At 33.7% G+C, this 144179-nt stretch overlaps 6 protein-coding genes, 5 long non-coding RNA genes and 3 pseudogenes across 14 annotated transcripts in view; 9 read left to right on the forward strand and 5 right to left on the reverse strand.

The window, feature by feature from the left end:
* Nucleotides 1-2492: 2492 nt before the first annotated feature.
* LOC124435973 lies at nt 2493-3726 on the forward strand (annotated as a pseudogene).
* A 7489-nt stretch (nt 3727-11215) lies between these two features.
* LOC124436371 lies at nt 11216-13418 on the forward strand. 2 transcript variants are annotated; one of them, XR_006945338.1, is made up of 4 exons: nt 11216-11344; nt 11792-11967; nt 12048-12184; nt 12948-13418. It is a non-coding gene; the product is annotated as an uncharacterized LOC124436371 (long non-coding RNA). The 2 variants fall into 2 exon arrangements; XR_006945337.1 differs by having other exon boundaries at nt 11792-11935.
* A 6387-nt stretch (nt 13419-19805) lies between these two features.
* On the forward strand, nt 19806-25888 carry LOC124436372. The gene is made up of 2 exons (XR_006945339.1): nt 19806-20001; nt 25433-25888. It is a non-coding gene; the product is annotated as an uncharacterized LOC124436372 (long non-coding RNA).
* Nucleotides 25889-25940: 52 nt separating this feature from the next.
* On the reverse strand, nt 25941-26661 carry LOC124436370. 3 transcript variants are annotated; one of them, XR_006945335.1, is made up of 3 exons: nt 26466-26661; nt 26274-26385; nt 25941-26030 (listed from the first exon to the last, which is right to left on the reverse strand). It is a non-coding gene; the product is annotated as an uncharacterized LOC124436370 (long non-coding RNA). The 3 variants fall into 3 exon arrangements; XR_006945336.1 differs by having other exon boundaries at nt 26633-26655; XR_006945334.1 differs by lacking the exon at nt 26466-26661 and having other exon boundaries at nt 26274-26452.
* A 1464-nt stretch (nt 26662-28125) lies between these two features.
* LOC124435974 (putative nuclease HARBI1) lies at nt 28126-28599 on the forward strand. The gene has a single exon (XM_046985905.1). The coding sequence runs from the start codon at nt 28126-28128 to the stop codon at nt 28597-28599; it is 474 nt and encodes a 157-aa protein (XP_046841861.1).
* Nucleotides 28600-35091: 6492 nt separating this feature from the next.
* On the forward strand, nt 35092-48122 carry LOC124436369 (NLR family CARD domain-containing protein 3-like). Its single transcript, XM_046986286.1, has 3 exons — nt 35092-35100; nt 45711-45716; nt 46070-48122. The coding sequence occupies exon 3, from the start codon at nt 46129-46131 to the stop codon at nt 47515-47517; it is 1389 nt and encodes a 462-aa protein (XP_046842242.1). The 5' UTR covers nt 35092-35100; nt 45711-45716; nt 46070-46128; the 3' UTR covers nt 47518-48122.
* Nucleotides 48123-58899: 10777 nt separating this feature from the next.
* Nucleotides 58900-62367, reverse strand: LOC124435975 (annotated as a pseudogene).
* A 42-nt stretch (nt 62368-62409) lies between these two features.
* On the reverse strand, nt 62410-63102 carry LOC124436877. Its single transcript, XR_006945521.1, has 4 exons — nt 63039-63102; nt 62780-62860; nt 62659-62703; nt 62410-62421 (listed from the first exon to the last, which is right to left on the reverse strand). It is a non-coding gene; the product is annotated as an uncharacterized LOC124436877 (long non-coding RNA).
* Nucleotides 63103-83188: 20086 nt separating this feature from the next.
* On the reverse strand, nt 83189-85407 carry LOC124435976 (DNA topoisomerase 1-like). The gene is made up of 6 exons (XM_046985906.1): nt 85369-85407; nt 85224-85261; nt 84753-84868; nt 84600-84634; nt 83895-84062; nt 83189-83431 (listed from the first exon to the last, which is right to left on the reverse strand). The coding sequence occupies exons 1-6, from the start codon at nt 85405-85407 to the stop codon at nt 83189-83191; spliced, it is 639 nt and encodes a 212-aa protein (XP_046841862.1).
* Nucleotides 85408-100179: 14772 nt separating this feature from the next.
* On the forward strand, nt 100180-100362 carry LOC124436275. The gene is made up of 2 exons (XR_006945280.1): nt 100180-100229; nt 100317-100362. It is a non-coding gene; the product is annotated as an uncharacterized LOC124436275 (long non-coding RNA).
* A 20097-nt stretch (nt 100363-120459) lies between these two features.
* LOC124435977 lies at nt 120460-122025 on the forward strand. The gene has a single exon (XM_046985908.1). The coding sequence runs from the start codon at nt 120460-120462 to the stop codon at nt 122023-122025; it is 1566 nt and encodes a 521-aa protein (XP_046841864.1).
* A 374-nt stretch (nt 122026-122399) lies between these two features.
* Nucleotides 122400-123965, forward strand: LOC124435978 (uncharacterized protein K02A2.6-like). Its single transcript, XM_046985909.1, has 3 exons — nt 122400-122660; nt 122862-123428; nt 123477-123965. Exons 1-3 carry the CDS (start codon nt 122400-122402, stop codon nt 123963-123965), a joined length of 1317 nt encoding a protein of 438 aa, XP_046841865.1.
* Nucleotides 123966-125915: 1950 nt separating this feature from the next.
* LOC124435979 lies at nt 125916-129593 on the reverse strand (annotated as a pseudogene).
* Nucleotides 129594-136760: 7167 nt separating this feature from the next.
* LOC124435980 (NACHT, LRR and PYD domains-containing protein 12-like) overlaps nt 136761-144179 on the forward strand; it is a 19040-nt gene continuing 11621 nt past the window's right edge. Inside the window, exons 1-3 of the mRNA XM_046985910.1 lie at nt 136761-136838; nt 139439-139538; nt 142472-144179. The exon at nt 142472-144179 is cut by the window's right edge and continues 671 nt beyond it. Of these exons, the coding sequence (XP_046841866.1) occupies nt 142479-144179 (1701 nt within the window). The 5' untranslated portion in view covers nt 136761-136838; nt 139439-139538; nt 142472-142478. The remainder of the gene's footprint in view (nt 136839-139438; nt 139539-142471) is intronic.

Raw genomic sequence — 144179 nt, forward strand, 5'->3', positions numbered from 1 at the left:
TTATAAAGAAGTGGTGATAACGAGCGTTGTTACGTTCCAAATATGTACTGATTTTTTCACATCAACTATATCAGAAATGGTCAGTCATTTAGTTTTGGTTTACCAAAATGATCTTGGTTTACACATAACATGTGATATACCTGGATGTCGATCAACTTTTACACGAGTTTTTTCTTACAAAGTCACCTACGTCCTACTCACAGAGACATTAATATTTAGAAGCCAGTAGCGCAATTAACACACGGCATCGAAGAACTGAATCGAGATGTAAGAGTTGTACACAAAGATGAAGAAATAGTTGACACTCAGAATAGAGATGAAATGAATAAGATGAAACGTGCAAAAGCTCTCTACCTACTGAAGCTAAAGGAAAAGAACTTTCTCATTCAAACATCACTTGATAATGTGGTTCATGATACGTACAACTGGCGTTGTTAAAAAAAGGAAGTGGCAAAGACACTGGCAAAAGATGGCATAGAACTAACGAACATCGAAGAATTAAGTGACTTATTCGACCATGATCAAACCCTTTATCAAATCCTTTCGCCAATATTGAAACAAAGCATCAACAAACAGTATTTCAGAAAAATATTTTTTCCTTAGTTGTAAGAATAATGGTTAATACTTAACACCTTCACAACTGAGCAAGCTCACTAGATTATACTAGACAATATATACATTTATTCAAGCTGTATAGGTATACAAAACACGTGTTCTAATATTCATGAAATGCATGCAATCATCTTAGTTTATATTAAAGTAACTACATTCAAAATTAAGGAACCGAGACGTATACTACTTGGTCATGTATCAAAAAGGAGACGTGTTGGAACATGTCATAAAGAAATTTTGGTTAACGAGGAATTCGTTTATGTCCCATTGCTAAAATCCTTGGAACAAATGCTCAATCAGTCAACAGTTCTTTCTCAGGTAAGTCAATGAGTAAGTTAAAACTATTAACCGTTCAGTGGCTGTTATTACTTTTTAAAATATTAATGGGGTTGCCGTTTGTATGGTAATCATTAAATTAAGACCGAAGACTGGGGCTAGACACTTTAATTTTTAGTTGCCGAAATACATCGTCAACTTGATAGTCAACGAAATTGTTAGTGGAAATTTTCCTTTCTTCAGGTCGAACAAACAATCCCATAATCCCATTTGAACAATAAAGTGTTCATTACAGGTATTAAACCCCCATAAAAGAACCAATGTTTACATTAGAAATTTCTGCGATGAACAACAAAAAAAAAAGCAAAGGGAAGTTGTTTTAGAGAAAACCTCGGGCAATTCAAATAATTCTTTATTACGATGAACTGGAGATAGCGAATTCATTGGGAAGTAAGGCTGGAAAACAAAAATTAAGTAATTAATCGCTGTTTGATGTCATGAAATTCTAATTATGTACTATACTTAATGATATGACTATGATTAAATTATAAGTTGCAACTTTCCCACCCACTATTTCTCAAACACCAGAACTATTGGCATAAAGGAACTAACTTTTAATGTAGTAATGCCATTCCAGGAGCTGTTTATCACACTATGGGCAATATTAATCAAGAGAACAGATCGCAACCTCATGCCATTTAGCTAGTTGCACTTGTTACCGTTCCTCTTGTTAAAAAATATGGTATAGATGCCATTTTGGAACCGTTTATGAATGATGTAATAAAACTTTAGAAGGTAATATTGATACATTGTTACAAAAACAACGGAATTATCTATGTGCCTGTGGCGTGAAACGGCGTAATTTTATATGTGTGGTAGGCACATGTAAATGCTTACTACTAACTTCATGGGACAGGTGCTCTAATTCGTGTAATATGACATCTATAGCAAAACACCTCACTGGTTTCTCGAGCTTACCATGTATCACTGGAGGCATCTACGTCAAATATAGGCTCTTACGTCACAATTTTTTTCTCAGGCAAATGACTACATGACAATAATAATTTATAGTGCAAATGTTTGTACTTATTTGCATTTTCCAATATTTGTCCTAGGATGAGGGATATGGTTTTAAAATTAGTGGCAAATACACAAATTACAAGGTACCATAATTTACTGTAGCGGGGATAATCTTGGTTCACAGCTTTTGGGTGGATTTAAAGAAGGTCCGTCTTCTTACTTAAAGCGCAGAGAGTGTATGGGCACTCATGAACTTATCACTTCACTGGTATGGAATAAAGAAATAAACAAAATTGCATATGTATCGTGATATACTTAATTTTCAATATGATATTAAATATATAATGGGCATGTCAAATTGAGTTTATTTTTAGTTCTTAGAGAAAAACTTTGAATTACGAACTAAGGAAGGTCACAATCATCATTGTCGTCAAATAGGGATCGATCCAGAGCTTTCCAAGACTTATGGGGTGAAGCGAAAATCAATCTTGTGCAACTCTCGATATTTTCATGTTATTCATGGCCTTCCTGGAGAGGCCATGCATGATGCACTAGAAGGGGTATTACAGTATGAGTGCGAGTAGATGCTAAAGCTTTTCATTAATCATGAAAACTTTTTTACGGTGTAGGAACTCAATAACCGCGTACAGTTATTCAACTATGGCTACATGAATGACAGAGACAAGCCTTCACCTATTCAGCAACGCACACTAGCTAGTGCAGGCCTTGCGTTCAGGGGCGCGTGCCCACACGCACCCAAGTTGACTGAAGCGAGCGATCCATAGCGAGCGCCATTTTACGATTTCTTCCACAAAGAGCGAAACTGTCGTCACAAATATCAAATTACTGAAATACATTTGCAGATAGTTGTGAAATTTCTTGATTGCATGACAAAATAATGTGTTAATGAAAACTATTAGTAAGAAATAGCTTTAGGTGCACTTATGCAAGGAGTTCTCATTTTAATAATACAAAAATCACGCGCGTCTTTACGTGAAAATACGATCTTTGGCCGACTTTTGCCAGAACTTGACCTTGAGCTAAAAAGGGCGCGAATTTTTCTATAGTATTTTTTCACAACAAAGAAACGATCGTCAGTATATCTGTCAACACAATATAGGCGCGTGCAACGCTTTTAAAAATTAAATTTTTTAACAAATGGCAAGGTTTCTAGCAAATATAAGCTATATGATTAAATAGTTAAACACAAACTGTAGTTCAAAGTGAATTAACTATAGAGTAAAAACTGCGTCATTTATACGTATACTTTGAAGATATTTAAAAAACTTTAAGCGTCGCGCGCGCCACAAATACTGCGCACGTGATCAATCACTTGCGCTCAATTTTCTTACAGCAAGGCCTGTAGTGACAATAACAGCTTAAAGCAAAAAGGTAACACACCTAGCTTTGCTACATAATATCATGAATAGAACTAATGGAAGCTTCAACAAATTTAGAATTGAATAACCCAGGCACTGCCTAAATTTTTCAAGTAAAGACAGTAAGCTACCAGCACTTGATAAAATGCCAGCATATTATTTGATCTTATTAGCAGTCCAAATGTATTGCTTTGCAAAGCTCTTACCCCTGATAATTGGTACACTTGTTCCAGAGGACAATCAGCACTGGAAGCTTTTCTGCCAGCTCCTAGAGTAGGTTGATATTATGTTTGCACAAATAACATCAGTCAATGCCATTGCTGTATTGGAGGGACTGAATGAAGAACATCATTCCACATTTGTTCAACTTTATCCAGACTGTTCAATCATTCCTAAAATGCACTATATGGTTCATTATACATCCCACATGATGTGGTAAGCCCTCAGACATTAAACACATGAGATAGTAATGGTATATGGCAATAATTAAGTACAAATAATCCCAGGAGTGCGATACACATAATATTTTTATAGATTGGACCAATGAAGCAGACATGGTTTATGCCTTTTTAAGCTAAGCATCGATATATTAAAAGGTTGGCTTCATTTATTGGAAATTTTAAGAATATAGCATATACCAAGGCCACACATCATCAGGGGCAGCAGTGCTACTATTCAAATGTGAATGATGAAGAAACTTGCTCATTTCTCAAATGACCAATTTCAACAAGTAATATATAGCATAATGTATCACTAGTTTACAGCTACAGGCATGTGCATTAATATAAAATTTAAAGCATGCATTAATTAAACAAATCACATCAAATAATTTGGTTTATGAGCTCTATAGGCAGCGTTCACATTGTTGTGGCTCAGGAATCCACTTACTATACTGAATTAAAAGGTAAGGAGAGAGACATAGCAAACACAGATTTGTTCTTTGAGTAAGTTTATTATGTACTCTTATTATATTTTGTTAGTGATTTAAATACCATTGCAAAGTCTTTACTGCAAGCAAGTTGTACATTAAAATATTACATCATGCCAGTATTTTATCTAAAACATGGGACAAACTAGAAAACATTGCTGTGTTCCGTTTTCTGGCTGGCATGCCAAAATGTGTCCAATCAATTTCAGAAAACTGCACCAAATTTTGCATAGATTTTGAAAATTGTTATTAATACTATGGTGTATTTTTCTGTAAGACAACAGGCCTAAAAACGTTACCATTAATGGGAATGATTACATGGTTGGAGCAATTGTAGTCACAGGTTATTCATATGAGGAAGAAGTGCCAGAATTTGGTCTAATAACAAAAATTGTAATGCTACCATCCATATCCTATTTTCACATAAAGAAATATATTGTTGTCAAATTCAACAACCATTTTCATGTTAATGAAGTAATTACTGGAGAAGAACCGCCAACTTTCATCACTAGCAATGAATTTTTTATTCATACTCCAATACACCTTGTACGTGCTATCAGTGCAGATGGAAAAAATGCACCTTCATTTGTTGTGATACCATATAGCACAACAATCCATGCATAAAATCATGAATTCTTTGATTGAAATTATGACAAGTGGTAACATAAGTAATGACATGGTAACAAATAAAAATTGGAAAATCTATATCTTAATATATGTGTACATTGAGCAGGTTATTCAATTTTGATACAACTTATTTCAGTTGGATAATCTAATTATAACGAATAATGCTAATTTTTAGGTGTAACAACATGTATGTAAATATATGCAGTATGAAAGATTAAAAAAATGAAGAAGTACCATATATACTACACTAAGAAACTACTAGATATAAAAACATACTGTATAATAATTTTACTTACCAAATATCAAGTGTTTGGATGTAAACTGCACTAACTTGGCACTAGGGTCATCATGAATGTTTCGCAAATTCAACAAAATTGTCAATCTGACTGTAAGAAAGAAAGAAATAATTTTCCTGAGCCTTTAACATCTCCACGTATCAATATACATTTTAAAATGATGGAAATACAAAGGAGACAAAAATTCACACATCATGTAATATCAAAAATACAAAGAAAGACCATGTAGTCCGTTGCCTGTGTAATCAAAATGTCCTTAGAAATAAAGTTTCGTAGCCACCATTGCGGTGCTAAATTTTATGAACGGTATTCTGTAGTTTTCGACATGCTGAATTCGAATTTCTTTGTTCCCACTCACCCAAACTCGCAGTTTTTCAGAATTTTGACGATGAGACCTTCCCTTTTTGTTGTTATGAGACGTTCTTACTTGAAGTACTTCAAATTTACCGCTATTATTTTCAGCCGAGTTGTGGGCTTACAATTATTTTGAGAGGTAAACAAAGCAAAATACAATTTTCTTGTAAGAAAGATTATACAAGTTGACAGAATATTGAAGCTTGCTACAAGGTCAAATCAAATTACGAATTATGTAATAAAGAGGTGTTATAATACGAAGAGCGGGCAGCAAGTGGATCCAGAGAGCCCAAGACCGTGAAGAGTGGAGAAAGATGTGGAGGCCATCCGCCAGCAGTGGCGTGACAGGCTGATGATGATGATGATGATGATGATAATACGAAGAACAATTGGTCTCGGACTCTCATCAAATCGTACCCATTGGCAACGAATGTTTAGTCATGATGGGCCAATATGCCACACATATAAACGATATCTAGGTAGTCATTCAAGTGATCTTTTCTTCAAACAAATTCTATGTCTACATTAGGCACACGACCTCCCATATACCCTTAGAGCCAATTATGTAAATCACTAGACTAAGAATAAAGTTTTGATTTACTTTCACAAATGTCCAATGTTACGCTAAACTACAGAATAATAATTATATACAGAAAGGTTACTCAAGTGTGCACCGCGTCTTCACGGCCGCCAATTTTCCAGCAAGAAACTTTCGGTTTTTCACTTGTTTCCAAACGCTACAATAACATGACATCATATCTTCGTAATGAAATCAAAAATAGTTTAATATAAGAAATGACAAAGTAAATGGTTTGAACCCGGGAGTATCGTTATATGTTTGTAAATGATGATCGTCCAGGTTAATAAAGTCCTGAGAATGACTGTTTTTGTTGTTGTTGACTGACGTTTTGACAACCTTAGCGGTAGTCATCTTCAGAGTCAAATGAGGACTAAACGTCATGTTAGCCGTATTTGTTATCTGGTTCTTACGTCATTGTATTGTATGTACAGGAAATGTGTATTGTCATTGTGAGTTAGTGTGAAGTGAAATATTTTATTTTTAGTTGTGATGTGTGATTTAGGTGTGCAATGATCTAAATATTGATGTAATTCTGTTTGTTCTTGTTTTGAAGTATGGTTTGTCACTTGTGTGCTCTATTGCCAATGATGCGTCTTCTTTGCTTGTACTCCCCGTGAATGTACGTCAAGAGCGTTGGCTTTGGTATGTCCTAATTTAGAAGAAGATGGAAATGTTCTTTTACAGTCCGCTTCCAAATTAAAAGTTCCTAGTACAACCGATAGGAAGTTGCATGGATTTACACCTCCATGCTCCAAATGTATTAAGTGCAAAGGTTCAGGTACACGATCTTTCTAGAACTACCGATGGAATAAAAGTTTCGCTTAGATGCAATCGCTGTAATTTGCTTTATGGATATTCCAAGTACGGTAATGGGAAAGATGGCTGGATGTTATATCTCGAACAAAGAAAAATAATCGAGGGTACGGATGTCTGTTTCGTTGATTCAACTTTGCTCCTGTGGCAGCTGTCACTCGCGTAAGTTACAATATAGTCACTTGATTAATTAATGTTAAAATAGCAAGTAGATTTTACAAATGAAACATGTTTTACATAGTTGTCATTCGTGAGTATCATTTAATGGTTTTTCTGAAGCGCTTAATGAAGTATACAATGGCAGTAAGAGAATGATATGTTTTAGATCTGTATTACTGATATCACGTTGTTACGGTTTTCATTATTGAACAATTGTCAATAAATGCATGGAGAAGATAACGGAAGATGCATTATTATGCATCTTTAAAAACTGTTGAATTTTACTACTGTGGCTGGAAAAACATCATTTTAAGGAGAAAAAACACTTAAGTATAAAAGTTTAAACTTTAAGATGAGTGAAAATTATATAAAAACTTGAAGTAGCTACAAAGAGATTGGTTGTCACACTGCATCACAATACTTATGTTTTTTATTAGCTGGTGCATGTTTTTCGTCAAAATGTGACACTTTTGTTTTATGCCCAATATAAAGGAAATTCCAATGGATGTACTTCACTTAATGGACGTTTCATTTTCAAAGAAAGTGAGAACTTATTGCTGCCATAAGGAATGTAAAAAGCGAAATATTTTTCAAAGAGCACTCATGTTTTAGAGAAACAGCAAAGACATTCATGATCCATCTTAAAACAATGCATGGAAAACAAGAAAGAAATATTGCCATGCATTTGAAATATTAAACTTGTGAAAATTCACACATCCTTGTATAGTATAAAGAAAGACCAGTGTTTTATTTGTGCACTAGATTTGTAAAAAACTCCTTCTTACACACATCTATTTGTTCAACAACTAAACTATCCCCCGTCATTTTGATACACAAGCGTGATAACTCTTTCATGTTGAGATGAAATAAGCCTAACCATTTTTTGCGGTGAAGTAACTTCTAGCTAATTCATGAATAAAATTGACATCAATGAACAATTTAAACCCTGAACTTTTAACAAAATAACGCTTCCAGGAAATGCGCAATCAATGAAGTGAGAGACACCTACGAAGCTGTTTGCTGCATTGGTAGACAACCAAATTCAGACGTTTGGGTTTTGGGCGAAAACCTGCAATTGAACGGTGATGGTGTCGTCGTTACTGCAGAAGAGACTAGCATTATATGGGTCAAGCCAGTCTTGGAATCGGAAAGAACTGCAACTCATTGGGCTAAAGTAAACCTGCCTTTATGTTCCTTAACATTAGGTGAAATGGTGAACTCTCTGAAATCCATGTTGCATCATAATGGTATCGCTGCTATATTCACAATTGGTAAGCTCATTACAATATGTTCAATATTGTGGCAAGTGACGCCCGTTTATTACATAATTGTTGACGTTTTTCATGTAAAATACATTTGTCACATTTATGTTGAACCCATTTTAGCATGAAAAGAATAATAGTAATTTGTAGACCTGTTGCTTATTTAAGTTTTGATGTAGTTAAATAGTGAGTTTTATATGTAGCTACAATATTCACTTGAATGAAACAATATGAAGAGCAGGCGAAACTTGATCATTGATTTAATTAGTTTTTTTTCAAAATAGCTGCAATGTTATTAGGCTTTCATTATGAAATGATTGTGGATATTCTGAGATTTTGTCCCCTGCCCTTTGTATGTGGAACAAACAGACTTGGAAAGACAAAATCTTTAAAAGCCGCACTAAGTCTTGTAGGAAATGGATCAAACTTCTTTTCGGCAGTAAGGGAAAGATTCATCCCTAGGCTATGCAGCAGATCAACTTTGCCTCCCGTGCTCGACGACGTTAAGAGCCCCACAGTTATTGAAATTGTTGCGGTCTCTTTCTACAACAGTGGCAAAGACGGGAAATGTGTTTTCGAGCCAGTTCCTCGAACGATTCCGATGTTCACAGTCAATTGGGACACTTTAAAGGGATTGAACAATGACCCCAGGTACAATTTTTCCGTATTTATGGAAGAGGTTTGCTTTTTATTGCACTAATGTAATTTTACACGTGCTTTCGAGTACATGGAAGGCTTGTCCTAATTCCCTTTCAAGAAGGAGCAAGAAGTCCTCTCAGAATCGAGAATCAACACAACGCAGAATTCCATAACAATACAATAATGGAAAGAGGGTCTAGTGATTTTGGGACCATGGTGGCAATTAGCAGATCTGTCTAATACCTCTGCATAAGGAGAACTAATGAGCTCTGTCAACAATTTAACATTGAAGCACCGAACATCGACGACCGCTGTTTAAGAAATCGTGCACTTTTGGTAGCAAATGCTGAGAAGGTAACTGCCTTATTAACAACATAACACTAAAAATTGACTAATAGCCAATGACCACTTGCACAATTTTAACATAGGTAATACGGCTGGCAAGTATTGATGATCTCTATCCAAGCAATGCCATCGCTTTTTTCAAACAAACAATCCTGCCAGTGTGGATTAAGCGATTCCAGACCAACCAAGTGTCTCATGCAATGCTTCAAACAGAACAGCTAATTATTGTGGACTTTATAATATAAGTCAATAGAGCACAAAATATCTTGCAAAAACGTATGTAATAAATTCATAGCCCATAGACCAAATTCATAAAGTAATTGTGACATTTCTCATTTCTAGTTACTCACTGGGTAAATCCAAAAGTGACATTTAAATCAAGCTCAAGTGGAGTAAGACTTAATGGAGTAGCAGTGGCACTGAAATGGTTTTTTGCCTTGCTAAAAGATCACGGAGTTCTGTTTCCGAATGAAGAAAGAGTGAGACAAAAAATTAAGTCTCTCGACATTGGGGTGGTCAATGGGCGAGGCCAGTATTTCATACCAAATGCAAATGGTGAAAAGTTCAGCAGAGGCTCAAATGGAGTAGAAGCTGCTTCCAAAACTGCGTAATTATACAACAATCTGCATTTGGAAGTCAGAATTAAATTGTTTTTTCGGAAGGTTAGCATTTATAACAACTAGTTTTATACAGATGGAAGCAAGTGCGAGAGGATTACAAATGGAATAGACTGGCTACTCTTTAGTCATGATATGTTAGTTTCAAAGTATTATCATTATCAGCTTAAAATTTATTTGAGAACAGATGCTATTTAAAAAGAAATCTAAAGTGTATATTGACTAAACGTGTGATTGTCATTGAAAAGCCAAATAATAATAGTCATTATTTTTTTAGTCTTCAACATCTTAGATACAAATATCGCAAGAGACAGCTTGGGGTCCACCACCGAAACCAGCATAAATGATTCAAACACAGCGTTTACGTCTGAAATGGAAATTGGTAAACGCAGCAGACCGTAAACATCTGGAACCAGAAGATACAACTCAAACACACCGTCCACATCCGACAATGAAAATGCAAGAACAAACACATCACGTATAGTAAATGCAAACACCACGCAAAACTTACCCTTTAAGTGTGGTGGCACAATACCTGACGGACCTGACACACAATCAACATATGGTGCTGAATCAACAAATTCAGATGACAGTGGCATTAATCTGGAAGGTAAAAATACTGATAGAAACTATTATGCTAAAGGTTCTTCTATTTGTCTCATATCTAAAAATTTTTATCATACTAACATTTTGTTTTTATACTGTCGTATTAGTGGAGCTTGGAGAAGTGGACAGAATGGATGTTTTAAACACAATTAGTGCATCAAACAAAAAGAGATGCAAGCAAATAGGGAGCTAAGGAGACATGTTTAAAACAAAAAAGTTTAAGAACAAAGGTATATAATTAAAAAAGTATTGTGTTTTGTGTAACGTGTTGAGAATGATATGGTTATGAAAAATATAACTTCTCATCGTATAAATGAGCTATCTTGCCATGAGATTACCTAATTGGCTAGCAAAACAAACTATGTGACAGTTTGCCTTCATCATTAGACCAAATAAACACAGCGCCAAAGAGGGAGCTTGATTGACCACTTCCCACCTTCCCCCCCCCTTCCCACTATTTTTTCCCTGAGGTAAAGTTCATTCTAACATTTATATATTTTAGCCTAACGTGATGCAAGGTAAGACACAGTAAGTTTGTCTACAGTAAGTTTAGCCCTACAGGCTCACTTTTGTTGCGCCGTTTTTACCAAACTAGTGAAAGTTATTCGCCCCTTTACTAAATGAATCAAAAAGATTTATTTTCGTGGTTCTGATAAGTTCAATCCATGCTAAAAAAAACTGTATCAATTTGTCTTAGGACTCTTATTCCATGGTCATCGTATATGGGTTTTTGCCCCTATTTGCTCTGCTGATGCCCCCGCAAGATCTAAAAAGTGAAAAATACGAAGGAGTTTAATGGCGTTTGTGGGTGCGATTGGTGTCTCCATGCCGGTATGCTGTGTTTTATTTTTATCATATGCGATTTAAACTGTGACATTTGATTCTAACCAAATCTGAGAGTTTACTCTCAACGACATTTCTCGCATAATCTTCTCTGTCGAGACCCAGAAATGTTTGTCATTTGAGACGGCAAGGAATTTTTCGAGGAAAATTATTTAAGTAACATTTATTCTATGAAATTTTCCAAATACAGATACGGCTTAACTTGTTTCCTTTAGAACTTTCATACAAATCTTGCCCTTTTCAACTCGTTTTGCATTGCGAGAATGAATAAAATTGTGCAAGGTGCACAGGCTCTAATGACTGACACTTCTGCGTCAGTCGTCGATTGAAAACTAGAGTTAAAGCCATATGAGTTATGTGTTTTAATAAACAACTTGCAAGCAGGATTATGCTATGCTTTGTATTCATATTATTTGGATGCGTTTTGCGTTTTAGGAATACAAGTAATGCGTGGTAGAGGGAGCACGAGAGTTTATCCATTTGACGAGGCTCAAAAACAACGCAGCCATCATGAAATGGAATTGTGGGCATTAGAAGCTTTGGAAAAGGAAACTGCAATAATGGGTGTGAAAGGGCCAAGTATGCTTTCAAAGATTAGTCACTTTGACATGGTTAATGTTTTTGTTCTTGACTTTTTACATTGTGCTCTACTTGGAGTGGCACGTCAACTTGTATCTCTTTGGTTTGACAGCAGTAACCACGAAAGCCCATGGTACATTGGACAGCCTTTCAAACAAACAATTTATGACAGTTTAATCAAGAACATCGTTGTTCCAAAAGAAGTACGACGGCTTCCAAGATCTTTAACTACACGCGAACACTGGAAAGGTAATGAATACAAAATGTTTGTTTTGTTTTACTCACTTATAAACATGCAAGGAGTTCTTCCAGCATCGTACCTCAACCATTTTTTCCTGTTTGTGTGGGTCTTCACAAGCTGCTTGGTACAGTGCTGCCACTCATAAGGGAAATCCCCTACAGTAGGGGAATTTAGTGGTTTGTAGGTGGTAGGGGAAACCTATGAGGAAAACTGTCAATTGTAGGGGGATTGTAGGGAGAAAAGAAAATTGTTTAAAAATGAGCCTCATTTTTGCCAAAAATACTCTATTCTTCTTGTGTTGTCACCATTTAGCAAGTGATTGTAACAGAATCTTTCTTTTGGCACAATTTCTGACCATATATGGCAATAGAAGATCAGCAACTTAGCATAAACTCAGTGTGTCATTTGCGCCACTTGCATGTCATTACTTCCTACGCCAAATTACTAACTTTTTCGTCTAGATGTTCTTAGTTTTCAATAAATCTTTTTTTGTATGCATTTTTTCAAAACAGACTAAAAAATTCAATGGTCTGACCCAATGTAGTTATATAATATGGGAATATGCTGCTGTGTAGGGGAAACAAGGAAAATCATCGTAAGGGGTGGTACGGGGAAAATAAAGTTTTGGTAGGTGAAATGTGCATACACATAGTGGTAGCACTGGCTTGGCACTTCTATTTCAAAAAATGACTTGGCAAAAGTTAAAGCTGGACTTGATCTGTTTATTTTGAAGATGGAACAGCTGTATGGTGTTTCCCATTGTACATTTAGTGTTCACCAACTGTCTCACCTGGCTAAGAGTACTGAGATGTGTGGACCACTATGGGCTGTATCAACATTTTTGTTTGAGAGCAACAATGCTACTCTGAAGAATATGATCCAAGGAACACAGTATGTTTCTGGTCAGGATCTATGAAGCGGAAAAACTGCTACGTTAAAGTAACACGTCAAGGTAAATCATTTTTTAATATAATAGCTGGATTGTTTTCTTTGAAAAGATGCAACTGTCACATACAGCATCACGAAGAATGTGTTTGTCCTAAATTGAACGTAATTGCATACACCCTTTTCAACGTTGTAAGAAATCAAATGTACATTGAACATTAATTAAAACATTACGTCTGATTTTATATCAGAGATTATAGAGTCACCAGAGGTAGTTATATTGAACTTAAATGAAATCGTCTCCAAATGTATCAAAGTTGTCCATAAAAAATAAATTTATCTGATTAGTTTGCCTAATTCTGTTGAAATGGAGTAGTCATATTCCTGTCTGTCGGTTATATTTATTAATAGTGCACAAGGTCTATTGTCCCGTAAACAGCACGTAAGCTTTGTAAGTATAAGATAAGCCATGTTAATAGCATATTTCTTGCAATTTTCCTATCCAAATATAATGCATTCCCATAATACAACGCCTTATATTATATAATAAAGATACATATAAAAGAATCTTTATACTATAGTGTTGTTGCAACATGTTGTTTTGCGTGAACAAACCTTGGCAATGGTGTTTAAAACACATTTTTAACAAAATGAGAACATTTGATTACAGTTTAATGCCAACCATGTAACCGTAATTTTTTTATATTAGCTATGTGTCTTTGTAAACAAACTGTATTAATTTCGTTGAAATCTCTCTCTTTTTTCTAAATACGATAGCTTTATCACAATAATTATAACTTTCTTGCAAATGCAAAAAATGTCCACTGTATTTTTCAAAAACTTTAATTTTGTGAACAAACTGTATTAATACTGTTTGAAAACTAGAGTTTTCCTTTAAACACGACAGTGTAGTTTTTTCATATAAACACAAAGTTTTCTCACTGTTTGTTTCAAATGAACTATATTTTTCTCCTTTACACATATAAACAATAGTTGTCTCTTAAACACCATAGTTTGTTATAAAAACTATAATTGTTTCCTAAACGCTTTAGTTTCCCACATAAACTATAGTTTTCTAGTATACACAGTAGTTGTTCCTTCTATAAACTGTAGTTGTCTCAAAAACGCCACAGTTTTCTTATAATAACTATAGTTGTCTTCTAAACACTATAGTTTTCCCAGATAAACTTTACTTTTCCTTGATAAACTACAGTTTTCTCCTAAACACAATAGTTTATTCCTCTTATAAACTATGGTTTTCTCCTAAACGCTATAGTTTTCTTATAAAAAATGTAGTTTTCTCCAAAAAAACTATAGTTTTTAGCTAAAAACTATAGTTTTTTTTGTAAGGGCTTAGAGTCTGTCAGTCATTTTTTTACGCTGTAATTGATGAGTTTGTGCCTTCACCAGCATTTTCATCTATTGTTAAGCATGTGTTAATAGTACAAGTATAATAGTAAAGTTACAAAAAATCGTACAGAATAGTTAAAACTTGTGAAAAAATTTTCTCAGGGTAACATGAATGATTTTAATTTGTTTGTTAGTACTTGCGCCTCATCCCTTGGTAAAGGCGTCCGTATAAAATACGTGGTCAATCTTGCCATGATTCAGATATTTTTCTGACTCATATGCATTATTAATCCACCAAGATAGGTCCTCCAGCGCCGAAGGGGAGAGTTTCAATTTCACATCAAAGTAACCCCTGTTAGACTTAAGAGCTGTTGTTTTGTCCCTATCAAGATCACGATAAAACAGTGGGCAATATTCAACGCCAGGAAAACAAGCTACCATCATACCAGTAACTTGGCCACTGCCCGTATGCTAGGAGAGTCAGATTTTAGCACCCCCCTGGCAACCTCGCATAATTTGTTGTGTTTCTCTATGGATATAGAGATAGTCATATCTATTGAATTTAACACAAACCCTAAATGTTGTAAAATCTGTGTGGGTTCCGTATCAGATTAAACATTACGGGGTAGGAATCCTAACTTTTGAAACAATTGTAGAGTCTAACGTACGTTTTGCTTGCATTCTGAATAGGAGTAGCCCATTAAAAAAGAATCATCAATGTTGCAGCTAGAAATGTTCCCAAGCTCCCTCAGCTTAGAATATACAGGCTAGAGTATCTTTGTAAATAAACATGGAGCGGAAGATAATCCTTGAGCAAAGCATGTGAATTGGTACAGACTACCTTTCCACATAAATTTTAAGTATTTTTGATGCTCCATGTGTGTTGGTATTGAGTAAGAGGCATCTCTAAGGTGAACGGATGCCATGTAGTACCCAGGTCGCATGAGCTGAGTACAAGTATGGATAGATTCCATTTTTTAGTGGTGATATGTTTTAAATGTGTTGAGCTCTTTTAGGTTTAATATCATTTTAAAAGATCCATCTTTCTTTGCTCTAAGAAAGATATTGGAGATAAACTCGCCCTGTCCATGCATGCTTGTAACAATGATACCTTTCTCTAGAAATTTTGTAAATTGACGATCGGCAAAATGCATGTAGGATAGTAGAAATTTTCCAGTGGACAAAGTGCAGGTAGGATATTAGAAATTTTAGTTGGCAATGGTTGGTCTGTTAGATCATTCTCAATCATTTCGTGAATCAGCTCATCTACCAAAACATCGCTTTGGTTTGCTAAAGCTGTATCTCTAGCTGCAACTACAGCAGCAGCCCTGTTGGTTGAGTGTTCGTCATCAGTTACACCTTCAGGCATATCATCACCATCGTTCATTTGCCGGTCAGCAACATAAGCCTGCTTGAGCTCTTTTACTACAGGAGCAAAAGTACTCATCAAGACAGTAAGTTGATCGACTTTCCTGTTAAGGTCATGCATCCAGAGCAGTTCTCCTGTCATTTCCTTCTTGGCTTCAGCAGGAGATTGCTCTTCTTGGCTTTAGCAGGGTGTTTGTACCCTGCCCCACCAGACTTGCTCATTTTCCCTTGTAGACAAAACCGTTTCTGCTCCGGTTCATCGTCTACATTCACGTCTCCTAATAAGCCTGACAGCGTCGGATTGGGATGGTTATGCAAGAGCGTCAAGTCGTCTGCTTGCTCAATAGCTTCACTAACTTGTGCCATTTGTTGTTGAATAAGTTATCTAACCACAGAAAAAGAGTTTGCCGCGCAAACTCAGTGGTTATGTAGGTGTTTTGTCCTGTATTGTTTGCTAAAACTTTTTTGTCGTTCTATCAGCAGGATAGCAAATTATTTTATGGACTATTCGTATATAACCAAAAACGCCATATGTAATGGCGGTGAGCAAGGTAGAGAATGATTAATGTGCGCATGCGTAGTATTTCGTGGGATCTCTGCTGTAGACGCTAATAGAATCGAGGTTTATAAAGTGCCCAAATTTCAATGCTTTAGAATTTTACGTTTTTTAAGTCCGTGATGCTTTAAAAAATATTAAGTTTGATGAAGCACGTCGTGGATGAACGAAGTCAAACGACACGGACAGAGTAAGAAATTCATGCGATAAATAAGGAAGAAAACTTATCAATACTTTTCTCACAAAACATGCTAGTGCTCAATGGTCACCACAAGGAGGTTCTCAATCCTCACCACGAAAAATGTCTGAAGAAAACCAGTTAAAAAATGTACCTAGGCAATACTACAGCGGCCATGTTAGCTCTTAACTCCACCACAATGGCGGACAGAAAAGCTGTGACGTCACGTGCAAACACTATACATTCTGAAATAGACCAATGGCATACCAAAAGCATAATCAAAAAAACGTCAAAATAACCAAACGAGATTCTTTTAAATATACTAGACTAAAAAATGACGGCACATTCAGAATTATACTAAATCTTACAAAATTTAATCAGTGTTTATCATATCTTCATTTTAGAATAGATTCCTCGAGTGCATAATCAAGCTAGTTGACAAAAATTGTTTTGTGGTGAGCGACGATCTCATAAATGCATCTTATTCCATACCTTAAATACTTGAAGTTTTATTGTAAAGACAGACTCTATCAATTTACTTCCCTACGCCCCCACCCTCATGCAACGTCAGTGGCCGAATTTAGTCTACTCTGATCTCAACATATGTTCTATGCTTTTCCACTCTTCAGTATTATAGGAAACGTACCGAAGAAAATAAAAGAAAAAAAAGCGAGAGGTGTGTACGCGTGTTCTTCCAAATTGGTTAACGCAAGCGTGGTACCCAAAAGCTCTAGCAATGATGGAAATGCCACCAATACACCTAAAGACATCGATGACACTATTAAAACTCCCCAGTCATCCGGAGGAGATTCGTCGACTTTACAAGAAAATCACTTATGATCCCCATTTTATCCGGGAAAATCTAACAAACCAAAATCTGTCAAATGCAGCGAAAGAAATTCCCTTGACATCATGGCGTAAATTTACAACAAAACAACATAAGTCATATTTGTTTCGTTGCGAAGAATTTTTTCATCAGCAAAAACTTCCACCTTATGAGTCATGTACGGCAAAAGCCATTAAATTTCTTAACGAACTTATTCATTTATGGCTGGGGTACAGTGCTGTTAACATTATCTTTGGTGATCATTCCAAACGCTGGAATCTCATTCGGTAAAGATCCTTTGGTGTGCAGATTTCTAAAGGGAGTATTTGAACTTAAATTTTGTTCACCAAAATACTCTAAAAAATGGGATGTGAAGAAAGTTCTAAATTACTTAACATTGATCTTAACATTGAATTTCATTCCGTCGACCAAATTAAACTTAAAAACCTCACAATGAACTTAGCCACATTACTTATTTATTGACGGGAAAGTGATGTCAAACCATCCACCGAATTTATGCGAATTTTAATCAGTCAACTTATGATGGATGTGTTATTACCATCAATCATGTACTTAAGCAAACTAAGGCAGGGAAACACCAAGCCCCTCTGCACCTACGACCTTACCCGGATGACAAGAGACTTTGCGTCATAAGTTATCTTCAAGAATAAGTTAAATGCACAACTATTTTGTGGAAAGAAAAAACCCAACTGCTTATAAGTTTTAACAAACCATATAGGGTAGTAACCAAAGATACTGTTGCTCGTGGGGTAAAAGCTACTCTCTAACTATCCAGAATTGACACAGAAGAATTTTCTTGCCACAGCAATTGTTCTGTTTCAACTTATTGTGCAGCAGACTTAAATTTATCTAACATCATGCAATCAGCAGGATTGTCCAAGTCTGGTACATTCGCGAAGTTTTATGAGAAACACAAGTTGGTGGTGATTTCAGTTCAGTTATCCTGAATAGCACTGGTAAATGATATAGACTGTTAAATTTTGCAAAAAAAGATTTATATTTTTATTGTTCAATTTGATTTATACGCACATAGTAAACAGCAACAGAACTTTGAAATGTCTTTTGACTCCGTAGTGACTTGACTGATGATCTAGTAGAATTCTAAAATTAAACACGACTTACCTGCAAGTTGCAGTTTTTGATTGGAATTCTACTAGTCATCAGTCGGGAACGAAGAAGTCACATGCCCATATATATTATTCACACCCTTCTTCACACTCTCCGTTCTTCTTTACTTGAAACTGTTCACGTGAAAAACTGATCAGTTAAGTACGTGCGCGCTTCTCATGTGATTCCGTCGTTCTCAACCATTGAACTAATAAAATACAGGGAACGCTACCTGTAATAGAAATGTTTAATAAATTCTTTAAACAAGTTTTTATACCCAGACACGCTAGATTACACTCAGATATGCCTGTGTAGTCAATCAATTTTCAGAATCTTGAAACACTACACACGCGTGTCTGGGTGTAAGATTTGGCTTCAATTATTTGCTTTAGGTAGCGTTCCATGTATTTTAGTTCAATGTTCCCGACTGATGACTTGTAGGATCCCAATCAAAATTCAACTTACAGAAAAGTCTCGTTTAATTTTAGAACTTTGAGAACAAGATCTTAAGGATGTTCCGCAAAGAGATATATACGTGCTACATTGTGGGTCGGGAATCGTCATTTGTGTGTAGTAATACCGTAGGTTATACCTTCGTATTTAATTCATAATCGTTGGGCACTTATAAATGGGTATTTTTATTTGTTCATTCAAGCTGCCAAAAAAATTCAAAGCAAAATTAGCTATGAGAGTATGAAGTTTACAATTTGACTCACGCATTCTCAATGGGAGCAATTATTCTTTTTTGGTTGGCTTCCAAACATTACTGATTTATGATGTTATGATTGATGACTATAATAATATGCAGATCACATTATAAAGTTGAAACCACACAATAGGTAAACTTATTTTGTGCTGAAACCATACAACTTCCGTACGAATATAGGTTGATAAAAGCTTGTACTGAATACTGCACGGTTTTCATGAAATTATGAACGTCTTCATCAATTTCTTGTTTTTCATATTGCTGTAATATAGTTTCTTAAAGCCACTTACAATAAAGGAGCATTTATCCATTCTTTGCATTTAAACCTGAAATTCTGACCTATGATGTCATAAGTGATGAATAATATACAGATCACAACAAGTCGTTCATTATTAAACCATACAACTTCCGCTCAAAAATAAATTTAATTATTTTATATACTGAGTACTGCTTTTCACGAAATGATAAACGTCTTGATCAAATTAATGTTTCTAAAATGCTCGAATGGAATCTTCTACTGTGAATTAACCAAAAAAAGCTATTTATTATGAATATATGGTGAGAAAATGCACCAGTTTCGACAATATTAGTTTTGATGGCCAAAATTACAAAGCCACTATCATGTTTCAGAGATCATGTTTCACGTATTTTGTTTCACAGACAAAAGAAAGAGCGAGACCAATTTTTTGGCTTTGACGCCTCACGTTTTTTTCATCGTAGTGATTTTCCTTTCTGTTACAAAGTAAAGAAGAAAAGAAGCCAGTGATTGGTAAATGTTTTGATGCCGCGGATATCCATCGCTTAAAAAAAGAAAAGAAATAAGCAAAGGTTCGTTAAATTGTTCTTTATTGTCTGGATATAATATGTGCGTCATTATAAACATAGAATCTTACAGCCATACTAAAGATCATGCAACACGAAAAGATTCAGACAAACGTAATGTTTAAAGAAACTAGCAAAAGATAATTTTAGCCATAATTGTGATATAAAGTTGTCTTTGATGAGACAATGCCAAAATTCCAAAGCCATCATCAGAGAATTTATTCATAATAATATCAGTGCCTAAATACTTCCACAGATTTCATCACCGCAAATACTCGTTTTTCATTGATGCATTTGTACACATTCAATTTCCTTTTTTAATAATATAAAAATTGCATCATATTTATCGTTAAATCGAAGTTTTATTGTTATTCGATGGGTTATTAGATAGGGAAATCACGGCGTTATGTGAGAGTAATGCGGACGCAGGTAGAGATCAGTTTTCAACGCTGTTTGTGATTTCAACAGCATTCAGTCATCAAAAAAATGGGCGAGCGCAATGTACACTTAAAGTGACTCTTCCACCAAACATTTTTTAGCAATATAACATCTGTCTATGATTTTAAGCCTCTTTGAGAAAAAAATTTGAATTTGGTCAAATCGTTTCTTTTTGTAAAGCGTTAAATTCCCTAAAATTGTATATTTTTGTGAACCATGTGAACCGTAATAATGAGGAGGCTGAAACTAGCTAAATTTCCGACGTCATCCAAGGTACTCCGTGTTACACGGGTTGTGTATTGACTATATTCAATAGCTATCAAGTCACTACTGCTGAAGCATAGCTAAAGTCTATAAGCGTCTAAAAGCCTTGCCTTTGCAGAAAATGGTAAATAGTTGCATTGCAGCCATTTGTACGAATAAATCAAGCTTTAGCTTTCGTATGAGTCTTTACAGTATGCCCTGTAATTTTAAAAAGCCCGAGGCTAAGCGAAGACGAAATATATGGGTTTTAAACCAAAGCGCATATTTGAGCCTTTTCAGTGCTTCAACCCTTTGTTCAGCTCACTTAAAACCAAAGGATTTGGGGCGTCAGCTCAGTAGTTTTAAGAATCAAAAGAACGCTAATTTTCCAGGGATTAAAAAAGATGAGATTGGAATTAGTGTCTTTCCGACCATCCATATGTTGGAGTCAAAATCCGAATCATTATTGCTCAAGATTCATTGCCTTCCGAGTTTTCTATACAGTATCCTGGTATAAGGTTTTTGTCAGAATTATCTGACACAACATTATATTCTGTTTCTGATTCCGATTCATTGCTTTCTTCGCAAGGGGCAATACTTCGGAATGAGCACTTTGATTTAATGTATGCTCCCGAGTGAAATAGTGAGTTTTGTTTTCCGAGAGAAACATTGATGAGACTCGTGGGAAAATTTGCATGAGACTCCTCAAAATTCATTTACTAATATTTAATTTCACACAATCTGTACGAAGGCCTGGTTCACTGTTCTGAAACTTCACTCGAATGAGGGGACTGTATTTTGACAATTGTTTTTAACATTTCGATAAGATATTTACAGTGGCTGTGCACGATTTTTACAAGACGGAGTTCCAAACGTTGGTATTTCACGATACGGAATATTTGAACTGATAGAGTTAAGATTACGGACAACGGATTACGTTTTCGTACTTTATTGGGTTCTGCAATACGTTTGCTAAAGTACCAAATTTGTACGACCAATTCATTCACGAATTAGATCAACTTTTTTCCATCGATAAATTTTTTAAAAGTTCGTGTGGATGTTTATTATAACAAAAAAGATAGCATACGCATAATAGAACAAGTCTTTGAGTTCTAAGTAAACAAACTATCTGATTAAACTCCGTATCATCTCCGTATCTCTTACTAAACGTTCTCCATTATCTTGTATAGTTTGCGGTCTCATTCTTTCAGGCCTTAAGACTTGTACTTCTCTCAATTATACTCAATTTTGATTTCTTGTAACTTGAGTCAAATTAAGCATTATATTCAAATGATACTTGTATTTTTCTTATTGTTGTTTGCAAAGCGCAAATAGAGAGTTTTAGTTTAGCGTTTACGGCAAACGGCAATTCTAAATTATCCGTTTGCCATTGAGGTTTGTTTCTTTGAAAAAGTAGAATTTAATACGTAGTTTTGCATTTGTTATTTAAGATTTGCATTGTCAGGAGCTGTATTTCCTATTTTATTAACACTCTGTTGATAGCTTAATAGGCATATTCATGATTTATACTCACTTAAAATAATTACTATGCTTCACAAAAGTCACTTTGTTGTAATAGAAATACACTAAAATGCATGCAGTACTTTATCTACAACAAAAAGGGCCTCCTGCCTTAAAACCTGAACTGCTAACCGCAACGTAAACGGCAAAGCCGTCATCACGCCTCGACGAAAATTTGAGTTCTTATAATTTTTAATTTTTCGCATCCAAAATAATTCGCTAGCCAATCAGATTTTTTAGCGGTTTTTGATTTTTGCATGCACGTTTGTCTGCCGTACTCAGTTTTTAAAATGGTGGACGTAAAGGAGTTTTTTGCTTGGGAAATGATGGAATTTCCATATCATCTTACAAATATACTTTACAGAAACTCAAGTTTTAGAAAGCAAGTTCTTGGACAAAATACGAAAAAAACGATACTCATGGAAGTATATTATATGTCGTGAATACTAAGCTCTCGCACTAACAGATGAAATTCTCCTTTTCATCACCGTTACAACATACAAACGACATACAAAAAACCATTCCCAGCTAGCAAAATCACGTTGTCTCAACGTTGTACCAACGTTCGTTGAACGTTAACTCAACGTCGGGGACCAACGTTGAGTGAACGTTTTTTGGTGAACTCGTAGGAACGTGGGGGCGACGTTAGGATGAACGTTGGGATGTAACGTATTTTCAACCAAAACCCGACGTTTATACAACGTTCCTACACCGTTATCCGAGGTTCATACAACGTTTACCTGACGTTTATCCGACGTTCATTTAACATACAATTAATGATGCATTATTTGTGAAATCATAAAACAGCCTTTCCAATGATATGAACTAAAGTTTTATTTCCATATAATCAACTTTTAACTCATCGATTTGAACTAAAGTTTTATTTCCATATAATCAACTTTTAACTCATCGATTTTGCTGTTTTAATATACATATTTACAAAAATGCTAATTAAGCCGATTCCAATAAGTTGCATTTTCGGACCTGCAAGAAAATAACATATATGATTATTAGAAAATGGTAGTCTATATATCATTTTTATATGTCTTACCAACTACAACAACATTGCCATATTTGTCTCTAAAAGATGCCATTTAAATGGAAAACTGAATCGTCTGCTGTATGTATATCTTCTTCATTTAATTTATATAAACATATAGATCAAAGCATTTTTTAGGTTTATTCACTTAAAAGCAATCGAATAAATCCACTTATATAAATGCCACTACGTACGTATGTCGGATATAATAAATTATCTCGCGTTACAACGTCATCTCATACGCAAGAAAAACAAAACAAGTGAACAAAACTTTAATCGTTGCGGCACCTTTTTCACATTTAACCAGCACTTGCTTGTTTATAGAAAGAATAAAACAATTATTGAATTGGGTTTTCACGTAATATAAAAAATTATCAAGGCATCAATGTGTTCTTTCTGCCTCAGCGTTGGTTGATTGAACAAGCCTTGGCCTTCATAAATCTTAATTCATATACTATTTCATTCAATAATTGTTTAATATCACGCAAAGCAAATTGTATATAATAAATCTAATCATGAAGTTTGAGTTAAAATTTTAAAACTTGCACATATCTAATACCTGCACTAAAATGAACGTTTTTAAAGGTACGCATTATGTATATGTGTCCATTCCATTTTGCTTTACTTATAATTGAAAGGCAATGAAAGACACATGCTCACTTACTTTAAGTGCACATGCCAATAATGTTATTGTGTATTTTTTTCAACTTACACAGACAAGAAAAAACATATATGCTAACTATGAGATTACGGAGTAAAATAAATTGGTTCTCCCTGTCTAAGTTGAGAAAATGAAACAAAGAAAAATTGGCATCTATATACTTTACCCAGCAATCTATGATGATAATGACATGTTACCTTAAATCTGGAACCACCTTGCTTGCGTTGAGTATATTTTAAAAATTCGGCAATTTGCTCTTCAAAGTTGGCCTCGCTGCATCGTTGATGATCTCTGAGGCAGGCTTCTAACAAGTGAAACGAAAAAGAAAAGACATAGTCTAAATAAATTGCATAGATAAAACACTAAATCATTTTCGTAAGCTGAATGATAAATAACATTCATTATAGTGACATATGCAAAACAGTTTGATGTATTAGCTTTTAAAACTTGCAACAATATTCCTTATGACAAGGAGCAACATAAATGGCTGTTTTTCCGATTCATGAACGAGAAAAAAGAGACAAAACATAGTACTGTTGCAGCTATCATTATCGTCTAATTGTTCTTACTTGTTATAACTTTGCAGAGGGCAAGGTGCTGAAATGGTCGCTTTGACTTTCTGCCTTTTAAACTGAATTGGAACCATAGATTATTTCTTCCTAGCTTTGTCATAATTCTTCTAACACTGTTTGATCAGGTGTTTGCGCACAGTGCTACCAAAAACTGCAGCTAGTAAAGAGAGTAAAAGATAAATTATATAGAAAAGTTAAATTTAGACATATATATAAAAAAAACCATTTTGATCTCAAGTTGCAAAACAAAACCATCCAAAAAGATCAGTTTCTTCGTTAAAATTTTTCAGCCCAAATAAAACGACACACTCCTAAGAGCCGTTAGAAGTATTGTAAAGTATTTGAATTAATCAGAACACGACAATGCTCTCACGAAAAACACGATGCTATATTCATATAGTTTAATCAGATAATCTGACCCCTAACGTCACGAAAACCGTCAGTAAAATTACGTTTCAGACTTTGACATGCATGTTTTCAAGCTTCAAACACAAATGGTAAAATAAAGGTCTTTTTTAATGGTAAAAAAATGGTAACAAATGGTCCTCAAATTCTTCAACCGAATCTAAAAGATTAGGTACAACATCTTCCAAAATTTTGTTCTTGTCTATACCTTTTGTAGCGCTTAACAGAGCACGCAATATTGACAGCGCTTCTTGCTTATCAATTAATGTTTCCAGTTTGGTGAGAGATTTTTTACATGCATGTCTCTGTCAAAAAATTGTCCACTTGTACAAGGATTATAATTGCACTTATACCTTTTTCTGCAAGGGAGATTAGCTCGCTGTACACCGGCAAATCTAAAAAGCAAAATCACTCATTAGATTTAAATGCAACGTAGCAATATGTGAAAAACTGCACTCCTTTGAATAAAGCAACGGCCTATTGCATTGAAACTACAGTACTTACTTCTAGAATTTGTAGATAAGATTTCATTGACGGCTTTTATCATATTACTTTCAGAAGAGTCCAATAAATGCTTATTGTTCATACAAAAAGATGTGTAACGTGGTGCAGGAGGTAACTGAGGGGCTCTGTGTTGAATTACGGATTCATCACTGTCATCATCGTCTAATGAGAAAAAATACCCAATCATCGCATAACAATGTTTATTGAGTACTCAAGCTATACTAAAAATACTAAAATGTGCTTAATTTATTGCTTGCCAAAGATGCAATATTTAGGTAGCTACGGAAATACATTCAGTCTTAATTCTATCTTTTCTCATCTTAAGTAAGAAGACGTAGCCAAATTCAAAGAACTTATTGTGTTTCGCACACAAGATCCTTCATTGACTACAGCCATATACGCACGTAGGTAGTTATAACAGTAGAAATAAAACACTTTTCTGTGTTACTGTGTACGTAAGTTGTTGTGATCGGAGAGAAATATCTAGAATACTATATAACCTACTTTCTATGTCACTGTAATCTGGAAATTTTCCATACTCCTTTGAGACGAGGACGTTTTCGTGGCTTGTCGTTGATTGACTCATCATCTGATTCAATGTTTGAAGTGGCAATGGCTCTTCTAGCGAACTTTTGGGCACTTTTAAAGTTGTCTAAGTAAAAGAAAGGTTTAAATTTAGAAAACAGAGCATCAAATCGTTTATAGCACTTTTGAGGCTTCAGTACACAAATATGAAACAGCTGGCAGCGAGTTTATAGAAAATTCTGAAAATAAAAAATTTCTACACCAGGCATAGCAATGATTATTTACAATCAAAATGGAAATAACTGGAAATCCAAAACAAATGTAACCTAAATGAAAAATTCCTACTATAATCAAAAGACATCATATTAACCTGCAAATGTGAACATTCTGACTTTATGTTTTTTCCAACCATTTTTGTCTGTCAATTCCAGCTTCTTTATCCTAGCTGAGACGTTTGTCCTCGACCAATAGCAACACAAAACCTAAAGTGTAATTAAATGAAAGTTAGTTGCATTGACCTGTACGTATAAACTCAGGAAGATCTTTAAGATATGCATATTACATTCTATGGGAGTCCATTGTCCTTTACAGATTATAGCATGTGCTTGTGACTTATATCAATCTTCCAACGTAGATATGCATAGCACATACTTGCAGTAACGAGCACATAAATAAAAATGAATGATTGAACAATATTGCATAAAAACAATAACGCAAAGCAAACCCTACACCATCACATGCTTTAATCCAACTTTTGGGAACAACTTCAACTGACATCTCATCAAGGAAATCTACAACTGCATATGTATCAGTAGACATCTAAAGCAAATAAAAATACAATTTCAGATTGGCAGAGTTCGAAATCATAGCTCATTTGAAATTCCCCTCTTTCTGGCCTGCAATACTGTTTCTCAGGTACATACCAGTACTCATTTCCTATTTACATTCAAATAAACATGCATCAGGCCAAATCAATGAATTTGGTTTAGTACTTTAATGGACTGCAAAATGTAAAGCCAAGGCAATAATTGGACAAACGATACTTACACTAGTATTATAAAGTAACCATGCATTGTTATGAATGAACATTCAATTACCTCTTAGTAAAATTATATCACTGTTTGAAAACTGCTGTGATTTTCAATAGAAACTACAACTATTTTAAGGTTTAGGGCTACGTGATTCTATATCAAAAACATTTTGTAAATCACATAATCACATAACCCCATGTTAAACAATATTAATCATCATCAGAGACGTATTTATTATAAAAAGGTTTGAGTTTAATGTTACAAAAAAAACAAAAAAACTAGCAAATTTTTTGTCGAAACAATTGAAAATTAAGGCTTGAAAATTAATGAATTATGAAAATATATTTGTTAAATGTCCAAATAAATATGCAAATAACCCGCAGGCTTTTCTGAATTTTGGCGATAAATAATTGGTCTTATCACTAAAGATCAAAAAAATTGGCCTTTCTTAGGGGCCGATTACATGGACCGAGTTGTCCCGGCAAGGTGAGTTGTCTCGGGTATCCGGGTTAGCTTTTTTCAAGCGATTACATGGACTGAGTTGTCCCGGCAGGGTTAGTTCTCTAGGGTACTCGGGCTCCTGGCTCTGGGAGAGACTTCGAATTTTTTGCGAGAAAATATGGCGAACATTTTGTAAACAATGAATTTTTCGCATCACTCCATTCTTGTTTCCTGTCTACTTTTTCAATTTTATTGTTTCATTTACTTATGGGCAGCATACAAGCAATACGTTCACAAAGTTTCTTATAGTTACTATGCCACAAAAAAATCAGTTGCTGAGAAAAAAGCACGATACATAAGAGCTAGAAAACTTAGTCGGAAAAAGCGAGCTATATGGACCAAAAAAGGAAGAACTGACTTATGGTGGAAGAATATGTTTGATGGAGTTACCCCAGATAATGAGTGGAAGCGAAACTTTAGAATGTCGAAAGAGCGATTTTTTCAATTGTGCGAGGAGTTGCGACCTTACATTTCTAAAGGAATAAACACTCCAAATTATAGGTCTCTCTCTCGTGAAAAAAACTCGCTATCACTTTATATTACCTAAAAGACACTGGTTCTATTTGGATGACGGCGAATGCCTTTGGTGTTCATCAATGTACAGTTTCTAAAATCGTTTTAGCTATTTGCAATGCAATTTGTATACATCTTTGTCCAATATATCTGCACCTTCCACAAACGGCAGTGGAAATGAGCAAAAAAGTGGCTGAGTTTCAAACAATGTTTGGCATGACTCAGACATTTGGCTGCATTGATGATACACACATTCCCATTCAAAGACCGTTGGCTGATTCTCAAGATTACTTCAATTATAAACAGTTTTTCTCCATTAATGTTCAAGCTGTTTGTGATTCAAATGGCTTATTCATGGATGTTGACTGCAGGTGGCCTGGCAGCGTCCATGATGCGAAAGTATTTTCAAACTCATTCATAAATAATGAACTAAAATTGGGAAGATTACCACAAACCTTCACTCATGTTTTACCTGGTCATGACAAGATAACTAACTACCTCATAGGTGACCTGGCATATCCTTTAACACCCAACTGCATTAAAGAATACCAATCATGCTTAAGCAATGATGAGGTAGTTTTTAACAACATGCTAAGAGCCGCAAGAAACCCAGTAGAATGTGCATTTGGCCGCCTAAAGGCCAGATGGTGAATTTTGACAAGAAAAATAAACCTTAAACTGGATGATGCAGTACCAAAAGTTATTTTAGCTTGTTTTGTTCTCCATAATTTTTGTGAGATGCACAATAGAGACATGGATGAGGAGATTGTCCAAGATCAAATAGCTAGGAACAGAGATGAAGAAATAGCTCACAAAAACAGCCCAGATCCAGTGTACTCAAGTACCACCAGGGAAGGAGAACTAGTCAAAGACACACTAAAACAATATATTAATGCACATTTGCCTTACTAGTCTTTTTAATATTCTCAAAGCAACAGTTTTTTTCTTCAAATACATGTTTATTTCATAAACAAAGAACATTTGTTCCACTCTAACAAGAACAATGTAACATAAAGAATTACTCAGTATGAATTCAACATAAAAAATAAAACAAATATGATGTTTTTAACCAATAACATGTTAAAAGTCAATATTGATGTTGATGTGGTTGCAAGGGTTCTCCATTGCTTTCTACATGGGGAATATAGAAAGATTGGCCAGACATATCAGGTGGAAATATGTAATTAGAGGTATTAATACCTTGGTGAAACTGCGGCATAAGATTTGTGGACTGCATTCGATCTGATGGGTATGATGGCCTGATGTGCTGTGACGATTCACATGATTTTTGAATTGAAGAAGCAAGAGCAGTCATTGAAGCACTAATTGCCTTCAAAGACTCTGCAAATAATAAATTGGATTCTTTTAGGGAATTTGATATCTCTTTACGAAATTGTTGTTCATCTTTTGATTCTTGCATCAAGATTTTGTCGCGTTAGGAAGCTGATAACTGACGTTCCATGTGCCTACGTTTGTTATCAATCAATGTGGGTACCACATTTATTTTCCTCTTGCCACTTATTGCTTCATGCTTTTCTTTCTCACTAAAAGTATTCTCGCATTCTGCTATGGATTCATGATGAGAACTATCAGATATGCGAGAAGATCCTTCAATTTCATCAGACAAAGTTGTATTAAAGTCATTAATTTCCCAGCCTTCCTCATCTTCTTTTTCTGCTGATTGTACACCAAATTGCAATGGTTCTGTTGCAGGTGATCCTCCCCATATTTTGACCATAACATCATAAAACTCCATAACCATTTTTCCTGAGCCTGATCTTGTACCTGAGGTAACAGCATTACTGAATTTCTGTCGCAGATGTTTTATTTTTTCTTGAATTCGAGTATACCTTACTTGTATTAAAATTCGCGCAGTACTAGAATTCGCGCAGCGCTGAGTGCGCGAATTTTAGTACTGCGCGAAATATAATCCGCGCGAAAAGCTTTGAGTGTAATATGAGACATTCATTGTTGGTTATGCAAATCAGTTGTTTTATTAACGCATATACATATTGACATATGTTTTTAGTTGTCCTGGTAACATTAAAAATCAAAAATGTCTTCATTTTCATCCTGTACAATTTCAGTCGGGATATTCTCAGGTTGTACGTAGTATTCCGTCACGAATGCCTGCATTTTGCTGTATATCCTAAAACTTGCATTGTTCTGCATGACTGTTAGGGTAATAGGAATCTCTAAGCCTCCTTGTGGTAATGGGGATCGACGAAATTTGATGTCACACACACATGCTTATATATTGCCCCCATATTCAAAAAACAACTTGCAAAATCGGAAAATTTCTCGAGGCAAATGTCCGACCAGTGACAATGGTTCAATCTTGCCTCTGATTTTGGTAAACAGACCAATAGCATATGGGTCGAATAGGTTTCCTGATTCTGGTTTTATTATTAACTGCTGGTTGATTCTTGGAGCCCAGATTTTTCTGTATTCATGAAAACCTCGTGATGCGCAAGCCAGAGAAAACGATGTCCCCTCGGGGCTCAGTTTCACTGAATTAGAATCATCCGTTTCTGAATCGTGGGTTTCCTGAAGCAAGCAATCAGATTCGTAATTTTCTTTCGCGTCGCACGCTTCACATAAAGCAACAGTCGAACCACTTTTCCATCCAGGATAGTTTTCAGATGCAGGGATTGAACACTTGATTCCTCGGTTACAAACAAATGATTTGCATTTTAGACAAGTGTATTTTGTCAAATCATTGCACACGATGCAAATGCTTTCCATTTCTCCAACACAATAGTCAATGATGAGTCACGTTTCTTTAGGTGTTAGATATGATGTTCTATTATTATTTTGCAGACTGATTTTACTTCCTTATTAACTAATTGCCGAATACGTCAAACGTTTCCGCAACACATATTCTACCGTTCAAGTATTGCCAACAGAAAACATTGTGCGGGAAATCAACGCACATGGCACTGTTAAAATATTTCAAAAAGGTTTCCCAAGACGATATTTCGGTCGCCCTCGTCTGACAGCAAATTAAATGCTGCCGAAGAAAATGCAGTAAAACAGCAATTCTTTCTTGACGCTCCAGAACCAAAGAAAAGGAGGGGCAAATATGGAGCATATGATGCTTTTCAACGAGCAGAAATTGCAAAATGGGGAATTGTGCATGGAATAAGACCGGCGGCAAGAAAGTATTCCGTACCAGAGTCAACTGTTCGTGGACTTGTCAAATCGTACAATAAGGAACGAAAAGAGCGCACTGAACTCGAACAATTGCCAAGAAAACATCGTGGAGCAAAAACTTTGTTACCCGAGAACATCGATGAGAAAGTTATCGCCATGATCAAGAGCATGAGAACGGCCGGTTGTGTTGTCAATTACAACATTGCTATTTCCATAGCGAAGGGGATAGTACTGGCTAATAATGGGTCTTTGTTGAAAGAAAACGGAGGAACCCTAGAATTCCACTATACATGGTGCCAGTCAATTTTCAGAAGATTGGGTTTCAGTAAACGTAGAGCAACAACTGCAAAACAACGCGTATCACCTGGCTTCTTAAAAAAAATCCGCTTCACGTTTCATAGTTCTATTAAGGAAGTGGTTACCGCTTATGACGTTCCCGACGATCTCATTATAAACATTGACCAGACCCCTCTCCCGTTTGTCCTCATCAGCAAGTATACAATGGACAAAACTAACGAGAAGTTTGTGCCGATCAGTGATAGCGCCGATTATCGCCAAATTACTGGAACATTCTCAGTCACCGCGTCGGGAAAGTTTCTGCCAATTCAACTAAACTACCAGGGGAAAACAGACCGGTGTCACCCTAAATTCAGATTTCCAAAAGAATTCCACGTTACCCACATGGAAAATCATTGGTCAAATGAAACGAAAGCAATTGAATTAGTCAATCGCATTCTTATCCCCTATGAATTAGTCAATCGCATTCTTATCCTTATGTTAAGCAAATTAGAGAAGAAATTGGTTTTCGCGCAACAAAACAATGGATTTTGATCGCCGATGTTTTTAAAGCACATTGGACGGATGCCGTAAAGAAGATCATTTCCGACAATAATGGGAAAATGATACCTGTTCCCAATAATATGACATCATACCTGCAGCCCTTAGATTTAACGGTCAATCGCTCTTGCAAAGCTTTCCTTCGAAACCAAGCGCAAACATGGTACTCAGAGCAAGTCCAAGCCCAAATAGAGAAAGGTATTCAACCTGATAAAGTTTCTGATGATTTGAGAATTAGCGTGCTCAAACCACTTCACGCAAAATGGATAGTGCAGTTCTATGATTATATGCAATCGAACAAGGACATTGTCGTCAAAGGTTGGCAACGATCAGGTGTGAGCGCCGCATTGGAGGAACCACAACGAAAAGAGGATCCATTTGAGCTGTAGCTAAACTTTTGTTTGACTTATAAAGTATATTGTTAGGCAATATCATTTATTACATTTTTTAGTTCTTGTTGGGATAGTGAAATCACGCTTTATTTTGAAGCCATTTTTGAGTCCACCCAATCGCTTTTTTGATGAATATTGAGGTATTTCTTAATAAAGAAAGCTCAATATAAATGCGTTAATTGTTAATAGTTCTTTTGAACAAACCAAAAAGAACGAGCACATAAAACTACTTGCGCGAATTTAAAGCTGCGCGAATAATTGTCAACAAAGTGCGCGAAATTAAATCGCGCGAATTTAAAGCTGAGCGAAAATGAGTACGACTCGAATTTTAATACAAGTAAGGTAGCCTTGTCGAATTTGGGCTTTGAATTTTTCACATGACCTTGTATAATCATATTTATTGTCTTATTCAGTACATGCAGGAATCTCTGTCGGTCCAAACAATGAACCGTCACGATATTTGTTGGCCAAAATAATTCTAACTGCTTCATATTGTTTAACTTTGTCCGCATTGAAATCTGAGTTTCTATACTCCATTTGAGATTTGTACTCGAGCAACCCTTCCAGTAAATACTTAACCATTTTTAACGTCCACTGAAAGCGATTATCTATGTCGATCGTGGCAGATCTTTTAGATTTTTTACTTTTCTTTGCATTATCGTTTATAGAGCTTTCCGCCATTTTGCAAATTTAAACCAAGTGCGCATGCTTGACACAATAGCTTTCAACTCGCTTACCCGGGGCAACTCGGGAAAAAGTGATTACATGAGCGAACGAAACAATTTTCATCCCGGATAACCGAGTTGTCCCGGCTTTCAACAGCCGATATCCCAGCAAAGCGAGTTGACTCGTTTCCCATGTAATCACAATACTGTTTTTAATAGTAATTATAAAAGAGACGCGGTATCGGTAAAATTGTCTCACCTCGGCTAACCGGGACAACTCAGTCCATGTAATCGGCCCCTTAGTAATGAGAACTAATTGCCTGTGTCAAAATCATTCAAAGTGCCTAGAAAGCTAAATGAGCAAAGTAGCACACAAATTCGTAGTTTTACGCATTTATCATCAATCCATCAAGAACATTTCTACCATCCTTTGTCGATTTGGATTATATAGATTTTAAAGCTTTTTTAGGCTTATCAACACATCAAATTATTTAAGTAAGATGTTGCTTGTGTTATTTGTGGCTAAAAACAATAAATTGTGTGCTTTAATTAACCAACGGTAATGGCAAATCGACAATGGCATTATAAGACGTTCATAGTTCCTCATTGTCTTTGTTCAACAATAACTACAATATCTAAATAAATAAAATTTCACCTTACTTTGATCACCTTACAATATAGCAGCACATGCTCCAAAGCACCGTTTCTTGTTAAAGTTGCGCTAAGAATAAGAAATGAAAACAACCATTGATCGCGGAATCGTGTTACACGTGAATATACATGTTGAATTATTCCGTGCCCAAGTTCTGTGTTTATTCAAATAAAATCAAAACAGCATGTACTTACGATGAAAGCGTTGATCGGCTTGTTCTTGAATGTGTTGTATCAAATATATATTCTTTCTTGCGTGAAAATTTTTAATAGCTAATTTCGACTTGCCACTTGTAATGAAGTATATAGAAGACACGTGCAAAATGGTATTCTGAGCCCGCAAATTTTCTTAACGTCTACAGCGATTTATGTTCTTTTATTGCATATTTCGCCAACTGTGTCGCATCGGTCGCCTGCGCGTCATAACGTTATCAAACTATATATTAAAATATTTTTTTTTAACGCTGATACAGCGAACGCAAATTGACATTAATGTTCAGAAAAAACGACCGACGTTATTTTTATATACGACATTGATACAACGTTAAATGCAACGCACTACGTAAACATGAAATATTGTTGTGTTTGCTTTGTCGTTATGTAAGTAGTAATCTAGTTACTGTTTGATTCAGCCATTTTACATTGATTTTTTGCATTTGACTTTTTGATTTTTTAATTTTTAATTTCTAGTTAATTTTTACACGTAGAAAACAAATATACCCAGTCGCACGAAATTTTTTAACTCTAAAATTATTGCTTTAGGCGCAAAAATTTGGAAGTGGAAAACCGGCTTAGTACGAAAAAAGCGTAGAAGTATAGAGCAAATGGTCTACAACTAAGGTTAGAGAACATTGAAGGTTCCGTTTGTACAATTAGTTTTTCATTTGTTGCTGTGTTGCGTTATGTGAGCTGCTTTGAAAATTTAATCTTCGACCTGTTGATTAAATAACCGAGTTGAACAAAATACCGTCCATTTTTCCTACCCTTTTAATATAATTTAACATAATAAATGTGATTTAAGTCTGGTCTAAAATATTACAGAAACCATTTACTGAATGAGCTTTATTATTTTGAGAGATGGTAATTGGAGCTAAGCTGAGCTAAACTTAAGTCAAATGCATGATATTATTTTACACGAATGTGCATCGCATGGAGCTTTTGTGACTGATTCTTGTTTATTCATTTGTTTCAAATGCAAAATGTCATATGGGATGCATAAAATAAGAGCAAAATGCTAATGCCTTTTCCTCCAGTAATTGTATACAAGAAAATATTTTCAATTCTGATTGGCTAAGAGCATGTCAGTCATTGAAAAACTCACTCGTGCATGTTTATGCCAAATTGCATTCGAAATTATGCTATTACATTAACGAATAGCAAATAATTTCATATTTAACCCAATAACAGTAGCCCGAGGCACAGTTACGTAAGGTTGATTATGGTGTCAACGCAGAGTCGTAACTACCTTTGTAAAAGAATTTATTATTGTAGAGCACACGTACATGAATATCCTTCCTCCTCCAGTGCTCTAACTGGTTATACGCGACAGCGAAAAACATAATTGTACACTTTACTTGGTTACAAAACAACACTTATTGCTATGACTATCAGATGTGTCTACTAAAATTCCTGTATATTTTAATACAAGTTATTTATTTAGACACGAAGTAGATTATTGCATGAGGTATATACAATACTGGAATTTCGCATGCGACTTTGTACCTAGAGCTGTGGGTAACGCCAGCAGCAGCGTAGCCAGCCCGACTTTTTACTTCCGCTATGCAAATATTTTAGTGATCACTGACCGTGAAAACTTAGTAGACTTCTAAAGAAATTAATAATGGTAATCTATGAGAATTTTCATAGTGGGAGTAAATCTGCAAGCTGGCGTCTTGTTTTGAATTCAAACTAATGTGACGATATAATACATTTTTAAGCATACAAATGGAAAAGTGTCTTGAATACATACCATGGAACAGTTTTAACTGGTTTGGAAGAATAATATTGATTTTCTTTGGTATATTTGGCTTTATCGTTTCTGGTATTTCATTAAACTTATATGGTGATAGTTCATTCATTTGTCATAATGAGATTATATCAAAGACGAAAGAAAGTTCTCTTTTAAAGAGCATTGAATCAAGATGTTTCAGAAAATACAAAGATGGTTTAACTTTTAAGTATGCTGTTTTGCTTATGGTAATTTTTAATTTCGGCATTGTCTTGTTTTTGAGTATCGTCTATGGATATTATGTAAAGCGTCGAATTGAACATAATGATAATGACAGTCCAGTAGAAAACAGTGACGAACAAAGTGAACCTCTACATGTGGAAAATAGCGAAGGAACTTATCAATCTGACAACGTTGCATTTAATTTTTCTTCATTTTACATTTACATCGTTCATTTGGTGGTTCGCCTCATTATATTGTCTGTCTTTGTTGGATTACTTTTCTCTGCCAAGTTTCCTGTCGATTACACCTGTAAAAGACGTCCAACTATGAAAGAAATTTCCTTGTTAAATCACACCATTTCAACCATTGATTGTGAAAATCCCAACGGTGATAAAAGTGAAACCTTAATTAAAGCTGTTTTATCTGTCGATTTTATTGTAATAACACTAACAATTTTGGAGCTGTGTTACTTGACGTATAAGACTTGGAATGATAAGTACTTCAAAAAAGAGGATAAATTTTGTACAGTTTACTTGAATTTTGTAGTAATTCAAAAACCTAAATGGCCAAAAGAAAATAAATACAAACATGCAAAATCGTTGAAAGAAAATAAGGAGGAATATAAAACACCGTGTCAAGAAAATAAAGACAAAAGAACAAAGTGGTTGGAAGAAAATAAAAACGATCTTTACTCCAACAGTGTCTTTGAAATACACGACAACTTTGGTGGTGAGATGACAGAGTGGCGAAATCTTGATAATATTTATGTCAACGTCATAATACAAGAAGAGAGACAATTAAAGAATGCTTACCCAGAAAATTTTAATCGACATGAAATCTTTCATTCTTACCTTGAAGTGAGAAATGATGGAAAAAAACTAACAGGAGTAACTGAGATTTTTAAGCCAATCCAAGGTGAGCAAAGCACGTCGTATCCAAGATCTATTTTAGTCATTGGAAGGCCGGGAATTGGTAAAACTATGCTGACTAAAAAACTTGTATGCGAATGGAAAAATAATCGAGATGAATTTTGGCAAGATAAACTTGTTATTTTATTGAAATGTCGTGATCTTGAAACTTGCGACATTACTCTCAAAGAAATGTTAAAGCGGTGTGATGGACTAAAAGATAAACATTATTCTCAAGTTCACGAATTCATAATCACTTATCCAAAACAAACTGTCATTATCATCGACGGACTCGATGAATTATTTTTAAGTCGTTTAGAGTTCCACGAAACAAAGAACCCTGTATTTAAACTAATAAAAAAGTTAGTTGAAGGTGAAACGCTGTCTGATGCCATTGTTCTAGTAACATCACGACCCACAGCTGAACATGCATATGGATGTTTCAAGTTTGACAGGACTGTGGAAATCTTGGGCTTTTGAAGATCAGATTAAAGATACGTCAACAAGTTTTGACAAGAACAGGAGTACATTGAGCATTGATAACTTGAACAAAAGTTTTCTGTCCATGGAGACATTGTTTGTCTGACCTAAAGAGTGTTTGCGAATGGTGTTCCAAAGACTATCACTGGTTATAAATAGAGCAATCAAAGTCTTGCTGTGGAAGCATCATATCTTTGCACATGGAAATTAAGGTTGATCCTCATCAAAATCTCCTGCTTATTGGGATGGATGGATGCCGAGAATTTGTTTAAAATAAGTGATAGTGCCTCAATAAATTAAAATGAACTCATTGCTGGTCGCTGTTGTCATTGACTGAACTCAAGACTGCAATACGATGCTGTTATGAGATGAACAAAATTTCAGTTGGATGATAATAAAGCTGATCCAAAATGGAATTTGGTATACAGTTTGTTGCTGGTTGTTGGAGAATGAAAAGGGGCATCATCAGAGATACTAAAAATAGAAAGATGTTGAACAACATTGAGAGTATTTATTGATTTAAATATTGTTCGATAATTTCACAGTTTTAGTTCTGCTGGACAGGAAGGGGCACTCTACGTCTACTTTGATTTTGTGGAATTTCATTGTATAAGAAATTGCAGCAGTTTTATATAAAGTTGGCGTGTATTTATACAAGGCATAACTTCATGCTCTTCTGCAGAATGTTGTATAGTTTGTCGCTGGTGTTGTTAAAATTCTATCTGTAAAACAAAACTGTTGCCTTTTCTATATTGCACTGAAGCTGACGCTTCGTGTTCTGCCGATGGCATGGGCAATCCTTATTATGCGTGGGTTGCTGAATGCTTCATGTGGATATAATTTAAGCACACGCTTTTTAATTTGAAGTAATCGGTATGTTGCAAATCACGATCTAGACGACCAGGACGAGGCTCTTACATTGAAGTAAAAATATGTGATATTTATTCTATCATTCATTAGTGTTATGCAGTTATAAATATTGTAAGAATGATGCAATTACATTCTAGATCATAATTTTGTTATATGATAATATAGACAAAGGTGTTTTATTCATGAGGTTTAGCAGTTAAGCAAGGAGTCTGTAAAATAGAATTACTTGATTGTTAAAAATCTATATCAAATGATCACTTGACTGGCTAAATTGCTTTTCTTATTTCTTTACTTAGTTTCGGCTACCATTTGATTAATATTCCAATTAACTCAGCATTTTCGACTTTTTCGAGGCAAGTTGTAATAATCCAGCTCATATTTACCTAGTTTTATCTAAAATCTGGATGTTTGTAAGTAATAAAGTATAATTGTAAATGTATTAAGGTTAGGCACAATAGGGGTTATTTGGCTTTGTTATTAACCATTAAAGTATGGTTCATGCTTTCGTTCTTGCCTGTTTTCATCAATTATAAATGATAAGATTTGGGTTAATTTGTTGTAGCAAAAGGACTGTTCTTTAAATTTTTCCAATGCAATATGCTTCACTAATAAAGTAGGGTTTTGTTACATATATTCAGAATTTATTCCTGTTAATTATTAGTGAACTATCTATTACTTATCAAATATTATGTAGCATTCAACCTTAAATATATTGACCTTGCATGTTGGACAGCTGATATAAAAAAACTGGGTAGAAAAATACTCCTCTTACTGTTTTATTAGTAAAATGTGCAACTTTCATTTTAACCTTCAGTATGTACCAACATCAGTTGTGATTTAGAAAAGGGAAGAACATCTTAAAAAATAATTCAAAAACATGAAAATCGATGCAAATAAATTTTCAGAATTTAATACATTGCACTAAATCCAATCAAAAATCACTTAAAGCTCTTTATAGTACTTTATTTTATTCAAAACTGCATGAACTATCACAACATATTGAGTATTTGGAGAGCAATCATTATGTGGTAGTTGTAAGTTATGTGGTTATAATTTCATGGAATGTTGTAAGAAACCACATTTCATTTTTACAAATCGCCTTTTTCTTTTGAAAAAGGTATTCATACAATCGGCTATCCATATCAGCTTACTGTATGTTTCATTTGCAAATCGAAGTATTGCATATTAGGTTAGCTCTAGTGTTTACTATTCCAGCATGTTTTTACATATAGTCTGTTAAACCACTAAGGTCAGAAGGACAGTGCAGACCTGCATACGTAATGTGCGTTACTTAATCAATTTAATATGATATGACGTCTGTTTTATGACGTCATATGTCTGACGCCATAAAATTTGTCTGCTGTGTTTAAAATCGTAGATCTGCCCCTGTATGAAAAGTCCTAAGAAATCCAACTTTCAGAATATCCTAAATTTAGGATTTTCTATGCCGATGTGAAAAAATAAAATACCAGCATGCTCAAAGAAATGGCAAAAAAGACTTACGAGGTTTATTGAAACAAATCAAATTGAAAGAAACGATGATGTATTTTGGAAGTAGTTTGTTTGAATTTATGTTATATGTGAAATATATAAATTAAGTTGTTTTGATGTTAAAATATTGGATAAGAAACGATGTGTTTTGTTACACAAGTGTTTCAATTAATACTGTTGCAACATGCACTATGACGCAGAAGACATCAAAACATTACATGTGCAATATATCATTAAAAATATTTAAATGCTTTCTTCATTCTACGTTTCTCCTGGTTTAACAAGATTTTTTAGTTGAAACGTATAATCTCGGGAGTGCCTGTCAAATGTTGATTTTCCAGACGTAAACATCATTAGTTTCCGCTTCGTACATGAAACAAAATGTTTCAAATCATACAAACAAGAAGAAATATTTCTTTCACATATATTCTTTGAAAAGGTAAGGTATTTTTATTTGACTGGCGAAGAGTTTGCAACCATTTTTGTCCTTAAATCATGAAAAAGTTAACTATAATTCTTTTGTAATTTAAATATTCCTGTTGGATGCTGATGTTTAATCGAGTGTATATACTTTTGCATTAAATTGAAAACATTGGCTTGTGTAATACTTCGAGGTATGATATACTGTTTGTAGAATGATCACCTAAATATGGATAATTTTATTTGTGCGATATGGCACTGCTTCAAATAGGGCTAGTTGTCCAGTAAGTTACACCACAAATTTGCACCCTGATTCCGGATAGATTGCCTACATTCAATGGGCTTTTGTTTGTCGTACAATGAGGTGCAATCTTTCAGCCAGAATGAATCAGTTGATCGAACCACAGATATTGATGCTCCATCTTTTAATGGAGAGTTTTTCAGTATTCCGCAGACAATGCTGATAACAATGTTAGAGTCTTAGATGGTAGGGACTGTTTTCATGCTAAAGGAATAGTTGTATTTGTTACACCAGGAACAAGTCATGTCCATCCAGTCACAGAGAAAATCAATTAACACAGTTGAGATTTCAGCAGCCGGACAAGTTCCTTTAACTTGCAATACAAAATCATTGATAATAGAGGGATTCCAGACACATGTTCAGATATCACTCTCCTCTGTAAGATGTCTTTGTATTTTAACCTAGATGCCCGTACAAATTGGTCAGGTATGATGCAGTCTTCAATGCTAGTGAATATAATCTAAGAAATCCTCCGTGTTTTCTCTGCCAATGATAGACCTGGAACCAAATAACAAAATATGCATTTACTCAACTCTTAAATTCATTGCAGAACATGCTCAGAAACACGGTACAAAATATCCATTTATTAAATATAAAAAGACAAGAGGTATAGATGCAAATTCTGTTTTGAATTAAGCAATACTGGTTTGCTTGCAAAATTTTATTGGAAAGGTTTCTTGGCTTCTTAGATAACAACGCAATAAGCACTAAAAGCGAAATAATTTATGCAAGATTTGATTCAAAATTTCCTGCTCAGAGCATGAAAATCAATGTGAAATAGAAATTTTCGATTGGTATGAAACGTTAAAAGTAAGATGCCGTGTTTTACCTTCATTAAGTTATACTTTGAAAACAGCTGCAAAGTTTTATCAGAAGCACGTTCTCTTTTGGAGGTACTACTGGACAAAAGATTTCATAAGAAGAAGTGAAATCGAGTCAACTGTGGATCGATTCTGCACAAGATGTAATCAGAACTAAAATAATACACAAAGAGCGCAGACGTACCTCAGCATTATGGCTACAATATATGGAAATAGTTGGAAATTCTTAGGGCTTTCATCTCAGCAGAGTGATTAGGCAAGTGGCATCTGCAATTAAACTATATCAGCAAGATGCTTCCCTTTTTTCTGTACCTTTGCACAATCTGTACGTTAAATATGCAAGTTTATATCTTTAATCAATAAATTATCCAAAGCAAGATAAACCCAAAGAGTACGGAAGCTTTAATTCAGGGCTCCATGTTGCCAGACGAAGTAATAAATACTAGGCAGGTCTCCGACATATCTTATCATCAAATAAGTGTTGATGCATAATTTAAAGACCAACAGTGTTTTAACGAGGGGGAGAGGTATGACCGAGCATCAATGGCTTACATGGCTTCTGGCGATGCCTGCTACTGCTGAAGTCAGTCGGTTAATGCAAGAGAGCACAGATGTAAACTATAGCTCTGGTGAACAAGATAAAGATGTTACTCATGCAAGAAAAAAGAGAGAGAAAAAGAATACTCTAAAAATCTTTACTGTCCTTCAAGAGCACAACCCATTTTTTCAAGACCCACAATTATAAATTAAATATCATAATTGGAGTCAATGGACAAAGGGAAAGACTGTAAGAGAAAAGATTCTTTCTTCAAGAAAGGATAGGTCGCCTTTCGAGTACCAAATCAAAAGAAAAAAACATGATGTAAATTTAACAACAAAATCTGCTGTAAATATATGTGATATGCAGGTGCAAGTCGATCTCCTATCACTCTTTCGCTATGAACTGTGTACGTGTCTTTCGTCCTTTTTTGATTCTTCTTTGATGCTATTGCAACCTAACAAGCCAGTTTTCTCTGATGCCATTTGGTCTAGACTTTCTCATGAAACCCAAGTCGAAAGCCCAGGCAGTGAAAAAGACTGGCAATATGTTTTAGACAGGGGAGCACTTTTGCACAGACTATATTGGCCATCTCCAGGGTCTGCAACCTAGAGAGAAGTAAGTCTCTTATAATGTCATTACGTAGCAAAAAATATGGAAAAGTCATTATTGTATTTGACTGGTATACACAGCACATCTACCAAGCAGATGACGCAGATGAAAAGGTCGTTAAGAAAGACAGCTCCAATGGTATCTTTAACTGAAGAAATGAGGATTTGTCTCAAAAAAGATCTCTACCTATTAAAACATAAAAACAAGCAGATATTTCTTAAAGTTGCTTTCGAAGAGAACATGGTTGCAAGACGCATCATGAAAATGGTGACGCTGATTTACTAAGTGTGCAAAAAAAAAGTTGAGTCTGCTAAATCCAAATCTACCAGAGTTGTTTGAGATGACATAGACCTCCTATATTTTCTTATTTTATACGTTGAATTTGATTGCTTTGACATTTTCATGTACTCGTCATACTATACAATGGAAAAGTAGGACAGAGTATAGACCATCTACGATATATACGTTACCAAGAAAAGCTAGCTCATAAATCGAGAAAAATCGAGCAGAAAAAACCTTCCTCTGACGTCTGCATCTACAAAATATCACAGCTACCGCGTGTTTTTCAAGTACAGTTTTTGCGAGGAAGCAAAGTTGATGCTGAAGAATGGGGTTGGAAGCTGAGAGACAACCACACTGACTCCACTAATGACTAATTTTCCAGCAGCAGCGGACAGCCTTTTAAAGATCATACGCTGTAACTGAAAAAGTGGATGTGACTCAGATGCTCGTGCCGAAAGCACGGATTACTATGTTCAGTTATTTGTGGACACTGTAAATGCTCAAGCTGCGCTGATTTGTCTGATGATGCCTCTAACCAGACAAGCGACAACGACGATGAGTTTTGAACATTGAATTGATGTTTATTACGTTTGTATTCTTTATATTTACAATAGTATTTGAATTCATTAAATAACAATTTAAGATAAAAATTTATAAAGATTTCAAAAATCAAAAGTTCAATCAATTTATACAGGTATAATACGCGTATCCTCCTCAATTTTTTGAAGCGAAAACCATTTTATAAAAAAACATTCCCAAATTTAGTTGTGAAATGGGCAATATTAGCCATAAAAGTCATTTCTAATGCGAATGTTCCTTGATTTTTCTACGTACAAAAAAGGCAATTTTGGAGCTTTTCCAGCGATAGGATTTAATAGGACTTTTAATATGTTGCTTCAGATGATCTTCTGAGGTAAAGAACATTGAATCACATTTTGTTGAAATTTGTGGAGGGTTAAACCTTATAATGACCGGACTAAATGTTGTGGCTGCTGTGCTGTGGGCAGTAAATATAGATACATCTATGAGTTTATTCCAACAGGCAGTATATGTAGAAACGTTATCATGGTTTTCTAGTAACTAACAAAAATTCTATTTTGAGGGCCTCGTAAGTGTACTATTCGTTCGAGGTACTCTTCGATGAGAGCGACCGGAAAAAGTTTCCTGTCCTGTGAAGCTCAAAGTTCTGAATTTACTACGAAATATTTCATTTGTTTTGCAATGTGAAGACATATAATAATGCACTGCGAGTTATTTATTCAGCACTATATATTCAGTGACGTTCTTGTTGAAAATAAAACCGAAAAAATTACTCGTTCTTCGCAGCTGCCAAAATTAAATCCAACATCTTTGTATTAAATGGCCAGAGCTACTTTTTGAGATACGGTGCGTACTGTTTCTCTTTGCTTGTTCTCTGGGAGGACAAGATAATGGATAGAACTCCTTCTTAAAATCTCTCAAAGGATCCCCGAAAATATGATACATCAGCATGGTTAAGTTCGGGCTAAGAGAATGAAGTGTGGTTTTCTTAGAGTGATTACAATGTTTTTATTGTTGCAAACAACTAATTAACGTTGCTTGATATCCCACACGCATTACATAATATGTATGGCCCCTAAAGTTGCGCAGACCATCTCCAAACTACTATCAATCTTGTGGTCTTCTCCTCGAGAATTTTTTGTAAAACTATAGGTATATTGTTAAGTTGAGGGAAATCATAAAATAAATATGGTTTCCAACCAATTTTAAATACGTTAAAAGCCTCAGGACCAGATGATAGGATCTAAAAGGTTTCGCATTCTTTAAATAAATTTAGAGGAGAATTGTTAAATTACTAGATTTCTACATTTAGCCTTGCTCATATGAGATTTTTGCTATAGCCCATTCAGTGTCGTTCAAAGGCTTTCTAGACTGTTCATTTGCCGCTCCATTCTCATTGCCCGCTGTGTGTGTTCCAGATACAAACTTATCATGCTGTATACACCAATTCTAAATTTCACAAAATATAGTAAATGGCTAACTTCAGTCATATTATCTTTTTTCTCTCTCTCACGCACGCTCACATACATGTTTTCGCAAAAAAGAGTTTTGGCATTTCTAAATAATTGATATTGTGGGTAGAGTCAAAAACGCCCTCACCCCCTAACTCTTGATCCATCAAGATCACAACAAAATCTTTGAGTCTATGTAACTGTTGATAAAATATTGTCTGATTTTGTGGGGAGATTAAGTTCAGTGGCATAACACAACTATGGTGGGTCTCTGTCAATTAGCCATTAGTTGTGCCCATGCTTTTGCAGAAGATAGGTTAAATAATTGTACATATTAGTTTAATAGTAAAACAGAGACTTTAGCGTGGTGACAAGTTTGAAACTCGTTTTAAAGATAGAAAATTTTATGGTGAATGATAAAAGCAATAAGTTAATACTTCTTAAAAGAACTGTTTTAAGTAAAGAGCACTAACCCAATAGTTCTATCAAAAATTTTATGAAACTATACGACACGATGCATTTTGGCAGACTAATCTTCAGATGTCAACGTCTGCTAAATACACTGCTCAATAGTTGTAAAATAAATAATGAATATTGAATAAAAATAATCATAACATATCGTTCGTATGGTCTATTGAAAAAAGTATATTGACTTTTACATTAAAAAGTAATTTGGAATTTATAAACGTTACCTTGAGAACTAAACATTTATTTTGAATGCTCGGAGTTTTTTAATTTACTTAGCTACTGTTGGAAATCCACCTATCATATTTACAAAAGGAATTGTCAAATAATTTTTACAAAAAAATAACTATGATATTCTTTCATACTATATTTTTATTGCACTTCATGCATTAAATTCTAAGTAGCAGCATACCTAAATTACATTTAATAAGGAAAACTGTTTTTTTAAAGAAAACACGTTTTGACAGTATGAAAATCTCATCGTTATTGCAGATTGGTTAGTATTAAGAATGGGATCTTTATTTAATTACATTTATTAAATTATTCAATTAAAATGTGATAAAAAGGAGGTCTATAGCCAGTGGTAAATTTGAGCATTTAGATCAGCTTTAATATCATTGATGCGAAGAGCTTCTTTGATTTTAAGAAAAGAATTAGGAATTGGTGTTGATGATTTTAATAGAAAACACTGAAAACATTTTTTTAAAAAATAAAGGTACATGTAACATGCCTAGTGTTGAACAAAATTTGCATTTTAAAACTTCACTGGCTACTTTAATCCTTAACTTGTTTACTAAATGATTGCTTCAGATTTTTAGGCCGTGAATTTCGAACAAAAGAAAATGAGATTTTTTTTTCATCATTTCTATTCCCAATGCATTTAGCAGATGTAAATTTGGTTGTCTAAAACGGCCTTAAATTATTGCATAAACAAATCAAATTCATCTCATGCAACATTAGCTACATAGCCTACGACCTTTTCTTGAACATAAAAAACCGGCTTAAAAATAATATTTGTGTTATAAATTTGTAGATTTAAAGATTGGATTTCAAACATATTTTCCCTCACTGGAGATAAAGTCCTTGGTTTTCTTGGAGTTAAGTGCCTATACGAGTTGCAGGACAAAGATGTCATGAGGTCAGCATGCACGGAGTCAGAGGAGTTTTCTCAAGAAACAAGGATTGATGGAGTTTCTTTTACGCCTGTTGATTCAAACGCATTGTTTGAATTTCTTTGTGAATGTGAACACATAACAGGTCTTTCTTTTAACCATTGCAAGTTTTTTGATTATCACAGCTGTCTTCCAGTAAAGGGTTTCCCAATAAATTCTCCCTCTCCATACAAGAAAAATGCTTTAAGCAATTATTTTTGGAAGCATCTAAGTGTAGCTTTGAAAAGTGAGAATTATAAACTTACTAAGTTGGTAATGAATCGCAGCAATATAGGTGATGAAGGTGCTAAATATCTTAGTGAAACATTGAAAAGTAACAATTGTAAGCTTACTAATTTGTATTTTATAGATAATGATTTAGGTGACAAAGGTGTTAAATATCTTAGTGAAGCATTGAAAAGTGTGAATTGTAAGGTTACTGAAATGTCAATGAGTGGCTGTAATATGCGTGAAGAAGGTGCTAAATATCTTAATGAAGCATTGAAAAGTGAGAATTGTAAACTTACTAAGTTGGTAGGAACTGCCCGGAATATAGACGATGGAGATGCTAAATATCTTAGTGATGCATTGAAAAGTGAGAATTGTAAACTTACTGAATTGTATCTTGACTATAACAATATAGGTGATGAAGGTGCTAAATCGCTTAGTGAAGCATTGAAAAGTGAGAATTGTAAACTTACTAAGTTGGTAACGAGAGTATTCACGATAAGTAATGAAGTTGCTAAATATCTTAGTGAAGCATTAAAAAGTGAGAATTGTAAACTTACTAGGTTGGTAATGAGTGTCAGCAATATAGGTGATGAAGGTGCTAAATATTTTAGTGAAGCATTGAAAAGTGAGAATTGTAAACTTACTAAGTTAGTAATGTGTTGCCTTACTATAGGTGATGAAGGTGTTAGATATCTTAGTGAAGCATTAAAAAGTAAGAATTGTGTGATTACTAATTTGGTAATGAGTTTCAGACACATAGGTGATAAAAGTGCTAAATATCTTAGTGAGGCATTAAAAAATGAGAATTGTAAACTTACTGAATTGTATCTTGATTATAACAAAATAGGTGATGAAGGTGCTGAATATTTCAGTGAAGCTTTGAAAAGTGAGAATTGTAAACTTACTAAGTTGGCAATGATTTGCAGCAATATAGGCGATGAAGGTGCTAAATATCTTGGTGAAGCTTTTAAAAGTACGAGTTGTAATCTTGCTGAAGTGTATATAACGGGTGACAATATAAGTAAGGAAGGTGCTAAATATCTTAGTGAAGTGTTGAAAAGTAGGAAGTGTGAACAGTACTTTGAATCGGATTTGATATGGAACCCATTAATAGATACCTATAAGCATTCCACTTCCTGATTTAAAGTATATTATTTAAACTTTCCTATGTTCTATGAAAAACCTATGCAAAAAATTCATACATTTTGGGACTTTCCTTGCAAATAAACGTTCCTTGATTTAAAAACAACTTTGAATTATGTCTACTTAGCTATATGTTAATTCATTGTTTAGAGTAAAAGTATAGTTTGATTTGTAAACATATATTGTTAATTTATTTGGGTTATTTTTAATATTGTTCAATTATTTAATTGTTTTGTTAACCTTACAACATTTACTGAAAACAGTAAAAACTGTAACAAACAATGATAAACTTCAACGATTTTCTTACAATTTGATTATTTTATAAAATCTAAATAATAAACATGAACAAATGAATGTATTGAGAAAAAAATACTTTCGAATTAAAATTTTTACTAACGACTTTGTGACATAAAAAGTATTAGAAAAGTTGAAAGTTCAAGACAAAACCTCTTTGAAGGTCATCATTTTACTAAAATGTGGTTTTTATACATTTCTACATAAATGTGACTGACAGTGAACTTTTTCTACAAAAGCATTTATCTTTAATATATGTTTATTGCATGTACATATTATATGAAAATCAAAATATTTACAGTGTTTTAGATTTGCCGATATTTTCTCATCTTTTTGAAGTTCAATTTGAAGCTTGGTTATCTCTTTCTGTAGAGGAACAAATCCAATAACTAAAATACATAAAAACAAGGTTTTCTAGTCATGTTTCTAACCACTTTTTACGTCAATTATATCAAAAGGAATCTTTTAGAAGACAATCATCCAAAATCGTGGCCAGAGATTTGTTAGGCGGAAAGCGAATTTTTAATATGAACATAATAGCTCAACATAAGACTTTTAAAAAAGCCATCACAATAGTAAAATAAAGAAAGATTTACTAATAAAGTTTCGTCTTTAACTTAAGACATCTTCAGATTATTTGAGATAAATTATATACATGCGATTTTAAATACGTGCATATATTACAGGGTGTTAAATTACATGTGAGGTGAGTAGGAAGTTTAAATGACAGAATTAAGTGAGAATGGCGGTATATTAAAGAAGGTTAAGGGGGATTGAGTTGCCTTGGGTGTTAAGAGAGGGTTTAAGCTTTGATATAAGAAGGCTTTCGTCAATCATAGGGTCATAATTGTCGGAGGAGGAATTAATTAATTTTGTCATCTAAACTTCCTACTCACCTCACATGTAATTTAACACCCTGTAATATATGCTTGTATTTAAAACCTCATGGATATAATTTATCTCAAATAATCTGAAGATGTCTTAAGTTAAAGACAAAACGTTATTAATAAATCTTTCTTTATTTTACAATCATCTAAGTAATGATAAAGAAAGATTATGTTCGGTACCTCTTGCTCTTCACATTCCACCTTGTAGTTGTCCACGTGCATTCGCAAGTGATCTATTTCTTTTTTTTTTAAATTATATATTTTGTGGTCCATTTCAATTTTCACAGACAGAGCCATCCCTCAAACAACCAAATAGATTAGGAAATAAAAAAAATACTAGTAGCAGAGAATGCAACAAGCAAAAAAATCATAATCGTATAAATATGGCGTACAAGTGTAGATACAAAGAGATAAAATGTAAAATTTCTAGGATGTTATCATAATGATACTCATACATATACATATAGTCACTAGCACGAGATAAGTTCTATATCAATATAGTCATAGATGCAAGTATGTGTCTACAAAAATCTTACACATAAGACATTTCTTACGGTCATGTCAAGAAGATTTCTTTAGCGGCTACTGTCAACATTATTTTAACTGTTCCAAATCCTCTTGTCCAAGTTAAATATGAGGTTGAGCAATTTATGACTTGACGTTGACAGATCAAGCTTTTGATCAGCTAATAACTTGTTTGAAAGGTTAAAGAACGAACCACAAAGAACTTGTGGGCCTTCGTATTATAGGAAATGCATTTTCTATCGAGACGATTTTGCAAAGTATTCTTTAGGAATGTCGTAAATATTTGACGACTTATTTTATCCTCTTAAATGATATGATTATGACACCAAAACATACGAACCATGTGTTTCATTTTCGTAGCACATTTGACGACGCAGCCACATTCATGTCAAAATACTGTGAATAGAAAACTAGCTGTTGCAAGAAACCAAAGTGTATAGTCAGAAACGCATTGCGGGGATATCTTAGAAATTGAGAGCAGGGGCGGATCTAGGATTTTTCATATGTTAGTCAAAAATTTATGACGTCATATGTGGCCTCAAATATGACGTCATAGATGATATCATACATTGTATCTTATGCAGCGATTTATAAAACTTTAGCGATCATAAAAATGCGAAAACTAAGATGAATTCCCTTTAATCAGATGATGACAGACTGTTTCGCCCAATATCAGGGCTCTTCAGCATGCCTAGGATGATGCCCCAAATTTCAAAGCATCATCCGACATGGACAGCCCTTCAAAGAGCCGAAGGCAGCAATGTGGTTATTGCATAGAATTAAATGCATGTCCTTTAAACATAGGTACATCAACAATTTTATCTATAAACTAAAAAAGAATTTAGATGTAGAAAGACAAAATTTAAAAAATTCTCATGATTTCAATTAAATTTAAATCTAGTGTTGCCAACAGAAAATTTATCAATTACGCGTTGCACATCTGGAAGAATTTCCTGACGAATTTTAATTAGAGCAAGACCATTTAACCGTTCCTCAACCATAGTACTCCGCTTATAATCTTTAAGAATTCGCAGCGCTGAAATCGAACGTTCACATTCGCATGAAGTTATGGGAAGGGTTCCTAATATTTGAAGTATGACCTTTATATTTTGAAAACCATCAAAATTTATAGCTTTTAAAGTTGTAGCTACATTACATGGATAAGGACCTTTACGATGTTCCCAGAAGGATTGCCATAATAACAACTCTGCATCTAAACCTAACTGATTGGGTAAATCAGCAACATAAAATTTTGAAACAATCTTAAATTTATGTCCCCAGTCAATCCCATTTTTTATAAGAGAAAACATTTTTGTTGGAACAATACTTAGTCCTTAATAAACATTTACAATTTCCGTGTCAAATCGCGCATCCAAAGACGAGAGAAGATGGTCAATTAAAGGAATCTTATAGATTCGTTTGTAATACTCCGTAATAACCTCTCCAAAGTACTTGATCATTTTATTCTGGCTGGTCTTAGAGATGTAACTTCTATTTTTCCCACAAGATGTTAAGTGATCCCTTAAAACACCATCCCCTGAACGAACTTTAAAATTTAGTGTCTCCACAAAATTTCCAACACCCCAGTAGAATACTGACCAACCTCTGGATGATATTTAGCATCATCACGGTGGCCACGCAAAGGCAAACCTAAACGACCACAAAAAAGAATGCAATCAGCAATAGAAGACAACTTACATTTGTTCTGATCGATTTCCTTTTTAAGATTTCTTTCTAACATGAGCTCTATTGGTTGCGCAGACCCTGACATTTGAGCAAGTAAGGCAAATAAAATTGGATTTGTTTGGGCATGCAACCTCACTTCTCCTTCATCATGGCGTTTAAAGGTAAATGCAGCATCATTCCAGCGTGAAACCGGTTTAGAAAACAAATTTGTAATCTTAGAAGCTTTACCAGGGAAGTGATGACCAAAAAGCACGCATGACAAACAAAATGCACCATCTTTTGATGGGGAGTAGCATAGCCAGTCATATTTTTTTAGCCAGTCATATCTAAAGCTCCGACCACCGGTTTTAGGAAAGGAAAAATTCTCATCAGGCCTGAAAACATTTTTAATCAATTGAAGAACACCAGAAGCATCTAAGCCTTTAACTTTATCCTGGTAAGTTGCAACATCAAAATTATGCACAGAATGATACTTCTTTTCTGGACAAGATTGACTAGCGGAGGACTTAATTGGTTGTTTCAACGTGATATAAGAAGGAACTTGTTTGGCAGAAGAAAAAGTTTCATTGGGCTTTTTTTCAAATAACTTGGATGGTTGTTTTTCTGATGCAGTAAAAAAGTTAGAAATAATTGGAATATTACCAGAAGGAAATTTTGCCACCTTCTTGGAAAATAAGGAAGGCATCTTACGTTTTTTTGCTGACGTTGTGGCTTGTGTAATGTCAGCAGACTTTCACTAGTGTGCACATGAAAAGAAGAGGACAAAATGGTTAGGCTGAAATGATTCTCCAGTTCTTATGTCACCTTCATGGCAGAATAGAATATGAATTTCTTTTCAACCCTAGTAGTATGCAAGCGGAGTTGAATAACACGATTAAATAAAAGTTTGAGCCTGTGTTGTCCACAATCCGGATAATATCAATACATCTTTTCAAAACTGAAGACAGACCAAGATACAGAACTGTTGTGTTTGAACAAACAGCTCTCCTTTACTCTTACTTGAGGTATCTAAGGACTCAACAGAGGATAGGGATTTCATAATTCCCTTCGGTGCTCTGGCAGGTTAGCAGGTAGTAGAGCATGGAAGCTCAAGTGAGGTTAAGATTCTTAAAGTTGGAACCAATCTATCATGCAGGAGACAAAGCACGTTGTTGACTGTTTCCAAGCTTCTGATTTGAAAATACATAAGCTGATGATGAAAGAATTTTGGATTTGGTTCCAAAATGTTCTATATATGACATTATTTGATAAATGTATTATATAATCATGTTATAATCTTATTTAGTTTTATTGAGTAATAAAATAGCTAACTGACAATAAAATCTCGCGTAAATATGATATTTACTTTATGTTTTTATTTTGACAAAATCTACATTCTCTATATGAAATGTGTAATAGTGCTGACAACTAAAAGCAGGGAATGAATATAAGTAATTCAAATAGGATAGTTAATAGTAGAATTATAAAGAATCAAGGAATAATCAACAAGCAGGTTGAACTGAAAATTTGACAAGTTTATCTCACTGTACATTCATAAGGTTGATGAGATTTACACAACACAAGTGACCTGTAATATACAACCAGACGTTTTGCAGGCAACTTATAGCAAGCAGACTTTGTATAGTGCTTTCGTTTTGGAAACACAGCACAATTAAGCAAAAATGCTTAACTTCCCTTGAGATTTATCTCCCTGCCAGCAAACCGTGCGAACGTAAACAAGGCAAGTCATCAATACCGTTTGTATGCATATTTACATTCTTACATATTGTTAGTGAAATATGAGAAAAATTGTACAAATATATATAGTTTACCTCAAAGCTATGCACGATTTTTCCTTTTGATTTCGAACAGCCAAAGGAATATAAGTTTAGTTTCCGCGCAATAATTTCTGCTAATGCTGTTTGACGAGCTACTTATGGCACCCAATAGTTGCTCAAGCGATATCTCATCTTGCTCATTTAGTTGCCTGGCAAGATCAACATAAAAACCTGCCAAAATTTTACTATCATCTGCCGCAAAGGCAGCTTGAACAACACCGTAATCCATATCAGATACAACTGAAACTTTTTTAAACAAAGCGTGATTGCAATTTTGCGATGTAGCGAAAGATAAGACCTTCAAAATAAATGACCCCCCGCTGTGAATCAGTCAAAGTATCAAATAGCGTAAAATAACAAAGTAAAAATACTAGTCGATAGTATAAAATATGATTGTTAGAGCCCTTGAAAGTCGTCAATCCATCAGGCCTCCCCACAGATACATAAAAAACTACAAGTTTCCATGGCAATAGGCGAATTGACCAATGAGAAGACTAAGATTTGACTTTTTGATGGATCTGTGGGCTTGAGATCATATTTGAGGCTAATTACATAGCTTTCTTTAAGAAAACGGCTGTACACTCAGGCCATTAATTAATTCTGATCGTTATCATTGAGCTCTATAAGACCTGGAGGGGCAAAGGGGCCTGGACCCCGTGGTCAAAAACATGGCGGTAATGGCGGATTTTGGTGGTCAAAAATTCCACTTTAAAAATTTTTTTCAATATTCACTCCCTCCTGATTTCTAATACAAGGGAATTTTAGCAGAGCCTACAAGCACGACTACGAGTACGATTTACGTCGTTTTGGCGCGTAAACATTGTTGCGACAACAAAAACACGTAGCCGTCATCAATCTGAGTACGATGTTTTGTAAAAAATTCGTAGTCACGACTACGATGTCTTTTTAAGCAAAGAAAGTAGGTATATTTCTTCATTCTGTAAGAAATTAGTTTACAGTACTATTTTCGAGCATCCAGGCTTTAATGTAGTACCCTTTTTGAGCGCAGATGTACATTAAAAAGGAAAATATGACCTGCAAAACTTTCATGTATTTCGTACGCAAAGTGAAAGGTAAACAAACAATAAAATAGTACAAATATATCGTACATAAAACTTAAAATAGTGAAGATTTTTCAGTCTAAAGAGACCTATATTCTCGCAAAACCAGTATTATCGATTCGTTGATATCATTATTGACAAATAGAGCCGTAGCTGCTTCGCAAACGTCGGTGTTTTTCCAGAATAAAAAGGCTCGTTCTGTTGTTTATAACTAAAACTAAATTTTGACGAAGCGACAACGACAACAAACTTACTCGTGCCATTCTCTTACACGGTCAAATTTCGTACTCGTTTTCGCAGTCGTACTCTTGCTAAAACTCCCTGCTGTTTGTATGAACGAAAACAAGTGAGAAAAAAAACCAATTACGATACCGACAGCATATCATGTGAAAATAATGCTTCAGCATTGCGTGAAAAACACAGTACACACACACATCAAAGTAAAGAAAATCGACGGTAGAGAAACGCATATTTTGGATGTAACATTTAAGTTATTTTATGACATTTTAGCCTTTTAAAAGTGAAAATCAAACGGCATTCTTTACTAGACCTGTCAATCTCGTGTGTTTGACTGTTTGTAAACAGTTTGGTGCAACTATTTTTCTTCCTTCAAATGGATAAATCTGTGTAAAAATGCTCCTAAGGAAGCGAGAAAATGTTTGCTTCAGTGCTACGACATAAGTCAACTAAAACTTTACCATGGATAAGTATCATCAGTGTATTGTCATTACCTGATAAATCTACTGAAAACTCATAAAGAAAGTATGTTGAACTAGAAGAGCTACAAAAAAGAAAAAAATTCAAACACCATGACACTGTTGCTTGGTAATTTGTTTTTTGTAAACAGCTTGGCAGAATCTTGGATCTATTACTGAACAGAACTACATTAATTTTCCATTGAAATTACAAACTTGGAAACTAAAGTGCATTGGTTCCTCTGAAAAAAACACTGTCTATTGCTGCATGAAGGCAAAATAGTTATTTGACAGTGTAGGTGAAGAAATTTATCAAGTTCTATAGATATTATTGTGCATTACTTACAGTTTTGGAATTGTGTAATATATGTCATGAACAAGATATAATTTTTCAAAATGCTAACCCTTCGAGCACTACTACTTCTGTTTTGCTTAAACAACTTACAGCTACCAATACTAATTATTTATATGTACAAACTAACATTTGGGAATTAAATGATAAACAACTTGTTAAATCTTTGTATTTTACATCAGGCCTTTGAATTAGTTCCTTTTATCTCTTGGTAAAAAAAATATTAATGAAAGACTTACAAATCAAGTTTCTCGAAAATAGTATTTTGTACAAAGAAACTAAATAATTGGAAAGGTCACATGTTGAAGACAGACTTTCCTTCTTTGACTAGGTTGCTTGACCATGAGCAAATTTATATTTGTTTAAAATTTGTTTAAAGAATTCTTTTTATTGATTTCTACTAATTCTTCATAAGACACAAAGAATTTCTTTGCCATCTATTTTTGCTTCTACATTCCACTTCATTGTAACCAATGCATCCGATGTGAATTTGTGGATCATCTGGAATCATACCAAGTATGGATTTGATGAGATGAGACAATAATATGTTTAATTTTTCATGCATATTAATGATATAATCATAAGCTACCCTTGAACAAAAATTTCAAGTTAGGAGCAAATCTTAGCACATTGTTGAACACACTACTTTTATCTTGGTTTTGAAGTAGTAACCTGTTTACTATAAGAATAAATACTTCATTTACAGAAACGCTAAGTAGTACTTTAAAATTGTTTGCATAAATGCAATTTTCCAATCCCATTATAATTGTCTACACTATACAGTGAGTCAAATTGGGCAGGCAAACAGTTTAATAGTTATTTTTATTATACAACATATACCATAGTTCTCATTAATTTTGCATGGCACTGCATTCAATTTCAACACAACTCTGTTGTAAACTTTCCCTTCATCTATTCAAAAAAAAACATGAACAAATTATGCCCCATTTTTGGGAGGTAAACTCAATTCAAATCAGGAGAGTTTAGCTTGATGCCTTGATCATGATACAAGATGATGCAAAACTTGATAAAAATTGACAGCTTCGCCACGTCTGGCGAGCGATTAAGTGAAGAACAAACAAGACTGGACCAAAATAACTTTAAATTAAAACTTAGTAGTAGAAACACTCTTCAAGTATCGTGATAAAAACAAAATAGTAAAACTAATACTGTGCTACTTACCGGAGACAAGAAATGTTCCCTTTTCTGTCGCTATTTCAGCATCCGCAAACCACAAAAGTTGGCAGCTTAATAAATAAAGTTTTAAAAAAGTGTTTATGTTAGGAAAATAAATAGTTTTGATATTTTCTATACTCGCAATCGTGGTGGTCAAATCAGGGTGGGCGACAAAAATTTTATTTCATGAGCCCGCGTCTCTCCGCTGACTTTGACCACCAAAATCCGCCATGTTTTTGACCACGCGGCCGCGCGCTAATAATTTATACTAATTTTGTTGACGTTTCCCCTCCAGTTATTATAGAACTCAATGATCGTTATGCTTTCATTTGGCTTACGATATGTGATAGTTGACTTACTTATTTATTACTTTTAGCATGTTGCATGAATAATTAATCACCATTTCATACGTTCGTCGCGTGATGGATTTGATGACCCTTAAATCCGCCGAGAACTGACAGCAAACTCACCAAAAGCTTGGATAGTGTTCATAATATCAACCACGACCTTTGATTTTCTGCTAGATGTCATTCTAACTCCGTTTTGATAATTTATAATTTGCGTGCCATCCTCGATGAGAGTCCCTTCCCGTCATCCGATAACTCTTGCTAAACAAAAATGTTGAATTTGTTCCTCCTTTCATGATGTGTGTTGTCAGAACGTCTTGCTGTTGATCGATTTACACACAAGTTCTTGTCGACATTTGCTTCTTCTTCAACTTCAATTTTTCTATTGTCCTACCTGGCATTTACATGCTGTTATCTCCTGCTTGTTTCTAAACTGGATTGCTTCAGATTTACTTTTATGTACTTGCATTTTTGATATGTTTGCATCGTAATTTAAAACTTCTACAAACCTAAAGTGAAGAAAATCTTTATATTCGTGGTTTTACGTTTTTGATTATGTATTTGCTCCACATGATTTTTTATTTTGTTTAACATTCGTTGTTTGTGCTTAAACAAATCACTATAATAACCATTGACTTTATAACTGGTGGTTTTGATCAAAATTCCATTTCTTGTGCAAGTTGAATTCACAAATGTTGTCGACTTTGATTATTTATATGTGAGATAAAATGAACAAATCTGCAATTAAATTCAAATGTTGTTAGTAATGAGCAAGCGTTGAATTGTATATACGTTAACCTCAGTTCGCAAGTTTTCTGTGTGGAACAACAAATCTTTGAAGTATATATGGTGATGATATACACTTGTCACTTTTCTGTAATCTTGTTCAACTAGATTTGAGTCACAATGACGCCTATTAGTATTAGATAAGTACAAAAAATTTAACGTATAATGCTACATTAGGTCTGTTCAATAGCCAACATCAAACCAACAGCTTTCGATCTGCTCAGTTATTTACACTTTCCACGACTTTACTTTGATGGTTTTTAATCAAAGATAACCTCCAGAATAACCAATGATTTTTGCTGCTGGTTATGAGCAGAAAAGCTTGCTTGAACAAAGTGTCATGAATGATCAAAAGTTGCATACCTTGTGCAGTTAAATTTACATATCTTGACGAGTTTCATTGTTTATCAGTGGAACTCAGCACATCGGGAATCAAACGCTGTGCTAGAGAAACTTAATCAAACTTTTGTAGTTAGAAAGTCGAATGAAAAGTACCCACCGAAGGAAAGGAACTCAGCACATCGGGAATCATACGCTACGCTAGAGAAATATAATCAAAATTTTGTAGTTAGAAAGTCTGATGAAAAGCACCCACCGAAGAAAAAGAACTCTCTAAAATGTTTATATAAAGAACACGTCTTTACTTTGTTCAACGAAATAGACATATAGGGTGTATCAAATATTGATTTACCCATTGTTTTGTGAAGCCCACAAGTGCGTAAAATATTGTCAGCTACGTGCATGTATTACATATCTTTCTTACAAACAACAAAACGCATCTGCTCCTGGGAGTTTAACATGACTTCTAACAACAAATTTGAAAAACAAATGCGCCTGGGATTCAAAATAGTGATCAGTTACACAAAATTACGCGGTTTTGAGCGTGCAAAAGCTAGGCTACTGCACCAACTACTGTACCACTCGGCGATTTGAGAAGCATGCCAAGCAGAATACAACATATCAAGAGCTTTAGATAGAATAACATTTATTGCCGTCTATTGCCTCGGGCTTACATTACATAGTTTCTTTGATTTAGCTTGATAATGTCTTTGAAATAAAGTCGAAATATTGCTTTAAATCTTGTCTCGTGTTTTTTTTAAATCGATTCTTGAGTTTACAAGATGATGTTTTTTATAATTTACTTTGACTTATGCTTTGTAACTATGACACCATCATTGCCAAGTTGAAGAAAGGGGTTCACTTGAGGTTCATGTCGAGCTATAACATTGTTAGACAAGTCATGTTCTATATAGGAAAACAAGTCGTGTAATGACGTAAACTGACGTCACTAACATATAGTGCTGTCAGCCCCAACAAGATTTTGTGCATGTTACAGTTGTATGGCAACAACTTTTTGAAATGTCGTTCGTGTCTTCTTTTCAAAATGTCGTTCATGCTGCCTTTTGGAATTGCTGTCCCTGTCTTCTTTTTGAAAAGCTGTCGGAAAATCATAATAGTAAAAAAAAGCGTACATAGAATTTAAGAGTTTTAAAAGTTTTTTATGTAATCTTGGTTAGGTCATGCATGCATTTATGACTAAACTATAACGGGTAGAGACAAAAACAAATAAACAATATACAATGTCAGGAATTGCTATGTGGTGATTTAGTACGACAAAAAGCATGTTCATATTTAATTTGGGAAAAATAGAATAAAATTGAACTCAACCAATGGCAAAGATAGAAAGAGAACTGTAATTCTGATGTAGGTATTTACCACACAATTGTCAGTTTAACAAATACTCTTGATTTTACGTCGAAAGAATAACCTTAATTGTCTGCTTTCAAACAAAATTAGGAACGACATAAATAGGTTAAAATCGTCCAATTAGAATATGTTAAAATGGTAAATTCACAAAGAGTTGAAATTTTCACTAACTACAGACTAAATTTTCAAAAAAAAAGTCTTTCTCGGTCATATCAATAGCCCAAGCGAACTTTTGACGTTGCGTCTTATTGTAAATTTTCTCAATCGGGACATCGTTCTTTAGTCACCTAAATCATAAATTTACAGTTCAAGAATTCAAGTTAACATCAGATCAATCAATAAACTAAGATTTTGAATTTAAAAGTGATGGATATGATGATACTTGGATCTTACCAAGCAATCGATATTCTCGGATCAAGATAATTTAACTTGGAGGTCCCAAGAGCAAATTCCTTATTTTCATTCTAATCAACAACAGCAGAACATTGTGAAGACAACAATAAATATGAATGGCCAAAAAATATTTTCAAAGTGGTTTTTGGATTTTAATAGAAATATGATATTTCATTTGGTAATACAAAGTCAATACAAAGAGCTTCTCAGACGTTGTTTTATAATTCAACAGTAATGACTAACATCCACAATAAAGATTGATGTACTAAAAAGACAGGATATGTAAGTGATTTAAAATGTGCGTGCTAACTAAAGCAAGAAAAGGATACACCATATGAAATTATGTAAAGCTGAACAAGTGTGGCTATCTAAGTTCACCAGAACGGATCTGGTAATAAAAATCACGAAATCTGGCCACACCAAGCATGCATTTACTTGTAGCGAGTCAGAGAACAAATTGACTTAAAGAACAAATTCAATCAATTGTTTAACATGTAACAGTGAAAACGTACATACCTTATCTGTTTGTGAGACTTCCAGTTTAAACAATTGTTCCTTTAAACATTCTATGGCGACCTTTTTCCTTTCGATTTTCCTTTAAAAAAAAAAAATTGTTTAAAATCCTTCATCACGACATCAAACATCTCAACTCCAACACTAATGCTTAGAAATACAAGTTTTATCATCTTGTAGGACATATGGTACATTGCAAAATATTTCTCAGTCCCATTTGTAGAGTTTGACTTTGAGAATCTTAAGAAATATTAAAGTCTACTGGTTTCTTTAGCGTCGTATTTTAAATACATACTTTGCAAGTGTTACTGAATCGCTTCCTTTAGCTTCACGCTTAAGATCCTTTAGTTCAACATTCCCATCCTTTATGGCTTTTTTCTTGTCGTCAATCTATTTCAAAACACATTATTTGAACTACATAATCTTACTTGTTCACGTATGATATCACGTGTTTATCACGTAAAGGTGGAATATCCATAAGCAGACTTTACCTTTTGCTGAAGATTTGACATGGATTGTTCAAACGTCTTTGGAACAGATAGCTACACAAGAGACAACGAACGTAAAGCTTTAAAGTAAATTGCAAACATAGTTAACACACGATCATAACTATAATTAACTCTCTTGGCATTTTACTTTTCACAACCATAAAATTTTTTTCTTAACTCTTAACACAAATTTTTTCATGCAGTCCATGTCCACAACACTACACCTGATGGTTACATAAGATGGCGACAGCTCTGCTTGCGCGATTATAACCCAATACTCTTGCTGCAACATTATCTTCTAACTCAAGTTTATCCAGCTGTTCTTGTAAGGTCATTGATGCATTGTATGTACGGAAGACCTTGGCACTGAGGCCTTCTATTAGATCTGATAGATGTTTGTTTAATGATGTTGTCTGACGAAGAACACAGACTATGAGTTAGATTCAGTCAATAGATATTTTAATGATAAATTAGGGAATGTTGAATGTAAATCGACAACAAATATTTGAAGCAATAGTTTTAAACTTCTCAACAAACAGTCAGCCTATCGAACAGGTCGTCTCCGTCAGTTTTCCCTTGCTGAAACAATTCTTAACTCTTGAACACCTACGTATAGAATGTAAAATAGAATTGCTGAACACTAATTAGAAATAAATTAGAATGGCAAAACACTTATGAAGTAACATATAATAGCTAAACACCATTAGAAAGTAAATTAAAATGATGAAATCCCATGAGAAATTATATATTAGAATCACTGAACACAAAAATAAGTAAACTGAAAAGGCTACGAACAGTTTCTGATGTCTACATTTTCATCGTAACACTTCCAACTATATGCATGATCAAGGCTCAAAAACCATTCTTCATTTTTCTCAAAATAAGAAATGCTTACAACATTAAACTTACATAACAACTAAATTTTACCTTTTTTTCAACAGGTACAAAGTTTTGATAATGAATGGAATCTTTACCCAGAAAATCAAACTCAACTACGTATTCTTTGTCCTCGAGTTGTTTATGAAGTTCTTAAAAATAGAAAATAAAAATATAAACAAAAAAAAGAAAAGATGGATGCTTTTGGTATGGTAACTAAAACATGTATTTATGTTAAAAATGGCTCAAGTTTTCTAAAGTTGATACGCCAAATTAATAAAATACTGACTTTTAGAGATGGTCATACGTTAAAATAAAAATTGCTAGTTAACGCAATCAAAACGATGTTTACTAAAATAATGATCAACAGTTCTTCTCGGAAATTCACTAACATTGACAAACCATAGACAGTATCAGTTTCAAACCATTTACTACAGTTGTTCCACAACTTTTTTTCTAGTATTTGTCATAAGATGAAGTAAACACTTATATTTTGTAAACAAACAGCAAACAGGAAGAATAAGCGTCAGCATTTTCGTTTTAAGTGCCATAAAAAAAACTTCCGGCATATTTTTTCTGTGTCAAAGAAACCATTATGTATGAATAGACAAAAAGATTATTTTAACACGTTGACCCCATCACGAGAAGCTGAAATGCAGAAGGTGTGTTTGCCTCAAATTTGATTGTTTACTATAATAGCTATTCTGATCGAACAAGGAGAAACTTATTATGTACAATAAATGAGCATACTTATGTGCTCATATCTTAGTGAACAGCAACCTACTGTGTCAGCGGTATCTTCGTCCTTCTCGTGACCAGCACGAAGAGCAAGCTATTGGAGGAATATAAAACACCTGGATGGTAAAAGAATGTTCAAAAGCAGAACAAAATGTTCAAATAAACCATTAACTTATCAATGAAATACAACGCTACACCTCTGGAAAAGAGAAATAAAAATGCTGTTAACATGTTCAAAAAGAATACAAACTCCTATAGTTAAATAAATCAAATCCCCCCCCCCGTCAATGGCCAGATATTTCAATGTGACTTCTAAGTACAAAAGATATTCCACTATTTTAATTGTGCAAATTAAATATGTTTAATGATATTTTAATCGAAATATAGCTACTTTTTACAGTTAATCAAAATTTTTAATTAGCACAATAAATATTTCGGAACATAGTTTGTTTCGTATGAGTTAAAATCATCAGCTGACAATGAATATACCTTTGTCTTATATGCATTTCCTTAGATTTCCAATCATTTCAATATCCTTGACGGATTTTACCAATTAAACCCTACCAAAACATTATCAATCAACATCACATCTCTTCCATCCCAATACATACTTTGGAGTCTTGCATAAATAGAATGTTTAGATTTGGGATTCTGAGTTTGGACTTTAGACAAAGATTTATTGATTGCTGAGCAAAGTCGCATTTCAGATTATCTTAATTGGATTCATGTAACAGTCTTTTGCACACAACAATATGGAGAGTCAAATCACATAAAATAATTAAAATAGTTGCACATACCTTTAATTTACGCGCGGTTTCATACTTCTGCCAATCTTTTTCTCCCTAAATTATCAAAACTCATACTTTCAAAAACAACATCATTCTGCACATTACAAATCAACTATCACATATTAATTACCTTGATCCTTGATGTTGGATTTAACATAACGTACTTGTAACTTCCCTGGATATTCTCGATCCAACATGCTAACCACGTAACCTAATAAATGGATGAGAAATCTCATATTGTGAAAATTATTACCATGATTCAAAGTAGATCCATTTATATCCATCAACAACACTGCATGTCAATCAAAGTCTACACATATCCCTCAATGTTTATATTCAACGAACATAATTTGTAAGGAAATGTAACCAGTCATCCACAACTATCACACCTTTTTATCATGCTGAACTGCTTTCCATCTTTGCCCGTTAGGAGGATCGGGAACTTTCGCATCTCTACGTAAAAAGATACGTGATGGCGCTAGTTTTACAGTGTAGTAAACATTTGCATAGTTATTTTTAAAATGCGCTTTTAATATACACGACGACTTTTTTAGAATAGACATGTTTCGACATCTCATCATGCCGTCTTAAGTATGAGTGAGATAATAAATGATACAAGGTTTATATAAAAGTAATATGATACAGAAATTACAGCAATAAAAAGGAAATAAGATAATTAATGGAGAGCGTCCGAGCGTATTATAAACTAAATATTGCATTGAATTTGAAAACTTGAACATTGAGGTCAGGGTTAGTTTTGTTAATGTGGAGTGCTTCTTTGATTTTAAGGGTGAATGAGGTGTCGGCAGTGTCGATGATTTTGAAGCAAGAGGGTGAATAGTTGGTTTTACATAGTGAGATTTAAGAAGGTGTCGGTAGAAACGAGAGTTTTTGTCTGTTGTGGTATGTTCCCTGATTCTGGTGGATAAATGGCCCTATGTTTCGCCAACGTATCGGGAATTACATACCGCACAATTGAATTCATATACCACCATAGATTTAATCGAATCAGGGTGTATTAGACCGTATAACGATATCTTCTCCAGAGGTTCTCAACCCTCACGCTTCTATGGCTTACCGAAACTTCACAAGAAACAAGAACCAGAACAATCGCCCCCACTAGTATCTTAGTTCTCTGCTAACACCACTCATACCAGATGACCACCCCACTAAAGATTCCTTGACTTTCCTCGACGATTCCCATCTTTCAACTCATCAACTTCTTGTCACAAATTCTTCATCTCCTACGACGTTGCAAGCCTATTTACTAACATACCACTTACTGAAACCATCAATCTAGCAATTGACTTAATATTCACTCACAACCCCAGGTTCAGTATAAACAGGACTGACCTCACACAACTGTTTTTAATAGCAACAGCACAGACGCATTTTTTATTTAATGGAAAATTTTATGACCAGACGGGCGGTATTGCGATGGGCTCTCCCTTAGCACCCATACTTGCTAACATTTTCATGGGCTCACGTGAACGAAACTGGCTAAGCAACTACAACGACACTAAACCACTATTTTACCCCAGATACGTTGACGATATTTTTTGTGTTTTTACTAACGAAACTGAGGCCATGAAGTTTTATAATTACATTAACACACAGCACGCAAACATTAGATTTTCTTTTGAAACTGAACAACAAGATCAACTGCAGTAGTATTAGACATGGGGGTTCTAGCGCAAAATAAGACCATGGTTCAAAAGGGTAACCAACACAAAAGGTCATGTAAAGAAAGCTATGCAAAAAAGTCATTGTTTCAAAGTAGTGGGAAAAAGGCCATGTTTTAAAGGGGAACCAACGCAAAAAGGCCATGTGTGCAAAAGTCATTGTTTTCAAGGGGGTAAAATCTCGAGGTTACAATCTATCGTTTAAAAATATGGAATCTATATGTTTTTGAAATATATAGATGTGTTTAAATTTTAAAAGCAGTCTTTACAAACAAATGTTAATAAAGCATCGTTTCGGAGGAAACTCGGCAGCGCAGATCACGAAGTGATCGAGCAGGGGGATGGAGTTTCCGAGAATTCTTGCAAGCCTGGTGGGTAAAAAATTCTAGCTAGAATTTTCGGCTCGCCCCCGTTTAGTCGATCAATTCGAAGAATTCGAGACTGAATTCGAGATATATGCTCTTTAAAAACTATCTTTATAAATAAATGTTGATAAAGCATCGTTTCGGAGGAAATTCGGCAGCACAGATCATGATGTGATATCACGAAGTGATATTACTCCATGATCGAGCAGGGGAATGGAATTTCCGAGAATTTTAGGGCTCGGCGGGGAAAATTTTCACAAAGTGAAAATTCGGAGCCCGAAGTGGTATTCGATGAATATTCGAAGAATATTCGAGAATGGCAGAGGCTTAATATATGCTCTTTTACAAAACTATGGAAACAATACAGCTGGTTTGTCGCCAAGCACTTGTCACCAGTACATGTTATTTCAATAATGGTTGTTTAATGTAACCAGTACTTGTCTCCAGTGCATGTATAATAATATAATGTTTTACAAAACTATGGAAACAATACAGCTGGTTTTTAGCGGCGCGCGTGTCACATGTACATGTTTAACAATGGTTGCTTAATGGAGCTAGTACAATTCATCAGTGCATTTTAATAATATAATGTTTTACAAAATATGGAATCGATATGTTTTTCAATTTGTCTATCAGGCGCGTGTCTTAGTGCATGTTTTTTAACAATGGTTGTTTAATGTAACCAGCACATGTTAATATCAGCGCATGTTTTATAATTTAGTGGAAATAATATAATGTTGTTTAGTTGATTTGTCTGTCAGGCGCGTGTCTTAGTGCATGTTTTTAACTATGGTTGTTTAATGTAACCAGCACATGTTAATATCAGTGCATGTTTTTTAATTTAATGTTTTACAAACTGCCTGCAGCAAACAGTTATTACAAAAGGTATATATGCGGTAAACCGTTTTGTATTAATTACTTGTTACAAACAGTTATGTGATATGTAGTCAAACATGAGGATTATTCTTCATCTTCATCTTTAGGTTTAGCTTGATAGTTATCTTTAATAAATTTTTTTAATTTTTCGATTTCGTCATTTACAAATTTTTTAGTTGTTAGAATATTATCTTCTATAGTAGCCGCAAAATTTGATGAAAAACCATTATATACCATAGACAATGTAGATGTATGTTGTGAATAAACTTGTATTTTGGATAATCCATTAAATGCTTTATTCCATTTTCTTGCCCATTCATTATAATTAATTGAAGAGTTAGATACTTTTGGGGAAATAATAATAGAAATATTGTTTAAATCATCATCAGCACAGTATACATAATATAAATCTAGTATTGCATCAGCTATCTTTTTTTCGTTATCATTTGTTATTTTAATGATAAATTTTTTATTAATCTTATCTACCATAATATCTAATTGAATTGTTTTAGATTTATCAGATGGATTTATAAATAGAAGTGTAAATTCAATAAATTTAATATTATTAAAAAGAATATTTATAATATCTTTTTGGTTACTAACATTTGAGTTGTAATTTAATTGATCACTATGGTATACTACCTTACTATTTACTATATTATCTATTTCAGTCTTAGTATAATAGTTAGTCAAATTAGAAGTCAAAGCATACTTACCATCAGCTTGTGGTTTAGTATAATAGTTATTTGAATTAGAAGTCAAAGCATACTTACCATCTGTTTCAGTCTTAGTATAATAGTTAGTTAAATTAGAAGTCAAAGCATACTTACCATCTGATTCATTCTTTGTATAATATTTAGATAAATTAGAACTTAAAGCATACTTACCATCTGATTCATTCTTTGTATAATATTTTAGTAAATTAGAAGTCAAAGCATACTTACCATCAGCTTGTGTTTTAGTATAATAGTTAGTTAAATTAGAATTTAAAGCATACTTACCATCTGTTTCAATCTTTGTATAATATTTATTTAAATTAGAACTTAAAGCATACTTACCATTTGTTTCATTCTTTGTATAATAGTTGGCTATTCTTGAAATAAAAACATATTTATTATCAGCTTGTATTTTAGTATAATATTTTAGTAAATTAGAAATCAAGGCATACTTTCCATCAGCTTGTGTTTTAGTATAGTGGTCATTAAATTTACCATCAGCTTGAGTTTTAGTATAGTAGTTATCTGATAGATGTGTTTTATCTACAGATCCTTGTATATTTACATTAATATCTGTTTTATCATGCCCATAAAATAAGCTCATTTATATTATTCCTCAGATTTTATATCCGGTTTATTATTTTTATGTTCGTAAACATGTTTAACAGTTGTTATACCACCAGATAAAAACCGTAAAAAAGGTAACAATGGTGATACTTTTTCTACTAAACTGTACACATCTCGTTTTAAAAGGTCGTCTGATTTAAGCTGTTTGGATAATTCTTTGGGATCTTCAATAGCATCAAACCCTTTTAATATATCTGAAAATTTTGGTATAACTAAATCAGTTAAAAACTCATTAGTTTTTTTGTAATCGTTTTTTCTCGTATTCAGTGTATAATTTATCAATAATTTTTTGACTAGCTTTTTTAATGTAAGCAACTGACTTGTCTAAATCACCATCTTCAGCTAGTTTAAGTAATTGATCTCTTTTATTAAAACTTTCTTGTGGTTTATCTTGTATATTATCATCACATACAGCATCTTTGATAGTATCATTTGCGGAATCAATCTCATTAATTATATCATCAATTGTTTCAGGCTCTTTACGCTTTGGCATATACATATATAACACATATTTTATTGCGGAATAACAATTTTCCATTGGTATGGGTATACAAGTTGGATTTCTAAATGTGCATACTTATTATTTTTCAATTTTTTGGTTATTTCTTCTATATCATCTTTTTCAACACCATAAAGATAATCATCAAATATGGTTTTCATATCATTGCGGTTTGTATTATAAAATGTAACTAGATAACTTATATTTTCTCGATAAGGTTTGGCAATACTTGCCAATTGCTGTGTCACTACAATAGTAGAAAGACCATAATGGCGGGCACTGAATGCTAAACGAACTAATTCAGATGTCCTATTTTTAACATATGAACCGCTAGCACAGTCATCAAGTATAATAATACTATTGGTTCCTTTATATACATCACTAACATATTTTAAAACAATATCTACCTGATCTTGGTCACATTCTACCTTAATTAAATCAGAATCATTTATATATTTCCATTCTTGATAGGTTTTATTATATGATAACGTTGGACATATTAGAATAATATAATCAAAATGCCTATTAAAGTTTTTTCCTAACATTGTGAGAAGGTAATGACTTTTACCACAATTTGTCATGCCTACAAGAATCATATTAAAGGGTGTGTTCATTTATATATTACTGGTTATTCTAGTATTGAATACTTTGGAGATCATTATTAACAAATTGAACAAGAGCATCACTAATAACATAGAGGTAACAGTTTAAATCTTTTGTATATGCTCTTTTCTTAATTTCGAGCAGAATGCCGTTTTGAGTATTTATGATTTTTTTACCGTTACCAGCAATATTTTTTTCTTGAAAGGTGTGAAGGTCGATAATTAATGAAAATTTATCCTTATAAAATTTTTCAATTGTCATGAAGCAATCTATTGGGATAGTTCTATCGAAAAATCTTCTTGCTTCTTCATAAAATACTTTTTTATTCATACCCTGTGCAAAAAAACAATTTGGGACGCCTTCGATTGTTATTTTAACTTCATCAATGTTTGGGTATAAAAATTTTTCACTATCACTAACTGAATTTTCTGTGAATAGTAGACAGATGCCTTTCATTGATTTGCGAGGGACATTGATGTTAACATTCTGTAATGTACTTGACTTATCCCATTTTTCCTTTTTTAAGAGGGTTATATGCTGATAAAATAGACTTCTTCCTATAGAATATAAATTTGTCGCCTCATCAGCAATTTCTTGATTTTCAATAATTTCATATTCCAGCTGAATATTTTCTAATTCATAATCACCGATAGTTTGGCTGCTTTCAGCGATAAGGACTTGATCACTTGGTGGTAATGTTATTATGTATTGAAAGTTATTATTCATATTGAAAGGGCAATACAGACCATGGTCTTTAATAATATTATCAATATTAATTTTCTGCCTTGTACCATAAATATCATACATTAATTTGTCTGCTACTTTTTCTGAACTTCCACTTGTTGCAGCACTATCATCCTTAGAAATAAGTTTTCTTAGATTTTGGCTACATATGCCATATTCAATAAGACCTTGCCGATCACTTTTGGGTAACCACAGGTCTCTGTAAATACTTATAATATTATGATTATTACAATCGTAAAGGTTTTCCCCACACAATTTAATTTGTAGTCTATGTTGTAAAATCTTACTGAGATTATTTAGAAAGTGACTTTTTGTATTACTGATTTTAAGATCAAACGATAGATTAACTGAACCAGGCACTAAGCAACTATTTGGTTTTAATTTCGGTATATTTACATAAATTTGTTCATTCGGCTTAACCCTATTTGGGTTAAAGGTTATACTAAAAAAATTACGGCTACCTTTAATTTTTGTCATAGTAGTCCTTTTATAACCGGGTAAAAGCTCTTCTTGTAATCTGTTCATATATATATTAAAACATATTTTATTTTCTTCTTTGTTCATACTGATCATATATTAACAAAGCAGTAGCAATAGCTAAAACCCAAAGATTAGAAGCTACCCATGCTAGCCCTTTAGTCCCCCAAGATATAGTCTAAGCGATAATATTCAGTAATGATCCCAACACTGGCAATAATTTTTTACCTAAATTTGCTAAAGCCTTAGAAAATTTACTAGTAATTTGAGAACCTCGTAGGATTGCTTTTCTTGCACCAATGACAATGGTTGTAAATATCCCAGCCACAGATATAGCTAAAGCTGATAATCCTGGGATATTTTCCTTAACCCAATTTTTAAACTGCTGTAATCTAGTAATGTCTTCTTCCTGTTTATCTCGTACATCCTCTTTCTCTAATTGATCTTCTTCTTCTCTAAATATAATTTCTAATTCAGCAGCTCTTTCGTGAAAATTAGTTAATTCATCAATATTGTTGTTAATACCATTTTCATTTTCTATTTCATCTATTCTAACTTGAGTTTTGTTTAGCTCTTCAGCAAAGTGATTTATTTGTGCTTCTATAAATTGTGGACGTGTTCTTTTATCAATAGTTCCAGATGGGGTCATCACACCTTTATGTTCTCTAAGTTCTTCATTAGTTATTTGATTGAAATTTTCTGTATATTGATTATTTAAATCAACCATAGGCATACTCTCTTCAGTTTTTATAAATTCATCTTGCAAATTATTAATTCTTTTAATTTCGTTTTTAAATTGTTTAACAGCTTCTTTAGCATTTGTATTTTTATTATATTGTAGTTTTCCATTACTATTACGTTTTAAAACAATTATACTATTACCTCGATTATTTTTTGCATTTAATGGTCTGTAAGTAATATGATTCGACTTAGTTTTACCTAAATTTAATCTAAAATTTATACCTTCAGAAGCTGCACCACCTTTTAGGTGATTAAATCTAAACTCTTTTTTATAATTTTTTTTAATAAAAGATTCAACAGCAAAGAAACTTCATTTTCAGGTCTAATAATATCTGTATAAATAGGAGTTGAAGTAGGAATATCAGGAAGAGTATTAGTTTTATTTGTCTTTTTTCTTATTGTTACACCATAATTATCATCAGTAAATGATGTTTCATCAATAAATTGAAAATTTTGCCAATCTTCTTGATCTTCATTATCATCGTTATTATTATCATCGTTATTATCTTCTTGCTTCTTATCTTCTAATTCAATATAATCAAAACCTCCTTCATCAATTATATAGATTACTCTATATTTTGTATTTCACTTTCAGGAATCCAACTGTTATGTTTATTATCATAACCTAACCATTTAACTAAAACCATCTTTTTACCTTTAACCTTCTTACGTTTTAATATCTTTTCAACTCTATAAACATCATCTTTCTTATTCACAACTGATAGTTCCTCTTCATAAAATTTACCGATTATAGGCTCTCCTTCTAAATCTTCTATCTCATATAAATTCGGATCTCCTCTAATAACTTTAGTCACTTTAAACAACTCCTCTGTGAAATTTGCTTCATAACCTTTCGTAAATATAGATTTATACTTTGATATTCTAACCATATCACTAATTTCAATCTTAGGTAATGGTAAATAAGCAACTTCATGACCGTATAATGTATTCCATACTTCATCTTCATTATTTTTATTAACATCTTTAGGCTTCATCAAGATTGTACTGTGTTTTGTATTGTTATAATTATATACTAAATCATCCAATATATCAATCCATTTATATGTTCCTTTACTATAGAAATATTTCCACATAGATGTTTTAAGAGTTCTGTTGAATCGTTCGACAATCGCAGCCTTTTTATCATTTTTAGTAGAGAAGTACTTAATTCCATGTTTCTCTAATAATGATTTAACATGTACATTATAAAATTCTTTACCATCATCAAATTGAGCTAGTTTCGGGTAATCATTAAATCTATCTTTAAATTGACTTAATAGTTCTGCAATAGCTTTTGTCATATTATTTGTGTCTTTCCTATAAACAGGTATAGTAAATGCATATCTACTTAATATTTCAATAGCTGTTAATATCCAATAATAACCATTGTTTTTATACTTATAAGAACCCATATCAACTAAATCCATTTGTATTTGTTCACCAAGATAGTTTACCCTTGTTTGTGTGAATTTATGTCTCCTAATAATAGGTTTATATCTAGTGTATGTATCTTGAGATATTAACCATTCTTTAACCTGTTTTCTACTAACATCTATACTTTCTTCTAATGCTTTCTGATACAGCCTTTCTGCTGATTAATATCCTGTTTATGGATCATAATATATATCTCTTAAACTTTGCTCAATTTTAATGTCTTCATCCATTTAACTTACCCAAGATAACATTCCAGTAGAATACTACCTACATTAGCAGGGTAGCCATCTTGATCCAATATATTATATATTAGCTCGTTAAAGGCTCCTTTTATAATTGTAACTTTAGATTCAATATCATTGTATTCGTATACAGTGCCAAATAACGACTGGATTGTTACTACTGGTAAAGTTAAAGCTATATTACTTTTTTTCCCTTCAGGGTTATAATTATAACTTGAATTTACAATATTAGAAGAAATTTGCAAATACTTTAATCCTTTGTTTATATCCACTTTAGAAACACCATTTTGTATGATACCTTTTTTCATAGTTTTTATGGTATCATTAAAACCTAACATTTTAATAAGAGTATCAGACAATACTAATACCTCATCATTATTATTAGTTATTTTACAAGTTCCGTTGTTTTCTACCATCTCAAGCTTTACGTTAACAGACTTAAAAAACGTTTTAAGCATTTTAAAAGTCCAGTAACAAGCATCTATATTACATTTTATAGTGCCTATTGTAAAAGTTAAAGTATTATTTAATTTCACATTTTTATATTCCCAATACACATAAGCTTTTTTGATATATAAATATGAATAATTAGATGTTACTATACATTGTTGTAAGTCAATTTTTTTACTATCTCCGTCTATAAAAACAGTGAACTTCGTATATAACATAGCTTATATTATATGTCAAACAAGCGAATAGAAGAAAATGCTATAAAATTAGGCGATGATGATTTAAAACATGTATCATATACAACATGGCCAAAAATATATTTAGAAACAACTAAAACGCCTTTGTTTTCAAATCTTATAGCAGCTGTTAATGGGGATGAAGGTCATAGTGAGGATTATTTCGATCCTATGTTACATAGGTGGTCATCAAAGTATATTGCAAAACCTACATTTCAAAGACCGGTAAATGTCGATATCTGTAACTTTAGATTGTATGTCACAGAGAATGATTATTTTATGAGTAGTATACCACCTATAACAGCTACGTGGACAAGTGAACTTAAAAGTAAAAAAGAACAGCCGACTGGTATAAGATACAATATTAAAAGTCATTTAAATTATAAAAAAGAAGCGTATTACGCTATGATTTGTGGGGCATATGTTGCCAGTTTTTTATGTGGTATGGCGCTTAATCATTTAAATTTTAATAAAAGTAGAATTATACAAAGCCTTGTTAAATATCATTTGTATTATCAGATGCGAAAATTTAAGAAGCGTCTATCGTTATTAGACAAATATGACTTTACGGAATTGAAAAAGCATATACCTTATAAAGGTATATTAAAATTCTCAATCACTAAAGACGGTGATGGCGAAACTGGTTGGGGATATTACGTTAATTTTCAATATTCGACTACTGATTATAAGAGCTTCATTGCATATCATTCTGAAGGTATAACAAAAATCGGAAAAGTTCTTTTGCAAGAGAGCATCGAAAGCTTTGTTTATACAATTCTTGGTGCCCAGGCTGATACAAGATGGTCAACAGTTAATTATGGAGCTAAGAGCATGCAAACTCAAAACGTTTTTAGGAAATTATTAAAAGATACTATAGTACAGAATGATACGACTGTATTGATATCTAACATGAGAAATAGTATAAGTAACACAAATGTTGTTTTAAATATGGCAATCAGCCCTGGGATGATTTTATACCCAGCCGTATGATCATATTAGATAAAAAGATTGATGGGTATAATAATATTTTAACATTAGCTAATAAAACTATGAAATTCGGTATTAATTCTAAAATAAATTATTATGGAGTTAAAAAGGAAGAACCAAAAAAAGTACATCAAGATAATGCACCATCACAACACCTAGATACTCTAGATGAAGTGCATAAAAAACCAGTAGTACCTAAACATACAAAAATAATAGTAAATAATAATTCCCATCAAACAGATATGATTGCTTTACTCAGTATATCAACGCTATCATCATTCATATTAGTTAAATATGTTTTATAATATAATATGAAAAAAGTAATAGATTTTAATCATATTTCGAGTAAACTAAGTAAAAAAGATTTTGAAAAGCTGAAAAAATTGTATTTGTACTATCACAAAATGTATACCTGTTATAAATGGAAGTATAATAAATTAAATAAAATTAGACTATCATTAAACATGGGAAGTATTTTTCTAGTCTCGACTGCTGGTATTGTAAGTATTATAACCATCAACCCGATATTTTGTAGCCAGCCTGAGTTGTCTAGGTGCTTTAGTTCAAGGTTATATGGTTAAGAGTAAGATTAATAATAACTTAGAAATGTGTAAATTTGCATATACAACTTATAAAAAAATACTATCAGAGATAAGATCTTATTTAAGAGGATTAGCTTATGATGAAGTGATATTTCTATCAGACATAAAAGTTATTGATGATATTATAATTGACTTTTGTCCTCCTATAAATGGTACCATGGGTAAATATAACAAAAAATATAAAGATCTGTGAGTTATCTGTAAGTTATCTATAAGAGTATCTGTGAGTTATCTGTGAGTTATCTATAAGTTATCTGTGAACAAAATCTACAGTATTATATAACATGTCTGAAGAAAACCTAAAGATAACTACAGTTAAGAAAGAGAAAGACCCTATTAGAGTTGAAGCTGGTAAACGCTTGGCTGCTATATCAAAAGCTTCTAAAGAAAAAAAGATGCGAGATAAGATTGAATTAGAAAATAAAAAGAAAATTGAGGATAACAGCTGGAATATTAATTACGGATTTTTATTTGGAACTATTGGAGTGTTAACCGCTATTACTAGTCTCTAGTATACAAGGAAAAATGATAAGAGACAGGAAAAATTAACAAACGATAAAGCAAAAGAAGAAACAACTAGTGAAATACATGTTTTGATACAAAAAAAAGAACAATATAATTTAGACTCATTTGAATAAAATATTTCCTATTATATATAAGTAATACTATGACTAAGAAACAATTTATGAATGAAGCTTTTAATGCAGTGCTTGTGACAACAACTGCTGTAGGTATTTCTATGGCATCTAAAAAACTACTTAATCAAAAATTAACAGACACAAACAATATCAAAGATTTTGCTAAACTAGTTGTTGCTGTTACAGCATCAACAATGCTAGTTAACTATGCTCAGGATAGAAAATGGGTTCCTGAAAATTTATTTAAATCTGTATAAATATATATGACAAGGTTTATTACTAGTGGAGTAACAATATCTATAGGAGCGGTTGTTAACGGTTTAGGTTTTTCCCTAGCAGGTTGGCTATTTCATAAACTTGATAAAAACGGTTACAATGAGGAAATGAAAAGATACCACGCCTCTTTAGAAAAACTGCAAAAGGCTAAAGAGGCGTTCTATGAAAATGAAGTCAAGCAGCATGATAAAATACAACAGCTAAGACAAGAACTTCAATATGCTGATGATGATATAGAACTTACAAACAAAGCTTTAGATGTACTTAGAAAAGTAAAAACGATACATTACAATGGATTAACATTTCATAGAGAACCACAATTAAATGACTTTTACAAACCATCTAAGAATATGAAAAATTATCAATCTGGTACAATAGTTTTGATTGGTATTATATCTGGATAATTATTATATAAAATTACTTAAAGATATAATATTATATTATATTATATGTATTGTAATGAATTTGTTCATAAAGAGTTAGAAGAGTTTTTTGGTGATGTAAATTGATGCTTTTGTGATAAAAAGATATGTGATAGTTATATTAATAGTTCTGCTAAGATATATTTATGTTGTGAAAATCAAGAAATTATTTCAGATATTAATAAAATGAATGTTTGTAAGCACTGTGGTTCTGTTCACTCATGTAAGATAGTTAATGAATGGATACCACAAATTTGGAAATGTCAAAAATCAATACACTCTAGAAGGAAATGGTTTTTTAATAAAACCATATTGTGTGTAACTTTTGAATATGTTGAGATGATTACAAATGATTTTATGAAGGTTATAAATACTATGTTTAAATATAAGTTGATTCAGAAAAAGAATGTTAGTATGTATAACTATTATATAATACATTTAGCTAGTAGGAGGAGTATACCATTAAAAAACTCTGTTAGAGATATGAAAAATAGTAAGACAAAAAAGATATTTGATGATAGATTATTTGGTGAAGTATATAAAATCCTTAAGTGGGATAAAGACATTAACTGTACTTATTATAACAACTGGGTTCAGTTGAATAAATAAAAAATTTACTATTTTATATACAAAGTGCATTTGAAAAAAAAAATATCTATAGTAATTATATATAATGGTTGAAGTTATAAAAAACAAAGATGTATATAAGTATAGAGAAAATAAAATTAGTTTAGATTTACTAAATAAATTAATGGATGAAAAAAACATGTATATTAAATCGTTAACTTACGAACTTCATTATAAAGAAGATCAAGTTAAATATAAAGAATATGAGTTGCATACAGAGGACTGGTTATCTTTTTCAAAAAATAGATATAATGTTGAAAATATTAAAAAAATTTTACATGTGATGTGTGCAATGAATGTTGATAATGAACCTATTATATTGAAGACATTTAAACCAGATTTAATAGAAAAAAGTAATACTTATGTACCATGTTTTAATATAATAACATATGCTCTGTTTAATAGATTTCATGAGTAGCAAGATTGTACATTTGACTATGAAATTAAAAATACAGATACAGATATTCATGTTATAAAATTTGATTTATTTGAATATGGTCCTCATATAACTGCTTATGGTATTATTAGAATCTATCTTAAACGCATTAAATAACTATTTAAAAAATAAAATATATAGTATTAGTATATATATGTGTTCAGATAACCTAATAAGAGGAAGGCTAAAAATTTATACTAAAGAACAAATTAAACAACATAGAACTTCATATATGTTGTCAAAACCATGGTATTGTGATTCATGTAATAAAACAAATAGTTTAGCATATAAAACTTTACATCTAGAACTAGAAAACATTTAAGAAATTCAAAAAATTAAAATAATATAGTTTTGATAAAAAGTTTTAAATATAGATTTATTTCTATAATTAAAATTAGTGCGTTTAAAAAAAAATAAAATATATAGTATATATATGAATAGAGATTATTTAAATCGAAAGGTACTTAAAGACATACTTATATTATATATTATACAGAAGATTAATAGAGATGCGCTCCAAAAGATGACTAGAAATGATTTAACTAATATAATATTAAATCAAAAGCCTAGGGTTGAAGTTAATAATACTTCAATTTCCAAACCAGTACAAAAAGTACTATCACAATCCAATATCAAACAAATGACTGTACCTCAGTTAAGAGTTATTGCTAAAGAAAAAGGTTTGAGACGTTATTCAAGACTTAGAAAAAACGAATTAATCACATTATTAACACCAGTCCCAAAACCAAGGAATAGTGTAAAAGAGATGGTTAAAGAGTATGAGAATAAAACAAAGATGCTATCAGATAAAAATAAAAAACCAATACCAACACCAAGAGTTAAAATAAGAGAAACAAACAATGCTATAAAAGGATACACTAAATCATATGAAATAAGTATTATTAACAATAAAGTACCATTAATACAAATGCGAAGCACAAGAAAGTATCTTACATATTATATTAAAGAATTATTAACAACAATGACAGGATTAAAATTTGTTGAAACGCTTAAGGTAACATTTAGTAAAAAAGAAACAAAGGATGGTGGTACGACCAACTTTATAACAAAAAATGCTTATTTCAACAATCCAGCTTTAACAATTACAAATAATGAAAATATTACTGAATCACTACAAATTTCAGAACAAAATATATTAAACAAGATTGATAGATTCACTAAAGAAGGTTCTGGATGGTTTATCCGCTCGGTAGATAACCATTATTTAAATATTGTTAAATACAAGCCATTACAACGATCTTCATACATTAATTTACCACAAGAACTTAAAAATAGTAAAAAAGGATTAATTAATATTAAAAACCATAATAATGAATGTTTTAGATGGTGTCATATTAGACATATTAATCCACAAAATAAAGACCCACAGAGAATTAAAAAATCTGATAAAGAATATATTAACAAATAAGACTACTCTGGGATTGAATTTCCAGTGACTGTTAAACATTATAATAAAATCGAAAAGCAAAACAGAATTAACATTAACGTTTTTGGTTATGAAGATAAACAACCATATCCATTATTCATTTCAAAAGAAAAATTTGAAGACCATATGGAAATACTATTGATAACTGATAATGAAAACAAACATTATGTATTAATAAAAGATTTTAATAAATTTATGTACAATCAAACAAAGCATAAAGAAAGAAAACATTTTTGTATGCGTTGTCTCCAATGTTTTAGTTCTGAAAAAATATTAAATAACCATATAGAAAATTGTATATTAATAAATGGTATACAATCAATAAGAATGCCTGATAAAAATAATAACATACTGAAATTCAACAACTATCATAAGCAACAACCAGTACCATTTGTCATATATGCTGACTTTGAGGCTATTACAGAAAAGATATCTGGTTGTAACCAAAATAATAAAAAATCGTATACAGAATGTTATCAAAAACTTACTGACTGTGGTTATGGTTATAAAGTTGTATGTTGTTATGATCATCAATTTACTAAACAAATTCAACTATATAGAGGTGAAAAGGCTGTTTACAAATTTATGGAAGAGATGTTAAAAGAAGTTAAATATTGTAAAAATATTATGAAAACTCACTTTAATAAACCATTAAAAATGACCACTGATGATGAAGAATTTAAAAAAGCTGATGAATGTCATATCTGTAACAAAAAATATACTAACAAAGATATTCGAGTTCGAGACCATTGTCATATCACTGGCAAATACAGAGGCTCGGCTCATCAAGATTGTAATTTAAAACTTAGAATAGACTCTGATAAATTAAAGATCCCAGTAATATTTCACAATCTACGTAATTACGACTCTCACTTTGTTGTGCAAGAAATCGGAGCTATTGTTAAGAAGCATACATACAAAAACAAAAAAGGAGAAGATATTCAGATGAATATAAATGCTATACCTAATAACATGGAAAAGTATATGGCTTTCATGTTAGGTAACCATCTCACCCTCATTGATAGTTTTCAATTTATGAGCTCTAGTCTGAAAAAGCTTGTTAGTAACCTACCTAAAGAATCATTTAAATACACCTCTAAGCAGTTTAAAGGTGAAAAACTTAATTTAATGTAACAAAAAGGTATTTACCCATATGATTACATAGATTCGTTTGAAAAATTTGATGAGGGGTTGCCTTCAAAAAAAGACTTTTATAGTATTCTTACTGATGAAAATATAACAGATGAACAATACCATCATGCAAAAAATGTTTGGAATACATTTGATATACAAAGCATGGGTGATTACCATAATTTGTATTTAAAATCAGATGTTTTGTTATTAACTGATGTATTTGAAAACTTTAGAAAAACATGTTTAGAATACTATAAATTAGATCCATGTCATTATTTTACATAACCAGGATTATCTTGGGATGCTATGCTTAAAATGACAGATATTAAATTAGAACTAATGACTGATATTGACATGTTTCAATTCATTGAAAAAGGTATGAGAGGAGGTGTTTCATTTAATTTCTAATAGATATGGTAAGGCTAATATCAAGCATATGGAAGCATTTGATAAGAATAAACCCTCAAAATATATAATGTATCTTGACGCAAACAATTTATATGGATGGGCTATGTCACAAAACTTACCTATTGGTGGTTTTAAATGGTTAACTGAGAAACAGATTAACAACTTAAACCTTGCTGAATATCAAGAAGATAGTAAAAAAGGTTTAATTTTAGAAGTTGATTTAGAATACCCTGAAAAACTCCATAATCTACATAACGATTATCCTGTTGCACCAGAAAAAGTTAAGGTAACTAGCGACATGCTGTTAAAATATTGTAAGACGATTGCTTCTAATTACAATATATCAACAGGTTTAGTTAATAAGTTAATACCTACATTAAATAATAAATACAAGTATGTGCTACATTAAAGGAATCTTCAATTATACTTAGATCTTGGGGTAAAATTAAAAAAAGTACATAGAGTACTTGAATTTAATCAATCTCCATGGTTGAAAAAATACATAGACTTTAATACTAAGAAAAGTACTAATGCAAAAAATTCTTTTGAAAAAGACTTCTTCAAATTAATGAATAATTTGGTATTCGGTAAGACCATGGAAAACTTACGAAAAAGAGTAGATGTTAGACTAGTAACTAATAAAAATAAATTATTAAAATTAGCTTCAAAACCTACTTATGTAAGTAGTAAAATCTTCAATGAGAACCTTTGGCTGGGCATACGATCAAAGAAACATTATTGTTAAATAGGCCTTCATATGTAGGGATGTGTATCTTAGATTTAAGTAAAACGTTGATGTATGATTTTCACTACAATTATATCAAGAAGCGGTATGGTGATAAAGCTAAACTTCTTTTCACAGACACAGATAGTTTAACATATGAAATCGAAACTGAAGATGTCTATCAAGATTTTTGGGTTGATAAAGATAATTTTGATTTTAGTGATTACCCAGAAAATTCACAATATCATGATAACACTAATAAAAAGGTTATTGGTAAAATGAAAGACGAAGCCGCTGGAAAAATAATAACTGAATTTGTAGGTCTTCGGTCTAAAATGTATAGTTATATAACATATGATAATAAAGGAGATAAAAAAGCTAAAGGAATTAAGAAAAATATTATTAGAAATGAAATAAAACATGAAGACTATAAAAAAACATTATTTGAAAAGAAACAAATACATCATACAATGAAAACTATTAGAAGTGTAAACCATCAACTTAGTAGTTATGAAATTAATAAAGTATCACTCAGCTGTTTTGATGATAAACGGTACATATTAGATGATGGTTGTACTAGTTATGCTTATGGTCATTATCTTATCAATTCAAATAACTAAATAATAACAAACAGTTATAATGTGTAGTAAGCATGTAGCGTGGGCCTCTGTTAGAGTAAAATCATACATACCTGCTCCTCATGTTTGACTACATATCACATAACTGTTTGTAACAAGTAATTAATACAAAACGGTTTACCGCATATATACCTTTTGTAATAACTGTTTGCTGCAGGCAGTTTGTAAAACATTGTATTATTTACATTATATTATTAAAATGCACTGGTGACATGTGCTAGCTACATTAAACAACCATTGTTAAAAACATGCACTAAGACACGCGCTTGACGGACAAAAAAAAACAGCTATTTAGTTTCCATAGTTTTGTAAAAGAGCATCTGTGACACTGTTTGCTGTAAATAGTTTGTAAAACAAAAATTATACAAAACATTGTATTATTATACATGCGCTGATATTTACATGTGCTGGTTACATTAAACAACCATTGTTAAAAAAAAACATGCACTAAGACACGCGCTTGACAGACAAATTAAAAAACATATAGATTCCATATTTTGAAAAGAGCATTTCTGTGTCTGTGGCGCTCATATTTTCAGGCTTAGATGCCTGAAAATCTTGGCCCCGAGCAACGATTTAAAAAGATGCTTTATTAACACTTGATTTCTAAAGATAGTTTTTAAAGAGCATATATTAAGCCTCTGCCATTCTCGAATATTCTTTGAATATTCATCGAATACCACTTCGAGCTCCGAATTTTCACTTTGTGAAAATTTTCCCCGCCGAGCCCTAAAATTCTCGGAAATTCCATTCCCCTGCTCGATCATGGAGTAATATCACTTCGTGATATCACATCATGATCTGTGCTGCCGAATTTCCTCCGAAACGATGCTTTATCAACATTTATTTATAAAGATAGTTTTTAAAGAGCATAAATTAAGCCTCTACCAGTCTCGAATTCTTCGAATTCATCGACTAAACGGGGGCGAGCCAAAAATTTTAGCTAGAAGTTTTTACCCACCAGGCTCGCAAGAATTCTCGGAAACTCCATCCCCCTGCTCGATCACTTCGTGATCTGCGCTGCCGAGTTTCCTCCGAAACGATGCTTTATTAACATTTGTTTGTAAAGACTGCTTTTAAAATTTAAACACATCTATATATTTCAAAAACATATAGATTCCATATTTTTAAACGATAGATTGTAACCTCGAGATTTTTACCCCCCTTTGAAAACAATGACTTTTTGCACAGCTTTGTTTACCTGGCCTTTTTGCGTTGGTTCCCCTTTAAAACATGGCCTTTTTCCCACTACTTTAAAACAATGACTTTTTTGCATAGCTTTCTTTACATGACCTTTTGTGTTGGTTACCCTTTTGAACCATGGTCTTATTTTGCGCTAGAGCCCCCATGTCTTATACTACTAACTGCCATTTCTTGACATTTTACTAACAAAATCTCACGACAGCTGTACAACATCTACATACCACAAACCAACGTACACACGACTTCTGACGAACTATTTTAGTTTCACACAACTTTCATACAAAACCGGACTTATACGCACACTAATCGACAGAGCATACAAACTAAACAATACGAACAATGGCTTTCAACGAGACATAAAAAACATCACATCAACTCTCTTACGAAACTCTTTCCCACTACACTTTATTAACAGAACCGTAAAACGATATCGCGACAACAAACAAAGCAACAATCTCAACTTAGACACTGAAACTCCTGACACGACGATCGCAACCAACACAAACAAAAATTCCAAAATAACAACTCTATATTTCAAACTACCATATATCGGACATTACTCACGACACACACAACGCAGACTTAAAAACATTAAGAAACGCTTCTGTACAGGTATTGACATCCGACTAATTTTCAAATTATTCAAAATCAAGACCTTTTCTCATTCAAAGACCCAATCCCTGATTCGATTAAATCTATGGTGGTATATGAGTTCAATTGCGCGGGATGTAATTTCCGATACAAATGCGAAACTTTGCGTCATTTATCCACCAGAATCAGGGAACATACCACAACAGACAAAAACTCTCATATCTACCGACACCTTCTTAAATCTCACTATGTAAAACCAACTTCACCCTCTTGCTTCAAAATCATCGACACTGCCGACACCTCATTCTCCCTTAAAATAGAAGAAGCACTCCACATTAACAAGACTAACCCAAACCTAAATGTTCAAGTTTTTAAAATTAATATAATATTTAGTTTATAATACGCTCGGACGCTGTCCATTAATTTATCTTATTCCTATTTTATTGCTGTAATTTCTGTATCATATTACTTTTATATGAACCTTGTATCATTTAATATCTCACTCATACTGAAGATGGCATCATGAGATGTCGAAACATGTCTATTCTAAAAAAAGTCGTCGTGTATATTAAATGCGCATTAGCAATAGTGCTTTTACGAAACTATTTTCGAAATACTAATTTTCCTGTTTACCAATTAAGAAGACAATCTAGATTTTTCGTGGAGGAGTTGAAAAACTCGAATACTTTTGCGCGAACAAACGCGAAATATGATCTAAATCACTATCTTGCCAATATTAATAATGAAATCTTTAGCCTGGAGTCTTTTGTTCAGTTTCCCCTGCTTCGGATGATCGCCTCTTCCTCGGAAAAGCCCGGGAGGTTCGATCTTAAAAGTCCCCACTCTTTCTCGATGATTATCCATCATGCAGTAGCCATACTCCTGTAAAATTTCTTCCTTCTTTGCTTTGATGACTTGTTTCTCCTCTTTAGTCATGTTTTTCCTTGCTTCGTTTTTCTAAACACAAACATCAGGAAATAAATAGGAGTTAAATAGCATCAGGGGGGTTGGGGCTGTGTTTTACGAAACACGAACTAATGAACAGTAACCCGTTTGTTAATTTAGCTGGGGGAGTGGACGCTATACTTCACAAAACACAAGTTTATCTGGGGAGATAATGTATTTAAATTAGCAAGATTTAAATTCAGAATTATACAATAAATTATAGAGCAAGAAAACTTCACAATCAAGATATGGTTCAAGTAAAAAAAACAAACAAAAACAATAAGATAAAAAGCGCTGCTTCTTTCATCGTCAAAATTAAAAAGAATCATATTTTGGATAGTAGACAATTATCCAACATCTGTTGACACTCTTCCAGTCAACTTTCTTACCACTTATCAAAAATGTCAGTTCACCGCTCAAAATAATTTGGTCAAAAAATTTCCATAGTTACAACACAAAGAAAAACTATCATTACCAGAACATAATAAGCATTAAATTCTTTGAAATTACATTTAATGAGGTCTTTAATCGTCCCTCGCTCTCCATCCGTCATTTCTTTTCTCCAATCTTGAAAGAAGTTGTCGTTAAAAATCTTCTTCGACGTGTATTCATGGTCCAACATCTTTGCGTAAAATCCGGCCACCTGATGAAAAAGAAACTCGAAATAATAAAGAGATACATCAAAGATGTATCCACGATGGTTTTGTAGGTTTGGGGAAGAGTGTTCTTGGTTGGATTTCAATGGCTACTTGTTAATGCAGCATTCAAGAGTTTTTTGTCCAATTATGTTACATATTATCGTAGGGATATTTTTGAAAGTGTGCTCAATTGAACACTAACCAGTAATGCTTTTGCTTAATTGTTTGGTAAATTGGTATTTTGTGCATAAGTAATTGGTAGCCGAACTGTACTTGAGAAGTACACAACTCTCTTCTGAATCCATATTTAAGATGCATCAAGAATTCAACAGCATTGCTTTCGGATATGAGAAAAGAATGTGGAGTTTATTTAGTTCATTTTATTTCTACTCCTGTAACACAGGGTCCCATAAAACAGCCGAAAAAGGGCGAAAAGCATGACCTTAGACACATTTTTTAACTACTGAGTAACTCGACATATAATCGCCATTTACCATGGCAACTACACTCTTTAAGGTAATAGAGCAACAATATATTCTAACCTCTTCACTTTTGGGTGAAAGTTCTATTTTTACACCTAAAGAATGACAACCGAAAATAAAAGAATGCTATAAAATTAATTTATTCCTTTTCAAGTTAAATATTTATCATAACAATGAATACTATGTTATAAAAATATGATCATAAGCTCTTACCGTCGTGGTAAAAGTTGACATCATGAGGAAGAGGTTCATACTCCGGTGGGAAGTATGGCCCCTTGTGTTCTAGTGTGAGCCATTTTATACATTCCGGATGTTTTTCCTCCTCCCACCTGCAGCACAAAAACACGAGTTGAAGTGAGAACAATGAACTGTAATATTAACTGGAACGCTAACTCCAATACTTGGGCTAAAGGGCATTTTGAAGCCACCTTTTTATCTGCGTTTACAGGCAAATTACCTAATCTCGTGAGATAAAACGTATTATGGCCATTTGTGCCACTGTATTTTATGTACAACGTTGTTTATTTTCGAAAATAGTATTATGGAACTTCTAAAAACGCAGAAAAACTAGCATCAGTATTGGTTTCAAAGATGGCGGAGCAATTAGCGTTCCAGTTAATATTACAGTTCACTGGGTAAGAGTCGTGCCCAGGATTCTCACGCATTTTGGAAACTTTTACTTGCCATTTCCAAACTTCCTCAGCCTTCTTTTCTTTTTTCTCCTATAATTTAAGCACGCATGAGTAACAACCCCTTACTACAAAAGATAGTCCTAAACATAGTTATACCGTTTTCACAGTTTCTGTTCCTTTCTTCGTCGTTTCTTTACTTGTCTTGGTCGTCTTCTGCTTCTTTTTGTTCGCGCCATCTTTAACACCAACATCAGATTTCTTCTTTATTTTTTTCTGCAGCGAATGGTTAAGATTTGCAACCAATTGATAAACATTACGAGAGAAAGGAAAAACATAATCGCTGATCTAATACTGCTGGCTGGTAATCATCTTCGTCCTCTTCGTCATTTGAGTCTTTTCGTTTTCTTTGGTTGACAGATTGCTTTTTTGCGAACCAATCTTCGTCCTGAATACCAAAAAATCTTTAAGACTAAACGATATGGATGACAAACATTGGAAAAAGGTTTTGTTTTACAAACCTTGAAGCCTTTTTCGACATAAATAAAAAAAAAAAGAAAACAAAACGAAATGAGGGACCGCATAAAAACCAATAAAAACACAAAGTGCCCCTCCCCCCCGGAACCTTTATGCCATTTAACTGACAACATAACTGGACGGCAAGCTTTATTTAGACATTGCTGAGCTTACATGACAGTTATATTCAAATCAATGCTTCATTCATACACCGAAGTTACATGACATGAAAACCTGGAAACGCGTTAAATTCGCAAGTTTGTGATTTCTGTAGGACTTTTAAACTTTGTTTCTAAATGCAAAACAATCGATTCTCTTGTGAATGTTCGACGTACGAATAAAATGATAATGTGGTTTTGAACGTTAAACAACAAAGTAAAAAAAATACCAATGGCACATCATCTTCATCTGAATCTGAATAACTTCTTTCCTTCTTCACTTTCTTTAACGTTTCCTCCTTGTTTTTATCGACTTTTTTCATTCCTTCTTTTGTCCCCTGGTCATTTTCCTCGCCATTTCCAGTCTCCAACGCATCTTCCTTCTTCATTTTTTTATTAATTTTAAGTTTCAAGGAGCTATTTGAGGAGGATTTCTTTGCAACATTTGATTTTGAGGAACCATCCTTCTTGACGTTTCCGCTATTTTCATTTTTTAAGTTTGTGTTGGACTTTGCGGAGGTTAATTTCTCTGCTTTGGCAGGACTAGGCGTGCTCTGTTTTTCCTTCTTTATTTCAACCGTTGAATTTGAAGAAAATTTTTTAACTACGGATGTTTTGGAACTTTTTAAGTTGTCGGACTTGTGTTCAGAATTATGAATTCCAGGTTCTGTTTTTGTTTTTTCACGCCTAAATCAGTTTTACTCGATTTAAGTTTCAATTTCTTAACGGTTCCCGAATTTGTGTTCTTCGTCGGTTCCTCTCGGTTCAATTTCGGAATCTTCTCGGATTTCGGGGAGATGTTTGACGGGTTTTCTCTTCTTATTTTTTTGACTTTTTTCACGGATTCACCATCTGCATTTTTCATTAGTAAATTTACTTGATCGTTACCGTTCCTAATCAAGGACAAGTCAAAGCAATTAACTCAATGAAAGTATAGAATGCTGATTCATCAAACACTTTAGCACGCATGTCAAGTGAGCAGCAGCGTGGTACGAAACATTTTTAACAGTAAGGGAAGAGCGGCAGTGCTAAGCGCAAATTTTACTGAGGAGGAACACGAGATTCTTGAAGTACTGGAATGGATTCAGAATGATTTTGGAGGCGGTGGTCTAGTTTGCTTACGATTTGCAGCTATTTTTATTATTGAATTCTGTTCCTCGTATATCATAAATGGGAATTGTCCTGTGAAAACCCATTTCTTGGAAAACAAATCAAAATTCATTATGCTTAACTGCTTGTGATATTTATGTACGTATTATAAAGAAATTTTCCACCTCCCGAACCTTCACCCTCTCCCGCAGTATTTCTGTTATATTTATACATCATAAACAAATTATCAATATCCTGCACCTCCCCCCCTCAAGTATATCTACACCTAATGAAGAATGAGCGTAATGGCATAAAAACTTACGTCTGTTTGGCTCGAGAAATCTACAAAATAAAAAATGATGTAAATAAAAAAAAGCGAGACGATAAAAAAGAGTATATGAAACAAAAGACCAACACAAATATATGATAAAAAGGTACTACACTAAAGTGCTTACGAAACAAAAATGTTCCTTTATGTAATCCGCGAAGGCTATTTTGTTAGGATTTGATAACAGATCTGGTTTGACGTTGCGGCCAGGTCACCCGCGCTGAAATCACTCGAAATAAAAGATGTTTACTGTGTTTACGTAGGCTTATGAAACACGGGCAGACCTTTGAGAGAACTCGAGAGCAAACCAGTGCAAGCCCAAGACCGAAGGTCTAGGGTTTCGCCTACTCTCGGGTTCTCCCAAAGGTTTTCTCTCTCACGAGATCACGAATTTTTTGAAATCACAATCAATTTATAAAGCTCAGTGCCTTGTACTTTTTCCAGGAAACCTGGGAATGACAAATAACAAAATTTTCCTTTCGTACGCACTTTGGAAACAATACCAATGATGTAATAATAACAACTCACCAGTGAAACGTCATCATAGTCGCTGTCGCTCATGTTACCATCAGGATTTATTAAACTTGACTACCAAAGAAAAAATCCAAACTTACGCCCGTATTCTAAAATTTCACTCACACGCAAACACACTCCCATCGAATGCGACTGAAAAATCATGTTATAATTAATCAAAGATGGAATTTTCGTGCTAATTATTGCTCACTTTAACATGTTCTTGCAAAAATTTAGCCATTGATTAAAAAAAGCGCAAGTTTTAAGTTGCCCACAACAGGCGCGAGAATGTGCTTTTAGAATACGGGCATTAGATTTTTGAGCTTTCCCTAAACAACATTCAAAGGAAAAAACAAACTCATTTGTATTGGTTTTTTTTTTTTGTTTTTCTTAACCTTATTCTGCGTCTTCTCTGGCTTTCGTTCTTTCTTCACTGTGACTGTTTCTTTCTTCATGCCATTTCTATAAAATATTAAGAAAATTAAAGAAGAGTTTAAATCCTAAAGTAATGAAAACCGATCAATAGAAAGCCAGTTTACAAAACTCAATTAACAGATACATTCTTCGCCGACTTAGTTTTGAAAATGAAAAAGTAGAGGAAAATATGAATATTTTGACAACCGCAACAATATTGCACATGGATCAACAAAAAATTTTCCAATAACATACAGGCAAACCCAGGTGCGACCTACCCGGTTTTATTTTCTTTGCCTCTGAAGCTTTTGCTGATTGAGGATGGAGAAAGGCTTTAACTGTTTCGGAAAGTCTATTATCAACAAATAAAGTTTCCCCACTCAGCCCTACTAGGTACAGTACCGACCTCAAGTAACCTGACTTGACTCGCGAGTATCGAGTGGCGAGTGGACGAGTGACTCGCGAGTCAATTGCGAGTTACTCTCGAGTGTGAGAAGTTTGCGAGTGAATAAGTGACTCGCTGTTTGCAAGTGAATAAAATAACTCGCTGTTTGCGAGTGAATCGAAATAGCTCGCAAAAATTTCTTTCTTCAGTAATTAAAAGTGACAAGCATAATCTTAAGTGTAGTGACAAGTAAAATTCGTTCAACATTTTGAAGGCAACGGTTTATATCTTTTTATGAAACATCGGAGCAAAACGACTATTCATTTGAAGCAATATCTCGGGACCTAATGACGTTAAAATCTTTTGAATTTTTTACAAAAGCATTTTAATAACTTCACATTTTTCATGGCACAAACATTATTCGTAAAGCGGTAGAGACCATAGAGAAATTAGTAAAAAAATCAAAGTAACTCTCAAAGATTTCCTTCTAAAAGTCTTAGATTGTTGACATATATTATCTTAGGATAGAATACATTCAAAAACGACTAGAGCAAATTTATATATGAGTTTCAAGTGCTTGTGAAGCAAAAATTTTCCTTTTCAAGGTGTATTTACATTGAACAAAACTTTTAAATTGAGTGTAGACTTTATAAAACAGGTTATGAACATCTCTTTTCATTCTCAAAACATAGAAGTTTTGTATGTGACGTACCATTTTGTACAACCAGTAAAATCATAACACACAATATCCCTTCATTAAATAGATAAATTCATCATATAAAATACATCCTTTATTATGCAACTGAATTATGCAATATGACATCACTGGTTGTGCAAACTTGGACACTCCACAAACTTAAATATCTTGAAAAAGAAAAGAGAAATGCCTTACTTGTTTCGGAAAGTCTAGTATCTACCAAAAAAGTTTCCCCACCCAGCCCTACTTGGTAGGTTTTAAAACACCTAAGGAGAGGGGGGCAAAAATAAATTTTCCCTAATTCATAAAAATGTAAGATTTACAACTCAATGTCTAGCATTACCTCCTAATGAAGAGTGTCTGGAGAAACACATCAAACGTTCCAATTAACAAGCAGCAATATGGAAATCGTCACTGTGCCCCACCAAATCCATTCAACCATGGATGCAAAATTGACAAAAAAAGTCTATCTCCATTGATTAGATGGCAGTTGTGCACTAATCGATGTGCCAAATATTTACAATTGTATGCAAATGCACTACTGATTGCTCAAAAAATAGATGTTCTTGTAAAAAAGCATCCATTTCTTCCACTGAACTCTGTTAATGCCTTTCATGCTTCAAAAAAACTGTAAAATTTGAAACGGGATTTGTATGGTGAGGTATTGGTTGGAAAAACTCCAGACGAAGAATTGTCAAGTGACAATGAGTCAATGAAGTAAATGAACAGTGAAAATTATCAAGTAGTATCATGATTTCACATCTTTCCTGATTGAATCTTTTCTTCGTATTATAACTCCTCTTTATTAACTAACTGGTAAATTTATTTGACCTTGTTGCAAGCTTCAATATTCTGTCAACTTGTAAAATCTTTCTTGCAAGAAAATTGTATTTCGCTTTGTTGCCTCTCTAAATAAACTGTGAGCCCACGACTCGGCTCAAAATAACAGCGGTGAGGGCGATACTTCAAGTGAAAATGTCGCCTAAACAACAAAACATGAAAGATCTTCGTCGTCAAAATTCTAAGAACTGCAGGTTTTTGCGAGTGGGAACAAATAAATTCGAGGCCAAATCGCGTGCGGCTTTTAATCTCCGAATTATGAGAAAAACACGCTTGTAGTTGTATTAGAAATCAAAAGAAATGATAAAATGCTATGGCCGATAAGTGTTTCCACATGAATTTTACATGTCGGCGAGTGACAGAGGCTTGTATTTCATTGCAATTACATAAAGATGTCCCATGTCTGCTGCGATTCCAATAACTACACGCGTTCTCAATGTAGACTGTTATAGCAATTATTATACATGTGAGTAAATAGTTATATGTAGCGTAATGTCTAAGAAAAGTAAAATCTACTTACCTTGCTTCACCATATCACAGCTTAGATATCATTTTTTTGTATTACTGTCAATAATCCAAAACATCTGAGCGAACAATGTTTGCGTGTGCACATGCACATTACAAATTCGAACAAGCGAGCAATCTTGTCGTCCAATCTTTAACGGAATCTTCTAGTAGGTGTTTGAAACAATTTTTTGACAAAAGTTTTTGGATTTATGCTTTGCGTGAGAATAATATATACGTTTGTTTTTTTTTATTTCCACTGTTTACGTAAAAACGTTACCAATTTTTTGTCAACAAACCAGTGTATGCAATAATTAAATGCTTTTTTATGTTCCATTCCAGTTTTGCAAAAAAAATGAAATTAATAAATGCTCAAAATACTGAGTACGGCTATAACTCTTTCAAATCCGCCATTTTAAATTATAACTTAACCAATTACAAATTGGTCTTTACACATTGCAATGACACGGGCAAACAGTATAACCATTCAAGAATTGGTTAAACTTGTTTACCAATTAAAATGACGTTCTAACGTAAGAAGAATGAGTCGAATCGACCAATTCCGTTTGATTAATAAAATATATGATAAATTAACTTATTTAAATTGGAGAGAAAAATTGGTTGTTTTAACATTAATTTTTAACAGTGCACGTATATGATATTATAATAGTATTTTAAATTTATTTCAAATAAATTGTCAACAGTAGCTAACTACAACCATCATCAGACTTTTTTAGTTGAGAAACAAAATGTTACGTCAGACACACGAGTCACAAACCCAATTAGGTAAATTGGGATTACCAAGACCGGAAATGAACTTTTTTACTTCGCTACAAGAGAAACTTTTAGACCGTTGAATTATTGACTTTTTATACTTGTACAAGAAGTTTAGAAGATTTGTAGAGTCAACTAAAGGGGTCAGTGATTATATAAGGGGTCTTTTTATCATGTCATTTGTTAGCCAGCGTGAATACAGGCTGACGTTATTATCTTCAGTTTTTCTCCGTTTTTTTTTGAGCTATGTAGAGTTGGTCAACATATGACATCCCAAGTAGATATATAATGCAAGCATTATTAAATGATTGAGTTCACATGACGGTTCCCGCGTGACTTACGATGCATAAAAACAACGACAATCAATCATCGTTGGTTTGTGCGATTGTTTTTGGTATCGCGTGAATATCATTTAGTATACAAAGAACATATACAGTATTACAGTATTTTCATTACATGTGACTTGGTTTTGATTGCTTAATATGTGCATAATCACTGGCTTTGAAGGAAAACTACCTGTTTTTGTTTTTCCCTTACAAATTAAAACTCTTACAATGAGAGTTGAGTGAATTAATTTGTTGTTTATGCTAGCCACCATACTTCCAATATAGTAGTCGATAGTGGGATCTCTTCGGATTCGTATCAAAAACAACTGCCTAAGATAAAATTCTAGTTATAGTCTGATGATATCTTGAGTGTAGAGGCGAAACGTTACTGTTAATAAATCATAATTGCTTACAAATTGGCTATAATTAGAATTTTATGTTGGACAGCTGTTTTTTTAACACGAGTCCGTTTCCAGCCAGGCAAGGCTCTCGCTATCAAGTGACTGGCTTCAAGAAATGTATTTTTGGACTTTGCTGTTTTTCTCTCTTCTGGTGTCAATCATTGGTTACTTTCTTTTACATGCTGTAGAATGTACAAACAACAATAGATAAAACCAATAATGTGTCCAAAATTAAATGAATATTTCACAAAGCGTATTTCTATACATGCATATAGAAGAGTACAATCAAATAAAAACAGTATTCAATATGTAGAATAACTTCGTGAATATCGGGCAATCACTCGTCAATTTTGAACGAAAATATGAATTTATAACATTTTTTAACTGGCGAGAAGGAGAAACTGAAACTCGCGATGTACTAAACTTAGCATACATAATTAGATCTTTGGTAAAAGAAAACGAACTCTTAATATTGTCATTGTGGTGTTGAAGGAGAAAAACTGAGTAAGAAGAACAATTGGTCTCGACCCACACCAAATTTTACCCATTGGCAAAGAAAGTTTAGTCATGATGGGACAATATGCCACACATATAAACGATATCCAGGTTGTTATTTAAGTGTCCCTTTCTTCAAACAAATCCAATGCCTACATTTGGCACACGACCTCCCATACAAACTTAGAGCCAATTTTGTAAATCCCTATACCAAGAACTAACTTTTGATTTACTTTCACAAATGTCCACTGATACGCCTAAACTACAAAATAACAATTATATACAGAAGTGCCACTCAAGTGTGCCCTGCGTCTTCACGGCCGCCAATTTTTCAGCAAGATACTTTGGGTTTTTAACTTGTTTCTAACCGCTGCAATAACATGACATCATATTAAAGTAAATGGTTTGAACCCGGGAGTATCGTTACATGTTTGTAAATGTAGATCGTCCAGGTTGGTATAATCCTGAGAAGGACTGTTTTTGTTTTTGTTGACTGACGTTTCGACAACCTTTGCGGTATTGACTCTGAAGATGACTACCGCTAAGGTTGTCGAAACGTCAGTCAACAACAACAAAAACAGTCCTTCTCAGGACCATACCAACCTGGACGATCTACATTTACAAACATGTAATGACATCATATCTTCGTAATGAAATCAAAAATGATGCATTTAATGTAAACGACAACTTTTTTTAAATTTTTTTTGCAGACATGTTTCGACAAACTTATGCTATCTTCAGTGCGGTATAATGATTGAATATTTGAATGGAGTTAATAGGTAGAGAAATCTGATACAAGGCATGTGTATAGACAAAAGGGATGAAGCGGAATTATTTACATTTATGTTGTGTTAGAGGTGTTACATATTTACAAGTTAAAGATAGTATTGACATGCTGAATTTGTTTGTTAAGATTGGGCTTGAGTTTTTTTATGTACAGTACTTCTTTTAGTTTTAAAGAAAAAGGAGTGTTAGCACTGTTTAATATACGAAAGCAGGATTGTGAGTACTTAGATTTGCAGTGAGGTGATGAGAGGAGGTGTTTGAATATGTGAGAGTTTTTAACGGAAGTGGTATGCTTTTCAATCCGTGTGGAGAGGTGGTGGCTGGTTTCACCAATGTAGCGAGAATTACATGCCGCACAAGAGAATTCGTTAACTACACTGGATTCTAAGAGGAAAGGGACGGGGTATTTGAAGCGGAAGTTTTTGATTTAAAAAAAAGAGAATAGTAGTTTTATGCCAAAGTTTGTGCAGTAACGTCTGACCAAACATAGCTACATAACAGACCCATTGCATGTGACGTTACAATCCCGGTGACGTATACATCTGGAGGACAAGCAAACGTGACATGTAAATAACAAACCAATGTTATTGTTAAGGGTGGTTAAATTTTGTGCAGTTTATGGCTGTTCGAAGCGTGCTGATAGTGATAAGGAATTAAGTTTTTATCGTATACCAGCTTTGAAAACCAATGTGAGCAGAATATTGCAAGATTCACAAAAGGAACGTCGTTTTTTGTATTTTCGAAGAATTTGTCGGGCAGACATTGACGATTCTAAATGCACGTATTTACGAGTGTGTAGCCTTCATTTTGTTACTGGTAAGCCAATCAGTTAAAAAATCTTTGTTGTGTTCGTTTGTGTCATTTTATACCATTTGTTGTTTTTTTTTACAGTGGCAGGGAAACCATCGGCTTTAACGGACCAAAATAATCCAGACTGGGCTCCATCTCAAAACCTTGGACATACATATGTCAAAAAAGTTGATGTCGATCGCTATGCTCGTATTTCGGAAAGAAATGAATCACGAAAAAGAAGTGAATCCATTGAAACAGTACTGTCAGCAGTGACCCAATCGACCTTGACAACCCATCTTGTAGACGAAGAATACGGAGTCACATCAGCCACATCTGCTTCATTATCAAAATCAGAATCGAACAACAAATATTCACAAACTGAACTGAGTTTGGATAAAATAACTGCAATGAAGAGCGAGATCAGTCGCTTGACAAAAAAAGTGACATGACGCTTGACGATAAATCCTTTTTAAATGATGACGAAAAAGTCCTCTTTTCAACAGGCCTTCCAAATTGCAAGATCTTGTCAGCAACACTGGAACTGGTACGCCCCTACCTTATGCATTCTCCCAAATGCTCTTTGTCACCATTTAGGCAGTTGCTTTTAACAGTTATAAAAATGCGACTTAATTTAACAGGAGTAGATTTAGCTTATCGATTTGGAAACAACATGGGAACTGTATCATAAATTTTCGCACAAGTAATTGATATTCTTTATAATCGATTAAGCCCTCTTATTCATGGCCTGATAGAGAAGCCTTAAGAAAGACCTTGCCTATGGATTTTAGAAAAATCTGCCCTAAATATGTTGCCATCATTGACTGCTTTAAGATTTTTTGGATCGTGCATTAAATCCTCTTGCGAGAGCACAAACTTACTAATCCCACAAGCATTAAAACATGATTAAGTACTTAATTGCTGTCACTCACCAGAGTACAATAAGCTCTATTTCCAGTGGCTGGAGATCAAGAGTCAGTGACAAACATTTGACTAAGAACAGTGGTCTCCTTGATAAGCTCTTACCTGGAAATGGAATCTTAGCCGATAGAGGCTTTGATACCCAGGAGTCAGTTGGTTCGTAATTTGCAACTATCAAGATGCTAGCTTTTACTTGGGGTAAAAAACAGCACAGTGGCATTGAAGTTGAACAAACCAGACGAATTGCTAATGTGAGGATTTATGTGGAAAATGTGATTGAAAACATTAGTAAGAAATATGCACTTCTGAATTCAACTCAGCCAATTGATTTTGTAAATTCTAAAGATAATGAGCCCATTTCAATTGACAAAATCGTTACTGTTAGCTGTGCACTAATTAACATTTGTAATTCTGTCGTACCTTATGACTAAATAATATTTTTTAAAGGATTTTGCATGCATACACTTAATATTGTACTTATAATATTTATAAGACATTTGATTTCATTATATTTCACTTATTCAATTTTTTGGGTCTTGAGTATAATTTTCCAGTTAACTCTGGAAGGAGTCCCCTCAACACAAATTTCTTTGCTGCCTCTATGTTCCTTTCAAGAAATTCGTTATTTTGCAAGATTTGTTCAACAAACAATTATTTCTTTGTCTACACAACAAAATCACAGTAGCTCAAGCCTGTGCATGACAACTGAGCAATAACTTAATAAAGTTAATTGATATACATTAAGCTTGTTAAATGAAATTAGAACAATTTACAAATGTACTTGATAGTAGTATGCATGAATTCTTTTAAGTTGTTTTGTGCCATCACTTTTTACTTCAATGCAAAACAATCTGTCATCTGTTGAAGTATCAATTGTCTCATCTTTATGGCAAAATGGACACTATCAAAACAAAATCAATAGGTGATGTAATTATTATGTTGAGCTTTTCCCCATGAAACATAGACACAATGAATAACAAACCTTTATTTCACAGATCCCAGTGCCACAACAATGGTAAGAGACAAGTCCATCTGGAGAAGCACCAAGTTTTGTAGATCATTCAACATACTCTCCATAAGCCATCGCTGAAGGAAACATATTCTCTCGATGAGGAAGTACCATCTACTAGTGATGGAGCTGAGCATGTTTAGGTATGCACTGTATAAGTTTTTTATTGTTAACTCTTGTTTCAAACCATTAAACTGCATGTCAACTTATATAGTGCATCCATGTATCTCCTATTTGGTTTTCATCTAGGCATATTTCCTGACCATTCTAAACTGAACCAGCAAAGAAGGTCAACATTCTCTACAGTGCACAAGTTAAAAGACCTTTCCATCATCGCCCCTCTGATGGTATGTAACCTTTTGTGTTACCACTTGGATATGCTTTCCAGGTAAAGGCCGAGTATTCTCCCATCCCATAGACCCACAAAACCATCGCATCAACCATTCGTATGCCACAACACTCAAGTACATGAAGTAAATAAAAAGGTTGGACTAATTATTGTTGATGAAACAATGTTGATGATAACATTGTTTCTCATACAATTTTCAATCTTACATATTTAATGATTGTGATGCTTGGCGGTGATAAGCACGTTCCTATCTCTCAATAGTGGCCCGACGTTTTTAAGGACAGCCTCATGAACTAAAGGCCCAAATTTGGCATGCTGTGTTATGCGTGATATTTTCTCAATGCTGCATCGAATGTTCATGATATTTTCTGCAAAGCTGTTCCTATTTCCTTACAGCATCTGTACTCTAATGCGCCATCTAACAAAGCGGTATGACAGCATTGACAGTTACACCTGAAACGGGGGAGCATTGTGGTTTTTAAAGTAACTTTATGTATATTACAATCAGGAGAAAACAACAACTTACCATTTACCGAGTGGAATTACGCCATCACTTTGTTGTTGTAATGTCGCATGGAGAATTCCATCGGGCTCATCTGGAGTATGCACTTCATCACCATCTCCTGCGAGCGGTTCATCGTCATACGCGAAGTCGTTTAACACATAACCCACGGATTCCGACCTCGAGTCAGATACGCATTCAGACATCGAATTGGAATTATCTGAGCACTGATTTGAGGCCATAATTTCGGGAAAACTTGTTTTTTAATATTTTTTTGAAAATACTGTCATTATTTGTTTTTAAGACAAGAAAAACGACAACAAAATCACCTCCTATAATATAATATTATATTGACGGAAACAGACATGTTGAACTATCTACGTCACAAGTATCAATATGGCGTCGTAAAAAATTCGCAAATAGTACCCGAGTTTGGAGGCAAAATTAAGGAACTTATATTTATCTGTTTAAATCCAGCGACATGTCATAGTTCTTCAAATAATCCAAATTTTCAATTAAGCTCATAAAAAAGGGGGGGGGGGCTTAAATTCGTAATATAAGCACTTTAAGCGAATTTATGAAAACAAGTCTTTTCCTGTCCTCAAAACAAAATCACTTTAGCTCAAACCAGTGCATGAAAACTGAGCAATAACTTAAGAAAGTGAATATACATCTCGATATTCGTCTCTTGCCACCTTTTCATGATGGCAACCCCATCTTTTTGCTGCAGTTGAAAATTTCTTCAGCTCTGGATAGCAAATGCTTGTGATAAGACTCTTGGAAGGTGAATCTCTGTTGGTGCAACAAGCTGCTTTGAACCTTGAAGCAGTCACTCTTCCAGCACAAAATCGAAACCAAAGAGGACAATTTGCTTCATCTCTGTTTTTTTCTTGTACAGCTTTTTGCTGTTCAACTGCAACATTAAAGCAGTCCAGTGTCCACATTGATAATTCCAGCAGAGTTTCAAGTGATTTGTCAATAGTGTTGGATAATGAAGATAACTCATGACTGGTAGCAAGTCAGAGTGCAAGGCTTTATGTACATAACAATCAGAATATGGATATATTAAAGAAAGTATTGCTGGTTTTGATGAGGAAGAACTAGTAGTTTTAAAATATTTATCCAATTCAGACGATGATGGGCAGAAACTAGATTTCTTTGTTCTTCGCCTTCGCATTTCTTATTAAATTTACTAAATTTTATATTCTTCACTTTAGCGTATGGCACAGCCTTGACAGCACTTGGAAGGACCCAGCATGCCTTCGTTTCAGTCACAGATAAAGAATCTCGTTTTCGTGCACCAGCTTCAACAGCCCACAGAAGTGAAACGACGTGAGAGCAGCTTTCACCTATTTCTGTCATACCATCGCAGTGCGCTGTTAATACTTTGCCATTCTTTTTGCAACCAACCCAAGGAGTAAGTGGCTTCTCCGACATTCTTTAAGAGTGATTAACCTGGCGTAGTCAAAAAAAAAGAAACAACGCGTTCAGTCTCATTAGAGCACGAGTGCAGCCAATGTGCAATGTTTTTAGTGACAACTGAGAAGCATTTACCTTAGCAATAAGCAAGCAATGATCGTCATATTTTTTCGCCAACATTTCACGTACCCAACCATTCACAAAATTTTGATAACTATTAAGACTCTTATGGTTTTTTAACTGCTCTTTCGTGCACAGACTGACCGAAAATAATAAATACATGCCAACATCAATGTAGCTTACAGCAGGCCACAGATCGATATCGTCGATCCATTAATTTTTTGGTATTTCTTACGGATCATCTCCATTGCAATGTCCTAATTTCATTTTCTAACGCGCTTTACTATCCTTGCACTGAATGTTTTCTATATATCCAAGCGAAAAACCTTTTTTTACCTAGAAAGCGCTTACTTTATGTTACTAGTCATATTAACAATAAAGTGTGCACATGTGCTTGTCCTCCAGATGCTCCACCAGCAACAATTGCTAAAGAGTGCGTGACGTCACTGCAAAGTCTATACACACGTCTGGTATCATATTTCTTTATATATTGACTCTATTCAAGTATTCATTCATTATACCGCACTGAAGATGGCATAAGTTTGCCAAAACATGTCTGCAATAAAAAATTTAAAAAAGTTGTCGTTTACGTTAAATGCATCATTTCAATTGTGCTATTACGAAATTATGGAAATCAAAATTATTTTAATAGAAGAAATGAAGTTGGGTCATATTAGTGGTTGGGCACAAGTGAATAGCTCTAAATATCTTGCTGGATTATGGCAGCCGATATGCTCGTCACAACATTCGTGAGGACATCAGATATTTTAACACAAGTGACTTCTCTGTATATTCTATATACTGTGCCTATATAATCTATATTTAAACTCAATGACACATCAGAATGTAATCAGAACACACCTTGCAAATGTAGATAATCAAGAAAACTCTTAAAGTGCACATACAACTATTTTCAATTTTTTATTCTCAAATAGATTTTGGATAAATAATACAAATGCCGTTTATAGAATTTTAATAACTTTTTTCGTTTTTGAGTTATCTTTCGGCAAAGATCCGAATAAAACCAGAATTTCAACGTTTTGTAAAAAATGTCGAGAGCTCTAATCCGTGGCATGGGACTTACTTGAGACGTCATTTAAGGAACACAGACTGACTACCAAAACAACTTACACTGTTTATGCATGTAAACAAACACAAAAATGCCAGATCGATGTGTAGTTTTTGGTTGTTCTAACGTAGCCAGTTCGGAGAAAGGCATTTCACTTCATCGCATACCATTTTTTAACGACGAAAGAAGCGAAGCTAAGCGTAGGAGAAAGCGATGTGCCAACTTTGTGAAAGCTACTCGCGATAAGTGGGTCCCCCCAAAGAATTCCGCAGTTTGCTCGGAACACTTCACGAAAGATTCGTTTTCTCGGCAATTCGGCTCGCTTTCTGAATCAGAAAGTAATTTTTCACCTCGACTCATTCAAGACAAATTCGGAATCGTTGCTAACCCGAGCATTTATTCTCGAAAAGATTACAATGAACTTACAACAAGAGATCTCAGAATGGTGAGTGTGTTAAAAATTATGCATATGCATATCTACATTTTACCTGGAATCTGTGTGAGAGTATATTTCATAAATATATGCCATTTTAGATGAAAAGAAAGTGGATGTCTGATTATAATAGAAAGGTTGAATCAGAAAATATACCCAGTACAAGTAGGGAACCTCAAGAGCAAATAGAAGAAACAACTTGTGATGAGCCTGTATTAGAGAAGGTAAACTTATATGATTATTACGCTAATGCTGTAAAGGTTAACGTAAATTATTGTTTTTTATATGTATTGCTGTTGTTTCTAATTTAGGAAGTAGCTGTGCAATGTGAATTACAATGCCAAAATTGTTTAAAAGTTGAAAATGAAAAACTTCGTTACAGAAACTTATGGCTTGGGGCAAAACATAAGCTTTAGAGTAGCAGAGCTTATGTTAGCAGTTCTAATATGGATATGATTGCTGTGGGTAAGTGTTTTTTAAGATAATGTGCTTGTTAATTTTATTTCATGTCTGATTCTAGGTCAATAGAAGATTTGCCAACGCAGTAGGATCAGCCATGTTTAATAACCTCAATTTCTACAATACTACCAACTAAGCTTGCATGCACCACTGGAAAATTATTATTTTAGTTAAAAGTTAATTACTAAGAAATATGGACTTTAGAGCATAATGGGATAATCGTTGATTAATAAGGGGCCTGGGCCCAACTGTTATTGTTGTTTGTCATTTGTAATCGAATGACCTTTGTATTTTATCTCTCAATATATATTTTACAAGATCCTCATTTCGTGAAATAGACTAAGTCTTATCTATGACAAACAACAATTAAACTACCTATAACGGCAGACGAGCGAAATACAGACGAAAAGATCGGACAATCCAACACTATAAGTAGTTCGAAACGCGACACGCCATCAGCAACAACACGGAACCTATTTGACCAAGGGGCAGGAGCATATCTACGAAATTTATCAACCCGAAGGCAGCCCTACAACCAAAGTAAAGAGCAGCACCGCTAAAGGCGTCAATAACACTCCCTTCTGACCCCGAGATAATGAAAAAATTGCAGTAAACACCACCATCTTATCGATCGCTGATATTTGGCGCCATTTTTCTGGCGTCGTTGAATTACTCGGAGTACTTCCCATCCACCAGAGGCAGGTCGTAACCTTACGTGTGCACGAAATGCCGAAGTACAAATGCCCCCATCCAGACTGCGATTACGAGACAGAGGAAACTGAGGACCAACTCGCAGCGGTATTGTTGCAAATCCACTCGATCGACGTTCACAATAACAGCCAAGCAACGAACACACGCACGGGCATCAACGCGACGGCGAAGATTGAAAAGGTCAGACGGCCAACTATATCCGCTGCTGGGTCCAGTGAGGCGTGGACATACTTCCAAACGCGCTGGCAGGATTATGTCGAAGCCAGAAAAAATAACCGGCAAAGACAAAGTAATCCAATTACTCGAATGCTGTGACGAAACGCTTCGTAAGGACCTCACCAGAAACGCTGGCGGAAACCTTAACAAACAAACCCATCGACGACGTCATGGCTGCAATCTGCGAACTCGCTGTACGAGAGGAGAACACGATGGTGGCCCGCATCAAACTACACAACATGCGCCAGGACCGTGACGAAACTATCCGCGGCTTCGGTGCCCGTCTTCGTGGACAAGCCAGCGTATGCAAATTTACGATTGACTGTCCCAACTGCGTAACAGAAATCAACTACACAGACAATATCCTACGCAACGCATTAACCGTTGGAATCGCCGACAGGGACATCCAACTAGACTTGCTCAGCGATAAAAATCAAAATATGACACTGGAGGAGGCATTTCTGTTCATAGAAGCCAAAAAGCCGGCAGACGTTTGGCCACCCACCTACTCAATAGCCAAAGCATCGATGCTACCAGAAGCCAATATCGCCGCGGCAAACAAGACAATATGACCCAGGTCGTGCAAACCAATAAAACTGGACCATGTTCCTACTGTGGCAAACATGCCCATGGTAGAAACGCCCCACCCAATGTCCGACGACAGGAATGCCCAGCCTACAGCAAAACATGCGATAGCTGCGGACGCCCTAACCACAACGCCTCCATGTGCAGAAGCAAAGACAAAACTAAGCGTCGGGATGCCAAACACAACGCAAACCGAGACCAAGAGGACGCAGTGTTTGACAACCTATGCATGACAAAAAGCCATCAGCATTGCAACAACGGAATCCTGCTAGACCACCATACTTGCAATGACATGACTGACCGTTGGGTGAAAAAACCGTCACAGTCCCAACCGTTCCTCCATATAAATGCGAAGTGTCACCCAGAGGACTACACAGCCCTCGGGTACACCCTGCATTTTACAAGACATCGCTCAGTCACATTGGATGCTATGGCGGACACTGGATGCCAGAGCTGCCTTGCTAGCATGCATATAATGAAACAACTAAGACTACGCCAGAAATACCTGCTTCCAGTCACTATGCGCATGCACGCTGCGAACAACAATGGCAACGATATCATCGGTGCAGCCATCGTGAGATTCTCTGGTCAATCCAAAGACGGATGGGTGTTGGAGAGCCGTCAAATTGTATATGTCACTCGTGACTCAAATAAACTCTTTCTTTGTCGTGAGACATGCGCTGCCCTGGGAATCATCCCAAACAGCTTCCCCACCCTGGGAGACACAATGTCAGTAGACATACATACTAACCAGTCTATTCACGTAGTAGCAGAACACCCGTCAAAGCGCACATGTGATTGCCTACGTCGCGTCTTCACCACCTTTGGGATCCCAGACGAATGCGCTACTGACGGCGGACCAGAATTCACCGCCGTCAAAACACGGCAGTTCCTCAAACAATGGAGAGACACCACCGCCTCGCCTCCGTTGCATTCCCGCACTCAAATTGCCGCGCCGAGGTTGCCGTTAAAACTGTGAAACGCCTCATCACGAACAATACCGGCCCCACTGGTAGCCTCAACACAAACGCCTTACAAATTGCTGTTCTACAATATCGTAACACGCCTGATACCGACACGAAATTATCACCGGCCCAATGCGTCTTCGGTAGACCCTTTAAGGATTTCATACCAATTTTCCCCGGCCCTTATAGGCCACACGTCACCTGGAGGGAAACACTCAATGCTCGCGAGGAGGCTATACGAAACCGGCACATGAGAGCGGCGGAACGTTGGTCAGAACACACAAGAAGATTACCACCTCTGTCTATTGGACATCACGTAAGAATACAGAACCAAACAGGACCGTACCCTACGAAATGGGACAAAACTGGAACAGTCATTGAAGTCCTTCAACACGATCAATACCGCGAAAATGTCGACGGGTCCAACAGAATTACACTAAGAAACAGAAAATTTCTCCGGCAATTCACACCTGTACAAGAGCAGTTACCCAAATATACTATTGATACGGACCTGCTGCTGATACCAAAAGTCTCAACGGAGAACCTTACTCCCAACAAAATGACAGCCAGCAGAAAACAAACACCGTCATTACCATGTCTAAGACCGGCGACACAGACTGACACCCCGGAGCCAGCACCACTACCGAGCACACATACCGCAGATGGAACTTCACCAAACGCAACCAAAATACCTGAAGATGCCAGTGAACCTAAACCAGCGACCACAAAGCCAAGCAAGAAAGACTAGCTCTACGAAGATTACTCGATTTCAACAAGAAAAGGCTGTTAGAAAATTGAACGGATGAACAAATATCGTAGAACAACTTTATATTACGCTTTCCTATACTAGTAAAGACCTACGGGGGGATACAGCATAATGGGATAATCGTTGATTAATAAGGGGCCTGGACCCAACTGTTATTGTTGTTTGTCATTCGTAAACAAATGACCTTTGTATTTTGTCTCTAAATATATATTTACAAGATCCTCATTTCGTGAAATAGACTAAGTCTTATCTAGACTTAATCAGCCTTGTTTAGCTGCGCATTACTGAAGTATCTTATTTCATAGATGAGTATGACAACAACAGCAGCAATGAAGAATCATCAACTAGTAGCAAAGTGGTTGATCTTGATAGCTGTCCTGCTGAGGAGGTTTTGGACCCAAATGATCTTAGTGGTGACTCAGACTCAGAGAGTGATCTTGGTGCTGAGCAAAGTTGTGAGACTGAGATAGAAGAGATAATCACATCTAGTGACATGGATGTTAACTCTGAGTCAGAGTCATTTAAGAACTCAGCCAAGAACATTTAAAAGGTAACAATTTTTGGATGAGAACTGTAATGTATCAATCACCATGGCAATGTTAAAATAGTGGTGATTGTTGAATAAATGAAAGTTAAACAGCTTATTTAATCAGTCACTACCTTGATGACTATTGCATTTCATAAATTGAGTTTTTTTTTGTAGAGTGCTCAACAAAGACACCAACCTAAGAACAGAGAAAAAATTCATTGTGTTCTTCACCCAACTGTTTGCACTTTATAAATTCTGCCCAATTTTCAAATCAGATGATGTTCTTGTTGAGATATTGCAAAATGATTCAATGGAAAAAGTGGGTTGGTTGTTCCAATCACAAATGTGGAGCAGACACAACATGGAATAGTCAACCAGTCATGACTGGGACTTCCATTCCTGCTGGAAATTCGCTATTGTCATTTGGTATTTTGACTGCTGGAACCTCTGCCACAAAGGTGATCATAGTTCCACGGCACATGGGATTGGCATGCATTTCATTGAGTACATACTTCTCTCACCAGTGTGTAAGTAAGATTTATCCGATGGGATAAAAGAAAGTTGTAAAGAAATTACCACAATCAAATGAAAGCTTTAAAGTCTTTTTAAAGTTTTGTGTAGGAAATACTATATCCTGCATTGGTGATCTACTGGAAAAAAATGCCAAGACAGCTTTATAGAGAAAGTGATGGCATGTTGCAATTGCTGGGGATGGAAGACACGATTTCATGGGACATAGTGCCAATTATTGTGCTTATACAACATTCTGTTGCACAGTATCTCAAAACATTAGTTTTTCTCTTGTGCAGGTACATTTCTTTAAATTATGTGATTTTCTTCTTTAAAATTAATTACCTATTTGCTATTCTGTAGAGAAATGAAGTTGGAAATAGCACTGGTATTGAGTTTGAGGGATTTAAAAGATCGATGTATTTTCTTAAATCTCGCAATTTTCCAATCTCCATGTTAATCACTGACAGACATACACAAATTGCCAAACATATGAGAGAAAATTGTCCAAGTATTACCCACTACTTTGACCATTGGCATTTGACAAAAAGTAGTGATTTTTTTAGTTAATGAAGCAGTACTTTATGAAGCAAAAATCTAACATATAGCTTGTATACAATTTACTACCGATAATGGCATCAATAATTGAAGTGTTTATCTAAAACATATTTTATATTTCATCTTAGAAGTGACCAAGGACCTGACCAAACTTGCAAAATGTGGTGGATGTGAGTCTTTATCAAGCTGGATAAGACTTGTTCCAACCATTTGTACTCCCGTTGAGTCACCTGAATTTTTCTGGTTCATGAGACAATTGCTTAAATTGTCTAGCAAAGTGCGAAGATCGTATCTTCATATAAGGTAGTCATATACAAAAAATTCAATTTTTTTCATTTTTAAAGATGATTATAAGAAACTATCAGTATTTGAACGACTTTAATGAAGGAAATTAACTAATGGAAAAAAAATTTAGAAAATCTCTGATTACACTAATTATCCATTATGGCGGCAACTAATTAGCCAATAAATGAACTTTGCTGCGAACATGATATCTTGGGAACCAATGATCCAAATTCAACGAGTAATATTGTTTTTGAAAGCTTAGAACATAATAGTACTAGCCTTCAACATACAAAATTTCAGGCATCTCTGACAAATAACAAGTATAATATGACAACGATTTGTTAAGCAAAAACAAAACAAGGTATGTTTGGGATGATGTGTTGGTATGTTAAGGATGTTAAATTGTTTGTTAGAAATCATGAGACTATAGTCTAAATAGGATACATATTTGAGTCGTTTTAAAAGTATGGAAATATTGTCAGCAATTCGACTTATTATTGCTGTAGTCTTGTACTGCTTGTTAAATATATATTTTCTGAATGTGGAAATTTGCTGATTTTAATAATGTTGCAATTGTGTTTTGTTTCATTTTGTTCTTATGTTGAACTCTGCCAAATGCATTTTTTGTTAGCATTTGCTTAATTAGCGTGTTTGCTTTATTAAATTATGTCAGTAAAAAGTGGTTTTTGGACAGTTCTGCGCCTATTCAATTTGATAGGGTTTGTAAAGTATTTAAACAAAGCAAGTTAAAAGTATAGTACTTTTAATCTTTTTATATCTAGTATTTGTCAATCGGATTATATTTGCAATAGATAAGTATCGCTTAATACAAGAATTTTACTAATTTTAGTAATGTTGCAATTATCTTTCGTTTCCATTGGCTCTATTTACAAAATTTGCTGCCAAATGTTTTAAGGAGGCTACATACAGTTAGGAAGAAGGTAACTATTGAAAATTTGGATGCGCATAATGTGCTCATGTCGAGTGGATTTTTTTTACAAAAACGACTGTCCGCGCTGACTTTATTGAAGACTTTTTCGTTTTTACTTCGGTAAATTTTTTAAAAATTCGTGTGGATGCTTATTAAAACAAAAAATATAACATATGCATTAAATGCACCTCCCAGAATTCTAATTAAACAAACTATCTAATTTTTACGTAGATAAAATTCTCACTCGGAGTTTCATATCCATATCTCTGACTAAGCGTTTCTCCATCATCTTTTATAGGTTGGCATCTCACTCTTTCAAGCCTTAAGACTTGCACTTCTGTCAATTATGCTTAAATTTCGATACCTTGTAACTCGTGTCAAATTATGCATTATATTCAAATGATAAATGTATTTTTCTTAAACAAAAAGAATGATAGCACAGCGCTATAACCAACAACTACAAACAATAACGACCTTATCTAACAACATTTGAGAAATTAAACCTTCCACTCCTCTTCTATGTAAACCAGACAAGTCTACTCAAAAGCAGAGAGTCTCATACGCTACAAGTCCCGGGCTTGTGACCGGTATAGCAGAGTTAAAAGGTGAAAGGTTTATCATAGATTAATCAACTGAATATTCCTGCTCATTTTTTGTTTGGAAGCATGCTAAACAGTTCATATGGCAAAGCTCGAATTCCATATTAAATATCAGTAACATAATCCGGTGTTAATGTTAGACAATACATCATTGCCCTTCAGTGAAAGCATCCCGCTTTCCACTGGAAAAGAATCTAATATCGATGTTAAACATAGATTGTTACAAGCATCCCGCTTGCCAATATATATAAGTATAATCATAAGCGGGATGCTTTCACTGAAGGGCAATGATGTATTGTCTAACATTAACAACGGATTATGTTACTGATATTTAATATGATATTCGAGCTTTGTCCATATGAACTGTTTAACATGCTTCCAAACAAAAAATGAGCAGGAATATTCAGTTGATTAATCTATGATAAACCTTTCACCTTTTAACTCTGCTATACCGGTCACAAGCCCGGGACTTGTAGCGTATAAGACTCTCTGCTTTTGTGTAGACTTGTCTGGTTTACAAGGAAGAGGAGTGGAAGGTTTAATTTCTCAAATGTTGTTAGATAAGGTCGTTATTGTTTGTAGTTGTTGGTTATAGCGCTGTGCTATCATTCTTTTTGTTTAATAACATTCCAACTATTTAACCTTGTATTTTTCTTATTGTTGTGTGTATTGCGCAAATAGAGAGTCTTAGTTTAGCGTTTACGGCAGACGGCAATCCAAAATGCTCCATTTTCCAATGAGGATTGTTGTTTCGGGTTTAATACATACTTTGCATTTGTATTTTACAATTTGCATTGTCAGGAGCTCTATTTCCTGTTTTATTAAAACTCTGTTGATAGCTTAATAGGCATATTCATGATTGATACTAACTTAAAATAATTACATTGCGTCACAAAAGTCACTTTGTTGTAATAGAAATACACAAAAAAGCTTGAGGTACTTTATCTACAACAAAAAGGGCCTCCTGCCCTTAAAACCTGAACTGCTAAACGCAACGTAAACGGCAAAGCCGTCATCACGCTTAGACGAAACTTTGAGTTCTTATGATTTTTAATTTTTCGCAGCCAAAATAATTTGCTAGCCAATCAGATTTTTTAGTGGTTTTTGATTTTTGCATGCACGTTTGTCTGCCGTACTCAGTTTTTAAAATGGTAGACGTTAAAACAGCCATTGTTCTGTTTGCTTTGTCGTTCTGGTCGTCTTTGCAGCAATGAGAATTATAATACGTTATTCCAAAGTAGTAATCTAGTTACTGTTTGATTCAGCCATTTTGTATTGATTTTTTCCATTTTGTGAATTAATTTTTACGCGTAGAAAACAAATATACCCAGTCGCACGAAATTTTTTAAGTCGAAAATTATCGCTTTTCTTGCAAAAATTTGCAAGTGGAAAACCGGCTTAATTAGTACGAAAAAAGCGTATAAGTATAGAGCAAATGGTCTACAACCAAGGTTAGAAAACATTAAAATTTCCGTTTGTACAATTAGTTCTTCATTTGTTGCTGTGTTGCGTTATGTGAGCTGTTTTGAAAATTTAATGCACGACCTATTGATTAAATAAACGAGTTGAACAAAATACCGTCCATTTTTCATACCCTTTTGATATAATTAACATCATTGATGTGATTTAAGTCTGGTCTAAAATATTACAGAAAACCATTTACTGAATTGAGCCTTATTATTTTGAGAGATGTTAATTGGAGCTAAGCTGAGCTAAACTGAAGTCAAATGCATAATATTAATTTACATAAAAGTACTTCATATGGAGCTTTTGTGACGGATTCTTCTTCATTCATTTGTTTCAAATATAAATAAAATCATATAGGATGTATATGGTAAGAGCAAAATTCTAATGCCTTTTCCTCCAGCAATAATATACATGAAAAAATTTCTCAATTCTGATTGTTTAAGAGCATGGCAGTCTTTGAAAAACTCACTTGCGCATGTTTATACCTAATTACACTCGAAATCATGTTATCACATAAACAAATAACAAATTCTTCCATATTTAACCCAATAACAGTAGCCTGAGTTACAGTTACGTAGGATTGATTATTGTGCCAACGCAGAGTGTTAGCTACCTTTGTAAAAAAATTTATTATTGTAGAGCACACATACATGAATATCCTTCCTCCTCCAGTGATCTACCTGGTTATACGCGACAGCGAAATGGCATAATTGTACATTTTATTTAATTAAAAAACACCACTTATTGCTATGACTATCAGATATGTCTACTAAAATTCCTGTAAATATTAATGCAAGATAGTCATTTAGACACGAAGTAGATTATTTCATGAGGTATATACAATCCTGGAATTTCGAATGCCACTTTGTACCTAGAGCTGTGGGTAACCCCAGCAATAGCGTAGCCAGCCCAACTTTTTACTTCCGCTATGCAAATATTTTAGTGTTCACTGACTGTGAGAACAGTAGATTTCTAAATAAACGAACAATGGTAATCTTTCAGAATTTTCAAAGCGGAAGTAAATTTGCAAGCTGGCTACGAAACTGAACGCCAATGCTAGCGCTTGTTTTTAATTCAAAGTAATGGGACGATATAATACAATTTTTAGGCATACAAATGGAAAAGTGTCTTGAACACATACCATGGAGCAGTTTTAACTGGTTTGGAAGAATAATACTTATTGTCTTTGGTTTATTTGGCTTTATCGTTTCTGGTATTTCATTAAATTTATATGGTGATACTTCATTTGATTGTTATAAAGAGATTATATCAAAGACCAAAGAAATCTCTCTCTTAAAAAACATTGAATCAAGATGTTTCATACAATACAAAGATGGACTAACTTTCAAGTATGCTATTTTTCTTGTGGTGTGTTTGAATTTTGGCATTATCTTAATTTGGAGTATTGCCTGTGGATATTATGTAAAGCGTCGAATTGAACATAATGATAATAACAGACCAACAGAAAACAGTGATGAACAAAGTGAACCTCTACATGCAGAATACAGCAAAGAAATTCATCAATCTAATAACGTTGCATTTAATTTTTTTTCATTTTACATGTACATCGTTCAGTTGGTGGTTCGCTTCATCATACTGTCTGTCTTTGTCGGATTACTTTTCTCTGCCAAATTTCCCATTAACTACACCTGTAAAAGACGTCCAACAATGAAAGAAATTTTCTTTTTAAATCATACCATTTCTACCATTATTTGTGTAAATCCCAACGGTGATAATAGTGAAATCTTAATTAAAGCTGTTTTATCTGTCAATTTAATTGTAATAACTCTAACAATTTTAGAGCTGTGTTACTTGACGTATAAGGCTTGGACTGATAACTCTTTTGAAAAAGAGGAAAAATTTTCTACAGTTTACCTGAATTTTGTACCGCTCCCAAAAGATTACTGTGCAAATCCTTTGAAAGGAAAAAAAGAAGAATTTGGAAAACAATTGGAAGAAATTAAAAACACTTTCAAAACTGACGAAATCTTTGAAATACATGACGACTTTGGCAACGAGATGAAAGAGTGGCAAAATCTTGACTATATTTACATCAACGTCTTAATGCAAGCAGACAGACAATTAAAGAATGCTTATCCAGAAAAGTTTGAAAGGCAAGTTTGAATTTTTTTATTAAATCAAAGAGAACTCATTTTTAAAAAAATATTATTTATTATTTTTCTACTGCAATTTTCATAAATTGGTGTTCCAAGCGACAATCAAAGATTTTTTGACAGATGGCATCTCATTAACCTATTTTATTCGAGCATTCAAACTTATATATAATGACATTGCATGCTGGACAGCTGATATAAAAAAAGTGGTCGAGAAAAACTCCTCTAGCTGTTTTATTAGTAAAATGTGTAACTTTCATTGAAACCTAAAGTATGTACCAACCTCAGTTATCAAATAGGAAGGAGAAGAGCATCTTAAAAAATAATTTAAAAACATGAACACCAATGAAAATAAATTTTCATAATTTGATGCATTGCACTAAATCTAATCAAAAATTATATATAGCTCTATATAGTTTTCTATTTTATTCAATACTACATAATTTAACATTAGATAATGATTATTGGAGAGCAATGTTTATGTGGTCCTGGTAAGTTTTATAATTTCATGGAATAGTGTAAGAAACCACATTTGATTTTTACAAAACGTCTTTTCGTTTTGAAAAAGGCATTCATGTTATGGGATATTTATATCGGCTTACTGTATAATTTATTTGTAAATGGAAGTATTGGATATCAGGTTAGCTCTAGTGTTTATTATTCTAGCATGTTTTTACATATATTCAGATAAGCCACTGAGGTCAGCCGGACAGTGTAAACCTGCATAAATAATGTGCCTTACTTTATCATTTTTATATGATATGACGTCTGTTTCATGACGTCATATGTCTGACGTCATAAAATTTGCCTAATGTATTTAAAATCCTATATCTGCCCATCTATGAAAAGTCCCAAGAAATCCAACTTTCGGAACATGCTAAAACTTGGGATTTTCTGTGCTGTTGTGAAAAAATAAAATACAAGCATGCTCAAAGAAATGGCGAAAAAGACTTACGACGCTTATTGAAACAAATCAAATTGAAAGAAACGATAATGTATTTTGGATGTAGTTTGTTTGAATTTATGATATATGTGAAATATATAAATTAAGTTGTTTTTGAGGTTAAAATATTGGATAAGAAACGATGTGTTTTGTCACACAAGTGTCGCAGTTAATCCTCTTGCAAAATGCACTATAACGCACAAGACATCAAAACATTACATGTACAATACATCATTAAAAATATTTAAACGCTTTCTTCATTCTACGTTTCTCCTGGTTTAACAAGATTTTTTGTTGAAACGTATAATTTCGGGAGTGCCTGTCAAATGTTGATTTTCCAGACGTAAACAGCGCTAGTTTCCGCTATGTACATGAAACAAAATGTTTCAAATATTCAAATATTGGGCAACATACCATATGAAGAGACAACAGGTATAGATGCAAATTCAGTTTTAAATCAAGCAATACTGGTTTGCGTGTAAATTATTTTTGAAAAGGTTTCTTGGCTTCTTAGTAACAACGCAATGAGTATTAAAAGTAAATTGATTAATGCAAGGTTTGATTCAGAAATTTCCTGCTCAGAGCATGAAAAGCAATGTGAAACAGAAATTTTCGGCTGGTAATAAACATTAAAAGTTAGATGCCATGTTTTATCTTCATTAAATTATAATTTAAGAACTGGCTGCAAAATTTTATCAGAAGCATATTCTCTTTTTGAGCTACCACTAGACAAAATAATTTCATTTACACGTTATTACCAAAATGCTACCCTTTCTTGCTGCAGCCTGGCACAATCTGTACGTTAAATGTGCAAGTTTAGATCTTTAATCAATGAGTTATCTAGAGCAAGATAAACCAGAAGTGTACGGAAGCTTTAATTCAGGGCTCCATGTTGTCAGACGAAGTAATAGATACTGGGGAGGTTTCCCCACATTCCTTATCATCGAACAAGTGTTGATGGGTAACTTAAAGACCAGCAGTGTTTTAACAAAGGGGTGAGGTATGACCAAGAATTAACGGCTTACGTGGCTTCTGGCGAGGCCTGCCAATGCTGAAGTGATTCGGTTAAGGCTAGAATACACAGTTATAAACTATAGTTCTGGTGAACAGGATAAAGATGTTAGTCATGCAAGAAAAGAGAGAGAGAGAAAAGAATACTCTGAAAGTCTTTACTGCCTTTAAGGGCACAAAGCATTTTCTTGAGACCCACAATTAAGAATTAAATATCATAATTGGAGTCAATGGACAATAGCAAAGACTGTAAGAGAAACGATTCTTTCTTTAATGAAGGATGGGTCGCTTTTTGAGTACCAGTTCTAAAGAAATTACATGCTGTAACTTTGGCAACAAAATCTGCTGTAAATATATGTGATATGCAGGTACAAGTTGATCTCCTATCACTCTTTCGCCACGAACTGTGTACGTATCCTTCTTCCTTTTTTTATTCTTCTTTGATCTTATTTTAATCTAACAAGCCTGTTTTGGCTGATGTCATTTGGTCTAGACTTTCTCATGAAACCTAAGTCGAAAGCCCAGGTAGTGAAAAGGACTGGCACTATGTTTTAGACAGGGGAGCACTTTTGCACAGAATACCTTGGCCATCTCCAAGGTCTATAACATACAGAGAGTATGTCTTTCATATTGTCATTACGTAGCAAAAACTATGGAAATGCGTTTATTGTAATTGACGGGTATAGACAGCACATCTACTAAGCAGATGACGCAGATGAGAAGGTCATTAGGAAAGACTGCTCCAATGCTTTAACTGAAGAAATGAAGATTAGTCTGAAAATAGATCTCTTCCTATCAAATCAAAAGAACAAGCAGATATTTCTTGAAGTTGCTATCTAAGAGAAGAAGGTTGCAAGACACATCATGCAAATGGTAACCCTGATTTACTAATTGATAAAACAACAATTGAGTCTGCTAAATCAAAATCTCCCATACTTGTTGGAGATGACACTGACCTATATTGTTTTTATTTTCTACGTTGAATTTGATTGCTTTGACATTTTCATGCACTTGTCATACTGTACAATAGAAACGTAGGACAGAGTATAGACAACCTGCGATACATACGTTACCAAGAAAATCTAGCTCATAAGAAAGAAAAATCAAGTCGAAAAACCTTTCTCTGACGTCTGCAGCTAAAAAATATCACAGCTACCACGTGTTTGGTCAAGTTCAGCTTTGGTAAGAAAACAAAATTGATGCTGAAGAATGGGGTTGGAAGCTACGAGACAACTACACTGATTCCACTAATGACTAATCTTCCAGCAGCAGCCAACAGCCTTTTACAGATCATACGCTGTACCTGCAAAAGTGGATGTGATACACTCAAATGCTCGGTCCGAAAGCATGGATTACAATGTTCAGTTGTTTGTGGACACTGTAAATGCTCAAGCTGGGCCAATTTGTCTGATGATGCATCTCACTAAACAAGCGACAACAATGACGAGCTTTGAACTTTAAAATATTGCCTATTACGTTTGTATTTTATATTTTTACAATAGAATTTTAATTCATTAAATAACAATTTAAGATAAAAATATATATAGATTTCAAATATCAAAACTTCAATTAATGTATAGTGATATAATACGCGCATCCTCCTCAATTATTTTTAACCGAAAGCCTTTTTATCAATAAAAATGCCCAGAATTGAATTGTAAAATGGGGAAATATTAGCCATAAAAAGGCATTTCTGATAGCAATGTTGCTTGAATTCTCTACGTACAAAAAAGACAACTTTGGAACTTTTCCAAAAATAGGAATTAATAGGACTTTTAATATGTTGCTTCAGATCATTTTCCGAGGTAAATAACGTTGAAACACCTTCTGTTGAAAGTTATGGAGGATTAAACTTTATAATGACTGGACTAAATGTTGTGGCTGCTGTGCTGTGAGCAGCATATATAGATGCATCTATGAGTTATTATTGGCAGACAGTATATGTAGAAACGTCATCATGGGTTTCTAGTAACTAAAAAAAATTCTATTTTGAGAGCCTCGTAAGTGTGCTGCTTGTTTGAAGTACTCCTTGATGAGAGCTACCGGACAATGTTTCCTGGACTGAGAAGCACAAAGTTCTGAACTTACTACGAAATTTTTGATTGTTTAGCGGTGTAAATCGAGATAATAGTGCACTAAGAGTTGTTTATCCAGCACGATATATTCAGTGTCCTTCTTGTTGAAGAGTAAAGCCAAAAAAATTACTCATTCTCTGAAGCTGCCCAAAATTGATTGTTCCCCAGGATGGCAAGATAGTCGATAGAACTCCTTCTGAAAATCTCTCAAAAGATACCCGAAAATATGATACATCAGCATGAATAATTTCAGGCAAACAGAATGAAGTCTGGTTTTCTTAGCGTACTGGTTTTCTGGTTTTCTAAGTTAAGGGAAATCATAAAATAAATATGGTTTCCTACCTTATTGAAATGCGTTAGAGGCCTAATGATTCGGATGATAAGATTTAAAAGGTTTCATTTACTTTAACTTTATTGAGAAGAGTATTGTTAAATTACTAGGTTTCTACATTTTGCCTTGCTCATATGAGATTTTACCTATAGCCCATTCAGTTTCTTTTAAAGGCTTACTAGACTGTTCATTGCCACTCCATTCTACTTTCCCGCTGTGTGTACTCTGGTTACCAACTTATCATGCTGTATACACCAAAAAGTTTGGCTTTCTAAATAATTGATATTGTGGTAGAATTGTGAGTAGATCAGCCCCTAACTTTGATCCCTCAAGATCACAACAAAGTCTTTGAGTCTATGTATCTGTCGATGAAATACTGTCTGATTTTGTGTGGGGATTGAGTTCAGTGGCGTAACACAACCATGGAGGACCCTTTGTTAATTAGCCATTGGTGGTGCCCTATGCTTTAGCAGAAAATAGGTTAAAAAATTGTACATATTAGCTTAATAGTAAAATAGAGACTTTATCGGTGTGACAAATTTGAAAATCGTTTTGAAGAATGGTAAAATTAATAAGTTAATATTTCTTAAAAGAGGTTTTTTTAGTAAATAGCACTAACCCAATATTTCTAAAAGAAGTTTTATGAAACTATACGACACGATGCATTTCGGCAGACTACTCTTCAGGTGTCAACGTCTGCTAAATATTTTCCTCAATATTTGTAAAATGAATAATGAATGTTAAATAAAATAAGATCATAACATGTCGTTTGTATGCTGTTGCGTGCGTGGTCCTGAAAGACTAATTATTAATTTTGGTTCTATTTCCGCACACAACAAAGATAGTGTGAACCAGTTATATTCCTCAAATAATTTATTTATCAACGCGTAATTATTAAAGTAGATAAGTGTCTTAACAATAATATTGACAAGTTTGAGTAAAACCTATCTCCTCTGTCTGAGTACAACCGCTAGTCTTTATTCTTGATAGTAGTTGCTATCATGTAAAATATGCTCTGTTAAAAAGTAATTTGACTTTTACGTTAAAAAAGTAATTTGGAATTTATAAACGTTACCTTGAGAACTGAAAATTTATCTTGAATATTCGGTGTTTTTTAATTTACTTAGCTACTGTTTGAAATCCTCCTATCATATTTACAAAAGGCATTATTAAAGCAATTTTTACAAAAAAACACTATGATATTTTTTCATACTACATTTTCATTGCTCATAATCTTCATGAATTAATTTCTAAGTAGCAGAAATATTAAATGTTTAATAACATTTAATAAGAAAATTATATTTCAATGCAAACACGTTTCGACAGTATGAAAATGTCATCGTTATTGCAGATTGGTTAGTATTAAGAATGGGATCTTTATTTAATTACATTTATTAAATTATTTAAATTAAATATGATAAAAAGAGAGTTTTATAGCCAGTGAAAAATTTCAACATTTAGATCAGGATTAATATCATTGATGCAAAGAGCCTCTTTGAACTTAAGAAAAAAATTAAGTGACTGGTGTCGATGATTTTTATAGAAAACACTTTATTTTTAAAAAATTAAGATGCATTGTAACACGCCATATGTTGAACAAAATTTGTTTTTTTAATAATTTTACTGGCTACTTTAATCCTTTACCTGTTTACTAAATGATTGCTTCAGATTTTTAGGCCCGTTAATTTCAAACAAAAGAAAATGAGGATTTTTTTCATCATTTCTATTTCGAATGCATTTAGCAGATGTAAATTGCGATGTTTAAAACGGACCTTGAATTGTTGCATTAGAAAATCGAATTCATGTCATGCAACAGTAGCTACTTAGCCTACGACCTTTGGTTAAACAAAAAACCGGTTTGAAAATAATATTTGTGTTATAAATTTGTAGATTTAAAAATTGGATTTCAAACATATTTTCCCTTACTGGAGATAAAGTCCTTGGTTTTCTTGGAGTAATGTGCCTATACGAGTTGCAGGACAAAGATGTCATGAGGTCAGCTTGTACGGAGTTAGAGAATTTTTCTCAAAAAACGCAGATTGATGGAGTTTCTTTTACGCCTGTTGATTCAAACGCATTGTTTGAATTTCTTTCTGAATGTGAGCACATAAAAGGGCTTTCTTTTAACGATTGCAAGTTTCTTGATAATTATAGCTGTCTACCAATAAAAAACTATTTGTTAAATAAGAAAGCGAAAAATTTGATTAGTTTAACCTTTTTTATAAGTGCTTTAGGCAATTATTTTTGGAAGCATCTAAGTGAAGCTTTGAAAAGTAAGAATTGTAAGCTTACTGAATTGAATCTTGATTATAACAAAATAGGTAAAAAATGTGCTAAATATCTTAGTGAAGCATTGAAAAGTGAGAATTGTAAACTTACTGAATTGTATCTTTGTGATAACAGTATAGGTGATGAAGGTGCTAAATGTCTTAGTGAAGCATTGAAAAGTGAGAATTGTAAACTTACTAAATTGTATATGACGGGTAACATTATAGGTTATGAAGGTGCTAAATATCTTAGTGAAGCATTGAAAAGTGAAAATAGTAAACTTACTGAATTGTATCTTAATTAGTGAATTGTATCTTACTGAGCAGTACTTTGACTCGGATTCGAGCTCTGACTCTTAATGCATATCTATAAGCATTCCACTTCCTGATTTAAAGTTTATTATTTAAACTTTCATATGTTTTATGAAAAAAGTAAGTGAAAAATTTTTACATCATGGGACTTTCCTTTCATGTAAACGTTCCTTAATATAAAAACAATTTTGAAGTATGTCTACTTAGCTTTATATTAATTAATTGTTTAGAGTAAAAGTATAGTTAGATTTGTAAACATATATTGTTAATTTATTTGTTTTTTTTAATATTGTTCAATTGTTTAATTCTTTTGTTAACCTTACAACATTTACTGTAAACAGTAAAAACTGTAACAAACAATGATAAACTTCAATGATTTTCTCACTATTTGATTGTCTCGTGAAATATAAATAATAATTATAAACAAACGAGTTTATTCATTAAAAAATCCTTTCGAATCGAAATTTTTATAAACGAATTCCCACTATTAATGATACAAACGCAAATTTATGATATACAAAGTATTCAGAGAGTAGAAAGTTTAAGGCAAAAACCTCTGTGAAGGTCATCATTGTACTAAACTGTAGTTTTTAAACATTTCTACTTAAGCGTGGCTGACAACAAAGTTATTCTTCTACAAAAGTATTCATCTTTAATAAATGTATATTATATGTATAGTTGTATTTCCAATGAATAAAATACATAAAAATAAGATTTTCAAGTCGTGTTTCTAACCATTTTTTAAGTCAAGTATATCAAAAGGAAATCTTTTAGAAGACAATCATCCAAGTAATGATAAAGAAAGATTTTGTTCGGTACCTCTTGTTCTTCACATTTCACTTTGTAGTTGTCCACTTGCATTTGCAAGTGATCTATTTCTTTTTTTTAAGTTATATTTTTTGTGGTCCATTTCAATTTTCACAGACAGAGCAATCAATTAAACAACCAAATAAATTAGGAAATAAAAAAAATTCTTTGTAAACCAAAACAGAATCAACAAATGCAGCTTCTTAAAGATATTCAATAAGCATACTGAACGTTTATAATTCTAACTATTCTCCAAAGCTGTAAAAGGATGAAAAAACCAACAGCATCCTACACATCAGTATTGCCGCTGAAAAGAAAAGAGTTTATTAAGCAGGTACATATTGGAAGCAGGTTCACGTCATAGCTCACTACTAGCTGGAAGTGTTAGGGAAACTGCAGAAACATCTAGGGGCCTTGTACTACTTTACAGTTAATAATAAAATAGGTACATACTACTTGCTAGAGGAGTTAAAACATATTCTATGGCCTATCACTATCGGGATTCTTTTAAGTGTTAACTAATCAGAATTGAAAGATAATATAAGCTGGAAGCTCTATAACTATGTTTATATTTTTTTGGTTGAGCTGTAAATAATGTAGTTGTTCATGAAGGCAAAGCTCTCTCAATAGCATCGAATTAGCATAGTTAATAAGGGAGTGATCTGTGTGATGATGAGGTATCTCAAATGGTTTCCATACCTGTATTCCACATCTAATGCAAATGAAACACAGACAACAATAGCATTACAGTCCTATGTATAAAAAAAGACAAAAATTATCAACCGCATTGAAGTACTGAAATGCAGCTGTCTCTGAACATAATAGACTAGGTTAAGTAGATTTTTTGCAGCAACTCGAGTTTGAGATAAAAAAAATTGCCACGTCATAAGCGTAGACCTTCTTGTTGAGGTTGGTGAGTTAAGATATTCGAAGACTTCAATGATTGCAAATATTCCTAATCAAAGCTAACCTCAATAAAGAAAAATCCCAAACGGTCAATACTTGCATAATGGAGAATCTCAATAGACACGTAATGATAGTAAACTGCAAAAAAAAGATCGAAGATGTCTTGCTTTGTTTACGTTTGGCTGTCAGACACATTTCTTCCAATGGAGGTAAAGCATTGTTACTAGTGTTGCCTAAAAACACTTGACCGAATCTGCCTGCCAGCAAAACGTGAACACAGCAAGTCATCTATACGACAAAATAATTGTCAAGCAAAATAGAATTGAAAACATGTTTCCAATCACTCGCCTCCTCTAAGTATTTTAATGTCCATCAGTAGCTGAACTAATACAATCAGGAAGCCTAACAGGACAAAAGCATTAATGACCATCTGAAAACTGTGGACATGAAGCAAGGCTCGCAACTTCGTACGGTTTTTAACAGCTCACACATTCTAGTCAAGAATAACAACATGCCTTTTGTCTCACAATACGACCATTTTTCAACATTGGAAAGAATAAAAAAAGTTTGTTTTAACGCATGAAAATTTAGATCACTGTACCGAGAGACATGTTAACCGAGTAAAAAATAAGAAGTAAATGCACAAAATAACATTTATTGTGTTCTTTTATAACTAAGGATTTTGTATATTTAGGCAATGTTTCGTCACAGTCATTTTACAGACAAAGACAGGGAATTACTTGGTGCTCACTGTATAAAACTGTTGCTTTCTTAGATAACTTCCTTCATAACTTGAAAGAAGAAGACAAATAAATTATGCACAGTATATGGCATTGTCATTGTAGATAATGACAACGTACATGTTTGCAGTCGGTTTAATGGTGTAATGCATCGCTGTCATTATGTCTTTGAATTTTTTTTATGTCGAACGTATAAACATTGTGACATTGCATGCCTAATTATATTTATATACTGTAATGACGTAGGTAATTCCTTATCTAATATGCATGTGTAATGTATATAAGAACCTGTGTTTATCTAAGCCCGGAATTAAATACAAGACTTATTACATGGTGGTAGCGATTAGGAAAAGTTTGTTCTTATCGAATGGCAGAAGGATTTTCCAGGCCAACACGACTCTCGTTTGAAGGCAACGTTGCTGAGAATTGGCGTCGCTTCAAACAGAACTATGAAATATACATTGTTGCTGCAGGACATAGTCGGAAATCAAAGAAAGAAAAGTCATGCATCCTCTTAAATCTAGCTGGCGAAGATGCATTTGAAAGATATAATTCTTTTACCTACAACGAAGAGGAAGACAAAGACGATCCAGAAATTCTAGTGAAGAAATTTGAAGAAATTTGTATGCCGCTTAAGAATTTAACATTCGAAAGACATTTATTTCGTACAAAGAAGCAAAGTCTGTCAGAGTCGATTAGTTCCTTTGTTACGGATTTGAAAAACATTGCTCGAAAGTGCGAGTTTGGTGACCTCGAGAGCGAACTCATTAAAGATCGTATTGTGTGTGGGATTAACAGTGATGCAGTAAGAAATATTCTAATACGCAAAACAAGTTTAACTTTAGACAAGGCTCTAAACATATGCAGTGCAAACGAATTGTCGGAACAACAAGTAAAAGATCTTACTAATTATCAAGATGTCGATGAACTGAAGGCTAGGAAGAATTTGAAAACCTCAAGAGGAAGTTACACAAACTTAAGTCAAACAAAAGAAGATAAACATCGAGGACAAAGATTCGTATTAAAGAACAATTGCAGAAACTGTGGAGGAAAACATCTTCCAAAGCAATGCCCAGCTTTTGGAAAAATTTGCCACAAATGTCATAAGAAAAACCACTTTGCTCGGGTGTGTCTAACGTCTACACTAAAGTCACAAAGAACAGTTCATGAAGTTAGTGATGAAGAATTGTTTATTGGTGCTGTTAATGCAATCAAACCTACGCAACAACGCACAAGCTCGAAAGTCGACTATCGAATGAATATTGAAGCTGTAGAAAAAAGCAAAGACGAGTGGTATTCTGAACTCAAGTTTGGCAGACATTTGGTGAACGTGAAGGTGGATACAGGCGCAAAATGTAATGTGCTTTCTAAAAAATTGTTCGATAAAGTCAAAGAAGCTGAGCAACAAGTTACCAAAACAAATACAAAGCTAATGTGGAATAGTGGAGATTCAGTTCAAACCTTGGGACAAGCAGTGATGACGTGTTCTCACAAAGGCAAACGATACAATCTTCTTTTCTATATAGCGACACACGATGTAAAGCCTAATCTAGGTTTACCTGATTGCGAGCGTTTGGGTATGGTGAAAAGAATTAAAGATGTCAAACCTATTTTCACTAGGGACGATATTCTCAATGAATATGCAGATCTCTTCGATGGCAAACTAGGATGTTTACTCATTAAACATCATATCAGTGTCAATCCAAATGTAAAACCTACAATTCATCCTCCTCGACGCGTTCCAGTAGCTATGAGAACGAAAATTAAAGAAGAGTTAGAACGAATGCAACAGATGGGTGTCATCGATCCTGTAGAAAAACCTACGGAATGGGTTTCGTCAATGGTAACAGTGGAAAACCAAACAAGTTACGAATATGTATTGATCCTAGACATCTTAATGAAGCCATTCAGCGAGAACATTACCCTCTCTTAACAATAGAAGAAGTCGTATCAAGACTACCTGGAGCTAAAATTTTCTCCGTATTTGATTCAGCCAATGGATTTTGGCAGATACCTCTAATTGAAGATTCCAGTTATCTTATACATTCAATACGCCTTTTGGCAGATACAAATTCAATCGTTTCCCATTTGGTATATCCTCAGCACCTGAAGTGTTCCAAAAAGCTATGCACCAGCTGTTTGACAGAATAGACGGTTGTGAAATTATAATGGATGATATCTTAGTATGGGGAACAACAGAGAAAGAGCATGATAAAAGAATTATCAATGTGCTGAATAGAGCTCGTGAAATCATTCTCAAATTGAAGAAAGAAAAAAACAAAAGTTAAAGTAACAAATGTAGATTACATGGGACACAAAATAACGTCAGATGGTCTTCAATCCGATCCTGAAAAGGTTAAAGCAATATTAAACATGCCAATTCCTAAAGACAAGAAAGATCTTCAAAGATTTCTTGGAATGGTTCAATATTTGGCCAAGTTTATTCCTTATCTTTCAGAAATGGCAAGTCTCCTCAGAGATATGTTAAAGAAGGAAAATGATTGGTGTTGGTTAGATCAACATCAAATAGTGTATGACAGAATCAAGAAATCCTGTGGAGAGAATCCTGTATTGTAATTCTACGATGTATCAAAAGATGTGACATTGTCCATAGATGCAAGTATGTCAGGTTTAGGAGCAGTTTGTCTTCAAAATGGCAAACCAGTTGCTTATGCATCGAGAGCTTTAACTGAATGCCAAAAGAAATATGCACAAATTGAAAAAGAGTTACTTGCAATTGTATTTGGATGTGAAAAATTTCATGATTAGATCTATGGCAGAGATGTCAATGTTGAAACAGATCATAAGCCCTTAGAGCAGATTTTCAAGAAGCCCCTTCATCAATCTCCATTGAGACTCCAGAAAATGTTGCTGAAACTTCAAAAGTACAGTTTGAAAGTCTCGTATAAGAAAGGAGCAGAACTTTATCTCGCGGATCAATTAAGTCGAGCGTATATCCAAGAAGAATCAGATGATCACTTAGAAGATTTTGAGATAAATGTTGTCTTGCCAGTAAGTGAAGAAAAAATGAACCAATTGAAGGAAGAGACAAAGAAAGATAAAGTAATGAAAATGCTACGACAGTACGTAGAAAATGGATGGCCAGATCTACGCAGTAAAGTCGATTTGGATGTTTTGAATTACTGGGACTTTAAAGAGACTCTTTCAGTACAAGATGATCTACTGTTTAAAGGAGATCGAGCAATAATTCCTGAGTCATTAAGAACTGATATGTTGAAAGCTATACATCAAGGACATTTTGGATCTGAATCATGCAAACGTAGGGCTCGAGAGTGTTTATATTGGCCAAAGATGAGCTTAGAAATAGAAGCAGAAGTTAGAAAGTGTGAAATCTGCAATGCCCATTAGAATCATCAACAAAAGGAGCCTCTACAATCACATACTGTACCACATCGACCGTGGAGTAAAGTTGGAGCAGACCTGTTCGAATTGAATGGTAGAAGCTATCTTCTTATGGTAGATTACTACAGTGGATTCTTTGAAATTGATTACTTGTTAAATACAACATCAAAGACAGTTATCACAAAGATGAAATCTCAAATTGCGAGGTACGGAATTTTCGAAGATCTTATAACAGATAATGGTCCACAATTCAGGAGTAAAGAATTTCGTGCATTCTCGTCACAGTATGGATTTAAACATACAACAAGTTCACCTGGATATCCAAAAAGTAACGGCATGTCAGAGCGTGCTGTACAGACAGCAAAAGCAATCATAAAGAAAGCAAAATATGATAACACCGATCCTTATTTAGGACTCCTTAATTATAGAAATACACCTAGAAATGAAATTGTTGGCAGTCCAGCTCAAAGACTAATGGGACGAAGAACTAGGACATTACTACCAATATAAGAGAAGTTACTTGAATTTCAACCATTAAGCCCTGTGAATGTTCAAGAAAAATTGGAAATGTATCACAAGAAACAAAAAGAGTTTTATGATCGAAATGCAAAAACACTTCCACCATTAAAAGAAGGAGATAAGGTACGTATAAAAACAGAAAAAGGCTTCCAAAAGAAAGGAATCGTGGAAAAATCGTTACTTGAACCAAGATCGTATTTGGTTACGTCTGATGGTACCTACTATAGAAGGAATAGAAATCATTTATTAAAGATTAACGAAGAATCGAGAAGTCAAAATACAGATAAGTCTTATAGTGAGAACAATAGATGTTATAAAAATCGTAATGAAAGTACTAACAACATTAATATAAGAACTCGGTATGGACGTCTAATCAAAAAACCTAATAGATATTCTTATTAGATAAAAAATAAGTTAAAGACATTTATAGTGTAAAATTATTTAAAAAAACCGAAGAAAAAGAGATGTGACATTGGATGCCTAATTATATTTATATACTTTAATGACGTAGGTAATTCCTTATCTAATATGCATGTGTAATGTATATAAGAACCTGTGTTTATCTAAGCCCGGAATTAAATACAAGACTTATTACAAACATTATGATTGAAAGTTGACTGCATTATCACATGAATACATGAATCACATGACTATACATTGATTTAACACTTTTTAAATTTCATTCACGGTCGTTATTTCATTATTCCGTTATCTTATTACTATAGATGTAAATTATTCCAACGGCTTCCAGTATAATTTTAAAGCATAAAGAGTGAGTTTATTTCATCCGTAATTGAAATCATCACCTTCGTACGCTAGAAAAATTTAATCAAACTTTTGTAGTTAGAAAGTGGGATGAAAAGCACCCACTGAAGAAAAGGAACTCTCCAAATGTTTATATAGAAGAACGCGTCTTTACTTTGGCAAACGAAATAGACATAAATGTTTATCTATTATTGATTTACCCCTCGTTTTGTGAAGCCCACCATTGCGTAAAATAGTGTCAGATACGTGCATGTATTACATATCTTTGTTACAAACACAAAAACGCATCTGCTACTGGGAGTTTAACATGAGTTCTAACGACAAATTTGAAAAACAAATGCACCTGGGATTCAAAATAGTGATCAGTTACACAAAATGACGCGGTTTTGAGCGTGGAAAAGCTAGGCCACTGCACCAACTACTGTACCACTCGGCGATATGAGAAACATGCCAAGCATATTACATGTCAAGAGCTTGAGACAGAATAATATTTATTGCAGTCTATTGCCTTGGGCTCACGTTACATAGTTTCTTTGATTTAGCTTGATAATGTCTTTGAAATAAAGTCAAAATATTGCTTTAAATCTTGTCTCTTGCTTTCTTAAATCGAATCTTGAGTTTACAAGATGATGTGTTTTATAATTTACTTTGACTTATGCTTTGTAACCATGACATCATTATTGCCAAGTTGAAGAAAGGGATTCACTTGAGGTTCATGTCGAGCTATAACATTGTTAGACAAGTCATGTTCTATGTAGGAAAACAAGTCGTGTAGTGACGTAAACTTGACGTCACCAACATATAGTGCTGTGAGCCTTAACAAGATTTTGTGCATGTTACAGTTGTATGGGAACAACTTTTTGAAATGTCGTTCATGTCTTCTTTTCAAAATGTCGTTCATGCCGCCTTTTGGAAATGCTGTTCATGTCGTCTTTTTGAAAAGTTGTCGGAAAATCATAATAGTAAAAATAAGGCGTACATAGAATTTAAGCGTTTTAAAAAATTTTTTACGTAATCTAGGTTAGGTCATGCATGTATCTATGACCAAACTATAACAAGAGACAAAAACAAATAAACAATATACAACGTCAGGCATTGCTATGTGGTGATTTAGGACGACAAAAAGCATGTTCATATTTAAATTGGGAAAAATAGAATAAAATTGAGCACAGCCAATGGCAAAGATAGAAAGAGAACTGTAATTCTGATGTAGGTATTTACCACACGATTGTCAGTTGAACAAATACTCTTGATTTTACGTCAAAAGAATAACCTTAATTGTCTGCTTTCAAACAAAATTAGGAATGACATAAATAGGTTAAAATTGTCCAATTAGAATATGTTAAAATGGTAAATTCACAAAGAGTTAAAATTGTCACTAACTATAGACTAAATTTTCAAAAAACAAAGTCTTTCTCGGTCATATCAATAGCCCAAGCGAACTTTTGACGTTGCGTTTTATTGTAAATTTTCTCAATAGGGACATCGTTCTTCAGACACCTAAATCATACATTTACAGTTCAAGAATTCAAGTTAACATCAGATCAATCAATAAACTACGATTTTTAATTTTAATATGATGGATATGAAGATATTTGGACCTTACCAAGCAATCGATATTCTCGGATGAAGATAATTTAACTTGGATGTCCCAAGAGCAATTTTCTTATTTTCATTCTAATCAACAACAGCAGAACATTGTGAAGACAACAATAAATATGAATGGCCAAAAAATATTTTCAAAGTGGTTTTTGGACTTTTATAGAAACATGATATTTCATTTGGTAATACAAAGTCAATACAAAAGGCTTCTCAGACGTTGTTTTATAATGCAACAGTAATGACTAACATCCACAATAAATATTGATATACTAAAAAGACGGGATATGTAAGTGATTTAAAATGTGCGTGCTAACTAAAGCAAGAAAAGGATACACCATATGAAATTATGTAAAGCTGAACAGGTGTGGTTGTCTAAGTTCACCAGAACGGATCTGGTAATAAAAGTCACGATATCTGGCCACACCAAGCATGCATTTACTTGTAGCGAATCAGAGAACAAATTGACTTAAAGAACAAATTCAACCAATTCTGTAACATGTAACAGCGAATACATACCTTATCTGTTTGTGAGACTTCCAGTTTAAACAATTGTTCCTTTAAACGTTCTATGGCGACCTTTTTCCTTTCGATTTTCCTTAAAAAAACAGTTGTTTAAAATCCTTTATCACGGCATCAAACATATCAACTCCAACACTAATGCATAGAAATACAAGTTTTATCATCTTGTAGGACATATGGTAAGGTACATTGCAAAATATTTCTCAGTCCCATTTGTAGAGTTTGACTTTGAGAATCTTAGGAAATATTGAAGTTTACTGGTTTCTTTAGCGTCGTATTTTAAAGACACATACTTTGCAAGTGTTACTGAATCGCTTCCTTTAGCTTCACGTTTAAGATCCCTTAGTTCAACATTACCATCCTTTATGGCTTTTTTCTTGTCGTCAATCTATTTCAACAAACATTATTTGATCTACATAATCTTACTTGTCACGTATGATATCACGTGTTTATCACGTGAAGGTGGAATATCCACAAGCAGACTTTACCTTTGCTGAAGATTTGACATGGATTGTTCAAACGTCTTTGGAACGGATCGCCACACAAGAGAGAACGAACGTAAAGCTTTAAAGTAAATTGTAAACATAGTTAACACACGATCATAACTAAAATTAACTGTCCTCGCATTTTACTTTTCACAACCATAAAATTTTTTCTTAAGTCTTAACACAAAATTTTTCATGCAGTCCATGTTCACAACACTACACCTGATGGTTACATAAGATGGCGACAGCTCTTTTTGCGCGATTATAACCCAATACTCTTGCTGCAACATTATCTTCTAACTCAAGTTTATCCAGCTGTTCTTGTAAGGTCATTGATGCATTGTATGTACGGAAGACCTTGGCACTGAGGCCTTCCATTAGATCTGAGAGATGTTTGTTTAATGATGTTGTCTGAGGAAGAATACAGACTATGAGTTAGATTCAGTCAATAGATATTTTAATAATAAATTAGCGAATGTTGAATGTAAATCGACAGCAAATAATGGAAGCAATAGCTTTAAACTTCTCAACTCACAGTCAGCCTATCGAACAGGTCATCTCCGTCAGTTTTCCCTTGCTGAAACAATTCTAAATTCTTAAACACCTACGTATAGAAAGTAAAATAGAATTGCTGAACACTAATTAGAAATAAATTAGAATGGCAAAACACTTATATGAAGTAAATTATAATGACTAAACACCATTAGAAAGTAAATTAAAATGCTGAAATCCCATGAGAAATTATATATTAGATTCACTGAACACAAAAATAAGTAAACTGAAAAGGCTAAAAACTGTTTTTGATATCTACACTTTTATCTTAACACTTCCAACTATATGCATGATCAAGGCTCACAAACCATTCTTCATTTTTCTCAAAATAAGAAATGCTTACAACATTAAACTTACATCACAACTAAATTTTACCTTTTTTTCAACAGGTACAAAGTTGTGATAATGAATGGAATCTTTACCCAGAAAATCAAACTCAACTACGTATTCTTTGTCCTCGAGTTGTTTATGAAGTTCTTAAAAATAGAAAATAAAAATCACAACAAAAAAAAAGATGGATGCTTTTGGTATGGTAACTAAAACATGTCTTTTTGTTAAAAATGGCTCAAGTTTTCGAAAGTTGATGCACCAGATTAATAAAATACTGACTGTTAGAGATAGTCACACGTTAAAATAAAAATTGCTAGTTAACGCGATCAAAACGATGTTTACTAAAATCATCATCAACAGTTCTTCTTGGAACTTCACTAACTTTCACAAACTATAGAATATAGTACCAGATTCAAACCATTTACTATAGTTGTTCCACAATTTTTTTTCTCGTATTTGTTATAAGATAAAGTAAACATTTATATTTTGTAAACAAACAACAAACAGGAAGAATAAGCGTCAGCATTTTCGTTTTATGTGCCATAAAAAAACTTCCGGCATATTTTTTTCTGTGTCAAAGAAACCAATATGTATGTATAGACAAAAAGATTATTTTAACACGTTGACCTCATCACGAGAAGCTAAAATGCAGAAGGTGTGTGGGAAAAAGACTGGGTTTGCCTCAAATTTGATTGTTTGCCAATGGGAATTGTCTGTTCAATGCATGTTCTATTGCATTAGTTGGGAATGAGACTCTCTCTATTTACTTGAGATTCCTCACTAGTTTTGAAATGTTTGAAAATGCAAAATACTATTCTACCCATCCTGTCATCGAGTCCCAGCATAAAAATGGTGCGTTCACTTCACTTAAAAATGCCATTGCCATGTGTATATCCGATGCAGCTCTAACCTCTTTAGAAAATGCGAATGAAATTGCAGCAGTTTTACAAGAAGCAGTGGAAACAGCAAATAATTACACCTTTTCATCCTTGATGTGCATGTTTGCTTTGTCCACAGTAATCCAGTGTGCTATTAGTTATACTACCCAATTTCTAATGATGCTGAAGTGAAAGGAAATTGGGATTCGTTTTCTAAAATGCTCAATTGTACAATATATCCAAGAGATTTTGTTAATGGGAGTGCAATTGACTATGTCCATATCTTTCGTTGTGCTACGATGCCACCTTCTTATTTGGTAGATCAAAAAATCCCATCCACCAAAAATCATTTTGTTACTTTGTTTTTAGAGGACCACCTTTGAACATTGCTTTTATTAGTCTTACCATCTTTACCATTGTTAGATAAACATCTTTGCTGCTGTTGGATAAAGATCACCTTTGAACATTGCTTTTATTAATCTTGCCATCTTTACGGTTGTTGCATAAACATCTTTGTCGCTGTTGGAAGAAGACCGCCTTTGAATATTGCTTTTATTAATCTTGCAATCTTTACGATTGTTGGATAAACATCTTTGCTGTTGTTTTAAGAAGACCACCTTTGAACATTGCTTTTATTAGTCTTGCCATCTTTATGGCCTTTACAAAAGGAATCCTCGCTGCTTTTCAAAAAAGACCATTTGATGGGGCAACAAAGATGGGGAATTATTTTTTTGTAGTGAACTGTCTTTTGGTTATTCACTGCAAAAATAACATGCTTCATCTTTCTCTCACTCCTGTGGCAACAATCCTGTGATTACAGAAAGGTACGGAAACTGCGTTGATTTTACATCAGACACCACAAGGTAAGTAAAATTTTTATTCTTCTATCCGAACAGAATTAAAAAAATGGCGATATTAGAATTTTTGTTAGATGAGATTATAACCAAATTATTGGTATATTCTACATTAAAAATGCCGGAATTCGCTTTTCCGAGAGTCTAGATTTAAAAATTTTCTGGCGGAGCATTCCCCCCACCCCCCTAACGTTGCCTCGTGCCGAGGGCACTCGCTACGTCACAGGGCCAAGGTCAGCCCAGAAGCTGGATCCGCCCCTGTACCCTGCAGTTCGCTTGCTCTTGAAACACAGCAGTTAGGGCGGAAAGGGTTAATTTCACATCTTCAAACATTAAAAACACTCTTACGCCAAGTTATAGCGATTAGAGGTAGAACGGATTTTGAATCTAATATTCATCAGTTCAATCTTGATAAAGCTATCAACGACAAGGCACTAAGACTTTTACTGGACGAGAACCGATACGTAACTGCACACGACATCCTGGACGAGCAGATGATTGTATTGAATGCTCGAAGACATTTGATTGTTAAAATTGTAGCGAGAGAATCATTTTCAATTCTAGCAGACGAATCATCAGACGTATCTAAGAAGGAACAGTTGTCTTTCTCCGTAAGGACCTGTGATGATAATTAGGAAGTATTGGAAGATTTTGTTGGAATTTATGAATGTTTGCAAGGGCTTTCACCTGATACATTACTGTACTACACCAAAGATATTCTTCTCAGATGTGGTATGGAAGGTCACAAAATGGCAGCTATGGGCTTTGATGGGCTTCAGCAATGAAATCCCTCGAAAGAAAGCTCAACGAAGATATTGCACCAAACGCAATTTTTGTTCCTTGTTTCAGTCACTGCAATGAACTTATTATACAGGATGCAGCTAAGCAATCTAATTTATTGTCTACGTCACTGGATTTATGCCAATCCCTGTATGCAATCGTAGGTGCCCATCCAAAACGTATTTTATTGTTCGAAAAAATACAGGCAGATTTTAGAAATGAAACAGGAACAAACGATTAAAAAGTTGTACGACTCCAGAGTCTTTCTACAACGAGATGGACAAAAAGAGTAAAGGCTGCTGACGTCATCTTCGAGAAATTTCCTGAACCACATGCAACCCTTGAAAAATTGCAGGAAGATCCTAGCATTTCGCCGGACACAAAAGCAAAGATTAGAGGAATATTAAGGCGACAGCTGTCTTCCTTAATCGTCATCTTTAATTTAAACGCGACAAGAAAGCTATTGACTTTACTCGAGAAGCTTTCTAAATAGCTCCAAGCGGTTGATATTTTAGCTGAGTACGCTCTATTTTCAATAAGACATGTCCTGCAACGTCTTCATGAGATGAGAAGCGAAGAAGAGTTTGAGCGTACACTTGATGACGCTAAGAAAGTTTTTCGTGTTATGATGTCGTTTCCACTGGAATTTAGTGAAAATTTTGGCACTGGCAATAGACTAAGAAAAGTTCCAAGATGGATGTATAAAGAAGAAATGTTAATAACAGAAAGCCTTCACGTCACAGATGCCTCAGTTTACAACAGTGCGAATATAACACCAATGCAAAGCTCGTACTACCAAGCCATTGATGCAATCATCTCAGGTCTAGGATCGCGATTTGAACAAGACGATCTTTTCCGGATCAAATGTATCGAGAAACTGTTACTTAACTCTATGAAAGAAAGAGGAGTATCTTTAGATGGATTAAGCAATTTTTTGATTGATAAAGATGTTCTAAGAATGCAGCTTGATGATCTTCCTACCATTCTTGGGCTTTATAACGCGGATCAGAAAAGAAAATTACAGAAGTCACGCGTATTCCAACAATAGCAGAGATATTCAATGCCATGCCGTCAGCAAAGAAAAGGTGCTCAGAGATGAGCTACACAGTGCCACTCTCATCTGCCTCGTGCGAACGCACATTCAGCGTAATGCGTCGTCTCAAAACACGGCTGCGGTCAAACACTGAAGGAAATCATCTGAATGATATTATGTTCTCCAACATTCAGAAGCAACACATGAATATGGTAGAAATAGACGTAATTGCCAAAGAGTTTTCACAGAGAAATGAAAGAAGAATTAAATATTTTGGAAAATACAATACATGGCAAATTGTATATTAGCGACGTTACATCGCTTAATAGTTATATTATCGTTCATATTCATCGACCAACACTGCGGACATGTGCTTCTGTACAGCGGATTGCATGTAGCACATCTCTTTGCTGTTTATCACTATTAGATTATTTCTACTATATTTCACTAATGTGCCCTTCCACAAAGGCTTGTCCCTCCTGCCCTTTTGCTGTTCCGGCGTCCCCGCGGATCTAGGATTTTTTAAACATAAGTCATAAAATTTCAGAGGCGTTCCGCACCTGGAGGGGGTCCGAGGCATTTTCCTTGTAAAATTGTGAATGTCAGAGCCTTAAAAATGTTATTTTTAGCGTTTTAGAGCAATACAAAATATACTTTGTGGGTAACGTTTTTGCGTAAATACAACACATTTTCCTTACGTTTTTTTTAAAAAAAACTGAAGTGAACAATACTTGAATGTTTGGCCAAATATTTAGGCTCATTATCATGCCAAATATATGGCTCATTGGCATGTCTAGAAACATAAAATTTATTTTACAATAATGCTATTAGGAAAAAGATATTGCCTTTATAAATTTCTACCAAGTTGTCAGGCATAGACCCCCCTAGAGTCCACAATTCAAACCTCTATGTAATGAGTTAAGTTAAAAATTTAGTACTACAAGAGACAGTTCATAGATGTAGACAGCTAAAATTTTAAATCACAAATGAACAAAGCAATTTTTCAAAAAGCTATGAAAATCGATGTGAATGATGGCTTAATTTCGTATCCTCACATTATTAACACAGAATAACCGAATAAAAGAATATTTGATTATTTCTTTTCATTGAAGTTTGTATTAAATAATGCTTATCTCAAATTAATTGGCTATTGTGGAATCAAATTATTCTTGCTTAGCAACTGACTTCATCAGAACATATAACTGTATGGGCGTACGGAAGATTGATAATTGTGTAGGCTAGAGCTCAAATTTTCATGATTAGCCAATTTAAGCCATTTTAAAATCCATTGTTTTGTATGCATTACAACATGCATATTGAAGTATAAGCACTCCCTCTAAAAATTAAAGATCAACATACACCCATTTTAGTATATAATATATATATATGCACTGCAAATTACGTCAAATGTTTAAAGTAAGCCGCACTATGGCTGCGTTTACACTATACCGGATTCGCTCATCACGACATCTTCATTTGCTTTAAAGGGGTAACTGTTCGGAGTAAGGGCTTATTAAGTTGATAAATTTAGTCCATTTGATTGTGTTTCTGACTTTGAACAAATTCACTGCCTTTTAGTACAAAGGAAATTCAACTTGCTACGATAGTAATCCGGTATAGTGTAAACGGGGCCAACGTAATCTATGATAATGCGTTATTATAAACATTTTTTGCTATTGATAATATTGCCCAAAGTTATGGTCATCTATTGCATCAACAAAAACAATAAAAATCATATGCCGTATCTTTGCTTTCCATAACAATCTATTCTTAACATGATTTAACTTCCGTGACACAAAATAATATGCCACGTATCGACTCAAAACATATACATACAGTGCTTAATTTGGAAAGAATGTCAAATGCGAAAACTTGAAAACTCAAACCGTCAACCAGTAAAAGGTTTGTGAGACGAAATAAACAGAATCATTATGTGTATTTACGATGTATAAATCAGTCCATAAATGTAAATTCTTTACGATCTATTAAGCTTTTTGTACATTTTGAATTAATATAATCTTCCTATTATGCCATAAAGTATATTTAATATAGATTACCTGAAGAAGTATTGTATAATTGTGCAATATGTGTTATTTCACTAACTTTGTGATATGATTAATGATATATATGCCTCAAAAGCGAATTTATTTTGAAAGAGTAATTCTACAGCTAATGTTGAACTGTTCAAATATTTCAGTCATTTTATAAGTATAGAAATATCGACCAGCAAAGTAAGCAAATCCGTTCATTAGTGATATAAACTTGTATTGCTTGTTATATATATGGTCTATGAATTTGAAGATTTTCCCGACGTAGCAAATGTCTCTCGCTTCCGTTGGTTTTCGTGACAAAATCTGCCAAATGTTTTTTGGCGATTTCATAAAAGTAATGAGTTAATGAGTATATACGCACTGCAGAAACATAAAGTCCTTTTACGGCCATAAAGCATTAAAACTTACATTTTGTGCACAAATCAATCAATTTGCTCCAAATTTAAAATCAAACATTCGGAAAACAAAAAAAATCATAAGCAATGTCTATGCTTTACATAAGAATCCATTCTTAAGATGATTCGAATTCCGTGACACAAAATAATATGCCACGTATCGTTTCAAAAGATATACGTACAATGCTTTATTTGCCAAGAACGTCAAATGCGAAAACCTGAAAACTTAAACCGTCAATCAGTTAAAGGTTTGTGAGACCAAATAAACTGAATCATTATGTGTGTTTACGATGTATAAATCAGTCCATAAATGTAAACTGTTTGCTATCTATTGCTTTTGTACATTTTGAATTAATATAATCTTCCTATAATGCCAGAAAGTATGTTTAATATAGATTACCTGAAGAAGTATTGTATAATTGTGCAATATGTGTTATTTCACTAACTTTGTGATATGATTCAATGATATATATGCCTCACAAGTGAATTTATTTTGAAAGAGTAATTCTACAGCTAATGTTGAATTGTTCAAATATTTGAGTCATTTTATAAGTATAGAAATATCGACCAGCAAAGTAAGCAAATCCGTTCATTAGTGATATAAACTTGTATCGCTTGTTATATATATGGTCTATGAATTTGAAGATTTTCCTTACGTAGCAAATGTCTCTCGCTTCCGTTGGTTTTCGTGACAAAATCTGCCAAATGTTTTTTGGCGATTTCATAAAAGTAATAAGTTAATGAGTATATACGCACTGCAGAAACATAAAGTCCTTTTACGGCCATAAAGCATTAAAACTTACATTTTTGCACAAATCAATCAATTTGCTCAAATTTAAAATCAAACATACGGAAAACAATAAAATCATAAGCAATGTCTATGCTTTACATAAGAATCCATTCTTAAGATGATTCGAATTCCGTGACACAAAATAATATGCCACGTATCGTCTCAAAAGATATACGTACATTGTTTTATTTGCCAAGAACGTCAAATGCGAAAACCTGAAAACTTAAACCGTCAATCAGTTAAAGGTTTGTGAGACCAAATAAACTGAATCATTATGTGTGTTTACGATGTATAAATTAGTCCATAAATGTAAACTGTTTGCTATCTATTAAGCTTTTTGTACATTTTGAATTAATATAATCTTCCTATAATGCCAGAAAGTATATTTAATATAGATTAACTGAAGAAGTATTGTATAATTGTGCAATATGTGTTATTTCACTAGCTTTGTGATATGATTTAATGACATATATGCCTCACAAAGCGAATTCACTTTGAAAGAGTAATTCTACAGCAAATGTTTAATTCTTCAAATATTTGAGTCATTTTATAAGTATAGAAAATACGATCAGCAAAATGAGCAAATCCGTTTATTAGTGATATAAACTTGTATCGCTTGTTATATATATGGTCTATGAATTTAAAGATTTTCGCGATGTAGCAAATGTCTCTCGCTTCCGTTGGTTTTCGTGACAAAATCTGCCAAATGTTTTTTGGTGATTTTATAAAAGTAATGATTTAATGAGTATATACGCACTGCAGAAACATAAAGTCCTATTACGGGCATAAAGCATTAAAACTTACATTTTTGTCACAAATCAATCAATTTGCTCCAAATTTAAAATCAAACATACGGAAAACAATAAAATCATAAGCAATGTCTATGCTTTACATAAGAATCCATTCTTAAGATGATTCGAATTCCGTGACACAAAATAATATGCCACGTATCGTCTCAAAAGATATACGTACATTGCTTTATTTGCCAAGAACGTCAAATGCGAAAACCTGAAAACTTAAACCGTCAATCAGTTAAAGGTTTGTGAGACCAAATAAACTGAATCATTATGTGTGTTTACGATGTATAAATCAGTCCATAAATGTAAACTGTTTGCTATCTATTAAGCTTTTTGTACATTTTGAATTAATATAATCTTCCTATAATGCCAGAAAGTATATTTAATATAGATTACCTGAAGAAGTATTGTATAATTGTGCAATATGTGTTATTTCACTAACTTTGTGATATGATTCAATGATATATATGCCTCACAAGCGAATTTATTTTGAAAGAGTAATTCTACAGCTAATGTTGAATTGTTCAAACATTTGAGTCATTTTATAAGTATAGAAATATCGACCAGCAAAGTAAGCAAATCCGTTCATTAGTGATATAAACTTGTATCGCTTGTTATATATATGGTCTATGAATTTGAATATTTTCCCGACGTAGCAAATGTCTCTCCCTTCCGTTGGTTTTCGTGACAAAATCTGCCAAATGTTTTTTGGCGATTTCATAAAAGTAATGAGTTAATGAGTATATACGCACTGCAGAAACATAAAGTCCTTTTACGGCCATAAAGCATTAAAACTTACATTTTTTGCACAAATCAATCAATTTGCTCCAAATTTAAAATCAAACATACGGAAAACAATAAAATCATAAGCAATGTCTATGCTTTACATAAGAATCCATTCTTAAGATGATTCGAATTCCGTGACACAAAATAATATGCCACGTATCGTCTCAAAAGATATACGTACATTGCTTTATTTGCCAAGAACGTCAAATGCGAAAACCTGAAAACTTAAACCGTCAATCAGTTAAAGGTTTGTGAGACCAAATAAACTGAATCATTATGTGTGTTTACGATGTATAAATCAGTCCATAAATGTAAACTGTTTGCTATCTATTAAGCTTTTTATACATTTTGAATTAATATAATCTTCCTATAATGCCAGAAAGTATATTTAATATAGATTACCTGAAGAAGTATTGTATAATTGTGCAATATGTGTTATTTCACTAACTTTGTGATATGATTCAATGATATATATGCCTCACAAGCGAATTTATTTTGAAAGAGTAATTCTACAGCTAATGTTGAATTGTTCAAATATTTGAGTCATTTTATAAGTATAGAAATATCGACCAGCAAAGTAAGCAAATCCGTTCATTAGTGATATAAACTTGTATCGCTTGTTATATATATGGTCTATGAATTTGAAGATTTTCCCGACGTAGCAAATGTCTCTCGCTTCCGTTGGTTTTCGTGACAAAATCTGCCAAATGTTTTTTGGCGATTTCATAAAAGTAATGAGTTAATGAGTATATACGCACTGCAGAAACATAAAGTCCTTTTACGGCCATAAAGCATTAAAACTTACATTTTTTGCACAAATCAATCAATTTGCTCCAAATTTAAAATCAAACATACGGAAAACAATAAAATCATAAGCAATGTCTATGCTTTACATAAGAATCCATTCTTAAGATGATTCGAATTCCGTGACACAAAATAATATGCCACGTATCGTCTCAAAAGATATACGTACATTGCTTTATTTGCCAAGAACGTCAAATGCGAAAACCTGAAACTTAAACCGTCAATCAGTTAAAGGTTTGTGAGACCAAATAAACTGAATCATTATGTGTGTTTACGATGTATAAATCAGTCCATAAATGTAAACTGTTTGCTATCTATTAAGCTTTTTGTACATTTTGAATTAATATAATCTTCCTATAATGCCAGAAAGTATATTTAATATAGATTACCTGAAGAAGTATTGTATAATTGTGCAATATGTGTTATTTCACTAACTTTGTGATATGATTCAATGATATATATGCCTCACAAGCGAATTTATCTTGACTAACATTGTGAATTGATTCAATGACATAAAGATCGATAATTGTAGAGAATATTCATACAAGCACAATATGCCGTATTTTAAATTCATTGTTTTCTACAGATTATAACATGCATATATAAACATGAGCTTCCTCCCCCCACCCCCCCCCCCAATTATTGTTTTCCCTACACCTGTATGAGTATGCACATACACGAGAGAAAATATCATACATTTACGCATTCCCATAAAAAGCAAAGAGTCCTATATAGTAAGTTTGCTGCATGCAGTATGTAATAATACAATAAATACCTAAACAAAAACCAAAATTATTAACGTTTCTCTGTTTTCATAACAATTAGTGAATATATTCTTAAGATAATTTAAATTCCGTGGAACAAAATTATTTGCCACGTATCGACGCAACGATATACGTGATTCATTATAACTTGCGCGAGCAAAAATACAGCTTCGTAAGATAAAAAAGCAAGATTTATTAGACTATAAAGCCGCGAAAATGTGATCATATTTTCCATTAGTTTCTTTGAACATCGAAAAACGCGTAACTAAATAAAACATGCAGAACAAATCTCCATTGCACACTAAGTTATGTCAAGCAGATTTCATTTACCGCGTACATAATTATTACGCGGATTCCGTTTTTTTCGAACACATTGTAGAATGATTTGGATTTGTAGTTAGTATAATCGATATGACATTGATGGAAAAATAGATATGCTTCACTCTTAATTGTCATCTTGTCACTAACACTAAATATAAAGAATTTTATTCATTTCTTTTATTCAAGCTTTTAGCAAATATTACTTGCCTCACGCTGATATGCTAATATAAATAAAGATACTCTGGCTTTGCAATCGACTGAATAAAAGAGATATCACTTCTCTTTTGGATTTTAAACTATTTATATAGTGGTTTTGATCAGTTTTAAGTGCATTCAAAATATATGGCACAGAGAATGAAAAATAAATATGCTCGAACTCAAAGTCTTCAACAAAGAATGAAAATTTGTCTCATGCTGATATGCAAATGTTGAATCAAATCCTTCTTGTTTTGCAATCGACTACATAAATGCATATGAGTATGTATATACACACTGCAGAGAATGTAAAGAAAATCCTATAGTAAGCCTATTTTTTATGATAATGCATTAGATTTTAAATCTTTTATACCTATCAATTAACATGCTCTAAATTGAAATCAAACATATTAATTATAAAAAAAAACAATAAAAATCATAAACCGTATCTTTGCTTTGTATTACAATATATTCTTTAAATGACTTAAATTCCGCGGCACAAAATAATTTGCCACTGGCCACGTATCAACGTAAAGGATATGTTTGATGCTTATAACTTGCCATTGCGTTATATCGGAAAATACGAAATATTGGAATGTGAACCAGTAAAAGTTTTGTCAAACAAAATTCACAGAATCCTTTATGCGTGTTTGCGATGCATAATTGTCATCATAATGTAATTGTTCGCCACATATTAAGTCATTTAATAAACTTTGAATAAATTTTTATCTTGCCTGATACTATAAAATCATATTTATTTTAGATGACCTGTAGAAACTCATGACCGTATTGTAGAATAGCAATTGAAAGAAGCTAAAAATACAAAACAGCAACAACGATTTGCTAAGTGAAAATAAAACAAGGTATGTTTGTGATGATGTGTTAGTATGTTAAGGATGTTGAATTTGTTTGTTAGAAATCATGAGACTATAGTCTAATTAGGATACATATTTCAGTCGTTTTGAAAGTATGGAAATATTGTCAGTAAATCGGCTTACTATTGCTGTAAACTTGTACTGCTCGTCAAATGTATAGTTTCTGAATGTGGAAATTCGCTTTATTTGTGTTGCAATTGTGTTTTGTTTCGGTTTATTCTGATGACGAACTCTGCTAAATGCTTTTTTTTCATTTGCTTATTTAGCGTGTTTGCTTTACCAAATTATGTCTTTAAAAATTGGTTTTTTAACAGTTCTGCGCCTATTTAATTTCATAGGATTTGTAGAGTGTTTAAACAAAGCAAGTTAAAAGTACGATGTAAATCGGTTTATATTTGCTATACATAAGTATCGCTTGTTACAAGAATTTTACTAATTTTAGTAATGTTGGAATTATCTTTCGTTTCCATTGGTAATCTTCACAAACTTTGACGCCAAATGTTTTGAGGAGGCTACATACAGTTAAGAAATAGGGAACTATTGACAATTAGAATGCGCATATTGTTCTCATGTCGAATGGATTTTTTTACGTAAACGCCTGTCCGCACTGACTTTATTGAAGAATTTCTCGTTTTTCCTTTGAAAAATTCTTAAAAATTCGTGTGGATGTTTATTACAACAAAAAAATAACATACGCAAAATAGAACAACACTTTGAGTTCCAATTAAACAAACTATCTGATTTTTTTACGGAGATAAAACTCTCATTCGGAGTTTCATCTCCGAATCTCTGACTAAATATTCTCCACCAACTTCTAAGGTTTGGTGTCTCATCCTTTCAAGCCTTACGAGTTGCACTTGTCTCAATTATGTTCAAATTTCTATTTCTTATAACTTGTACCAAATTGGGCATTATATTCAAATGGTATTTGTATTTTTCTTATTGTTGTTTGTATTGCGCGAATAAAGAGTTTTAGTTTAGCGTTTCCGGCAAACGGCAATCCGAAATTATCCATTTGCCATTGAGGTTTGTTGCTTTGAAAAAATCGAATTTAATAGGTACTTTTGCATTTGTATCTTTAAATTTGCATTGCCAGAAGCTGTTATTCCTGTTTTATCAAAACTCTGTTGATAGCTTAAGAGGCATATTCATGATTTATACTCTCTTAAAATAAATACAATAAAAAACTTGCGGTACTTTACCTACAACAAAAAGGGCCTCCTGCCCTTAAAACCTGAACTGTTAACCGCAACGTAAATGGCAAAGACGTCAGCACGCCTCGACGAAAATTTGAGTTCTTATGATTTTTAATTTTTTGCAGCCAAAATAAGTCGCTAGCCAATCAGGTTTTTTAGTGGATTTTTGATTTTTTCATACACGTTAGTCTGCCGTACTCAGTTTTTAAAATGGTGGACGTTAAGGAGTTTTTGCTTGGAAAACGATCGAAATTTCATATCATCCTACAAATATACTTTACAGACAACTAAGTTTGAGAAAGCAATTTCTCGGATGAAATACGAAACAAACGATATTCATAAAAGCATATTATATGTTGTAAATACAAAGTTCTCTCACGAGCAGATGAAATTCTCCATTTCATTACCATTACAACTTAAACGACGTACAAAAAAACCATTGTTGTGTTTGCTTTCTTGTTTTGGTCGTCTTTGCAGCAATGAGAATCATAACACGTTATTTCAAGTAAGTACTCTAGTTACTGTCCGATTCGGCCATTTTTCTTTGATTTTTTTGCATTTTGTGAGTTAATTTTTGCACGTAGAAAACAAATATATCCAGTTGCACGAAATTGTTTAACTCGAAATCTATCGCTTTTGGCGCAAAAATTTGCAATTTGAAAACCGACTTAATTAGTACAAAAAAAAGCGTATAAGTATAGAGCAAATGGTCTACAACAAAGGTTAGAGAACATTTAAGGTTCCGTTTGTACAATTATCTTTTCATTTCTTGCTGTGTTGCGTTATGTGAGCTGTTTTGAAAATTTAATACACGACCTGTTAATTAAATATCCGAGTGAAAAAAAATACCGTCCATTTTTCCTACCCTTTTGATATAATTAACATAATTGATGTGATTTAAATCTGGTCTGAAATATTACAGAAAACCATTTAATGAATGACCTTTATTATTTTGAAAGATGTTAATTCGAGCTAAGCTGAGCTAAACTGAAGTCAAATGCATAATATTAATTTACATGAAAGTACATCGTATGGAGCTTTTGTGACCGATTCTTGTGTTGTTGTTTTTTGTTTCAAATGTAAATAGAATCATAGGGATGTATAAAGTAAGAGCTAAGTGTTAATGCCTTTTCCTCCAGTAATAATATACATGAAAAAATTTCACAATTCTGATTAGTTAAGAGGATGGAAGCCTTTGAAAAACTCATTCGTGCATGTTTATGCCAAATTGCAATCGAAACCATGCTATTACATAAACAAATCGGGAAATTTATTTTTAATATTGAATATCCTTTACCCTCAAGTTTTCTAACTTGTTATACGCGACAGCGAAAGAACATAATTGTACACTTTATTTGATTACAAAACACCACTTATTGCTATGACTATGGGATGTGTCTACTAAAATTCCTGTATATCTTAATGTAAGATAGTCATGAAATGGATAATTACATGAGGTATATACAATACTGGAATTTTGCATGCGACTTTGTACCTAGAGCTGTGGGTAACGTCAGCAGTAGCGTAGCCAGCCCGACATTTTGCTCTTGCTATGCAAATGTTTTAGTGTTCACTGACTGTGAGAACAATAGAATTCTTAAGAATGAATAATGGTAATCTTTAAATATTTAAGTAGCGAAATTAAATCTGCAAGCTGAATACAATCCTGAACGCCAATGCTACTGTCTTATTTTGAATTTAAAGTAATGTAATACTTTTTTTAAGCATACAAATGGAAAAGTGTCTTGAACACATACCATGGAGCAGTTTTAACCGTTTGGGAAGAATAATACTTATTGTCTTTGGTTCAATTGGCTTTATCGTTTCTGGTATTGCATTAAATTTATATGGTGACACTTCATTTGATTGTCATAATGAGATTATATCAAAGACGAAAGAAAGTTCTCTTTTAAAGAACATTGAATCAAAATGTTTCAGACAATACAAACATGGTTTAACTTTTAAGTATGACGTTTTTCTTATCGTAGTTTTTAATTTTGGCATTTTTTTAATTTTGAGTATCGTCTATGGATATTGTGTAAAGTATCGAGTTGATCATAATGCTAATAACAGTCCAATAGAAAACAGTAACGAACAAAGTGAGCTTCTAGATGTGGAATATAGCGAAGGAACTTATCAATCTGACAACGTTGCATTTAATTCTTCATTTTACATTTACATCGTTCATTTGGTGGTTCGCTTCATCATATTGTCTGTCTTTGTTGGATTACTTTCCTTTGCAAAGTTTCCCGTCGAATACACTTGTAAAAGACGTCCAACTATGATAGAAATTTCCTTGTTAAATCACACCATTTCTACCATTGAGAGCGAAAATCCCAACGCCGATTATAGTCAAGCCTTAATTATAATTGTTTTATCTGTCAATTTAATTGTAATAACACTAACCATCTTAGAGCTGTTTTATTTGACGTATAAGGCTTGCACTGATAAATCTTTTAAAAAAGAGGATAAGTTTTGTAAAGTTTACTTGAATTTTGTACTAATTCAAGAACCTAAAAACTCGTTGGAAGAAAATAAAGGCGAATGTACAAAATCGGTGGAAGGAAATAAAGACGAATGTACCAAATCGTTGGAAGAAAATAAAGGCGAATGTACAAAATCGTTAGAAAAAAATAAAGGCGAATGTACAAAATCGTTAGAAAAAAATATAGGCGAATGTACAAAATCGTTAGAAGAAAATAAAGGTGAACGTACAAAAATTTTGGAAGAAAATAAAGGCGATCTTTACTGCAGCAGTGTGTTTAAAATACACGACGACTTTGGTGGTGAGATGACAGAGTGGCGAAATTTTGATAATATTTATGTCAACGTCATAATACAAGCAGAAAGACAATTAAAGAATGCTTACCCAGAAGCCTACAATCGGCATGAAATCTTTCATTCTTACCTTGAAGTGAGCAATGATGCAAAAAAACTAACAAACGTAACTGAGATATTTAAGCCAATCCTTGGTGAGCAGAGCACGTCGTATCCAAGATCTATTTTAGTCATTGGAAGGCCGGGAATTGGTAAAACTATGCTGACTAAAAAACTTCTATACGAATGGAAAAATAATCGAGATGAATTTTGGCAAGATAAGCTTGTTATTTTAGTGAAATGTCGTGATCTTGAAACTTGCGACACTACTCTCAAAAAAATGTTGAAGCGGTGTGATGGACTAAAAGATAAACATTTTTCTCAAGTTTACGAATTCATAAACACTTATCCAAAACAAACTGTCATTATAATCGACGGACTCGATGAATTATTTTTAAATCGTTCAGAGTTCCATAAAACAAAGAGGCCTGTATTTAAACTAATAAAAAAGTTAGTTGAAGGTGAAACGCTGTCTGATGCCACTGTTTTAGTAACATCACGATCCACAGCTGAACATACATATGGATGTTTAAACTTTAAAAGGACTGTGGAAATC

Source organism: Xenia sp. Carnegie-2017, unplaced genomic scaffold, assembly GCF_021976095.1.
Source record: "Xenia sp. Carnegie-2017 unplaced genomic scaffold, XeniaSp_v1 HiC_scaffold_16, whole genome shotgun sequence".
NCBI classification, from domain to species: domain Eukaryota; kingdom Metazoa; phylum Cnidaria; class Anthozoa; order Malacalcyonacea; family Xeniidae; genus Xenia; species Xenia sp. Carnegie-2017.

Bases quoted from the DNA above. Each gene is read 5' to 3' on its own strand.
- LOC124435974 (XM_046985905.1), top strand. From the start codon at position 28,126: ATGAGCAAAAAAGTGGCTGAGTTTCAAACAATGTTTGGCATGACTCAG.
- LOC124436369 (XM_046986286.1), top strand. From the start codon at position 46,129: ATGAGGTCAGCATGCACGGAGTCAGAGGAGTTTTCTCAAGAAACAAGG.
- LOC124435976 (XM_046985906.1), bottom strand. From the start codon at position 85,407: ATGGCGCGAACAAAAAGAAGCAGAAGACGACCAAGACAA. The intron at 84,869-85,223 runs GCAAGTAAAAGT...TTTGTGCTGCAG, and splicing joins GCTGAGGAAGTTTGGAAATG to GTGGGAGGAGGAAAAACATC. The intron at 84,063-84,599 runs GTTAGAATATAT...CTTTTTCATCAG, and splicing joins TTTCACCCAAAAGTGAAGAG to GTGGCCGGATTTTACGCAAA.
- LOC124435977 (XM_046985908.1), top strand. From the start codon at position 120,460: ATGGCAGAAGGATTTTCCAGGCCAACACGACTCTCGTTTGAAGGCAAC.
- LOC124435978 (XM_046985909.1), top strand. From the start codon at position 122,400: ATGGGACACAAAATAACGTCAGATGGTCTTCAATCCGATCCTGAAAAG. The intron at 122,661-122,861 runs GTATTGTAATTC...TTTCATGATTAG, and splicing joins AATCCTGTGGAGAGAATCCT to ATCTATGGCAGAGATGTCAA. The intron at 123,429-123,476 runs GTTAGAAAGTGT...CATCAACAAAAG, and splicing joins GCTTAGAAATAGAAGCAGAA to GAGCCTCTACAATCACATAC.